Source organism: Hordeum vulgare, chromosome 4H (genome assembly GCF_904849725.1).
Source record: "Hordeum vulgare subsp. vulgare chromosome 4H, MorexV3_pseudomolecules_assembly, whole genome shotgun sequence".
In the NCBI taxonomy this organism is placed as follows: Eukaryota; Viridiplantae; Streptophyta; class Magnoliopsida; order Poales; family Poaceae; genus Hordeum; species Hordeum vulgare.
Genome location: NC_058521.1, coordinates 543,126,970 through 543,271,148, shown reverse-complemented (window position 1 = coordinate 543,271,148; position 144,179 = coordinate 543,126,970). Strand labels below are relative to the sequence as shown.

General features: G+C 44.5%; 1 pseudogene; it reads left to right on the top strand.

Annotated features, from left to right (window-relative positions):
* The first annotated feature begins 35,218 nt into the window (after positions 1–35,218).
* On the top strand, positions 35,219–108,958 carry LOC123450720 (annotated as a pseudogene).
* The last annotated feature ends 35,221 nt before the right edge of the window (positions 108,959–144,179 follow it).

Here is a 144,179-nt window from a genome sequence, read left to right as displayed (position 1 = left end):
GACCTTCCTTTTCCAAGGTCTCATGTATTTTTCCTTAATCATATTACTGTCATTATGAGCCTGTGAAGGTTGTGAAATAGAATCATCGGTCGAAGTGGCCATATACCCCTCCAAACACATATTATCCACCTCATCATCATGAAATAAATTATCACATAAACTTTGGAGTTCTGCCCCTTCTAAGTTGTTAATAGCTGAATCGCTCATTGGTTTTACCGCTGCCAAATTTGTAATAAACTCTATAGTTCTATCGGCTTCTAAATCAAGCATATCATTAATAGACTTAGCTATAGTTTTACTAGATGTACCCAGAGAAATTCCTATGTCGCTAGCATTATTCATGATGTCATACTCAGATAAGCTTAAAATAGAAGCATCTTTGCAAATAGACATACCTGTAGCAATTTCAGCATCCCGTAGCTTTGCGGCCCTCATGGCACGCCCCATCGACATGTCATCGGCATCAGGCTTCTCCTGAATACGCTGACTGAACCGTCGGTCACCAGAAGTACGATCCGCAATCCCACCAAAAGAAATGACATCATCATTGGAAACCTGAGTGTGAATGCTCTCTGTTGGCATATGTTCTCCACCATGTTGTTCAGGTAGAATGTGATGTGCCATATTATGAGATGAGGACAAATGTTTGTTACTATAAGAGACATCCTTGTCCTTGCAACCTGCCGGTGACTGCTGCATACCAGCAGCCTTTGGCAGAGTAGGAGGCGTAGAAGGACCAAGTTCGTCCTGCATGGTATTGCAAATCTGAAGTGGCTCTGTCCTGTGTGATATAAAATCTGAATGTTGCATCATGTCCTGCCTAGGAGACGATGACGATGCACGTATTTTGGGTGAAGGTGGAACCACCAGCACCGGACTATATGCAGCAGGTTCCACAACAGGTTTACACACTTCCACATCTCTCCCAAGACATGTTGGTGTATGCACCACCTGGAAAGATCCAAACCGTAATTCAGCCATGGGAGACGTTGTAGAGGAAGAAGGACCCCCAGTAGAGCGCTGCAAATCCGAAATCGCCAAGAAGAAAGTTCCCTGAGTATCTCCGTATCTCCGTCTATATATAAAACTGATTAACATAGGCCCTGTTTGAAACGATAATAGATTATGATAATCTGAATTATGAAAATAGATTATATAATCTGGTTTATAAAAATAATTTAGATGGACATGTTTGAAGGACAGATTATATAAACTGTAATGCAGGTTTTACATTGTATAATGACATGTCTGTCCTTTGTGTTTTTTTTAAAAAAAGGCGGCGGTGGTAGGAATGTAATTATCTTCAACTTTACAAGGGTAATGGGTCATTAGCAATCCATAATCTGATTTTAGCTGGTATAGAGTAGATTATGAGTTTTTAATAATCTATCTATTTAGTTTTTATAATCTACACCATAAGTTGTCCTGTTTAAAGATAAAATAAATTATAAAAACTAGATTATATAATCTGGGTGGTTCCAAACAGGGCCATAAGCGGGAGACCAGTCCATCCTGTCCAGACCTTCTCGTTAGATAGTCAACTTCGCCCGCGATTGCCGTTTGAATTCTTTACTAACATACCGGCCGGAGATAGCGGCGAGAAGCCGAAGCCATGCCCAAGCGGCGCAGGTCCGACGACGAGGGCGTCCCAAGGTCCATGCGGTCACACGGCCGGCGGCATTATCTGTACATCGTGGTGGATGACTGGACCAAGGGCTACAGCATATACAAGGTGGACGTCGCCGACTTGGATGGCGAATCTGGCGCCGACTTGGACTCGCAGGCCAGCCGCCTCCCCGAACCGCCGGTCTTTCGGCTGGAGTTCCCCCACGACTGCTCCTCACAGTTCGCCGCTATCGGCGGTAGAATCGTTGCCATGCGCTACAAGGAGGAAGAGAACGCCGGCCCCGTCCTCCTGTACGACACGGCAACGGGCGGCCTCGCCCTTGGCCCGCGCACCCCCGTACAAGTAGAGTATGTCTCCCATCTCGTGTCCGCCTTCGGCAGGCTATACGTCATGGGCGCTAGCAGGCTGTACAAGGGCGAGCATCAATTTGAGGTGCTCGCCGCCGACGACGACGAGAACGGGGGCTGGGCCTGGAACGCCGTCCCAATGGCGCCGTTCATCATCAGCCAGGTCACCTGCCACGCCGCGCACCCGGACGGCCACACGATATTCTTCTCTGCTTACCATCACGGCACCTACTCGTTCGACACCGAGACCAACGAGTGGAAACGCCACGGGGACTGGATGCTGCCTTTCCAAGGACACGCCTACTATGACGGCGAGGTGGATGCATGGGTGGGACTCCACCGAGACGGCGCCGAGCCAGGTGCCGTATGCTCCTGCGACGTCGTGTCCGCCGGCGACGACGACCAAGGACGGCCACCCCCGGCATGGAAGCTTGCCAAGGAGAAGATGGCGTGCGAGGACGTGGAGAGGATCGAGACCGTCGCGCTCACGCGCGTGGGGCGCGGCAAGTTCTGCCTCGTCGAGCATCGGTCGCGGAAAGGTTTGCCCTCGGACGTCCTTGACACGCGCTACCTGTTCTACGCGACGACGTTTAAGCTCCGGTACGACAAGAACGGCGGTCTGCGAGCAACGGCGTGCCGGACTCGCTCTTACACGATACCTAGGCAAGCCAATGGTCCCAAGTCCAACTGGTGGGTATTTGGGATCTGATCCATATACAGCTTCTAGCCTTCTACTCCCTCCGTTTCTAAATATAAATCTTTTAAGCGATTTCACTAAGGGTCTACATACGAAACAAAATGATTGAATCTATACTTTAAAGTATGTCTATATATGTCCGTATGTAGTTCACTAGTAAAATATGTATAAAGATTTATATTTAAGAACGGAGGGAGTACCAGCTAGCATGGCGAAGCCACATTAACTATACTTGCAGGCAAAGGCGCGACGTTCTTAGATTGTAACATAGGCCCTGTTTGTTTCAGAAGTTTCGGGACTTTTTTTAGTCCCAACTTAAAAGTCTCTAGTCCCTATCCGTTTGTCTCCAGCGACTAAATAGGGACTAGAGGTCATTAAATGACATGCAAAAAGACCATGTTACCCTTAGTAATGTAGTAGTAGTTATTAAATGACATGATAAAAGTAGGGGCATTGTTGAAAAAAGTGCCAAAAAAGTCCCAAAAAGACCCTCCCACAGGGACTTCTCCAAATAGTCCCAAATACCCCCTTTTAGTTCCTAAAAGTCCCTCCTGTTTGTTTCACATGAGACTTTTTGGGATTTTTTTTAGTCCCTACACCAAAAAATCCCTGAAAATAAACATCTCCATTATCTATTGTTTCTCGAGTCTGCTACCATAATATGTTGTATTTTCATAGGTCATTGTTATGTGAATTTCTCGTGAGCAGGTATATGCTTATGGAAAGATTGTATGCTTGTGTGAGAAAGGTACAATAGATAATATGGATTGTTTGATTATATTACATGAGTGTATGAACAGAGAAATACAACAAGGTAGACACCAGATTATGATAATATGTCACATAGCTAGATGACATACTTGTAATAAAGAGTATAATCCGATAAAATATATCGTATTTCATTGGTATTGTGAACGATCTGCTTTGGTCTTTATCTCTTGTCGCCAATTTCTTCATCAGAGCATAATATGATTATTTCGTCGGGGTGGTTACTTGTCATGGAATTATCTTGAATTCTTACTTTACTTCTCGATCCATTTCTTCAAGAAATAGAAGTTGATCTCCTCCGGCATGGAGGTAATGCTGAATTGACGTTCCTCTGGCCATGTGAATTTGTTAGCGTTCTTACGCATGCTTAATATCCTCGCGTATATGCACCTAGAATTTCTTCACCCAACACAATTTGTGCAATATGGCCTCAGATATAACCTGCACTATGAAGAATTAATCTTTTTATGTCAATAGACAGATACAAAGCAAGCCTTATTTTGGTCATCTCACAAAATTAAAGTTAACTAAAAAACCAGGGATAAGAGCAAGCATATGTAAGTGAATGGTAAAGTTGCCGTAAAAGAAATATATTCTAGTAGGTATATATACTCCAACAACATACTTCGGTCAGACTAAAATACATGGGATTGTCCATGTCTCATAACATTTGTCTTGCAGGAAACAAACGCTTATCATAAGAAAGCAAATTCCCAGATAATAGAAATGCCTAAAAGCAGCACCGGGATAGTTAGTATCACTTCAAGGAAAGCAAGACAAAGAAAAAGATCTTCAAATGTACATTACCTTAGCATTGATCTAGTCTCTACCACATCCCCATCCACGCCTGCAAAATGATGATAGGGAAAAAGAATATCAGATTGTGTGCAGGCATGAAGAAATTTGCATTTCTAGAAATTTCTCAATTTATAGGCTTTCATGATGGGTGGAGAGCAGGTGCCGGGGGGGGGGGGGGGGGGGGGAGGGGTCAATTGGTGGGGGTAGAAGCTGTTGGGGAACGTCGCATGGGAAACAAAAATTTTCCTACGCGCACGAAGACCTATCATGGTGATGTCCATCTACGAGAGGGGATGAGTGATCTACGTACCCTTGTAGATCGTACAGGAGAAGCGTTAGTTAACGCGGTTGATGTAGTGGAACGTCCTCACGTTCCTCGATCCGCCCCGCGAACAATCCCGCGATCAGTCCCACGATCTAGTACCTAACGGACGGCACCTCCGCGTTCAGCACACGTACAGCTCGACGATGATCTCGGCCTTCTTGATCCAGCAAGAGAGACGGAGAGGTAGAAGACTTCTCCGGCAGCGTGACGGCGCTCCGGAGGTTGGTGATGACCTTGTCTGAGCAGGGCTCCGCCCGAGCTCCGCAGAAACGCGATCTAGAGGAAAAACCGTGGAGGTATGTGGTCGGGCTGCCGTGGAAAAATCGTCTCAAATCAGCCCTAAAACCTTCGTATATATAGGTGGGAGGGAGGGGACTTTGCCTCCAAGGGGGGAAGACTCCCCCCCCAAACCGAGTTGGACTTGGTTTGGTGGGAGGGAGTCCTTCCCTTCCTTCCCACCTCCTCTTTTTTTTTCTTTTCTCTTGATTTTCTCTTCTTGGCGCATAGGACCCTTTTGGGCTGTCCCACCAGCCCACTAAGGGCTGGTGTGTCACCCTCAAGGCCTATGGGCTTCCCCGGGGTGGGTTGCCCCCCCGGTGAACTCCCGGAACCCATTCGTCATTCCCGGTACATTCCCGGTAACTCCGAAAACCTTCCGGTAATCAAATGAGGTCATCCTATATATCAATCTTCGTTTCCGGACCGTTCCGGAAACCCTCGTGACGTCCGTGATCTCATCCGGGACTCCGAACAACATTCGGTAACCAACCATATAACTCAAATACGCATAAAACAACGTCGAACCTTAAGTGTGCAGACCCTGCGGGTTCGAGAACTATGTAGACATGACCCGAGAGACTCCTCGGTCAATATCCAATAGCGGGACCCGGATGCCCATATTGGATCCTACATATTCTACGAAGATCTTATCGTTTGAACCTTAGTGCCAAGGATTCATATAATCCCGTATGTCATTCCCTTTGTCCTTCGGTATGTTACTTGCCCGAGATTCGATCGTCAGTATCCGTATACCTATTTCAATCTCGTTTACCGGCAAGTCTCTTTACTCGTTCCGTAATACAAGATCCCGCAACTTACACTAAGTTACATTGCTTGCAAGGCTTGTGTGTGATGTTGTATTACCGAGTGGGCCCCGAGATACCTCTCCGTCACACGGAGTGACAAATCCCAGTCTTGATCCATACTAACTCAACTAACACCTTCGGAGATACCTGTAGAGCACCTTTATAGTCACCCAGTTACGTTGCGACGTTTGATACACACAAAGCATTCCTTCGGTGTCAGTGAGTTATATGATTTCATGGTCATAGGAATAAATACTTGACACGCAGAAAACAGTAGCAACAAAATGACACGATCAACATGCTACGTCTATTAGTTTGGGTCTAGTCCATCACGTGATTCTCCTAATGACGTGATCCAGTTATGAAGCAACAACACCTTGTTCATAATCAGAAGACACTGACTATCTTTGATCAACTGGCTAGCCAACTAGAGGCTTGCTAGGGACGATGTTTTGTCTATGTATCCACACATGCAAATGAGTCTTCATTCAATACAATTATAGCATGGATAATAAACGATTATCTTGATACAGGAATTATAGTAATAACTGTATTTATTATTGCCTCTAGGGCATAATTCCAACAGAAGCAACTATGAGAAGAGACATATGAACAATAAGGGGCGACATAGAGAAGCCGCTGCTTGAGAAAGTGGATTGGATGAAGATGAGAGGATGGCTACAGTTCGAGGGATTAAAAACAACTCACCCATGTCACTGCTGCCGGTGCAAAGGGTTCACACCCTCGCTTGGGAAACCGGTGGTGCCGCACGTCCTCGTCCGTCGAGGGGGGGGGGAGGGGTTAGATTTAGTGCCGCTAGAAAAGATCGACAGAGAGGGGTGCCACCAGGGTTTGGGGAAATGTAGGAAGCATCCCACTACGATGGTGCGTCGTCCTCATCCTTTCTATGTTCTATTCTCCGCGGAGATGTGAAGAAAGAGGCAAGGTCCAAGATGGACCTTGGATGACATTGATGTTGGGGAATGTTGCATGGGAATCCTATGCACACGAAGACCTATCATGATGATGTCCATCTATGAGTGGAGATTTGGATCTACATACCCTTATAGATCGCACAGCAGGAAGTGTTAAGAAGCGTGGTTGATGTAGTGGAACGTCTTCACATCCCTCGAACCGTCCCACAAAACGCGGAGATATAGAAAAGTGGAAGTCATGTTCATTGAAAAAATATTGTTCATTTCGGGATACTATTCATTACGAACACATGTTACTTAGGCGTTAGTCTCGACACAAAAATCAACACAAATCTAAAAGGGTTTCTCATATTTTGATGTAATTTTGTTTCACTATTTTTGATAATTGTATCTAAGAGAAATAAAAAAATGACAGTTTACAGAAAAGTATTGTTTACCATGACGCTGTTCATTTTAAGCTACTGTTCATTATAAACACGTGTAGGCTGGGGAAGAACCCCTGACCACAATAGCGGACTCACTGGAGGAGCTCCTCTTTAGCAGCTTTAATATATGTTATGTTAATTAATAATTAATAATTAATAATATATAGCTTCTTGGATAAACTTGGATTACAAGATTGGGGTAGTTTGATTTCATTCATGTCTTGTTGCTTATTACTTCTTCGTGTATTATCTGTTCGGTACGTGGAAGCAGGAAATATTGCGAATCTTTGTACCCATATATGTATTTGTTTTCATCTTTAATAAGTTGTAAACTTTAAATGTGACTGTACATGTATTATCTTAGAGAATACCTTTTTGCACGGGTATATTAGAGAACAACGTTTCTTGAAGTCTTTTTACAGCCGGACTTGACACGCTTCCGGCGCGTTTGAGGATAGTGATCGGTCACATCTTAAATATTTCTTCGCACGACGGGGCGCTTCAATTAGCAAACGCTAAAACCATGCAAAAAGTGTGATAAACGATGCAACACAGAATGTTCGGCTACTTCATTTTCTCGAAATGGAGGCAAAAAAATTATCTCATCGATTAATAAGAAGAAATTATTGTCCAGTTAATTTACGAATAACCAGACTAAAACCGAGATAACCAGATCATAATTAGACTTCTCACTAATCATGAGACCTCACGAGCAACCATGCAGCCCATCAAACCCAACACACAACAACTGTAACTCCTAACGCTTGTGCAACATAATTGAACCCGACAAAAACATCCCTACAAAAAATAATGGACCATGCCAAACCACAATGACAATCCAAACCATGAGGACGAGCCGACCATGAGGATGAGTCGGCGGACAAACAAAATCATTCATTAAGCACTTGCGGGTGGCATGCATATGGCGCCACTCTTATTGCCTTTGCACCTTAGTGACTTCTCCTTCACTGTACCAGTCTGAGGGCAATCCTTCTTGCATTTTCCCTTGATTGCTGTTCCTGTCAGGAGGCAAGCGATCGCCCTTCCAGTTCCAAGGCTAACAACCTTCACGTTGGCAATCAAGGCACAAAGCCCTTTTGAAAAAAGAGCGTTGGAATGATCCATCGGTGCTGGAGGAACGGATGCCGAAGCCAAATGTGAGTTCCCAGGCGAGTTCCACATGTGAGCTTCAAAGGCTAACAACCTTCACGTTGGCAATCAAGTCACAAAGCTCTTTTGCAAAAAGAGCATTGGAATGATCCGTCGGCGGGGGAGGAATGGATGCCGAAGCCACATGTGAGTTCCCAGGCGAGTTCACCTCACGCAACTCACATTTCACGGTTGAATCATGTCCCTCACACGCGGTTGCATGTGTATGCACCATTGTATGCTTCACTAATAGAGGCGAAGCAGAGCCCAGACATAGCACTTGAAGCTCGAGCATCACCTGCAGCACCGGAGGCACAACCACAACAATGGTCTCACCGCTGGTGGTAGACAGCACAACGGGTAAGGTAGACGATGAGGACGAGTTGTCCACAGCTCTAGGGGATAAACAACCATAGAGCTCAACTACCCTGTTCTTCACTGAGCCACCAACATCGACCTCACTACGAGGACTTGGCATAGGAGCGGATGGCAACACAGTCGGCACAAGAGAGAGCTTTCCCAGAGCATCCTCCTCCCACTCCAGAAAGCTCCCAATGCGCACCAGGAGCTCATCCTGGTCTGCTAGACTGGACTGCAGTAGTACATAGGCTGGCCAACTCAACATGAGAGAAAACAACCGATGCCAAAGACCTGCGGTGAAGCACCTTCGAGGGGAGCTGGGATTCCATCGGACCCTCACAAGGAGCTGGACCTTGGCAATGCTCGATGCCAAGGTGAGACCATGGTAGCATGGCAAGTCAGGCTAGAGAGCTTAATGGACGCCGAGCATTACGACATCCACACGCCCAATGGACCTTCTCCAAACAGCGGGAGCACCTCAAGAGATCTGTGCAATCAGCGGCTCGATGGCCAGGAACAAGACATTTGCAACGCCTACCAAAGAGCCAAGATGGAACGGGACGAGGGCGCAATGTCGGAGTTGGCGACCCTGCACTCAAACCATGCCAAGGCAACACCTCTTGCCATCCTACACACGCCTCCTTCGCATGCATCACACACTCCTCACTTGGATGAGCTCCCGAGACAGAGCTTTTGGCAACCAGTGGTGTTAATGATACGTCCGTATCTATCATTTTTTATTGTTCCATGCTATTATATTATCTGTTTTGGATGTTTTATATGCATACTACTGGAATCCAGTAATTTGCCATCAGCCAGTTATTTGCCGTCTGTTGGCTGATGGCAAAGAACCTCTTTGCCGTCAGCTGACTTCAAGCAGACAGTAAAGGGTTGAGTGATGGCAAATAGACTATTTCTCATTGGTCAGTCCTTTGCCGTCTGCCAGCGGACGGCAAAGAGACCTAGCACTACAAGAAAAGTGTTAATCCGTGACGGATTTCTGCTGACGTTCTCGTAATCTGTCATGGAAACCATCACTGATCACCTAGATGCTAATGGGCCTCAGAATGCCAGGCCCTTTATGACAGACATCGAGGGACTGTCACGAAATTTGTCACGGATCAATCAACTCGGACTAATAGGGTGTTGTTGTTTTTTGTTTATGCATCATTTAGACCGTCATGGATGACTCTTGTTGGTATGTCGTGCATGTCTTTTTTTTGACCCACCTGTCAGTTGGATGCAATCAACATTACACATACATAAAAAAACAAGACTAAAACTGAGAGAGAGCGCGTGCGATGGCGCGTAGAGAAAATTTTTAAGTCTCCAACACCGGGGGGGCAATTGTTTTAGCCAGCCCATTTTAATACAGAGTCCACACAAGCCTAACCCTAAATATCCTTATACCATCTTCTCTCGTCCCCAACTATCAGCCGCCGCCGCCGCTCCACCTATCCTCCCCGCCCCTCTCCATGTCGTCGACGGTGGTGCCAGCCCCGAACCACCCCGCGCCACACTCTCCCCTTCCCCTTCCCTCGTCTCGAAACCGAGATCTAACAAGACCTCACCTCACATCCGAGATCCAGCAGGACCTCGCCTCGCAACCGAGATCCAGCAGGACCTCGCCGTGAAGATGGCCCCCAGATCCACGGTCGGGCGATGGGAGAGGAGCTTCTTTTGTGAACGCGTATGGGTAATGCCGCCTCGGTCGCCACAAAGTTAGTTTTCTCCCTCCCTCTGACTACTGCTCTGGCTGGATTCGCTGCTCGGCTAGGGTTTTGGGCGTTGGCTCAGCGCCGGTGGCCATGGGTGCTTCCGGTCAGTTCATCTTCTCCTCCATATTCATCCTCTATCCCTCTCCCTCTCCCTCTCTCTAATATCTGGTATTCCTTCCTTGCAGGGAGGAGAACGTGTATAGGAATGCCCGGGAAGATGGTGCTCCTTGGAACGTCCATGGGATGCTGCTGCTACTTGGGCAAATGCTATTGCTGCTCTGATGCTCAAGGTTGTTGCCCTTCCCTTCCCTTTGTTTTGCTCTTCTTCGAGTTGTTGTTCCTGCTCCTATGAATGATATGATTTTGGTTAACATGGATGATAAGATTTTGGTTAATATGGATGGATGGGTCATAGCAAAAAGGCTAATTTATTTAGGTTCATACCAATTTAGCTAGTTTGGTTTCAGTTTAGACGAAAAATCTAGCTTCGGAGGTGGATTCACTTCACACTAAAACTGTTAGATCCCTAGGGGTAACCTGCTGCTGGTTAGTGCTACATTAAATGCATATATTGAATTCTTTGAACCCTGGTTTGACACCACAAGTTACATTCTTGACTACTGATTTTTTTTTACCTGGACTATTAGAAATTGAAATTGTTGGTGAGACCATAACCTAGAAACATGTCTCTGTTTTGCAATTGTTGCACTCAATATTCATTAGTTATGCACTTCATTGATCAACTAACCATGGGGCGATCCCTTTGGAAAGCATGCATGTCCAAAAGTCAAATCTGCCAGTATAGAAATTCCATCAACCATCCTGTTGTTAATATTCATATTTGAGATTTTTTGTGTGTGATACTAAGATGTGCCTATGTGTAGTAGATACAATGTTATTATCATTTGTAGGCACTATAAGATTTAAGAATTTGGACAACATGTAATTAATTTTAATATTTGTTGTAATTATATTATTTTTTACTTATCTATTCATATATACAAATATCTAAGGTTCTTGTGAATATGCAGATAAGTTTAGGGAGTGGAATATATTATTTTTTAGCTTATCTAAGGTTCTTGTGAATACATTACACATTATATTTTTTTACTTATCTATTCATATATTTGTTCGTCGGAATTGAGTTATTACACAATTTCTTATTTGGGTTGGGGGATCTGCAGGTCAGGCTCGCGGGGATGGTCAGCGGCAAGGCAGATAGGAACACGGCGTCTCCTTCGCAGTCGACGACGGCACCAGCTGTATCTATTTCATCAGCTGGTGAGTGCGACTTGGCAAATAACTTCGTACTTGAGTTCCAGATGTATTTTAGGGTACAGTTTTAGATGTTCGTTTAGATTCCATTGTTGGATGTTGGTTGTGGGGTTTCTTCAACACCATGTTGTTGGCTGTTAGTATGACAATGCAAGAAATTCAGTAATTGGATTCAAACCTGCAAGTACTTAACCGTCTCTAATTAATTCAATAATTGAGACCCAAGCTGATTCATAGACTAACAATTAATGAATCTCCCTTGGATATATAGGTTGTCCTCTTGCCTGAAAATAAAGGGAAAAAAATTGCACACCACCGCCTAACTGTCCTTGTACTCTTGCCTCCCAAGACCAAAAATAAATTGACCTATGTTCCTGTCTCTGCTATTGCCAGGAACCCACACACCCCTAAAGAGCAACATGTAAAACTGATGGATGTTGTGACATCGATGTTGCACTGCACATCTATGCAAACTCCAAAGTAATCCAAGTAATATCTTGCACTAAACATCTGTCGATGCCTGGCCTGCGAGATGAGGGCAATTAGATTGATTTCTTCCTCTGTTTGGTACTCTTTGCCGTTTGCTGTCACCGGGATAGTGGGTCAATCCTCCCTTACTCTTCTCTGTTTTTGATTGAATCCATAAGTTTTTGTATTCATATGGTAGCAAACAATGGCGATGCTAGAAGCCAAGAAGCTAGACTAGTGCATTCTATGTAAACATTGGAATTGTTACTTCGCATTTCACTTCCTAACATGGACGAGAGTACATATTCATCCTGATGTACTGACTGTTCCTCTAACATGCTGCTTATCTTTGTCTGATTGTTTCTGTTTTGATCAAATAGGTAACAACACATAGTGAAACCCTTGAAACGAACTTCATTACTGCCTTGATGTCTTATTCAATTTAAATATTACCTGACTTCTTGATATCGTTTTATTTCGCTCATTATAGTGGAGGTGAAGAATTTTGTAGTATTGTCTTACTGGAAATACGTGTACACAGAAATACAACCTCAAGGAGCGATGGAAGTGAAGGTTCTGTGTGTTTCTTTAAGATTACTAATAGATGTTATATTATCTTTTCTTCAGATTTAGTAGTGTTCGATCTTCTGCATAGTGCATTTGTGCAGTCTCAAAATTCCAGCGTTATTACTAGCATATTCTCTACTTTTCGGTATTAAGATTAATCAATGATGTGCTAAGTTAAACTGAAATGATATGTATACAACCAGAAATAAAGAAAAAAATGATTATCCGATTATCGATAGCAATACATATGCTATAGTTTTAGAGTAAGGTTCTCTCATCTATTTTAAAAATCTGAATCTATATGTGCATCTTTGACAGGTGCAATTGGATGAGCTTGTCTACTCATGTAACCGAAAAGCTTCCTGTAGCAGGAATTACTTGGGTCTGAATAGCTTCCTGGAAGTGTTCGTGTAGTGTTGGAGATTAAAATCATGTAGTAGTGGAGTTTAAATGATGTCATGTTACTTCATTTTTATTAAATGCTTATGCTTATAGCACCTTGTAAATATGCTTGTGATGTTTTGATATTAATTTTGCTTTTTGAAATCAGACCAGATTGTTCGAAATTTGTATTGTCTTGTTGAATGAATATAATTGCATGTCTTGTTGTAAATTATGATGCATTGAGAAGATAAGTTGGGGTGAAAAGAAGTGCTAATCGGTTGGACTGGATTGAAATTATTGGGCCAAAACCTAATTGGGTTGGTCTATATGGGCCATGCTGGCCTCCACGTGAGATGCCACGTTGCATCCATGTCATGTAAATCGGTGACGGATTGTTCTGTCATATCCTAGTTTGGGCCGGGCGGGCCTGGGGCAAATCCATGACGGTAAATAACCGTCGAGGATGGTGCTATATCAAATTATGACGCGATATACGTGACGGATTTCAGATTCGTCAAGCATGGGCATGCATGACACTTTTTGGATGATCCATGACGGACAGGGACCGTCATGGATTAACAGATTTCTTGTAGTGTAGGGCAGACGGCAAAGAGGACAGATGGGTCCCCCTAGACCTTGGGCCTGGCCAGGTCTGACGGACGGGCTCTTTGTCGTCCGCCGTGGGGCTCTTTGCCGTCCGGGGGCACACACAAAGGGGACGTGCCTATAACGGCCGTTCCCCCAGCCCCTCGCTCCACTACCCCACTCCCCCACTGTCTCTCTCTCCACCCGCGTGCACGCCTCGTTCCAGCACCACCGGCGGCAGGCCACCCCTCCACCGCCCCTGGTGTCGCCCCCTGCGCCGCCCCCTCCCCTCACCTGCCCCCGGCGCCGCCCCTCCTCTCACTAGATGTGGGCGCCGCCGCTCCTCTCACTGGCTGCGGGCGTCGTCCCCTACGTCGCCCCTCCCCTCACCCGCCCCCGGCGCCACCCCCTCGCCTCACCGGCTCTCGGCGCCGCCCCTCCTCTCACCGGCTGCAGCGTCGCCCCCTCCCCTAATCGGATCGGGTCGCTGCCTCCTCCCCTCACCGGCTCCCTACGCAGGCCCCTCCCCTCACCGGCTCCCGTCGACGCCCCCTCCCCTCACAGGCTTCCGACGATGCCCCTCCCCTCACCGGCTACCGGTGACGCTTCTCCCCTCACCGGTCGTCCCCAACTCCGGTGAGTGCCTCTAGTACCCCTATTTTTTAGCTTTTTTCTTTTAAATTAGATAGTTGATTTATATAGTTAGTTTATTTTCTATTTTTTCTGTAAAATTAGATAGTTAGTTTATTTTCTGTTTTTTATTTTAAATTAGATAGTTAGTTTTTTCTATTTTTTCTGCTAAATTAGATAGTTAGTTTATTAGGTAGAAAAAAGTAGATAGAAAAGAAAAAAATAGATAGAAAAGAAAGAACTTGGAAGAAAATAAGAGAAGAAAAAAAACTAGAAGAAAAAATAAGAAGAAGAAGAAGAAGAAGAAGAAAGAGGAGAGGAGGAGAAAGAGAAAAGAAAGAAAGAAAGAAAGAAGAAGAAGAAGAAGAAGAAGAAGAAGAAGAAGAAGAAGAAGAGGAAAAGGAGGATGAGGAGGAGGAGGAGAAAGAAGAAGAAGAAGAAGAAGAAGAAGAAGAAGATGATGATCAAGAATAAGAAGAAGAAGAAGAAGAAGAAGAAGAAGAAGAAAAGAAGAGAGAGGAGAAGAAGAAGGAAGAGGAAAAAGGAACCCCGACACTGACTCTCGACCCCCGACGTCCGACGCCCCTGACCCTCGACCCTCGACCCCCGACGCCATTGACCATCGACCCCCGACCCTCAACCCCCGACGCCACTGACCACCGACCCACGACCCCCGACACCCGATGCCACTGACCCTCGACCCCCGACCCCGACACCTCTTCGGCCTCTTGTTGACCGAAAAGACCCCAACCCCCGACGCTAGTGACCCTCGACCCCCGACAACACTGACCTCTGACCACCGACACAACTAACCCTTGACCCCCGATGCCACCGTCACCCGACACCACCGACCCTCGACGCCACTAAGCCCCGACCCCCGACACCTCTTCTGCCTACTGTTGAACGAGAAGGTGCTTTTCGACCTTCTAGAGGCCGACGGGGTCATAGTTTTGTAAATTATGAGTTAGGTCACATATTTTCCAATTATGTTAATTATAAAAACATCATATTTGTGTTGATCGGGTGAATTTCAATGTGCATTTGTTTGACGACCTCCACGTGCGTTGGACGAGCTCCGCCCCTGCGTTTGTTGGTGAGCACAAATGACTTCTTCTCCTACCCCCTTAATTTGCTCTGTTCCGGTCTTCGTGCCGATGGAACTTGCTCGCTACAGGTTTCTTCAATCATGAGTATGTGTGACCAGTATGCGTCTCCCGTTCGAAAGGGCGACATCTATAAATATGCATGTTTTTGCATATTTATAACCGCCATCCTTTCGAATTGTCCAACGTTATCCATGGACAGCCGGAGTCTGTGTAGATTGGGTTCGTTTTCCCGTATGCTGTGCTCCGGATCCGATGCGGAATTTCGTCAGTGCCTCCCTGTTGTTCTCCGGGTACACATCCTCTCTGCTTATTGCCGAGACGTGTATCAGGAGAACAACAGGGAGGTGCTGCCGAAATTCTGCGTCGCATCTGGAGCCGAGCATGGGAAAACGGACCCAATCTACACATACTCGGGTGGGATTAGGACCTATCTTTACCTATTGGTGTGTAGGTTGCATGGACGTAATAAACGTGACAAACTTGATTAGCGGATGAATATAGATGATGAATTATATATTTTTTTCTTGTGCACCCATAGGTAGCTAGGCAACATGAGTGATCGTGCTTGGATGTACACTGGTCACCCTAGTCAGAAAGACATGACCCATGAATGGTTAACAAAAACCAGGGGGTTTGTGAGAGCCGCATTTGCAAATGGCCAACAAAAAACATGGTGCCCCTGTCCCAACTGCGACAAATGGAAAAAGCAGAGAGAGTTTGAAATGGGTAAATACCTGTAGAAGTGGGGTTTTAAGCCTAATTATATGGTGTGGACTTTTCATGGTGAGTCTGACCAACGTGCGAGAGATGAGGTGATTCGTCGTCGCACCGACGAGCATGGTACCGGGATCGAAGACATGGTTCAAGACTTTTATGATGCTCGGGGTTCGGACAATGAGATGAAGGAATCTGCAAAGGCCTTCTATGAAATGTTGGAGTCTTCAAAACGTCCTCTCCACGAGCAGACTGAGCTTTGTCAGCTAGATATCATCGCGCAAGTAATGGCTCTGAAGGCTCAATTCAACCTAGGCAGAGAATGCTACGACGTGATGATGACAATATTTGGATGCTTTCTATCCAAAGGTCATGTACTGCCTGCAAACATGTACCAGTCAGAGAAAATCCTCCGTGTACTTAAGATGCCCTATGAGAAGATACATGCCTGTGAGAATGGATGTGCCTTATTTAGGCTTGAGTATGCGGCCTTGAACTATTTCCCCATTTCCAATTCTTCCAGGTATATTGTGGTAGACAATGGTATGGGTGAGAAGAATCAGACCAAAATCCCCATTAGTGTTCTTCGATATTTGCCAATCGTACCAAGACTTCAAAGTCTTTTCATGGTCGAAGAGACGGCCAGACAGATGACATGGCACAAATTGGGCAAAAGAACCGAACTAGATGCGGATGGGAACAAGATGCTGGTACACACTTCAGATGGTTTTGCGTGGAGGCACTTCGATGCATTACATAAGGATAAATCGGAAGATCCAAGGCATCCTAGAGTTGCCATCACCACGGATGGGTTCAATGTGTATCGTATGACGGTAGCACAATACAGTTGTTGGCCTGTATTTGTCATTTCACTCAATTTCCCATCCGGAGAGATTATGAAAAGAAAGAACATTTTCCTGACGTTGATAATTCCAAGGCCCAACTATCCGGGGAAGAATATGAATGTGTACATGGAGCCGCTTAGCTTTATTTACAAGTCTACTTAGAGTTATTTTGCTTGCTGCGATTTATTCACTATGGGTAAGAAAGGAGAACCTAAGGTTCCAATTTTACCATCCACTACGAAAAAAGGTACTGTTCTTAGCACTAGCGGTACGCTTGATTCACCTTCTGTTATTAGTAAGTTTGCTTCACCACCACCACATGTTGATTCTACCCAGTCTGTTACTATGCCTGATACTTTTGATGATGTTTCCACTACTATTGATGAGCCTGGTTTACTTGGTTATTTTATTGAGTCACAGATTGCTGAGGCAACTAAACAGTCTGGAATTGAACTCCCTGTTACATGCTACCCCATTGGTAGATCTTTTGGTTACCCAGACTTGAGTGGTCTCAAGGAAAGAATTCTTGATGGTGATTATATTGAAGTTGATGATGATTTATGTAGGGAACTTACACAGTGTGTTGACTCTGATCCTGCTTTTGTAAGAAGCTGCTTGAAAAGCATTCTATGAAGAACAAGTTTACTCCTGATCATAAGTTTGCTTCATCTCCTATTTGCATTGAGGATGCTGATTTTTATTTCTCTGTCAATCTTTCACTTATATCCACAGTTGAAGCTGACCCTTTTTATGGTAGAGAAGATGACGACGCTATTGCACAGCTTACCAAACTCACTGAGTTGGGTGGCTTATTCACTACACAGGACAAGAAGAGAAATTATTATGTTACTAAGCTACTTCCTTACTCTTTGAAGGAAGATACTAAAGCATGGTATGATGCATTACCATGTGGTTCCATTAAAAGTCCTCAAGATTTAGCTCAATCTTTTGTTGCTAAATATTTTCCTGCTCATAAGCAACATGCTGCTTAACAAAGAATTTATAACTTTAAACAGTTGCAGGATGAGCACCTCCCTAAAGCTTGGGGGAGGTATTGCACTTTGCTTAAGGCTAGACCGGTACATGGAATCACTCAGAATGAACTGCTTGATATATTTTATGCTGGTCTAACCGATGAATCTAGAACCTATCTGGATAGTTGTACTGGTTGTGTTTTCAGGGAAAGAACACCGGACGATGCTGAAGAATCATGATGATTGGTCCGTTCCTGAACCACCTCCATCACCCAAGAAGAGAGGTATGATTTTCTTGAGCCCAGAAGTTATGCAAGAAGCCAAGAAGTCTATCAAAAAGAGAGGTATTAAAACTGAAGATGTGAAGAATCTACCTCCTCTTGAGCAATTATGTGAGCCTACCACTCACCCACCTATGGTAGAGGTACACTCTCCTTTAGAATTCAATGCAAGTAACGTCCCTCATGGTAAGCCTCCTGATCAATGTTTAGATGAGCTTGATAATTTCGTTTCACTTTAATGAGCGAATTCAAAGCCAATTGCATGATAATTCCCTTGGTATCAAAAGTTTGCGTGATGTTTTAAGTAGAACTGTTAATGATGTTAAAGCTATTGTTAAGCATTTTCATATGGTTCAAACTCAGTTTGAACAAATTTCTAATGTGCAAAAAAGATTTGCTTGCTAACAATGCCAAACAAGTTGATACGCAGGCATATGGTATAAAGACCCGAGGAGGTACACATACCCACGACTCCCTTTATCCGGAGGGGCATCCAAAGAGGACCGAGCAAGATTCTCAATTGCACGAACAAGACATTGTCAACTCCCCGAAGAATAAGGAGAAACATAAGGAAGCTGACAACTCTAATGATCCCATAACTGAGGAAGAACCTATTGTTGATCCTAATAGTATATCTATTTTCGATGCTGAAACTGAAGATGGTGTTGAACCTGATAAACATAATGAGAAGATTGATCCTCCTAAGATACGAGAAGAAGAAGCACCCGACAAGGACAAAAGATATACTAGAGAAGATTTTGTTGCAAGCAAACATGGGAAGGAAAGAGAACCATGGGTACAAAAATCAATGCCCTTTCCAGGTAAGTTTTTCAAAACCAAAGAAGAGCATTACAATAAATTTTGTGAATGGATGAAACCTCTTTTTCTTCAAATTCCTTTGACCGATGCTATTAAGTTGCCTCTGTACTCGAGGTATATGAAAGATATTGTTACTTATAAAAGAAAATTTCCTAATGAGGCAATTTCTACTATGCTTGCTAATTACTCTTTCAGTGGCAAGATTCCTGAGAAGCTTGGTGATCCAGGTATACCCACCATTCCTTGCTCCATAAAAATAATTATATCAGAACTGCTTTATGTGATCTTGGTGCAGGAGTGAGTGTTATGCCTTCCTCTCTTTACAAAAGGCTTTTTCTAGATAAACTAATCCCTATAGATATCTCTCTTCAAATGGCTGATAAGTCAACAGCCGTTCTTGTAGGTATTTGTGAGGATGTTCCCGTTGAAGTCGCTAATTGCTTGATCCTTACTGAGTTTGTTGTGCTTGACATGCCCGAGGATGGGAGCATGTCTATTATTCTTGGTACACCTTTTCTTAACACCGCAGGTGCTATTATTGATTGAAATAAAGGAAAGGTAACCTTCAATGTTACTGAGAAGGAGCAAACGATATATTTTCCGAAGAAGATTGATAAAAGGCATGGCCTTAATTCTATTGAAATATTGAGAATGTGAAGGTCCTGGAGAGTGGGATTGTCCTCTACTTGTGCACCACAAATACAAAACCATTATGGTGGGGACAATATCCATTTAAATAAAGGTACCATGATTGCTTTATAAGAAGTGAAACTTTTGGCTCAATATAATACCGGTTTGGTAGTGAGACTTGATCAACCTTGCTAACAAATATGTTTTATATGAGTAAAAAGAGAAGCTTGTTATGTTTCCATTTCCTTTATCATTCATCCTCCTTGTTGTACTAAAGTTTTATATTTTTGAAACTTCATATGTTTAACCATTGTTTCGAGCTTACCGGAAGTTTTGCAGCTTTCAGTATTTCGAAAAAAAATTCAAAAGTGAAGTTGTCAGAAAAATTCCAGAAAATTTAAAATAAAAATCTCCATCGAAAAAGAGATGCAGGGGCACCTGGAGCCAGCCAGGGGGGGCACCCTCTATCAAGGCGGCTAGCTGGCGCGGCCTACCCCCTGGCCGCGCCCACAAGTCACATGGGCCCTCCTGGGGCCCTTTCCAGAAATGAGCTTGTTTGGAAAAGCAAAAGGGATGGCTTGGGAAGAAGACACCCGAGCCTACCGATATATTAACTAGACCTGCAGCTTCAGCCTCTACTGTGAGGACAAGTTACCATGATGATATCGTGCCACCGGAGTTGTTCCACGAGACGGACATGACACGTGCCATGGCATACCCGTGATTAGATTTCCTTATGGCGGCAGGTATTAAGGATAAGTTTGATAACCTTTGTACAGCTGCAGGTTTGACACATCTCGTAACACCACGTGTACAACAATATCCAAAACTCACCTATTATTTTGTCAACTGGTTTAGATATAATGATAAAACTTCCATAATTGAATTCAGATTATATGAGGATGTCTTTACCGTGTCTTTGGCAGAGTTTTGTGATGTTATAGGTGTGCGGAATGTCGGGAAGACGACCAAAATGAACGTTCAGCCCTACGAGCTGAAATCCCTATTCGCTTCCCTTTGCAGTAAGGACACGCGAGAAATTCACCGGGGGAAGATCTCCAGCATCTTGTTTCCCCACATCAGATATTTTGCATACTATATTGCTCGAGGGGTGTTAGCTCGTGACAACACGAGCAACATTTCGTCTCCGGATCTCATTATCTTGGCAAGTGCCCTCTTAGGAGATAACATGTATAATATTGGTGCTTTGTTTGCTCGTTCCCTCGCCGCTAACAGCGGCAAAGGGCCTCACTTTGGTGGCATTTATGCCACGCTTATCCTCAAGCACCTTGGGCGCATTGTAAGTGCGGATGATGTGCCTTTTCCATACATAAACTTTGATCTTACCGCTATGAAGAGACATGAGTTTGTTACTAGGACTTCCGAGTTTGGTAACCTTGTTTATATTATGAGGTTTGGCGAGCTTACTACTCGCGAGATCCATCTACCTGCACCACTTTTGTTTGATTATACTAGCAAGAACGAGTGGTCTTTCACCTCGACTGAGCTGGACGAGTTCGTGATCCAGCAGCAGTTCCACAACCCCATGGAGGAGGTTGTTCTTGAAGAAGAGCCTTCTCCTTGGGAGGCTAGCCGGGCATCCGTGTACGCGCCCGATGCCTCGTATGATTCTTGGAGCGACCAGTACCACTCCGAAGCCGGAGGAAGCTCCTGGAGCCCGCAATATCCGAGCTCAACTTAGGCCAAAAGCCTAAGCTTGGGGGAGTACGTATCCTTCTCCCCTTTCATTGTATCATCCGTAGTATCCTTTGTAAGTCTTTTCAGAGTTTTTGTTTGTTCTTCTTTGTTCTCTCTTTGCAAAAACAACAAAAAGATTTATCTTTCCTTTTGGTTTCGTTTAACCTTTGGAAAACCCAAAAAGATTTATTTTCTCTCTTTAGTTTGCTTTGTTTGCAGAGTTCAGCTCACGTCCATGGTTGTAATTGCGCTTGATTATATCTTTCTACGTTCGATCGTGCAAGTGATGATGCAATAATGACGAAGATCAACGGAAGGAATGCAACAAGGAAATCTGGTATGAATTCTATTTGTTTCTACTTTTGTACATATGCCTGTACTTATGATCTAGAGACCAACTTGTAGAGACATAGTGCTATGATTACAATGATCTCCCAGTAGTTCATGCTTTCTTTGTGACTAGTCTCAAATAGCTGGAGTGCATAATGTGTTATTGAAATGTTTAGCATGCATTGCAATGTTCATGGTTTGGCATATTAGAGTGGTATTCCCCTTCGGGGAGTTTTTGGATTGACTTGGCACATGCTTACACATGTTTATGACTAGAAGTCTATCAAGCCTTGGCGATCTTTTTTATTTCAGAATAGTTATATCGCTTTCATGCCAGATTCAATGTTGCTTTGTCGCTCTGCATGATTATGACCGTTATTGCTCTCTAGTTGGTCGCTTCCGTGTCTTTTTCTAGCCTTCACCTGTACTAAGCGGACTAAATGCTTGTGCATCCAAAATCCTTAAAACCAGTTACGCCATATGAGTCCACCATACCTACCTATATGCGGTATTTTTGTGCCGTCCTAAGTAAATTTGCATGTGTCATGTTCTAAAGTTTCAAATAAATATTTTGTTTTGTATGCCCGAATCGCTCATGTAGTGACTAGGGGCTATCAATATCTTCCATGCTAAGTAGGTTATTCTCAAGATATGTGTTGATTCAGTATCATTCACAAGAAAGTGGCTGGTAACCGGGATGCCCAGTTCCATGCTCAGAGTCGAATCAAATTTAATGAAACAAAACTCCCCCAGGATTGTTGTTTGTATGGACGGTACCCGTGGATTCGGCCCTTCGTGGAGTGTGATCGATTGGTGGAGGGGGAGTTAAAACTTTACTTTTCGGTTTGGGAACCGCCTATAATGTATTTAGCATGGAAGATAATGAGATCTCTTAGTTGTTACATTGACAATGAAAGCATACCAACCAAAATTTTGATTTATCTCCGTTTTAAATCTCAAGCTCTGGCACCTCTGCAAATCAATGCTTCCCTCTGCGAAGGGCCTATCTATTTTACTTTTCTGTTGAGTCATCCTCTTCTTATAAAAAGCACCAACTATAGAGAGCACAATTGTCATTCTGAGTGTAATGTGCATTGTCCCAAAGCACCACATTGTCTTATGCATGATTGTGATATTGCTTATTCTGAAATATTTATTTCTAGTCTCCATTAATACTCCGAAGGAGCGTGTGCATTTATGTTTTGCTTCACTCATGGGGGCTAGCGAGATACCACTCTAGTATATCCAAGTCATGTGCATTGTGATCTCGTTATGATTTTCATTTACATATTATTCTTTCTTAGTTGTTTGAAACTCTTCACATGATCGAAGGATTGCTTCGTGTATTATCTTTGTAGCATTGCTTTAATACTTGTTGGACTTGTTTGTAGTGCATGCTTATATACATCTAATGAAGCAAAAGAATTTGTCAAAGTTTTCTTTGTCGCGTTCAGTTCATTGAACTGAATTGCTTGAGGACAAGCAATATGCTAAGCTTGGGGAAGTTGATATGTCTCAAATGTATTGACTTTTACAAACACCTTTGCTATTGCTTTGGCCTCATTCTTGCATGATTTGAATGAAACTAACCCGGACTGACGATGTTTTGAGCAGAGCTGTCTGTATGGTTTTCTTGTGTGCAGGAAAATGGATATTTAGATGTCCTGGAAAATTCCCAGAAAAAAATAGAGAAAATCCACGCACCGGGAGGAACCATGTGCTAGAAGATGGGCCAGAGGGGATCCACAGGGCCCCCAGGCGACCTGCTGGCGCGGTCTGCCCCTTGGCCGCGCCAGGAGGCTGCCTGGGTGGAGCCGCTGCCACCCTATGTTCTTCTTCGGGAGAGCTAATCTGGAGGCTGTTTTGGCCTCTGGAGAGGGGAAATAATCGCCATCGTCATCACCATCACCACTCCATCATCCTTCCATGGCTTCTCCCATCATGTGTGAGTAATTCCCTGTTGTAGGTGAACGGGATGGGAGAAATTGGATGAGTTAGATCATGTAATAGTTCGTCGCATTGTTGGCGGCATGTTGCCTATCATCTACTATGGTGTTTATCATCTTTGCTACTACTTGTTACTCTTAATGCTTGTCACTTTGGGCCCAAGTTCCATGATTTCAGATCTGAATACCTTATGTTTTCATGAATATATTTGTGTTCTTGATCCTATCTATGAGTAGTATGCACCTATTATAGTCCGGAACCGGCGATCCCAATGGTGATAGCTTGGGACACCAAATGGGATGGGCTGTAGTTTGAGGATTCCATGTATCCATTGATTGTTAATGCTTTGTTTCGGTGCTCTTTGACACGAACACCTTAATCTCCATAAGTTCCTTTTGGCCCCGTTGATAGCGGGATGGTAGGACAAAAGATGCCGTGCAAGTTCTTATTGCAAGCACGTACGACTACCTTGGGATACATGCCTAATGTTTGATATATTCCTAGATGATCATTACTTTTCTATGTGCCTTGCCCCAAGTTAAATACATGATATCTCTCATCCATGACCAACCATCCATCTCCTTAGCCTACAGTGTTTTAATCATGCTGGTCACCAGTAGCTTTACTTTCGTTGTTTTACTTTCATTGCTTTGCCACCATCACCTCCATATCACCGTTGCTACTAATATTTCGTTGCCAAGTATCTTTCAGGTGCGGTTGAATTGACAACTCAACTGTTAAAACTTATAAATATTCTTTGGCTCCCCTTGTGTCGAATCAATAAATTGAGCTAACTTACCCACGAAGACTATTGCGATCCCCTACACTTGTGGGTTATCAGGATACTTCATGAAATGACAAACCAGTTGCCACTCTAGCAAAGAAACCCAAGGTTGAACCCAAACCCGAGACTAAGTGCTTCTATTATGAGGGGAACGATCACTGAAGCGGAACTACCCTAGTTACTTCGTAGATGATAAGGCTCGCAAAGTCGAAAAAAGTATATTGGATATACATGATATTGATGTGTATCTTACTAGTACTCCTAGTAGCACTAGGGTATTACATACTGATACGTCCCAAACGTATCTATAAATTCTGCTTGTTCCATGATCTTTTGGGTGACATTGTTATATGTTTTGCTACATGATACGTCCATTTTGCATCATGCTTTTATGTTCATATTTATCGCTTTATGGGCTGTTATTAACTTTACGGTACAATACTTATGCCTTTTCTCTCTTATTTTATAAGGTTTACATGAAGAGGGAGAATGCCGACAGCTGGAATTCTGGTCTGAAAAAGGAGCAAGTTTGAGATACCTATTCTGCGCAACTCCAAAAGCCGTGAAAATCAACGAGGAAATATTTTGGATTTTATAAAAAATACTAGGCTGAAGAAGTACCGGAGGGGAGCCACCAGGAGGCCACAAGCCTGCCAGGTGCGGCCTACCCCCCTGGCCACGCCTGGGTGGCTTGTGGGCCCCCTGTTGCCCCTCCGGCTCCCATCGTTTGCTATAAGGAGGGTTTCCTCCCAGAAAAAATGAAGAGAAGGCTTTCGGGAAGAGACGCCGCCGCCACGAGGCGGAACTTGAGCAGAACCAATCTAGAGCTCTGGTAGGGCCGTCCTGTCGGAGAAACTTCCCTCCTGGAGGGGGAAATCGTCGCCATCATCATCACCAACACTCCTCTCATCGGAGGGGACTCATCTCCATCAACATCTTCATCAGCACCATCTCATCTCCAAACCCTAGTTCATCTCTTGTAACCAATCTCCGTCTCGTGACTCCGATTGGTACTTGTAAGGTTGCTAGTAGTGTTAATTACTCTTTGTAGTTGATGCTAGTTGGATTACTCGATGGAATATTATATGTTCAGATCCTTAATGCTATTCAATACCTCTTTGGTCATGAACATAATTATGCTTTGTGAGTAGTCACTTTTGTTCCTGAGGACATGGGATACGTCTTGCTATAAGTAGTCATGTGAATTTGGTATTCGTTCGATATTTTGATGTGTTGTATGTTGCCATTCCTCTAGTGGTGTTATGTGCACGTCGACTACATGACACTTCACCATCATTTGGGCCTAGAGGAAGGCATTGGGAAGTAATAAGTAGATGATGGGTTGCTAGAGTGACACAAGCTTAAACCCTAGTTTATGCGTTGCTTCGTAAGGGGCTGATTTGGATCCACTAGTTTAATGCTATGGTTAGACTTAGTCTTAATTCTTATTTCATAGTTGCGGATGCTTGCGAGAGGGGTTAATCATAAGTGGGATGTTTGTCCAAGTAAGGGAAGCACCCAAGCACCGGTCCACCCATATATCAAACTATCAAAGTAGCGAACGCGAATCATATGAACATGATGAAAACTAGCTTGATAGAAATTCCTATGTGTCCTCAGGAGCGCTTCACCTCATATAAGAGTTTGTCCAGGCTTGTCCCTTGCTACAAAAGGAATTGGGCCATCTTTCTACACCTTTGTTACTATATGTACTTGCTACTCGCTACGAATTGCCTTATCACACAACTATCTGTTACCGATAATTTCAGTGCTTACAGAGAATACCTTGTTGAAAACCACTTGTCAGTTCCTTCTGCTCGTCGTTGGGTTCGACACTCTTACTTATCGAAAGGACTACGATAGATCCCTTACACTTGTGGGTCATCAAGACTCTTTTCTGGCGCCATTGCCGGGGAGTGAAGTGCCTTTGGTAAGTGGAATTTGGTAAGGAAACATTTATATAGTGTGCTGAAATTTATTGTCACTTGTCACTATGGAAACTAATCCTTTGAGGAGCTTGTTCGGGGTATCTTCACCTCGAACAGAAGCACAAGGAGTTGCTCCTCAACCTACTGCACCTACTGAAAATATTTATTATGAAATTCCTTCGGGTATGCTAGAGAAACTGTTGGCTAATCCTTTTACACGAGATGGAACATCATGAGACGTCTCAAATGTATCTATAATGTTTGATGGTTTCATGCTGTTATCTTGTCAACTTTGGATGTTTTATATACCTTTTATATCTTTTTTGGGACTAACTTATTAATTCAGTGCCAAGTGCCAGTTCCTGTTTTTTTATGTGTTTTTGACTCTTTTCAGATCTCATTTTGGAACAGAGTCCAAACGGAATAAAATCCCCGAAATGAATTTTTCCAGAACAGAAGCAGATCGGGGGACTTGAGGGCCAAGGCAGGAGGCCCAAGGGAGCCGACAAGCCGTGTAGCCGCGGCTACCAGGCTTGTGGCCCCCCTGGAGCTCCCCTGCCCTAGCTCTTTCGCCTATATATTCCCTAAAATCCCCAAAAAATAAGAGCGTCCACGAAACCACTTTTCCGCCGCCGCAAGCTTCCGTTTCCGCGAGATCTCATCTGGAGACCCTTCCCGGTGCCCTGCCGGAGGGGACTTTGGAGCTGGAGGGCTTCTACATCAACATCATTGCCTCTCCAATGACTCGTGAGTAGTCTACTTCAGACCTACGGGTCCGTAGTTAGTAGCTAGATGGCTTCTTCTCTCTCTTGGATCTTCAATACAAAGTTCTCCATGATCTTCATGGAGATCTATCCGATGTAATCCTCTTTGGCGGTGTGTTTGTCAAGATCCGATGAATTGTGGATTTGTGATCAGATTATCTATGAATTATATTTGAGTCTTTGTTGATTTCTTATATGCATGATTTGATATCCTTGTAAGTCTCTCCGAGTCATGGGTTTTGTTTGGCCAACTAGATCTATGATTCTTGCAATGGGAGAAGTGCTTGGTTTTGGGTTCATACCGTGTGGTGACCTTTCCCAGTGACAGAAGGGGCAGTAAGGCACGCATCGTGTTGTTGCCATCAAGGGTAACAAGATGGGCTTTCATCATAGATTTGAGATTGTCCATCTACATCATGTCATCTTGCTTAAGGTGTTACTTTGTTCTTATGAACTCAATACTCTAGATGCATGCTGGATAGCGGTCGACGTGTGGAGTAATAGTAGTAGATGTAGAAAGTATCGGTCTACTTGTTTTGGACGTGATGCCTATATGTATGATCATTGCCATAGATAACGTCATGACTTTGCGCGGTTCTATCAATTGCTCGACAGTAATTCGTTCACCCACCGTCTACTTGCTTTCATGAGAGAAGCCACTAGTAAACACTACGGCCCCCGGGTTTACTCACAATTATCATCTCCGCTTTTACTTTTACTTTGCTTTGTTTACTTTTTGCTTTCAGTTCTCACTTTGCAAACAATCTATAAGGGATTGACAACCCCTTCATAGCGTTGGGTGCAAGCTCTTTGTGTTTGTGCAGGTACTTGTGACTTGAAGCGATCCTCCTACTGGATTGATACCTTGGTTCTCAAACTGAGGGAAATACTTACCGCCGATGTGCTACATCACCCTTTCCTCTTCAAGGGAACACCAACGCAAGGCTCCAAGGCCGCGGGGGAATCCTTTGCATATTTGCCAAGGAAATCCCTATAGGCGTAGCCAACAGCAGAAGGATTTTTGGCGCCGTTGCCGGGGAGAGATCAAGTCAAGATCTATCCAAGTAAGTGTCACAAACTCATCTCCTGCATTTACCTTTTTTGCCAGTTGCCTCTCGTTTTCCTCTCCCCCCTTCACATTTGCCGTTCTCATTTGCCTTTCTCGTTTGCCGTTTTCATTTGCCTTTTGCCGTTTTCCTTTGCCAGTTTTCTTGCTTGCTTGTGTTCTTCTTTGTTTGTTGAAGTGACCATGGATGAAAACACCAAACTTTGCGACTTCTCGAATACTAATAATAATGATTTTATTAGTACTCCGATTGCTCCGCCACTAGTGCAGAATCATATGAAATCAACGCTGCCTTGCTGAATCTTGTTATGAAAGAGCAATTTTCTGGCCTTCCTAGTGAAGATGCCGCATCCCATCTTAATACTTCATTGAACTTTGCGATATGCAAAAGAAGAAAGATGTGGATAGTGATGTTGCTAAATTGAAGCTTCTTCTGTTCTCTTTGCGAGATCGTGCAAAAACTTGGTTTTCTTCTTTGCGTAAAAATAGTATTGATTCTTGGAATAAGTGCAAAGATACTTACATATCCAAGTATTTCGCGCCGGCTAAGATTATCTCTCTCCGTAACGATATCATGAATTTCAAGCAACTTGATCATGAACACGTTGCACAATCTTGGGAGAGGATGAAGTTAATGATTAGAAATTGGCCCGCTCATGGCTTGAGTTTGTGGATGATTATACAAATCTTTTACGCTGGTTTGAATTTTGCTTCTAGAAATATCTTGGACTCCGCCTCAGGTGCAACATTCATGGAAATCACGTTAGGAGAAGCTACAAAACTCCTAGACAATATCATGACCAACTTCTCTTGGTGGCACACTGAAAGGTTACCTTCTAGCAAAAAGGTACACACTATAGAAGAAATTAACTCGCTTAGTGCTAAGATGGACGAGTTGATGAATTTGGTTGCTAGTAGAAATCCTCCTTTAGATCCTAATGACATGCCACTATCTTCCTTGATTCAGAGTAGCAACGCTAGTTTGGATGTTAATTTTGTTGGTAGGAACAATTTTGGCAACAACAATGCTTTTAGAGGAAACTTTGTTCCTAGGCCTTTTCCTAGTAACTCCTCTAGCAATTATGGCAATTCCTACAACAACACTTATGGAAATCATAACAAATTACCCTCCGATTTAGAGAGTAATATCAAAGAGTTCATCAACTCTCAAAAGATTTTCAATGCGTCCATAGAGGAAAAACTACTAAAAATAGACGATTTGGCTAAGAGCGTTGATAGGATGTCTTGTGATATTGATGCTTTGAAAGTTAGATGTGCTCCTCCCAAGGTTAACTTGGATGAAACTTTAAAAGTTATGCGTGTCTCCATGAATGAGAGCAAATAAAGAACCGCCCAAATTCGCGCTAAGCATGAATGGTTTAAAAGGGTGCGTTCTAGTGATGCAAATCACAAAGATCTTAAAGTGCTTGGTGCGACTCCTCTTGAATCTTTGTTTTCGCGTGTCAAACCTATTGATGAAGGGGCTGGATATGAATACACTTTGGTTGAAAAACGCCCCAATGATTGGGAGTCCACCTATCTTGATGATAAAGGTGTGGAGAGTGGAGTAGAAGAAATCAAAATATTGGATAGTAATGAAACTCCCAATTTGGATTTCAAGGGATTCAATTATGATAGTTGCTCCTTGTTTGAATGCATTTCCTTGATGCAATCCATTGCAAACTCTCCACATGCTTATAGCCAAAGCAAAGCCTTTACCGCACATATTGTAGATGCGATGATGAAATATCTTGAAGAGAAACTCGAATTCGAAGTCTCTATACCTAGAATACTTCATGATGAGTGGGAACCTACTATCAAAATCAAAATCAAAAACTATGAATGCAATGCTTTGTGTGATTTGGGTGCTAGTTTTCCGCGATTCCAAAGTCTTTATGTGATATTCTTGGTTTTCATGAGATTGAATATTGTTCTCTTAATTTGCATCTTGCGGATTCTAATGTCAAGAAACCCATGGGAAGGAGCAATGATGTTCTTATTGTTGCAAATAAGAACTATGTACCCGTGGACTTCATTGTACTTGACATAGATTGCAATCCTTCATGTCCCATTATTCTTGGTAGACATTTCCTAAGGATTATTGGTGCTATCATCGATATGAAGGAAGGGAATATTAGATTTCAATTTCCTCTAAAGAAGGGCATGGAGCATTTTCCTAGAAAGAAAATAAGATTTCCATATGAATCTATGATGAGGGCTACTTATGGTTTGAGCACCAAAGATGACTATACGTGATTCCATCACCTTATGCCTAGCTAAGGGCATTAAACAATATCGCTTGTTGGGAGGCAACCCAACGAATCTATCCTTTTTCTTTCTGTTTTGTGTTTTCCACACTTTCATAATTCTGTTATTATTGTGTTTTTTGTGTTTCTTTTGCGTTTGTGCCAAGTAAAACCGTTATGATTAGTCTTGGGGATGATCGTTTGATCATGCTGGAAAAGACAGAAACTTTCTCCTCACGAAAAGAATTTTCATTTTTTTTCTGTCAGAGCTGTTGAGTTGATTCGTTTTGCTCCTGATTGCTACGCAAATTCTTCAGATTGTCGTAATTTTTAAGAATTTTTGAAGTACCAGAAGTATACGAAGTATACAGATTGCTACAGACTAGTCTGCTGTTAACAAATTCTGTTTTTGTTGAGTTGGTTGCTTATTTTGATGAAACTATGGATAGTATCGGGGGGTATTAGCCATGGAAGATTGAAATACAGTAACCCAACATCAACATAAGTATAATTTAAGTTTTCTACAGTACCTAAGGAAGTGGTGATTTGCTTTCTTATACTAATGATATCACGAGTTTCTGTTTAAGTTTCGTGTTGTGAAGTTTTCAAGTTTTGGGTGAAGTTCTTATGGACAAAGAGATAAAGAGTGGCAAGATCTCAAGCTTGGGGATGCCCAAGTCACCCCAAGATGATTCAAGGATGCCGTAAAAGCATAAGCTTGGGGATGCCCCGGGAAGGCATCCCCTCTTTCGTCTTCTATCCATCGGTAACGTTACTTGGGGCTATATTTTTATTCACCACATGTTATGTGTTTTGCTTGGAGTGTCTTGTGTTGTAGGAGTCTTTTATTTTTGTTGTGTCACAATATTCCTTGCTGCACACCTAGATAGAGAGACATGCACTCACCGTGATTTTGTCGAGCTTCACTTATATCCTTTGGTTAGACAATTCAGCTCACATGTGTTTCACTTATATCTTTTGAGCTAGTTGATTTTGCTCTATGTGTTTCACTTCTATCTTTTAGAGCATGGAAGTGCGTGGCGTGGTAGTTGATCTATGCTATGAAAGTAGTCTCAAAAGGGGTAGTTATCCAAAGGGATATGAAAACTTCCACCTTCATGTGCATTGAGTAGTTAGAGAAGTTTGATTCATCTCAATTAGTTTTGAGTTGTGGTTGTGGTTGTGGTAATATTGAAGTTATACTAGTAAGGTGTTGTGGATCTAGAAATACTTGTGTTTAAGTTAGTGATTCCCGTAGCATGCACGTATGGTGAACCGCTATGTGATGAAGTCTGAGCATGATTAGTTTATTGATTGGCATCCTTTGTGTAGCGGTCGGGATCGCGCGATGGTTTATACCTACCAACCCTTCCCCTAGGAGTATGCGTTGAATGCTTTGTTTCGATTACTACTAAAACTTTTGCAACAAGTATATGAGTTCTTCATGACTAGTGTTGAGTCCATGGTTTAGATGCACTCTCACCTTCCACCATCACTATCTCTTTAGTGTCGTGCAACTTCCGCCGGTGCATAAAACCACCATTAGCCTCCCTCAAAACAGCCACCATACCTACCTACTATGGCTTTTTCAAAGACATTCCGAGATATATTTCCATGCAACTACCACCATGACATGTGCCACAGCTTCTACATTGCCATTGCATGATCATAAGATAGCTAGCATGATGTTTCCATTGATGTCTATGCCATGCTAGATCATTGCCACGGTATACTACCGAAGGCATTCCATATATAGTCATCATTGCTCTAAGTTTTGAGTTGTAAGTGTGATGATCATCATTGATGGAGCATTGTCCCATGTGAGGAAATAAAAGAGGCCAAAGATGCCCACAAAAATAAAAAAATAAAAAAAGAGGCCAAAGAGCCCACCAAAAAATGAGAGAAAAAGAGAGAAGGGACAATGCTACTTTCTTTCCACACTTGTGCTTATTAAGCACCATGATCTTCATGATTGGGAGTCTCTCGTTTTGTCACCACCATATAGCTAGTGGGAAATTTTCATTATATAACTTGGCTTCTATATTCCAATGATGGGCTTCCTCAAAATTGCCTTAGGTCTTCGTGAGCAAGCAAGTTGGATGCACACCCATCAGTTTTCTTTAAGAGCTTTCACATACTCTTAGCTCTAGTGCATCATTTTATGGCAATCCCTACTCATTCACATTGATATCTATTGATGAGCATCTCCATAGCTCATTGATATGCCTAGTCCATGTGACCATCTTCTCCTTGTTTGCCTTGCAACCTCCACCACACTCCATTCCACTTATAGTGTTAAAACCATGGCTCACACTCATGTATTGCGTGAGAGTTGAAAAAGTTTGAGAAAGTAAAGGTGTGAAAACAATTACTTGGCCAATACCGATGTTGTGCATGATTTAAATTCGTTGTGCAAGGATCATAGAGCATAGCCAGACTATATGATTTTGTAGGGATAACTTTCTTTTGGCCTTGTTATTTTGAAAGTTCATGATTACCTTGCTAGTTTGCTTGAAGTATTATAGTCTCCACGGCAATAGCAAACCATTGTTTTGAATCTAACGGATCTGAACATTCATGTCACATAAGAGGAGTTACAAAGGACATCTATGCCAGGTAGCATGAAAGCATCAAAAATTCATTCTTTATCACTTCCCTACTCGAGGACGAGCAGGAGTTAAGCTTGGGGATGCTTGATACGTCTCAAACGTATCTATAATTTTTGATGATTTCATGTTGTTATCTTGTCAACTTTGGATGTTTTATATACCTTTTATATCTTTTTTGGGACTAACTTATTAATTCAGTGCCAAGTGCCAGTTCCTGTTTTTTTCTGTGTTTTTGACTCTTTTCAGATCTGATTTTGGAATAGAGTCCAAACGGAATAAAATCCCTGAAATGAATTCTTCCAGAACAGAAGAAGATCGGGGGACTTGAGGGCCAAGGCAGGAGGCCCACAGGGAGCCCACAAGCCATGTAGCCGCGTCCAGGGGGGCCGCGGCTACCAGGCTTGTGGCCCCCCTGGAGCTCCCCTGCCCTAGCTCTTTCGCCTATATATTCCCTAAAATCCCAGAAAAAATAAGGGCGTCCACGAAACCACTTTTCCACCGCCGCAAGCTTCCGTTTCCGCGAGATCTCATCTGGAGACCCTTCCCGGTGCCCTGCCGGAGGGGACTTTGGAGCTGGAGGGCTTGTACATCAACATCATTGCCTCTCCAATAACTCGTGAGTAGTCTACTTCAGACCTACGGGTCCGTAGTTAGTAGCTAGATGGCTTCTTCTCTCTCTTGGATCTTCAATACAAAGTTCTCCATGATCTTCATGGAGATCTATCCGATGTAATCCTCTTTGGCGGTGTGTTTGTCGAGATCCGATGAATTGTGGATTTGTGATCAGATTATCTATGAATTATATTTGAGTCTTTGCTGATTTCTTATATGCATGATTTGATATCCTTGTAAGTCTCTCCGAGTCTTGGGTTTTGTTTGGCCAACTAGATCTATGATTCTTGCAATGGGAGAAGTGCTTGGTTTTGGGTTTTGGACGTGATGCCTATATGTATGATCATTGCCATAGATAACGTCATGACTTTGCGCGGTTCTATCAATTGCTCGACAGTAATTCGTTCACCCACCGTCTACTTGCTTTCATGAGAGAAACCACTAGTAAACACTACATCCCCCGGGTCTACTCATAATTATCATCTCCTCTTCTACTTTTACTTTGCTTTGTTTACTTTTTGCTTTCAGTTCTCACTTTGCAAACAATCCATAAGGTATTGATAACCCCTTCATAGCGTTGGGTGCAAGCTCTTTGTGTTTGTGCAGGTACTTGTGACTTGACGCGATCCTCCTACTGGATTGAGACCTTGATTCTCAAACTGAGGGAAATACTTACCGCCGCTGTGCTACATCACCCTTTCTTCTTCAAGGGAACACCAATGCTAGGCTCCAAGGCCGCGGGGGAATCCTTTGCATATTTGCTAAGGAAATGCCTATAGGCGTAGCCAGCAGCACATCACATCCCGACTTGCATCTAATCTATGTAGATGAAGTTTGTGGTTTACTTAAGCTTGCAGGTTTGCCCGAGGATGAGGTAAAGAAGAAGGTCTTTCCCTTATCTTTGAAGGATAAAGCATTGACATGGTATAGGCTATGTCATGATACTGGATCATGGAACTACAACCGATTGAAATTGGAATTTCATCAAAAGTTTTATCCTATGCATTTGGTACATCGTGATCGGAATTATATCTATAATTTTTGGCCTCGTGATAGAGAAAGTATCGCTCAAGCTTGGGGGAGGCTTAAATCAATGTTATATTCATGCCCCAACCATGAGCTCTCGAGAGAAATTATTATTCAGAACTTTTATGCTCGGCTTTCTCATGATAATCGCACCATGCTTGACACTTCTTGTACCGGTTCTTTTATGAAGAGAGATATTGACTTCAAATGGAATTTATTGGAAAGAATTAAACACAACTCTGAAGATTGGGAGGTTGATGAAGGTAAGGAGTCAGGTATGAATCTTAAGTTCGATCGCGTTAAATCCTTTGTTGAAACAAATACTTTTTGTGATTTTAGCGCTAAACATGGACTTGACTCTCAGATAGTAGCTTCATTATGTGAATCATTTGCTGCTCAAATTAATCTCTCTAAAGAGAAGTGGTTTAAATATCATCCTCCCATATAAGTAAATGTAGTTAAACCCAATCGAGTTGAAGAGAAAGTCATTTCTTACAATGATCCTATTGTTCGTAGTGCTTACATTGAGAAACCACCCTTCCCTGTAGAATAAAGGATCATGCTAAAGCTCCAACTGTGATACGTAAGGGCTACATTAGAACACCTACACCCCCTGAGCAAATTAGAGTTGAACCTAGCATTGCTATTATCAAAGATCTCCTGTCCGACAATGTTGTTAAGCGCAGGAGGTGTGTAATGAGATTGTTGAAAGTACAGCAGTTGTTCCAGAAATTGCTTGAGGGTGGGTCCAAGAAGAAGGCTCAGCTACTCGGGCTCGATGTCGGCAGTAAGTACGTCGGGCTGGCAGTTTCTAAATAGAAAAACAGGATCGCCTTGCCTCTGAGGTATGTGCTTCTAGCAATTGGTGTTGAGGACATGTTTGTGGATCCAAATATGTTGCTGATATGTTGCGATACTTTTCCTTGTTCCTTATCTTTAATCTAAATGTAACTTTTGTGTGTCCATGCAATTCATACCTGTGGCGCTCCGCCTGATTACCACTGTAGCCAGATGGTCGCCGCGCATACCAGCCCAGGAAATCACTCTGGCATGCACGTTTACAATAGGTATCAAGAACATAGGCATTTCTATTAATGAATATAAGAGTTTTACAAGATGAGCCACAAGGGTGATGGAAGCGGAAAAGCTCTATCTAGGGCAGCATGGTCTTGATGCACCTCCAATCCACAGGGATCTGACTTGGTTACGCTCCTAGCCCGCGAACACTCTGTCTCCTCGCGTACGACGGATCCTTATGTGAACCTGGCCACGTTAAAAGTCGCTGAGTACTTTTTAATGTACTCGCAAGCAAACCAAAACTAACATATACACTGAGCAAAGAAATCTATGGCATTCAAGCATGCATTTGTTATTAGAGAAGTATTAATCATCATGACATAGCATACCTATCTATCAAGGTTAATTATCAAGGTATAACACGGTTATCTAGCTAGATAACTTCTAAAGTAAATGTGATAAGGTAAAGCATATTAGGTAAATGATTTGTACTCCGACTATTCTCATGATCCAGTCTGAATCTGATCCAATACAACTCATGTGGTCATCGACCACTCATCTCATAGCCATCTCATGGCTAACATGTCATATACCGGACATCTTCTGATGTCTGCACGAGACGAGTTCTTCCATGATTATCATCACTCTTACGGTTGATCACCTACTGAGGTCTGGTCGAGCTATCCAATACCATGGACTCGGCTATTCGAATAGATTTAACACTCTGCACAGGTTGCACACTTTACCCACACTATGGAGCACTGACCTCGTGATCCCATTCGGGTGGACCAGCATTATACCAATGAAACTTGCGTGACCCGTGACTCTTTCACCGTACCCCCGACAACCACTCTCCCCAGAGTCTTGCCCTGGGTGGCCATGTGTCCTCATGACACCTGCCACCGTCGTGGCCAAACTGAACTGTCCCACCTAGGGACGGGCCCAACTCAACTCAACTGGGCTCACAGGATTATCACCGCCCACCTGATCAGGGTAGCACGCGTGCATAATCCTCCCTCTTTGGGAGTACCGGTGAAAGGTCACACGATCAGCCCAAGTCACGGCCGTCCCATATCGGCAAATGTGGTTGCACGGATAAGCCCGGACAGGTGACTCGAGATCAACCCATTAGGTTTGGTTTAAACAACATATTTATCAAGCATGGTTGTTGTCAGCAATGATTTAACATAATGATGATTCTGCATGAAATAACAACGGTAGAAACACCTCAACCTATCTCTTTATTATGAGTCATTAATAAGACAGTATGTAAATGATAGGTTATTGCTTTACAAGATCTAACTGTAAATTAGACCCTCGGAACCCTCGCATAAAACGGGCAAATAAATCGGTAGCCACCAGAACGGTCTTTACAACACAGATCTAGGACGTTACCGGAATAACTCAACCCCGGCTCAAGACGGCTGGAAAGCAGCACACAGCATGAGGCGGTATTGATAAAAATAATACAGCAGTTCCCTAAGACGGCTGAAGACCAGCTCAGAGCATATGGTCACTGCCACGGAAAGAAATTCAACAGCTGCCTGTGACGGCTGAAAAGCAGCTCAGAACATGAGCTAGCTGTCGACGAAAGAGTTATAAAGTCGGCATCCACCCCGGACGGCCGAAAGCAGCTCAGACTCGGGCGTGGTGCCGTCATTGAAGAAAATGCGAGCAAGGGTTCGTCAGAGTCACGTACCACACGTTACTATACATACAATCGTAAGCATATTAATTGAACATACAGGAACAACACAGAGCAAGCTTTAGGGCATATGTCAGCTGGTCGGCTTGCCTGGGGTCGAAGAATACTCCCGGAAGAGGTGCGGAGAGCCCGCAGAAAGGATCTTCGGATACCTCTCTCTCTCGAAGGGTGCTGATTGGAAACAAGGACAGAAAGGTCATTTTCACAGTGTAACCACCTTGTGAAAATTATACTAACATGACGGGCTCGACGAGACGAAGGCGTGAGCGTTGGTTTCACCTCGATCGGAGTCACGGGTAAAAAGATACGGAAGAAAGAAAATCAGGGACCAATCTCTAAAAATATCCTCTCCAACAGGCCCCTGGGCTGAAAATTAGAAAACTATTGCTGGAAATGCGCTTCTGCTTACATGAAAGCGTATTTACCAGAATACTCTTCCACTTAACAGATGGACCAGGTCTTCTCTCACCGACAGGTGGGGTCGGGGCCCACCTGTCGAGTCCCCTCTCTCTCCTCAGACGACACACGGGCCCCACTTTATCCACTCCTCTCTCTCTCTCTCTCTTACATGCGAGCCCCTCCCCAGCTCCTCTCTCTCTCTCCTGCTTCTTCTTCAACCTCTCGACAGGGCCACGGGGAAGATCTGGGGCCGGTCCTCGTCGTCGCTACGCTACTCCAGGAGGCCGACCGACGGGCGCAGGAGAGCCACCGCACCTCGCCGCGCTCGAGGGTGGCCGCGGGGTCACCGGAGATGGACCATAGCACCACCGCCACGGGCTGGTGCGCGACGAGCGAGGAGTTGCAGTGGCCGGCGCCGGCAGGGCCTTCCCTAGCGGGGTCGGCAATCTCGCAAGATCCAGAGGGGTCTCAGGCAGGGGCCAAGCAAGGAGGAAGGGGCCGAGGTGCTCTAACTTGAGCCGGAGCCGAATGCGACAATGGCGGCCATGGCGGGGACAGAGCTCCTCGAGCTCGACTGGGAGGGGCTTGGGGAGCTCTGGGCTTGCTAACGAGGAGGGGGGCTCGACTTGCTCCTTAAATAGCCTTAGGGGAAGCTTGTGGGCGTCTCTCGCTAGCGTCCGAAGCTCCCGAAGGATCGACATTGCTCGAGTGGTCGGCAGAGGTGTCCATGGCGAGGAACAAAGGGGGGAAGGACCGCACGATCACGGGCTAGCTACTCGACATGGAGGGGACGCGAGAGGCAGAGGGAGTGGATGGGGTCGGGGCCCAAATGCACAGAGCTTGCATATGGCACGCTCTGCCGGTGATCACCACGCGCACAACCCGATTTGACACCTCCTGCGTGTCCAATCATGTCCAACAACACCCTCACTGCTCAAGGAGATAAGAATGGAAGTTGGAATGAGCTGGGAGGCTGTGGGGAAGAAGGAACTTGCCAAAACAGATCCTGATATGAAGGTGTTTCTGGTTGTTTCTGGGGAAATGAGTGGATAATTGGAGTTGGATCTTTGTCAAAATGAAATAGGATAGGAAGAACTATAAGCTTGCAAAATTTGAAGTCTTCTCGACCCTATTTGCATACACTTCCTTAACAAACCACAAAATGGTCCAAAAACTAGAATTTGAAGTTGGGCTCAAATGGCTAAATGCATTTGGCTCAAACTTGGGTAAAGATGATGACTTGATCAAATGAAGATACTGGAGAAGTTTCAGCTCAATTGGAAATTCCTAGAGGGTACTTCCTTCACAGAGCTTCCAAATGGGCAGAAAATTAGGAAAATTGCTGGGAAAAGATGATGAGAGGTATTGAGCTGATTTTTGGTATTCACTAGTTATTTAACAATGTAAACCATCATGAAAAGTTTCAGCTCAAGGAGATCAAGGAATAGAGCACTTCCTTTGCAAATTTCCCAACTGGACAGAATTTGCAATTTGATGTTGTGCTCAAAATTTGAACTAGGGAACTTGGTATTTTGATGTAAATGATGAAGATATGGTTAGGAGAAGCTTCACAAATTATTTGGGATTTTTCCTGGCTACGAAAATGGTAGTTCCTTTAGAAAGTGCCCAAAATGCTATATTGGCATTAAGTAGGAAAATGCAATTTTCCCTTATTCTATGATGGCCAATATTTTAAGGGAACTCAATATGATTACAATGAATATATCTACAACTTTTCATGAGCTTTGGAGATGGATAGCTATTTTCCTGGATTTAATTCCTTTAACTGGCAGAAAAAGGAATTAATTCTAAATCAAAAATATTGCAAATGACTTGGAAATATTTTTGCATATCCAGGGTTCAAAGATGAAGGATGATCATTGGGAAAAGGTTTGGGAGGCAACAGGACAAAAGAAATTGGGGTTCCTTTGAAACAGGAGAGATCTGGGTTTCCCTTCCAGCAATTCGGAAGGTAGGGTTTTGACGGCAAAACCCTGAGAAAAGGTCTCGGGTGGAACGGCTCAAATGGGTAGAATTTAGGGAAGGCAAGGCTAGATGACCATCTTCACATTCCCAGGGTGAAAGAAATCTGATAACTCGAGAAAAAGACGGGGGTCAAATCCCGCAAATGAAAAAAATTAGGGAGCGAAAACTAGGGTGTTACAAACCTACCCCCCTTAAGAAAATCTCGTCCTCGAGATTTCCAGGCTTACCTCCCGGGGAAGAGGGGACTTACCTGTGTGCGACTTGGATCCATCAGTTGTCCTGCCTTCATTGATTCTCTGACTTTATAACTGCCTCTTCGGAGGGACCAAGTGTTGTATTTGCACATGGCTTTCTTGAATCCTTCTCTTTCTTGTCGGGTATACCCTTTATTCTTATAGTGGTCTTGCGGGGTAGGGTAGCGGGTACTGCCAACCAACATCGTGGTTCAGGGCCTGGAAGTATCTGCTTCGGACTTTATTGTAATGCTTCGGATCCTAGATGTCACGGGTAATTCATCCTTTCCTGGTACCAGGCTCACGTACTCGCATGTCCTCGAGTGAATGGGAGTGGCTTCCTTTTTGCCATGTCAAAATGTTCAGTTTGGCTGTGCGTTTCGTATTGTTGCTTCTCGCTGCCTCAAGCATTTTGACCTTGTCCTTAGGTGATTCATGACTCAAGGAATCAACATGACTGAGCTATTGCTGCTATATCCTTGACTGAAACGTCAGACATGATCACAAAATAATCATAGACAGTAATCTATTATGATGTCATGTTGTCTACGAGCTGTTGTTCTTGATGTGCTTTGAACCATTTGATCTTAATGTCTCGTTCAGACTTTGCTGTTCGTGGGGATGGCTCTGTCATATATATAGCCTCTGCAGTCCTTGTTGTGTTCACTGAGATGTGCATAGTATGCCTATCACTTGGTGTATCTTTTAGGGCATAGCTTCTTATCTGGGTTGAGGGTCCATATTTATGAGGTGTGCGGCGAGCTCGTTTGTGGCCGCATATGCAGGAGTCTCACAAGGGTTGGTAATGCTTCTTTGTATGCGAAACGGTATCTTGTTGACCGTCACGGAGGTCATTTGCCCACGACTTCTTTGGTCTTGAGGACTCCTTTGATGTACTTTTCATGTTACGCCAACACCATTCCTTGATTGTTTTCCCTGAGCGTTAGCTTTTTCTCACAACTTACTCTTGTGTGTCCCGTAGGGGTTGTTGTGCTCATATTCTTCTTTTAAACATAGGGCTGACATTTCTCTGAACGCGGTCATTCCCGGGTACGAGTGGCTCGCATGAATTGATCCGTTAAACATATGCAAATGTAGGATAGATCCTTCCATCACCACTGGGTTCTGAAGCGAATGTTTGTCCAGACTAGTTCATGCTCCTGACAAGTTTGTTGTAGGCACGATGGCATGTTGAAGAAGACTGAATTCTTTATGCTCGAAGCTTCTGCTAGAGTAGCGTGCTGAAGATGGCTGGTTGTTTATGACCCACAAGTATAGGGGATCAATCGTAGTCCTTTCGATAAAATAAGAGTGTCGAACCCAACGAGGAGCAGAAGGCTCTGATAAACGGATTTCAGCAAGGTAATAACTGCAAGCACTGAAAGTAGCGGTAACAAGTGACTGTGTAGCAGGTGAAACGTAGCAAGCAAAAAGTAACAAGTAACAAGTAGTAGCAACGGTGTAGCAAGTGGCCCAATCCCTTTTGTATCAAGGGACAAGCCTGAACAAAGTCTTATAGGAGGAAAAACGCTCCCGAGGACACACGGGAATTTCTGTCATGCTAGTTTCATCATGTTCATATGATTCGCGTTCGTTACTTTGATAGTTTCGTATGTGGGTGGACCGGCGCTTGGGTACTGCCCATACTTGGACAAGCATCCCACTTATGATTAACCTCTCTCGCAAGCATCCACAACTACAAAATAAGAATTAAGACAAAGTCTAACCATAGCATTAAACTAGTGGATCCAAATCAGCCCCTTACGAAGCAACGCATAGACTGGGGTTTAAGCTTCTGTCACTCCAGCAACCAATCATCTACTTACTACTCCCCAATGCCTTCCTCTAAGCCCAAATATGGTGAAGTGTTATGTAGTCGACATTCACATAACACCACTGGAGGAAAAACAACATACAACATATCAAAATACCGAACGAATATCAAATTCACATGACTATTATCAGGATGACTTATCCCATGTCCTCAGGAACAAAAGTAACTACTCAAAAAACGTAATCATAATCATGATCAGAGGTGTAATGAATAGCATCAAGGATCTGAACATAAACTCTTCCACCAAGTAATCCAACTAGCATCAACTACAAAGAGTAATCAACACTACTAGCAACCTTACAAGTACCAATCCGAGTTGCGAGACGAAGATAGGTTACAAGAGATGAACTAGGGATTGGAGAGGAGATGGTGCTGATGAAGATGTTGATGAAGATGCCTCCCCTCTGATGAGAGGAGTGTTGGTGATGACGATGGCGACGATTTCCCCCTCCGGGAGGGAAGTTTCCCCAGCAGGATCGTCCTGCCGGAGCTCTAGATTGGATATGCTCAAGTTCCGCCTCGTGGCGGCGGTGAAACCACGAAAAAGCTCCCGAATGATTTTTTCTGGACCAAAACCCTTCATATAGCAAAACAGGGGGGCTAGCGGGCCGTCAGGGAGCCCACAAGCCCCCACTCCGCCACCAGGGAGGTGGCGGTGGCACGGCTTGTGGTGCCATGGCAGCCCCCCTCTGCTACTTCTTTCGCCCAGTATTTTTTATATAATCCCAAAAAAATCCACGTAACTTTTCAGGGCATTTGGAGATGTGCAGAATAGTGGACTAAGATTTGCTCCTTTTCCAGTCCAGAATTCCAGCTGCTTGAATTCTCCCTCTTCAAATAAACCTTGCAAAATAAGAAAGAAAAGACATAAATATGGTACCACAAAGTAATATAACAGCCCATAAAGCAATAAATATCAACATGAAAGCATGATGCAAAATGGAGGTATCAACTCACCCAAGCTTAGACCTCGCATGTCCTCAAGCGAAAACCAAGTTCCATAAGCATGTCCACATGTTGAGGGACGAAGGTGTCGATAAAACATAATACGGACATGAGGGCATCATGATCACACATAGAACAACAATACATCATAAAGATTCTTATGGGAAAGTAACAATTCCTTCACAAAGCAGAGCATGAAGCAAAAACCTTACCGAGAAGTAACCAACAACAGTCCAAAGTGATTGAAGCAATTGCAATTTATCACAACATCACAAAGAGTCAAGTAAGAGCTTGTAAGGCAAATCCACATACTCAATCATCTCTTTTGTTTTCCATAGTTGTTACAACTCACGTGGTACTCATGGTGTCAAAGTTTCAGCTGGACACAAAGGAAGATAGGGGCTTATAGTTTTGCCTCGCAACGATTTACCTCAAGGGTAAAGTCAACAGCAATAAAACATAAGTACTCAACTGCAAGTTGATATATGAATATAGATCTTTCCAAAACATGTGACGGTAGCCAAGACAAAGGCAAAAAAATAAGGAATTGGTGAAGATCACCATGACTCTTACAAGGGTAAAAAGTAAAGGTACAAGATAGGCCCTTCACAGAGGGAAGCAGAGGTTGTCATGCGCTTTTGAGGTTTGAATGTGTGTCCTCTTAGTGCGGAGGAACGTCACTTTATATTGCCTCATGTGATAAAGAACTTTATTATGCAGTCTGTCGCTTTTATGTCTTCCTCATCACAGGTTCGTACAAAGCTTATTTTCCACATACTAATAAACCATACATATTAGAGAGCAATTTTTATTGCTTGCACCGATGACAACTTACTTGAAGGATCTTATTCAATCCATAGGTAGGTATGGTGGACTCTCATGGCAAAACTGGGTTGGAGGTTTATGGATGCACAAGTAGTATCTGTACTTGGTGCGGGAGTTTTTGCTAATATGAGGTGGAAGCAATCCTCACATGCTAAGGGATCTCTAATCATATAACATTGTTTGGAACCAAGCAAACACAATTCATTATGTTGTCTTCCTTGTCCAACATCTACTCCTAAGCATGCAATAGTTTGGTGAGTGCTCACAATTGTAAAAAGTGTCTAAGATGATATATTTATATGTGAACCTCTCTTTCCTTATTACTTCTTATTAATTGGAACAATGACTGAGGTCTATGTTGATTTATTCTCAACAAGTTTCAATCATCATACTGTCATATGTGAAGCTATCACTTTCCATAAGATCGTCTCATGATCTTTCATGCTATCGTTCTTTTCATACTATTGATCATGGCACAAAGCAAAGCCCTTGACTATGATACTCTTTATTATATAGCTCACGAGCTCGAATACATCGGGGGAGAGACAAAAGCAAAAGACTCAAACTAAATACTAAAGACTTATTCCTCTAAGAGAAGAAATAAAAACTGAAAAGGAAAGAACTAAAACAAAGGTAAAAGCAAAAGATATAAAGGTGATACGATACCAGGGCAACTCCCCCAGGCTTGGCAGAAGCCAAGGGGATTGCCCATGCCAATCCTTCGGTGGTGATGGTGGTGGAGTTGTCGCCTTCGATTCCAAGAGAGCTATCAATCTTTGATTTATACCTTTGAGATTTGTGACATGGTTTTCCAGCAAAACAACTTCACGAGAAAGGGAAATATTGCGAGAACGGGTTGTTTTGCAAAACCTCAAGAGTTGAATCAAGGATGGAGACATCACGTGGAGGAAGGGCTGGAGAAAATCTACTCCTTCAACGTCTTCAATGTTGAACGTAGGTTGAACTTCCTCCCTAGCTTGGGTTTTCTCCTTAGCTTGGTCCCTGGCTTCCGTGACTTCTACTCTTTTCAGATCACCATCTACTTCTTCATGAACTTGGTGAAGATCATTCTCCCCAACAGATTCCTGAGACATCTTTGCTCTAAATCTGCGGCAAACAACAAGCTCGAAACGAAAACAGAGGAAAACTGCGCGATACGGAGATAAAAACCTTCGGGCGAATATATATTGATTTTTTTTGGACCAGAAGGAGTGCTCCGCAAGAAAACGGAGTCCGGGAGGCACACGAGGTGCCCACAAGCTTGCCCTCCGCCACCAGGGGGTAGGGGCGGTGGCAGGGCTTGTGGCCGCCTCGTGCGCTCTCCGGACAGTTTTTTATTTTTCTAAATTTCCAAAAATTCCAAAACAGAGGACATTTCCTATTGGAAAAGCATCCGAGCCCAATTTCTTATAGAAACAGATACCTCTTCGTTTTCACGGTGTGAAACAAGCTGATAAACATCCCTTATGTACTCATCTGGAGTTATGACATTGATGATATTGGTCTCAACATTTATGGGAGTACCACAGATGTAATACTTGATTCTTTGCCCATTTACCACTCTAGGAAAATTTCCTTCCGTGTTATTGATTTTCATGGCACCGGAACGATATACTTCCTCGATAACATAAGGACCTTCCCATTTAGAGAGAAGCTTGCCTGCAAAGAATCTCAAACGAGAATTGTATAGCAAGACATAATCACCTACATTGAACTCTCATTTCTGTATTCGTTTGTCGTGCCATCTCTTAACCTTTTCCTTGAACAACTTGGCATTCTCATATACCTGGGCCCTCCATTCATCTAACGAGCTGATATCAAACAACCGCTTCTCACCGGCAAGTTTGAAATCGAAGTTGAGCTCTTTGATTGCCCAATAAGCTTTGTGTTCCAGCTCAAGAGGTAAATGACAGGCCTTACTGTAAACCATTTTATATAGTGACATGCCCATGGGATTCTTATAAGCAGTCCTATAATCCCATAGTGCATCATCAAGTTTACTAGACCAATTCTTTCGAGATCTATTTACGGTCTTTTGTAAGATCAATTTGATCTCCCTATTACTCAACTCCACTTGACCACTAGACTGAGGATGATAAGGAGATGCAACTCTATGGTTGACATCATACTTAGCGAGCATCTTTCGGAAAACACCATGAATGAAGTGTGAACCGCCATCAGTCATTAGATATCTAGGGACTCCAAATATTAGGAAAATGACTTCTTTAAGCATCTTAATAGAGGTGTGGTGATCAACATTTTTAGTGGGGATAGCCTCTACCCACTTAGTGATGTAGTCCACAGCAACTAAGATGTGAGTGTACCCATTGGAACTCGGGAAGGTCCCACATAATCAAAGCCCCAGATATCAAATGGTTCAATGACAAGTGAATAGTTCATAGGCATTTCCTGACGCTTACTGATGTTCCTTATTCTTTTGCATTTGTTGCAAGACAAGAAAAACTTACGGGCATCCTTGAAGAGAGTGGGCCAATAGAAACCTGATTGCAATACCTTATGGGCAGTTCTATCTCCAGCGTGGTCTCCTCCGTAGGCTTCGGAATGACACTTCTGCAAGATCTGTCCCTGTTCATGTTCAGGCACACAACGTCTAATAACACCATCTACTCTTTCCTTAGAAAGGTGAGGATCATCCCAAAAGTAGTGTCTCAAATCAAAGAAGAATTTCTTCTTTTGCTGATACCTGAAACTGGGTGGTATGTATTTGGCTACGATATAATTTGCATAATCGGCATACCACGGTGCACTATGTGAAGTGCGGATGACATTTAATTGCTCATCAGGAAAGCTGTCATCAATAGGTAGTGGGTCATCAAGGACATTCTCTAGCCTAGACAAGTTATCTGCTACGGGGTTATCAGCACCCTTTCGGTCAACGACGTGCAAATCAAATTCCTGTAGCAGGAGAACCCATCTGACTAGTCTAGGCCTAGTTTCCTTCTTCTCCATAAGGTACTTAATAGCAGCATGATCAGAGTGAATAGTGACTTTGGTTTCAACTATATAAGATCTGAACTTTTCACATGCAAACACGACTGCTAAAAATTCCTTCTCCGTAGTGGCATAGTTTCTTTCGGCACTGTCTAGAGTTTTACTAGCATAGTGAATGACATTTAACTTCTTGTCAACTCTTTGTCCTAGAACAGCACCAACAGCATAATCACTAGCGTCACACATGATTTCAAAGGGCAAGTTCGAGTCAGGTGGTTGAACAATAGGTGCGGTTATGAAAGCCTTTTAATTATTTAGAAAGCTTCCTCACAATCCTCATCAAAAACAAAAGGAACATCCTTCTGCAAGAGGTTGATAAGAGGCCTAGAAATCTTAGAGAAGTCTTTAATGAACCTTCTATAGAAACCAGCATGACCTAGGAAACTTCGTATACCTCTGATATTTGTGGGGCAAGGCATTTTCTCAATTGCATCAACCTTAGCCTTATCAACTTCAATGCCTCTTTCAGAAATTTTGTGTCCTAAGACGATACCTTCATTAACCATAAAGTGGCACTTCTCCCAATTCAAGACGAGGTTGGTGTCTTCGCATCTCTGTAAGACTCGATCAAGGTTGCTGAGGCAATCATCAAAGGAAAATCCGTGTCGTGGGTATAAGTCTGACAGTAGATGTGTAGGGTACGAAAGGATGGGCAGAGCCTTAGCTACGGCGAGGTTGTATGAGTTCAGGCCCCTCTACGGGGGAGGTAAAAGCCCTACGTCTCAGGGCTCTTGGGAGCTTGATGTCGAGTGGAATATGGATTACAGTGAATTGCTAACCCCTGCACCAGTGGGGAAGGGTGACTTATATAGAGTGCGCTGCCCTTTACAACTGTTCGGTGCGCAGGGGTAGAGTAGTGGTGATTAAATGTCTACGTTACAGGTAACGCATGCCTAAAATGCTAATAAAGGTACATGAAAGCGTATGACCGTTGCCCTCCAGGGGGGTTACGATGTACAGAGTGGAATCCAGTCGGTACGTTTGATACACTCTGAATGCTTATTTCCGACTAGATGATGGAGGAATCGTCACCGACTGGATGATGGAGAAATCGTCACCGACTGGATGAAGGGAAGTCCTTAATTCAGTCGGAACTGACTAAGGGCCTTGTCCCTTATGAAGGGTAGTCTTTGGGTAGGACCTATAGGGCAGGCCTGTGACCCTACCCTAGGACTATAACCCCATCATTAGTCCCCGAATGGATCGGGGTTGGAACGACGAAGCGACGCTTGGAGTACGGACCCGACTGGTATGGATGCGACTTTGGCGTTGTTTGCCTCGATCCATTTTATCCTCTTGACCAGTGATCCGAGTGGATATATCTGTGAAACGAACCGTCAGAAACCGAGTGTTTCCGTGGAATCTTTTGACGTGACCGGTCAACTGACAGCGGCGGATTTTCTGGGATCCTCAAATTTCGGTTGCCGCGCGCTCAGCGGGGATGACGACATCATCATCGAGTAGTATCTGCCGCCTCGATTTCTGCGCCTTCATCTCCTCCACTAATATCGCAGCAACCGGTCGGGGGATAAGATTTCGGGGCCACCTGCTAGTGACCTAGTCGGGACCTTATTTAAACCTCCCCAGCGAGGGTTTGTCGTTGCACTCGCCTGATAACTCGCACTCGCCCCGCTCCTCCCGTGACTTCCTGCGCATCCCAAGCTCCTTCCTTCTCCTCCTCCCCCGCGGATCTACAACCTCCACCATGACAAAGGGGAAAACGAGCAAGCTTGAGGCGCGGAAGAAGAAGAAGGTGGCGGCTCCTGCTCAGCGGCGGTAGGGAGCACTGCCGGCGGGTTGGATCCAGGGGGATTTCCTCCCCTCCACGGTGACGGCGGCAGACATGCTGGAGCTGGTGGAGCAAGGCCTGATCGAGAACAAGTCGTGGAGACTGCCAGCGGAGGGCGAGACGGAGCCGGCGCCTCGGGAGGATGAGCGCGTTCTGCTGCTCAGTCACGTGTACCGAGGCTTCTCTCTGCCTCCTCATCCCTTCTTCAGAGGTATAATGAACCACTTCGGGGCGCAGCTCCACCATTTTCCTCCCAACACAATAGCTCATCTCTCTGCCTTCGTCATGCTTTGCAAGTGTTTTATCGGTTGCCCTCCTCATTGGGGGCTCTTTAAGCATATCTTCTCCGCTAGATCCCAAACCATCAAAAGACTTAGCCAGTCGGACGACAAAACTCATCTCCTCCAGCTCTGCGGAGGCTTAGGCTTCCAAAAGAAAAGCAAAAGTAGCTATCCCGCTCTTTATTTGTCTGAATCCGTTAGGAACTGGCAGTCGACTTGGTTCTACTGCCAGGACGTCGCTTGTCCGAATGCTGCAACGGGACTGCACCCTTTTAGCTTAGACCGACCGGCTCCGCCTAGGCAGCTTGCGCTCACGAAGATGGAAAAGATCCAAATTCAGCCTCTGGTCGACGCGCTGGTAGATGTCGTCCGCAAGGGAGTCACCGGCATAGATTTGCTGGAGGTTTTTCTGGGTCGGCGTATCCAGCCTTTGCAAGCTCGACACCACGCCATGTGGCACTACACGGGGCCTGAGGACTCTACTCGGACTCACCCCGAGTGCGTGACCGGGGAGGTTGTGACGACGTGGGTCCGCGCCATCACAGGCGCCTGCGATAACCCCAGAGGAGCCCGGCGAGTGAAGCCCTTCCGCGCGGACAACCCTCCTCCGAATGAGGTGAGAATGCCTTGCCGAGTGCTTACAATTCCCTTAGATTTGCCACTTTTCTTGCATCACTGTCTAACATCTGATGTTGTCGACTGTATCTTGTGCAGGCGTGGACAAACTAGTATTCCCCTGTCTCGAACGGGAATCCGGCTGAGGAAGAGGAAGGCAGCCAGGAAGGCAGCATCGAGAGCGTCGAGTATGTCTCAGACAGCGGGGAGACGGAGGAGGAGTCTGATGAAGAGGAGTGGGAAGGTGAGGAGCAGAGCTCGCCACCCCCACCACCAGAGCCTCGAACTAAGCGCCGTCACGAACCCATGACTTCGTCGGCTCCTCCAGCGGCCCCGAGTGCCCCGTCAGCTCCCGTGACTCCGTCGGCTCCTCGAGCGGCCCCGAGTGCCCCGTCAGCTCCTCCCGTGGTTTCGAGCGCCTTACCAGCTACTCCTGTGGCTCCGAGTGCTCGGAGCACAAAGAGGACCACGGACGCTGCTGCTGAGCCTGCGAGCCAACCTTCCAAGGTGGCCAAACCGAGTGGTCCAAACCTCGGAAGGCTTTGCTGCAGATGAGGATCGTCGTTCCCGTTGCTTCAGCGTAAGTGTCTTGTTCTCTTATCTTCTTTCAGTATTTGATTGAACTCATGTTTATTGGTCGAGTGGATTTTACTCGACAGAGCTGCTACCTCCGCCACTTCTCCGCCATGCCAGGAAGACGATCCCATGGATACGGACAACGTTGCCACATCCCAGCAAGGTACGTCGTGATGACTCCGAGAGCCCAAATTATTGTTTCACGAATTCTGTCTTTGATCTTGCCTTTTTTCTGTGGTCTCACGTCGTTCAGTCGGGCTTCCTTCAGAGGTGATTCACGTGGAGGAGGACGACCAGAAGAGGTCCGAGCAAGCTGTGGTGCCTGTCCTTGAGGCTGTTCCATCTGTACTACTCCCGCCATGGATGAGCCGCCAGCCGAGACGATGTCGTCGACTGAAATGACGCTCATCGCTGCTGAGCCGACTGGAGCAGGACTTGGGATGCCCAAGGAGTCTCTTGTGGTGCCAGGTCCGTCGACCGTCCAGTACGACGCCCAACGCCTCCCGGAAGATCAGGTGGGGGCTACCAAGGGGGGCATGGTGCAGGCGGAGTTGATGGCGGGTGATGCCAAGAGAGCGTACGACTCCATCGCGTCTGTGTACAAGCGAAGCTTGGAACTCCGGGAAGATATCCGAGTAAGTGGGCTAGTAAGTATTTACTTTCCTCTTGTAACCCAGTGGGTGTTTAAGCAATATACTCGGATGCAGTATGATTATTTTGCAGTGGGTTCACTCTTAGTGAACCCAGTGGGTGTAGTCCCCGAGACTTCTGTCGAGTGCTTGCACCGGCAGTTGTCTTTATATACATTTTCTTTAACTTGATCAGATCAAAACTAATCTGTTCGAATGTTACCGGTGGGGGCACTCCGAGTGCACCTACTGGAAGTAGTCCCCGAGAGTAATTTTACTCATGTCGGGTAGTAGTAGCCTCATAGGCTTGTTTTTGTTATTTAACTCAATAGGGCGGACCTGTTTGAGCTTCATGGCAGTGGGGTCACTCTTAGTGAACCCACTGGGTGTAGTCCCCGAGGCCGCTGTCGACTGCTTGCGTCGGCAGGGGTCTGAAGAACTTCGAGCTTTTATTGTTTTCCTTGTTGAATTTGTCTGATCTTCTCTGGGCTCTGATTTGCAGAAGACTTGCGAGATGGGATCAGCGTACAATGCTCTGAAGGCTGAAAAGATTCAGCTTGCTGCGGAACTGGAGGCAGCTCTTCATGACTTGGCTGGTGTGAAGGGCGCCCTGGCTGAACGAGAGAAGTCCTTGGAGGAGTCCCGTGAGGCGAACAAGGCATTGGTGGCCGAAATGGAGAAAATGGGGAAACAAAGGACCGAGCTGATGGGACAGATGAAGGTGATGAACAGGCGGTGCGTATCACAGGAGAAGTACGTCAGTGACTGGGCAAGGAAGATGATTGCGCTTCTCGGTGGTAAGTTCTATTTTTCCGAGTGCTTCTTGACTGTGTATTTCATTCTGTGCTTACTTTCTGCTCGTCTTGTCTTTGCAGATTTTTGTATGGACGCTGAAGCTGAAGCAGCTCACGTTGAGCGGTCGGTTATTCCGAACGTTCCACTCGGCAAGGACGCCAATCGAGACATGCTCCGAGCGCACATTCGCCTGGGCAAAGTGGGACCTTTCATAGGTCGACTGAGAGAGGTCGTCGGCCGAATTGACAAGGAGCTGTGGCCCGAAGACGAGTCCCGGCAAGAGATGGAAGGGTTGATGACTCGGCTGGAGGACGTCCCGAACCGAGTGCAGGCGTGGAAGAAGTCTGCTGCTCGCTGTGGTGCGGACATGGCGCTATCGCTGGTCCGAGTGCACTGCAAGGAGGCTCGCGAAGAGAAGGTGAAGGCGCTGCAGGTCGTCATTACCAAGAAGCTTCCATTCGAAGATTTCATGGAGACCTTCCTTGAGAGCGCCACTCGCATCACAGACGGGATCGACCTCGACACTTTCGTGGAGCCTGCCAGTCCCGGTGCCAGCCCTGACGACGCTTGAGAAAACTTTTACCTCCATATGCCGAGTGTTACTTGTATCAAACTTTGGCCAATGTTGTTGGCCGTCACATTCGTGGTTCGGTGTGGATAAGCTTGATCTACACCGAACCGACTATCTTTAAACCAACTTTTAATTGGAACCGAATATTTTGCTCTTCCTTTGCCAAAGAATTGTTGACACAATTTTGGCTCGTGGTTTTTGTTTGGCGTTTCTTGGTGAAGCCAATGGCAAACATGCGGAGCATGTAATTGTCAGTTGTCTTGACATCTGCATGAGCCTCAATGAGGGTCTGCTAAGCCTCCGAGTGGATCTCTAGGATACACTCAAAGGGAGTTCTTTACTTAGGCGATCCGTTATCGCAGCTAAGTCTTAAAGCGCGATCGTAAGGTCGCACTCGGAGCGAGTTGCTACTCATGTAATTGGCAGTTGTCTTGACATCTACATGAGCCTTAATGAGGGTCTACTACTCGTGTAATTGTCAGTTGTCTTGACATCTACATGAGTCTGAATGAGGGTCTGCTAAGCCTCCGAGTGGATGTCTAAGATACACTCGAAGGAAGCTTTTTACTCAAGCGATTCTTGATCGCAGACAAGTCTCCGAGTGCGATGTTTAGAGCACACTCAGAGAAAGTTGTTGCTTAGGCGATTCTGGATCGCAGCTAAGTCCCCGAGTGCGACGTTTAGTGCACAGTCGGAGAAAGTTTGTACATAGGCGATTCTTGATCGCAGCTAAGTCCCCGAGTGCGACGTTTAGTGCACACTCGTAGAAAGTTGATACTCATGTAGTTGTCAGTTGTTTTGACATCCACATGAGTCTCCATGATGTTCTGCTAAGCCGTTACTTAGGCGATTCTGGATCGCGGCTAGGTCTCGGAGTGCGACGTGAAGAGCACACTCGGAGAAAGTTGGTACGTAGGCGATTCTTGATCGTAGCTAAATCCCCGAGTGCGACGTTTAGTGCAAACTCGGAGAAAGTTTGTACTTAGGCGATTCTGGATCGCAACTAAGTCCCCGAGTACGACGTTTAGTGTGTACTCGGAGAAAATTAGAACTTAGGCGATTCTTGATCGCAGCTAAGTCCCCGAGTGCGACGTTTAGTGCAGACTCGGAGAAAATTAGTACTTAGGTGATTCTTGATCGTAGCTAAGTCCCCGAGTACGACGTTTAGTGCGTACTCGGAGAAAATTAGAACTTAGGCGATTCTTGATTGCAGCTAAGTCCCCGAGTACGTCGTTTAGTGCACACTCGGAGAAAATTAGTACTTAGGCGATTCTTGATCGCAGCTAAGTCCCCGAGTGCGACGTTCAGTGCACACTCCGAGAAAATTAGTACTTAGGCGATTCTGGATCGCAGCTAAGTCCCCGAGGGCGACGTTTAGTGCACACTCGGAGAAAGTTTGTGATTAGGCGATTCTGGATCGCAGCTAAGCTCCCGAGTGCGACGTTTAGTGCACACTCGGAGAAAGTTAGTACTTAGGCGATTCTGGATCGCAGCTAAGTCCCCGAGTGCGACGTTTAGTGCACACTCGGAGAAAATTAGTACTTAGGCGATTCTTGATCGCAGCTAAGTCCTCGAGTGCGATATTTAGTGCACACTAGGAGAAAATTAGTACTTAGGCGATTCTTGATCGCAGCTAAGTCCCCGAGTGCGACGTTTAGTGCACACTCGGAGAAAGTTTGTGCTTAGGCGATTCTGGATCGCAGCTAAGCTCCCGAGTGCGACATTTAGTGCACACTCGGAGAAAGTTAGTACTTAGAGGATTCTGGATCGCCGCTAAGTTTTTTTTTTGAGACCGGAGTCTGCGACCGCGGAAGAATTTTGAATCTGCAAAAACTCAATCTGCTTTGTATTACTTCAATGATACTTGTTCTTTACATTGCTTCAGTCGACGGTCACATGTAGAAGTGCTTCAGGAGATCTCCGTTCCATGCTCGCGGCTCGTCCGTTTCCCTGTCGAAGTTGTAGAGTCGATATGCTCCATTGTTCAGCACCTTGGAGATGACGAAGGGTCCTTCCCAGGCGGGAGCCAACTTGTGAGGTCTCTGTTGATCCACTCGGAGCACCAGGTCGTCTGCTTGGAATGTACGACTCCTGACGTGTCGCGCGTGAAAACGCCGCAGATCTTGTTGATAAATGGTTGAGCGAGTCAGTGCCATCTCGCGCTCCTCCTCTAGAAGATCCACTCCGTCTTGCCTTGCTTGCTCTGCTTCAGCTTCGGAGAAGAGTTCAACTCGTGGAGCGTTGTGAAGCAAATCACGCAGAAGGACTGCCTCTGCTCCGTAAACGAGGAAGAACGGGGATCGCCCTGTAGATCTATTTGGGGTTGTGCGGAGACCCCACAGCACCGAAGGCAGCTCGGAGACCCATGCGCCGGCAGCATGTCCCACTTCTCGCAGGAGTCGGGGCTTCGAACCTTGCAGAATAAGTCCATTCGCCCGCTCTGCTTGCCCGTTTGTTTGGGGATGCACCACAGATGCAAAATCCACTCGGATACCTTGGCATGTACAGAAACCTTTGAATCTGTCCGAGTCAAAGTTTGTGCCATTGTCAGTGGTTATGCTGTGCGGCACCCCGAACCTGGAGATGATGTCCCTGACAAACTTGATGGCCGTAAGGGCGTCGAGCTTCTTGATGGGCTTGGCTTCGATCCACTTTGTGAACTTGTCTACTGCCACCAACAGATGTGTGAATCCCCCTTGGCCTGTCCTGAATGGACCGACTGTATCTAATCCCCATACTGCAAACGGCCAAACAAGAGGGATTGTCTTCAATGTGGATGTTGGCTTGTGGGACTTGTTAGAGTAGAACTGACAGCCTTCGCATCGGTCGACCATATCCTTTGCCATTTGATTTGCCTGCAACCAGAAGAAACCGGCTCTGGATGCTTTGGCGACGATTTCCCTTGAGGAGGCATGATGACTGCAGGTTCCCAGTGAATTTCTTCCAGGATTAACTGTCCCTCTTCAGGGGGGATGCATCGTTGGAGAATGCGTGAAACGCTTTCCTTCTACAACTGGCCATCAATGACAGTGAACGACTTTGACCTGCGGACGATCTGTCTGGCTTGGACTTCTTCTTCTGGTAATTCTTGCCTCAGGATGTATGCAATGAACGGCATAGTCCAATCGGGGATGATAGCAAGGATCTCCGTGATCAAATCAACCACAGCAGGGACTTCGACTTCAGTCGGATCTGTCGAGCTCTTTGGTTGTACTGGTTCTTCTATGAAAGGATCTTCTTTAACTGAGGGGAGGTGAAGGTGCTCGAGGCAGACGTCACTCGGGACCGGTCTCCGAGTAGATCCAAGTTTCCCCAATTCATCAGTTGCTTGGTTTTTCAGTCGTGGAACATGGTGGAGTTCCAGACCTTCAAACTTTTCTCGAGCTTCCTCACTGCATTGCAGTATGCGGTCATGGTGGGATTCCTCACGTCCCATTCCTTCATAACTTGATTAGCTACCAAATCTGAATCGCTGTAGACCATCAGGCGACGGACGCCGAGTGCGATGGCCATGCGCAATCCATAAAGGAGAGCCTCATACTCTGCCTCATTGTTGGAGGAATCGAAGTGTATCTGCAAAACATACTTGAGTTTGTCGCCCTTTGGCGATATGATCACAACGCCAGCGCCGGAGCCATTCAACATCTTGGACCCATCGAAGAACATTTTCCAATGAGCCGAGTAGATGTGGGTCGGTTGCTGTTGTTCTACCCATTCTGCTATGAAGTCAGCCAGAGCTTGAGACTTTATAGCTTTCTTGGCCTCAAACTTGATATCGCAGTATAACATCTCCATCGCCCACTTCGCCACTCGGCCCGATGCGTCCTGATTGTGGAGGATTTCCGACAACGGGGCACCGAGTGGTCTTGGAAATAATGAGCCACCTTCTTCGCAGTCATGTAAATCTCGTAGATAAGTTTTTGATAGTGGGGATACCTCTGCTTGGAAGGATTCAGGACTTCGGAGACATAATACATTGTCCGTTGAACCTTGTATGCTTTGCCTTCTTCTTCGTGTTCGATTGTGAGAATAGTGCTGACGACTTGATTTGTAGCCGCGATGTACAGAAGAAGGGGTTCTTTACTGAGCGGAGCAGTAAGAACCGGCTGGGTGGAAAGTAGAACTTTGAGGTCGTCGAATGCGATTTGGGATTCGTCTGTCCACTCGAAAGTATCTGATTTCTTCATGAGTCAGTACAGAGGAAGTGCCTTCTCGCCGAGTCGACTGATAAACCTGCTCAAAGCCGCTAGGCAACCTGTGAGCCTCTGAACATCGTGTATTCTGACCGGCCGCTCCATTCAGACGATGGTCCTGATCTTTTCGGGGTTGACGTCGATCCCTCGTTCGGAAACGAAGAAACCGAGTAACTTTCCGCTGGGAACATCGAATGAACACTTGGCTGGGTTGAGCTTGATATCGTACCTACGAAGGTTGGCGAATGTTTCTGCCAAGTCAGTCAGCAGGTTGGAACCTTTGCGTGACTTAACTACGATATCAACCATATACGCCTCCACATTTCAACCGATCTGGTCAAGGAGACATTTTTGGATCATGCGCATAAAGGTTGCTCCTGCATTCTTCAGACCAAATGGCATAGTGATGTGGCAGAAGCACCCGAATGAGGTGATGAAGGCTGTTTTTAATTCATCGGGGCCATACAGACGGATCTGATGATAGCCCGAGTAGGCATCAAGGAATGAGAAACGCTCGCAACCCGCAGTCAAATCGACAATTTGATCGATGCGGGGGAGCGGGAAATAGTCTTTCGGGCAGACCTTATTGAGATGCTTGAAGTCGATGCACATTCGGAGGGACTTGTCCTTCTTGGGCACCATGACAACATTGGCGAGCCACTCGGAGTGGTGTACTTCGCGAATGAAGTTGGCTGCCAAAAGCTTAGCCACCTCTTCTCCGATTGCCTTCCTCTTGTGCGCGGCGGACCGACGCAGGCGTTCTCGGACAGGCCGAGCAGCAGGATCCACATGCAGTCGGTGCTCAGCCAATCCCCTGGGTACACCTGGCATGTCAGCAGGCTTCCATGCAAAAATATCCCAGTTCTCACGGAGGAATTGGATGAGCCCGGCTTCCTATTTAGGATCAAGGGTGGTGGGGATGTTCATCGGAGCAGCGCTGTCGTCCGTCGGGTGGATGCTGACCTTCTTCGTCTCTCCCACCGACTGGAATGCGGACACCGAAGCTGGCTTCTTCGAACGCATCAAGTCGGCAGGGTCGACTGTCTTCTTGTACTCGTCGAGCTCGAGGACAGCCATCTATTGATCGGCGATCCTCGATCCCTGTTGCAGACACTCCTCGGCCCGCTGCCGATTGCCTGTGATAGTGACATCAGCTTTTGGGCCTGGCATCTTCAGCTTCAGGTACACGTAACATGGACGGGCCATGAAACGCGCATACGCCGGGCAGCCCAGAATCGCGTGGTACGCACTCTGGAAGTCCACCACCTCGAACGTCAGTTTCTCCTTGCGGAAGTTCTTGTCGGAGCCGAAGACGACGTCCAACGCGATCTGGCCGAGTGACTTGGCCTTTCGTCCGGGGACGACACCATGGAACTGCATGCTGCTCTCGCTAAGTTTAGACATCGGAATGCCCATCCCCTTGAGAGTGTCAGCGTACATGATGTTCAAGCCGTTACCGCCGTCCATGAGGACTTTGCGCAGTCGGACTCCTTCCACCATTCGACTACCACGGCCTGTCTCCCTGGGGTGGGTACGTGTGCTAGATGATCCGACTGGTCAAAGGTGATCACAGTCTGAGACCATTTGAGGAACGTGGGGTTGGTCGGGGTGGCCATGTTCACCTCCCTGTTCACCAACTTCAGTCGACTCTTGCTTTCAACGTCAGCAAAAATCATCAGCGTGGCATGGACTTGGGGGAACGGATCCTCCTTGTCCTCCTCATCCTGTTCATTGTCCTTTTCACTCGGTTGCGTTTCACCGAACCCCTGGATCAGGAGGCGACATTGCCGAGTGGTATGCTTCGGGAATATGGCGTTGCCCTCTTCATCCATCTTCGTGTGGATTGGACATGGCTGGTCCAGGATGTGGTTTCCGAAGTGCTTCTTCTTGGGGGTGAACTGAGCCTTCCCCTTGCCCTTGAACTTGGCATTGGTAACGGTTGCGGCCTCTGCCTGCGGAGTGGACGGAGCTTTCTGCTTCTGCTTTCGAGTGCTGTTCCCATCTCCATCGGTGGCTGCCTTGTGCTTGCCGCTCCGAATGCGGTCCTTCTCTTAGCCATTTGCATAGCGTGCCGCTATCTCCATCATCTTGCTCATGGAGATGTCGCCTGTTCGATCGAACTTCAGGTACAGATCTCTCTACCGCACGCCTGCCTGGAAGGCGCAGACTGCTTGGTGTTCTGTGATGTTCTCCACCGTGTGGTAGAGGGTTGTCCAACGCTGGATGAAATCGCGCAGGGGCTCATTCTGCTTCTGGACACAGTGCTGGAGCTCCACGTGACCAGCAGGGCATTTGCACGTCCCCTCGAAGGTCCTGACGAAGACTCGGGCCAGATCTGCCCAGCTGTAGATGCTTGAAGGAGCCAACTGGTTCAGCCACGCTCGTGCCGAGCCGTCGAGCATCAAGGGGAGATGTTTCATGGTGACCTGGTCGTCTCCACCGCCGATCTGGACTGCCACTCATTAGTCGTCTAGCCATGTTTCTGGCTTGGATTCTCCTGTAAACTTGCTGATCCCCGTCGCCAATCAGAAGTTGGGAGGGATGTCAGCCGAACGGATGGCTCGACTGAAACATTCGGGGTCAGAGACGATGGTCTTGCTTCCACTCGGACGGTCTACATCGTGACCATCGCGGTGGGCCCGACCCCTGTCGACCCTCCTCTGGGCGATATATCCTCTTGTGTCAGGCCTTGGATCATAAGTGTCACCGACCGAACACCGATCATCATGATCTCGGGGCCCGTAGGGCCCACCCCGCGGAGGGGTGCATGAACGGCGACGATCTTCGGGATTCATGGAACGGCTGCCTCCCTTGTGTCGCTGATGAGAACCGGGGCTGTGAACTGACCGATGCGTGTTCGCGCGAATAGAACTATTGTGGATCCTGTTGTGCGACTGGGAGACCGCCGAATTTTGCTGCTGCGCTGTGTGCAGCAGGGCACGGATCTGCTCGATCCCTCTGCCAGGCTCTGAATCAGTCGACTGGAGGGAATCGGCTATCTTGGCGGTGGCAGCCAGGTTGAGGACGTGTGTGCGGAACACCTCCACGTTGCTCTGACGAGTGCACCGACTGGCAGAACGGCGGGGCTGACGGCGAGCGCCGGATGTTTTGCCGACCTCATGCTCGTCCCGGCCGGTTTGGTAGGGGCTTTCATGGGAGTTGGCCATGTGCACTTCGGCTGCAGGCCCGCGACCCACGTACTCGGAAGGAAACTCAGTCGGAACTGAGTCCGAGCGCTGGGACGGTGGCGCAACTACAACCGACTCGAGGACCGCCACTTGTGAAGACGCGCTCTGGCGCGCCTGGGCATGTTGCACCCAACGCTGGAGCCGTGGACGGCGAGACCGCTTGTTGCGGCGCGTGACGGGGGCGAAGGTCGACACCGGAGCCGACTGCTGGAGAAGAAGGATGCCGCGGGCGCCGGCACGGAAGTGCGTAGCCCCGCGATTGGGGAGCGCCTCGACGTCGAGAGGAGCATCCCGAAGCCATGCCGAATCGTCGACGTTGAAGGAGAGGGTGCCGAAGAGGATCTCATGACCCATGCACAAATCTCCACCGGACGACATGATGAAAGAATGTAGTCGCAAACTTGCCGAAAGTCACTTAGACGCCTTCCCCACGGTGGGCGCCAACTATCGTGGGTATAAGTCTGACAATAGATGTGTAGGGTACGAAAGGATGGGCAGAGCCTTAGCTACGGCGAGGTTGTATGAGTTCAGGCCCCTCTACGATGGAGGTAAAAGCCCTACGTCTCAGTGCTCTTGGGAGCTTGATGTCGAGTGGAATATGGATTACAGTGAATTGCTAACCCCTGCACCAGTGGGGAAGGGTGACTTATATAGAGTGTGCTGCCCTTCACAACGGTTCGGTGCGCAGGGGTAGAGTAGTGGTGATTAAATGTCTACGTTACAGGTAACGTATGCCTTAAATGCTAATAAAGGTACATGAAAGCGTATGACCGTTGCCCTCCAGGGGGGGGGGGTTACGATGTACATAGTGGAATCCAGTCGGTACGTTTGATACACTCCGAATGCTTATTTCCGACTAGATGATGGAGGAATCGTCACCGACTGGATAATGGAGGAATCGTCACCAACTGGATGAAGGGAAGTCCTTAATTCAGTCGGAACTGACTAAGGGCCTTGTCCCTTATGAAGGGTAGTCTTTGGGTAGGACCTATAGGGCAGGCCTGTGACCCTACCCTAGGACTATAACCCCATCAATCCGTAAACGGAGAAGTCATCCATGAAAACCTCGACAATCTTTTCACAAAAGTCAGAGAATATAGCCATCATACATCTTTGGAAGGTGGCAGGTGCATTACATAAGCCAAAAGGCATACGTCCATAGGCAAAGGTACCGAAGGGGCAGGTGAAAGTGGTTTTCTCTTGATCAGATTGTGCAACAGGTATTTGCGAGAAACCTGAATAACCGTCTAGAAAGCAGAAGTGTGTGTGTTTTGATAGCCTTTCTAGCCTTTGGTCGATAAACGACAAAGGATAATGATCTTTCCTGGTTGCCTTGTTCAGTTTTCGGAAGTCTATCACCATCCTATAGCCGGGAATAATCCTTTATGGGATTAGTTCATCCTTATCATTAGGAACGATGGTGATACCTCACTTCTTAGGTACGCAATGTACTGGACTTACCCAATCACTATGAGCAACAGGATAAATGATTCCTGCTTCTAGAAGCTTTAATATTTCTTTTCTAACGACCTCTTTCATCTTAGGATTCAATCTCCTTTGATGATCGGCAACTGGTTTGAAGTCAGGATCAGTTTTAATCTTGTGCTGACATAGAGTAGGACTAATACCCTTAAGATCATCAAGAGTATATCCAATAGTAGCACGGTGCTTCCTCAGAGTTCTTAGTAACTTCTTCTCTTCGTGCTCTGAGAGGAGAGCACTAATAATGACAGGATATATCTCCTTCTCATCAAGATAGGCATACTTAAGAGTATCAGGCAACTGTTTAAGCTCGAACACAGGATCACCCTTTGGTGGGGGAGGATCCCCAAGCAGTTCAACACACAGATTATTCTTGAGAATAGGATATTGTTCTAAGACAATTTTATCTATCTCATCTCTCTCCTCCATATGCATATCATTTTCATGCTCAAGCAGATATTGCTCTAAAGGATCCGTAGGAGGTACGGCAATAGAGGCAAGAGCAGTAATTTCATCTCTACCAAACGACTCTCTTTCATGGGGTTGTCCTCCAAACTTGGAGAAGTTAAATTCATGAGACACACCGTCCAAACTAACTATGACAGTCTGCTTAATGCAATCAATGTGAGCATTAACAGTGCTGAGAAAGGGTCTACCGAATATGATGGGACAAAAGCTATCTTGTGCAGTACCAAGGACGAGGAAATCAGTAGGATACTTTGTCTTACCACACAGGACTTCTACGTCTCTCACAATTCCCAGAGGGCAGATAGTGTCTCTATTAGCTAGCATAATAGTGACATCAATGGGTTCTAACTCAGCAGGTGCAATCTCATCTTTGATTTCATCATATAGAGAACGGGGTATTGCACTAACACTAGCTCGCATATCACATAAACCATGGTAATAGTGAACTCCTATCTTGACAGAAACAACGGGCAGGCCAACTACATGTCCATATTTGTCTTCCGCGTGAGGTTTAACAATTCTAGCGGAGTCCTCACAGAATTTGATAACATGCCCGTCTATGTCTTCGGCTAAGAGATCTTTGATAATAGCAACACTAGGTTCAACTCTAATGTCCTCACGGGGTGCAAGTGGTCTAATGTAACCCCTACGTATCATAGTTGGAGCTTTAGAATAATCATTTATCCTAGCAGGGTATGGTGGTTTCTCAGTGTAAGCACAAGGAACAACAGGATCACTAAAAGCAATGACTTTCTCCTCAACTAGATTGGTTTTGTCTATGTTGCTTTCTACAGGAGGATGATATTTAAACCACTTCTCTTTGGGAAGATCAACATGAGCAGCAAAATATTCACATAGAGAAGCTACTATTTCAGAGTCAAGTCCATACTTAGTGCTAAAATCTCCAAAAGTGTTTGTCTCAACAAAAGATTTAACGCAATCAAACTAGAAATTCATACCTGACTCCTAACCATCCTCCAGCTCCCAATCTTCAGAGTTGTGTTTGATTCTTTCCAATAAATTCCACTTATGATCAATATCCTTCTTCATAAAAGAACCGGTACAAGAAGTGTCAAGCATGGTACGATCTTCATGAGAAAGCCGAGCATAAAAGTTTTGAGTGATGATTTCTCTCGAGAGCTCATGATTGGGGCATGAATATAGCATTGATTTAAGCCTCCCCCAAGCTTCAGCTATGCTTTCCCTGTCACGAGGCCAAAAGTTATAAATAAAGTTCTGATCACGATGTACTAAATGCATAGGATAGAACTTTTGATGAAATTCCAATTTCAACCGATTGTAGTCCCATGATCCAGTATCATCACATAGCCTATACCATATCAAAGCCTTATCCTTCAAAGATAAAGGAAAGACTTTCTTCTTTACCTCATCCTCGGGCAAACCTGCAAGCTTAAATAAACCACAAACTTCATCTACATAGATCAGATGCAAGTCTGGATGTGAAGATCCATCTCCTGTAAAAGGATTAGCTAGCAGTTTCTCAAGCATACCCGAAGGAATTTCATAAAAGATATTTTCAGTAGGTACCTCAGGTTGAGGAACAACTCCTCGTGCTTCCATTCGTGGTGAAGATACCCCAAACAAACTCCTCAAAGGAACAGTTTCCATAGTGAGAAGTGACAATAAATTTCAGCACAGTATATAGATGTTTCCTTACCAATTTCCACTTACCAAAGGCGCTTCACTCCCCGGCAACGGCGCTAGAAAAGAGTCTTGATGACCCACAAGTATAGGGGATCAATCGTAGTCCTTTCTATAAGTAAGAGTGTCAAAACCAACGAGGAGCAGAAGACTCTGATAAACGGATTTCAGCAAGGTAATAACTGCAAGCACTGAAAGTAGCGGTAACAAGTGATTGTGTAGCGAGCTGAAACGTAGCAAGCAAAAAGTAACAAGTAACAAGTAGTAGACACGGTGCAGAAAGTGGCCCAATCCCTTTTGTATCAAGGGACAAGCCTGAACAAAGTCTTATAGGAGTAAAAATTCTCCCGGGGACACACGGGAATTTCTGTCATGCTAGTTTCATCATGTTCATATGATTCGCGTTCGTTACTTTGATAGTTTGATATGTGGGTGGACCGGCGCTTGGGTACTGCCCTTACTTGGACAAGCATCCCACTTATGATTAACCTCTCTCGCAAGCATCCGCAACTATAAAAGAAGAATTAAGACAAAGTCTAACCATAGCATTAAACTAGTGGATCCAAATCAGCCCCTTACGAAGCAACAAATAGACTGGGGTTTAAGCTTCTGTCACTCGAGAAACCCATCATCTACTTACTACTCCCCAATGCCTTCCTCTAGGCCCAGGTATGGTGAAGTGTTATGTATTCGACGTTCACATAACACCACTAGAGGAAAAACAACATACAGCATATCAAAATACCGAACGAATATCAAATTCACATGACTATTATCAGCATGACTTATCCCATGTCCTCAGGAATAAAAGTAACTACTCACAAAACATAATCATAATCATGATCAGAGGTGTAATGAATAGCATCAAGGATCTGAACATAAACTCTTCCACCAAGTAATCCAACTAGCATGAACTACAAAGTGTAATCAACACTACTAGCAACCTTACAAGTACCAATCGGAGTTGCGAGACGAAGATTGGTTACAAGAGATGAACTAGGGATTGGAGAGGAGATGGTGCTGATGAAGATGTTGATGAAGATGCCTCCCCTCCGACGAGAGGAGTGTTGGTGATGACGATGGCGATGATTTCCCCCTCCGGGAGGGAAGTTTCCCCGGCAGGATCGTCCTGCCGGAGCTCTAGATTGGATCTGCTAAAGTTCCGCCTCGTGGCGGAGGCGAAACCACGAAAAAGCTCTCGAATGATTTTTTTTTTCTGGACCAAAACCCTTCATATAGCAAAAGAGGGGGGGGCTAGTGGGCCGTCAGGGAACCCACAAGCCCCCACTTCGCCACCAGGGGGTGGCGGTGGCAGGGCTTGTGGCGCCCTGGCAGCCCCCCTCCGGTACTTCTTTCACCTAGTATTTTTATATAATCCCAAAAAAATCCACGTAACTTTTCAGGGCATTTGGAGATGTGCAGAATAGTGGACTAAGATTTGCTCCTTTTCCAGTCCAGAATTCCAACTGCCTGAATTCGCCCTCTTCAAATAAACCTTGCAAAATAAGAGAGAAAAGGCATAAATATGGTACCACAAAGTAATATAACATCCCATAAAGCAATAAATATCAACATGAAAGCATGATGCAAAATCGCTTGTGGTACCATACTTATCGCTTTATGGACTGTTATTATACTTTGTGGTATTTTGATATGATGTATGTTGTCTTTTCCTCTAGTGGTGTTATGTGAACGTCGACTACATAACACTTCACCATATTTGGGCCTAGAGGAAGGCATTGGGGAGTAGTACGTAGATGATGGGTTGCTAGAGTGACAGAAGGTTAAACCCCAGTCTATGCGTTGCTTTGTAAGGGGCTGATTTGGATCCACTAGTTTAATGCTATGGTTAGACGTTGTCTTAATTCTTCTTTTGTAGTAGCGGATGCTTGCGAGAAGGGTAAATCGTAAGTGGGATGCTTGTCCAAGTAAGGGCAGTACCCAAGCGCCGGTCCACCCACATATCAAACTATCAAAGTAACGAACGCGAATCATATGAACATGCCGAAACTAGCATGACAGAAATTCCCGTGTGTCCTCGGGAGCGTTTTTCCTCCTATAAGACTTTGTCCAGGCTTTTCCCTTGCTACAAAAGGTATTGGGCCACTTTGCTGCACCATTGCTACTCTTGTTACTTGTTACTTTTCACCTGCTACGTTTTATCTCAATACACCATCACTTGTTACCGCTACTTTCAGTGCTTGCAGTTATTACCTTGCTGAAAACCGTTTATCAGAGCCTTCTGCTCCTCGTTGGGTTTGACACTCTTACTTATCAAAAGGACTATGATTGATCCCCTATACTTGTGGGTCATCAAGACTCTTTTCTGGCGCCGTTGCCGGGGAGGGAAGCGCCTTCGGTAAGTGGAATTTGGTAAGGAAACATTTATATACTGTGCTGAATTTTATTGTTACTTATCACTATGGAAACTGTTCCTTTGAGGAATTTGTTCAAGGTATCTTCACCACGAACGGAAGCAAGAGGAGTTGCTCCTCAACCTGAGGTACATACTGAAAATATCTTTTATGAAATTCCTTCGGGTATGCTTGAGAAACTACTGGCTAATCATTTTATAGGAGATGGATCATCACATCCAGACTTGCATCTAATCTATGTAGATGAAGTTTGTGGTTTATTTAAGCTTGCAGGTTTGCCCGAGGATGAGGTAAAGAAGAAAGTCTTTGCTTTATCTTTGAAGGATAAGGCGTTGACATGGTATAGGCTATGTGATGATACTGGATCATGGGTCTACAATCGGTTGAAAGTGGAATTTCATGAAAAGTTTTATCCTATGCATTTAGTACATCGTGATCGGAATTATATTTATAACTTTTGGCCTCGTGACAGGGAAAGCATAGATCAAGCTTGGGGGAGGCTTAAATCAATGCTATATTAATGCCCCAATCATGAGCTCTCGAGAGAAATTATCACTCAAAACTTTTATGCTCGGCTTTCTCATGAAGATCATACCATGCTTGACACTTCTTGTACCGGTTCTTTTATGAAGAAGGATATTGACCACAAGTGGAATTTATTGGAAAGAATCAAACGTAACTCTGAAGATTGGGAGCTTGAAGAAGGTAAGGAGTCAGGTCAGGTATAAATTTCCAGTTTTATTGCGTTAAATCTTTTGTTGAAACAAACACTTCTAGAGATTTTAGCGCTAAGTATGGACTTGACTCTGAGATAGTAGCTTCTCTATGTGAATCTTCTCTTGCTCATATTGATCTTCCCAAAGAGAAGTGGTTTAAGTATCATCCTCCTATAGAAGTCAACATAGTTAAACCCAATCTAGTTGAAGAGAAAGTCATTGCCTGTAATGATCCTATTGTTCCTTGTGCCTACACTGAGAAACCACCTTACCCTGCTAGGAAAAAGGATTATTCTAGAGCTCCAACTGTGATACGCAGGGGTTACATTAGACCACTTGCACCCCCTGAGGAAATTAGAGTTGAACCTAGTGTTGCTATTATCAAAGATCTCTTGCCCGAAGACATAGACGGGCATGTCATCAAATTCTGTGAGGACTCCGCTAGGATTGCTAAACCTCACGTGAAAGACAAATACGGACCTGTAGTTGGCCTGCCCGTTGTATCTGTCAAGATAGGAGATCACTATTATCATGGTTTATGTGATATGGGTGCTAGTGTTAGTGCAATACCCCGGTCCCTATATGATGAAATCAAAGATGAGATTGCACCTGCTGAGTTAGAACCCATTGATGTCACTATTACGCTAGCTAATAGAGACACTATCTGCCCTGTGGGAATTGTGAGAGACGAAGAAGTCCTGTGTGGTAAGACGGAGTATCCTACTGATTTCCTCTTCTTTGCTACTGCACAAGATAGCTTTTGTCCCATCATATTTGGTAGACCCTTTCTCAACACTGTCAATGCTCATATTGATTGCATTCAACAGACTGTCACTGTTAGGGTGTGTCTCATGAATTTAACTTCTCCAAGTTTGGAAGACAACCCCATGAAAAAGAGTCATGTGGTAGGGATGAAATCATTGCTCTTGCCTCTATTGCCTTACCTCCTACGGATCCTTTAGAGCAATATCTGCTTGAGCATGAAAATGATGTGCATATGGATGAAAGAGATGAGATAGATAAAATTGTTTTAGAACAATATCCTATTCTTAAGAATAATCTGCCTGTTGAACTGCTTTGAGATCCTCCCCCACCATAGGGTGATCCTGTGTTCGAGCCAGAACAGTTACCAGATACTCTTAAGTATGCCTATCTTGATGAGAAGGAGATATATCCTGTTATTATTAGTGCTCACCTCTCGAATCACGAAGAGAAGAAGTTATTAAAAACTTTGAGGAAGCACCTTGCTGCTATTGGATATACTCTTGATGATCTTAAGGGTATTAGTCCCACTCTATGTCAGCACAAGATTATAACCGATCCTGATTCTAAGCCAGTTGTTGATCATCAACGGAGATTAAATCCTAGGATGAAAGAGGTCGTGAGAAAAGAAATATTAAAGGTTCTGGAAGCAGGAATCATTTATCGTGTTGCTCATAGCGATTGGGTAAGTCCAGTGCATTGCGTACCCAAGAAGGGATGTATCACCGACGTTCCTAATGATAAGAATGAACAAATCCCACAGCGGATTATTAGTGGCTATAGGATGGTGATAGCCTTCCGGAAACTAAACAAGGCAACTAGGAAAGACCATTATCCTTTGCCGTTTATCGACCAAATGCTAGAAAGGCTATCTAAACACACACACTTCTGCTTTCTAGACGGTTATTCAGGTTTCTCGCAAATACCTGTTGCACAATCTGATCAGGAGAAAACCACTTTCACCTGCCCCTTCGGTACCTTTGCTTATAGACGTATGCCTTTTGGCTTATGCAATGCACCTGCCACCTTTCAAAGATGTATGATGGCAATATTCTCTGACTTCTATGAAAAGATTGTTGAGGTTTTCATGGATGACTTCTCCGTTTATGGTTCTTCCTTTGACGATTGCCTCAGCAACCTTGATCGGGTCTTACAGACATGCAAAGATACCAACCTCGTCCTGAACTTGGAGAAGTGCCACTTCATGGTTAATGAAGGCATCGTCTTAGGACACAAAATCTCTAAGAAAGGCATTGAAGTTGATAAGGCTAAGGTTGATGCAATTGAGAAAATGCTTTGCCCCACAGATATGAGAGGTATGCGAAGTTTCCTAGGTCATGCTGGTTTCTATAGAAGGTTCATTAAAGACTTCTCTAAGATTTCTAGGCCTCTTACCAACCTCTTGCAGAAGGATGTTCCTTTTGTTTTTTATGAGGATTGTGAGGAAGCTTTCGAAATACTTAAGAAGGCCTTGATAACCGCTCCTATTGTTCAACCACCTGATTGGAACTTGCCCTTTGAAATCATGTGCGATGCTAGTGATTACGCTATTGGTGATGTTCTAGGACAAAGAGTTGACAAGAAGTTGAATGTTATTCACTACGCTAGTAAAACTCTAGACAGTGCCCAAAGAAACTATGCCACTACGGAGAAGGAATTTTTAGCAGTCGTGTTTGCATGTGAAAAGTTCAGATCTTATATAGGTGACTCAAAAGTCATTATTCATTCTGATCATGCTGCTATTAAGTACCTTATGGAGAAGAAGGACGCTAAACCTAGGCTAATCAGATGGGTTCTCCTGCTATAGGAATTTGATGTGCACGTTGTTGACCGAAAGGGTGCTGATAACCCTGTAGCAGATAACTTATTCAGGCTAGAGAATGTCCTTGATGACCCACGACCTATTGATGACAGCTTTCCTGATGACAATTGAATGTCATCCGTACTTCACATAGTGCACCGTGCTATGCTGATTACGCAAACTATATCATAGCCAGATACATACCACCCAGTTTCACCTACCAGCAAAAGAAGAAATTCTTCTTTGATTTGAGACACTACTTTTGTGATGATCCTCACCTTTATAAGAAGGAGTAGATGGTATTATTAGACGTTGTGTGCCTGAACATGAACAGGGACAGATCCTGCAGAAGTGTCATTCCGAAGCCTACGGCGCACACCATGCTGGAGATAGAACTGCTCATAAGGTATTGCAATCAGGTTTCTATTGGCCCACTCTCTTCAAGGATGACCGTAAGTTTGTCTTGTCTTGTGACGAATGCCAAATAATAGGGAACATCAGTAAACGTCGGGAAATGCGTATGAACTATTCACTTGTCATTGAACCATTTGATGTCTAGGGCTTTGATTATATGGGACCCTTCCCGAGTTCCAATGGGTATACTCACATCTTAGTTGCTGTTGATTACGTCACTAAGTGGGTAGAAGCTATCCCCACTAGAAATGCTGATCACCACACCTCTATTAAGATGCTTAAAGAAGTCATTTTCCCAAGAATTGGAGTCCCTAGATATATGATGACTGATGGATGTTCACACTTCATTCATGGTGTTTTCCGCAAGATGCTTGCTAAGTATGATGTCAACCATAGAGTTGCATATCCTTATCATCCTCGGTCTAGTGGTCAAGTGGAGTTGAGTAATAGGGAGATCAAATTGATCTTACAAAAGACTGTCAATAGATCTCGAAAGAATTGGTCTAGCAAACTTGACGATGCACTATGGGCTTATAGGACTGCTTATAAGAATCCCATGGGCATGTCGCCGTATAAAATGGTTTACGGTAAGTCGTGTCATTTACCTCTTGAGCTAGAACACAAAGCTTATTGGGAAATCAAAGAGCTCAACTTCGATTTCAAACTTGCCGGTGAGAAGCGGTTGTTTGATATCATCTCATTAGATGAATGGAGGGCCCAGGCATATGAAAATGCCAAGTTGTTCAAGGAAAAGGTTAAGAGATGGCATGATAAAAGAATACAAAAACGTGAGTTCAATGTAGGTGATTATGTCCTGCTATACAATTCTCGCTTAAGATTCTTCGCAGGCAAGCTTCTCTCTAAATGGGAAGGTCCCTACATTGTCGAGGAAGTATATCGTTCCGGTGCCATCAAAATCAACAACACGAAAGGTAATTTTTCGAGAGCGCTAAATGGGCAAAGAAACAAGCATTATATCTCTCGTACTCCCATAAATGTTGAGAGCAATATCATCAATATCATAACTCCACGGGAGTACACAAGGGATGTTTATTAGCCTGTTTCAGACTCTGAAAACAAAGAGGTATGTGTTTCGGTAAGTAATTGGACTCCAAAACTTTTCTAGTAGGAAATTTTCTCCGTTTTGGAATTTATGGAAAAATAGAAAAATAAAAAGCAGTCCGGAGAGTGCACGAGGCGGCCACAAGCTTGGTAGCCGCGGCCTCCCCCCTGGCCGCGGCTACAGGGCTTGTGGGCACCTCGTGTGCCTCCCGGACTCTGTTTTCTTGCGGAGCACTCCTTCTGGTCCAGAAAAAATCATTATATATAAGCCCGAGGGTTTTGATCTCTGTATCATGCAGTTTTCCTCTCTTTTCGTTTCGAGCCTATTGTCTGCCGTAGATTTAGGTCAAGATGTCTTCTCAAGATTCAGAAGAAGAGATCTATGCGGCCGATGATCGTGCTAACTCGAGGATTAATGGGGACTTAGAGCCTTATGGTTGGACCACAGATGAGGAAGAGGATCATGAACCCAAGGGGAAGGAGCAAACAAGCTCTGACGAGGAGGAGGCTCCTCTACCTCAACCTGCAAACACCCATGTGGAGTTCAAGAAGTCAAGCCTCCCCAACTCCAGGAAGAAGCATAAGACTTTGTTTATCCCTTCTCGTTTCTTGCAGAAGAGTAAGCAGGAATTATGCCAAAGGGTGCTGAAGCTTGAAGAAGAAAATGACGATCTGAGGGAGCAGAATTTCATGCTTCATTGGAAATTAAACAAGCTCAAGACCTCTGCCAAGACTCCACCACCATCACCACCAAAGGAAGACAACTAAGTATTGGTATGGGCAACTCCCTTGGCTTGTGCCAAGCTTGGGGGAGTTGCCCAGGTATCGTATCACCTTTATATCTTTTGCTTTTACCGTTGCTTTAGTTCTTTCCTTTTCAGTTTTTATTTCTTCTCTTAGTGGGATAAGTCTTTAGTCTTTAGTTTGAGTCTTTGCCTTGTGTATCCCCCGATGTATTCGAGCTTGAGAGCTATATAATAAAGAGTATCTTAGTCAAGGGCTTTGTTTTATGTCGTGATCAAAAGTATGAAAAGAACGATAGCATGAAAGAACATGAGATGATCTTATGGAAAGTGATAGCTTCACATATAACAAGTATGATGATTGAAACTTGTTGAGAATAGACCAACATAGACCCCAGTCATTGTTGCAATTAATAAGAAGTAATAAGGAAAGAGAGGTTCACATATAAATATGCCATCTTAGACACTTTCTATAATTGTGAGCACTGACCAAACTATTACATGCTTAGAAGTAGATGTTGGACAAGGAAGACAACATAATGAATTGTGTTTGCTTGGTTCCAAGCAATGTTATATGTCTAGAGATCCCTTAGCATGTGACGATTGCATCCACCTCATATTAGCCAACACTTCCGTACTAAGTAGAAATACTACTTGTGCATCCATAAACCTCCAACCCAGTTTTGCCATGAGAGTCCACCATACCTACCTATGGATTGAATAAGATCCCTCAAGTAAGTTGTCATCGGTGCAAGAAATAAAAATTGCTCTCTAATATGTATCATCTATTAGTGTGTGGAAAATAAGCTCTATACGAACCTGTAATGAGGAAGATATAAAAGCGACACACTGCATAATAAAGTTCTTTATCACAGGAAGCAATATAAAGTGACGTTCCTCCGCACTAAGAGGACACTAATTCAAACCTCAAAAGTGCATGACAACCTCTGCTTCCCTCTGCGAAGGGCCTATCTTGTACCTTTACTTTTGTCCTTGTGAAAGTCTTGGTGATCAACACCAATTCCCTATTCCGTCTTCATCTTGGTGAACGTCATATGCTAGGGAAAGATCTATATTCATATATCAACTTGGAGATGAGTACTTATGCTTTATTATTGTTGACTTTACCCTTGAGGTAAATGGTTGGGAGGCAAAATTATAAGCCCCTATCTTTCTCTGTGTCCAACTGAAACTTTGATACCATGAGTACCACGTGAGTGGTAACAATTATGGAAAACAAAAGAGATGATTGAGTATGTGGTTTTTCTTTACAAGCTCTTATTTGACTCTTTCTGATGTTATGATAAATTGCAATTGCTTCAATGACTATGAACTGTTGTTGGCTACTTCTCGGTAAGGTTTTTGTTTCATACTTTGCTTTGTGAAGGAATTGTTACTTTCCCATAAGAATCTTTATGATGTATTGTTGTTCTATGTGTGATCATGATACCCTCATGTCCGTATTATGTTTATCGACACCTTCATCCCTAAACATGTGGACATGTTTATGGATCTTGGTTTTCGCTTGAGGACAAGCGAGGTCTAAACTTGGGGGAGTTGATATGTCCATTTTGCATCATGCTTTCATGTTGATATTTATCGCTTTATGGACTGTTATTATACTTTGTGGTACCATACTTATGCCTTTTCTCTCTTATTTTGCAAGGTTTATTTGAAGAGGGAGAATACCGGCAGCTGGAATTCTGGACTGGAAAACGAGCAAGTCTGAGTCCTCTATTCTACGCAACTCCAAATGCCCTGAAAATCAATGTGGAAATTTTTGGGAATATATAAAAATATTGGGCGAAAGAAGTGCCAGAGGGGAGCTGCCAGGGCGCACAAGCCTGGTAGCCGCGGCCTACCCCCCCCCGACCGCGAGTACAGGACTTGTGGGCACCCTGGTGGCCCACTGACCCCCCCTCTTCTGCTATATGAAGGGTTTCGTCCGGCAAAAAATCAGGGCAGAGCTTTTTCGAGGAGGCGCCGCCGCCACGAGGCGGAACTTGAGCAGAACCACTCTAGAGCTCCGGCAGGACGATCCTGTCGGGGAAACTTCCCTCCCGGAGGGGGAAATCATCGCCATCGTCATCACCAACACTCCTCTCATCGGAGGGGACTCGTCTCCATCAACATCTTCATCAGCACCATCTCATCTCCAAACCCTAGTTCATCACTTGTAACGAATCTCCGTCTCGTGACTCCGATTGGTACTTGTAAGGTTCCTAGTAGTGTTGATTACTCTTTGTAGTTGATGCTAGTTGGATTACTTGGTGGAAGAGTTTATGTTCAGATCCTTGATGCTACTCATTACCTCTCTGATCATGATTATGATTATGCTTTGTGAGTAGTTACTTTTGTTCCTGAGGACATGGGATAAGTCATGCTAATAGTATTCATGTGAATTTGGTATTCGTTCGGTATTTTGATATGGTGTATGTTGTCTTTTCCTCTAGTGGTGTTATGGGAACGTCGACTACATAACACTTCACCATATTTGGGCCTAGAGGAAGGCATTGGGGAGTAGTAAGTAGATGATGGGTTGCTAGAGTGACAGAAGCTTAAACCCCAGTCTATGCGTTGCTTCGTAAGGGGCTGATTTGGATCCACTAGTTTAATGCTATGGTTAGACGTTGTCTTAATTCTTCTTTTGTAGTTGCGGATGCTTGTGAGAGGGGTTAATCATAAGTGGGATGCTTTTCCAAGTAAGGGCAGTACCCAAGCGCCGGTCCACCCACATATCAAACTATCAAAGTAACGAACGTGAATCAGATGAACATGATGAAACTAGCATGACAGAAATTCCCGTGTGTCCTCGGGAGCGTTTTTCCTCCTATAAGACTTTGTCCAGGCTTGTCCCTTGCTACAAAAGGGATTGGGCTACTTTGCTGCACCGTTGCTACTCTTGTTGCTTGTTACTTTTCACCTGCTACGTTTCATCTCACTACACCATCACTTGTTACCGATACTTTCAGTGCTTGCAGTTATTACCTTGCTGAAAACCGTTTATCACAGCCTTCTGCTCCTCGTTGGATTCGACACTCTTACTTATCGAAAGGACTACGATTGACCCCCTATACTTGTGGGTCATCATAACCACCTTGTGAAAATGTTACCACCATGACTGGCTCGACGAGATGAAGACGTGAGCGTTGGTTTCACCTCGATCGGAGTCACGGTTAAAATGATACGGACGAAAGAAGATCGGGGTCCAACCTACAAAAATATCCTCTCCAACAGGTCCCTGGGCTGAAAAATAGAAAACGTATTGCTGGAAATGCGCTTCTGCTTAAATGAAAGCGTATTTACGAGAATACGCTTCCACTTAACAGCTGGACCAGGTCTTCTCTCACCGACTGGTGGGGTCGGGGCCCACTAGTCGTGTCCCCTCTCTCTCTCCTCAGGCGACGGACGGGCCCCACTTTATCCACTCGTCTCTCTCTCTCTTACATGCGGGCCCCGCCCTAGCTCCTCTCTCTCTCCTGCTTCGTCTTCAACCTCCCGATAGGGCCACGGGGAAGATCTGGCACCGGTCCTCGCCGTCGCTACACTACTCCGGGAGGCCGGCCGACGGGCGCAGGAGAACCACCGCACCTTGCCGCGCTCGAGGGTGGCTGCGGGGTCACCAGAGATGGACCACAGCGCCACCGCCATGGGCCGGTGCGCGGCGGGCGAGGAGTTGTAGTGGGCGGCGCCGGCAGGGCCTTCCTTAGCGGGGTCGGCGATCGTGCAAGATCCAGAGGGGTCTCAGGCAGGGGCTAGGCATGGAGGAAGGGGCCGAGGTGCTCTAACTTGAGCCGGAGCCGAATGCGACAATGGCGGCCATGGCGGGCAGAGAGCTCCTTGATACGTCTCCATCGTATCTACTTTTCCAAACTCTTTTGCCCTTGTTTTGGACTCTAATTTGCATGATTTGAATGGAACTAACCTGGACTGACGATGTTTTCAGCAGAATTGCCTTGGTGTTATTTTTGTGCAGAAATCAAAGTTCTCCAAACGTCCTAAAAATTTACGGGGAGCAGTTTTGGAAAATATCAAAAATATCTACGCCAAGTTCCACCTCAGGGGGTGGGCCAGTGGGCCACAAGCCCCTGCTCCGCCACCACCCTCCTGGTGGAGGTGGGCAGGCTTGTGGGGCCCACAGGCACGTGTCGCCCCCAACTCCAGCTCTATAAGTTGCCTTTCGTCCCAGAAAAAATAAAAAAAGAGAAGTTTTCGTCGCGTTTTCGATACGGAGGCGCCGCCACCTCTTGTTCTTCATCTGGAGGGCAGATCTGGGGTCCGTTTTGGGCTCCAGAGAGGGGAAATCATCGCCATCGTCATCATCAACCTTCTTCCCTCTCCAATTCCACGAAGCTCTTCGTCGTTCGTGAGTAATCTATTCGTAGGCTCGCTGGGCGGTGATGAATAGGATGAGATCTATCATGTAATCGAGTTAGTTTTGATGGGGATTGATCCCTAGTATCCACTATGTTCTGAGATTGATGTTGCTACTACTTTGCCATGCTTAATGCTTGTCACTAGGGCCCGAGTGCCATGATTTCAGATCTGAAATTATTATGTTGTCACCAATATATGTGTGTTTTAGATCCGATCTTGCAAGTTGTAGTTACCTACTATGTGTTATGATCCGGCAACCCCGGAGTGACAATAACCGGAACCACTCCCGGTGATGACCATAGTTTGAGGAGTTCATGTGTTCACCAAGTGCTAATGCGTTGGTCCGGTTCTTTATTAAAAGGAGAACCTTAATATCCCGTAGTTTCCTTTTGGACCCCGCTGCCACGGGAGGGATGGACAATAGATGTCATGCAAGTTCTTTTCCCTAAGCACGTATGACGACACACGGAATGCATGCCTACATCACATTGACGAACGGGAGCTAGCCACATATCTCTCCGTGTTATAGCTGTTGCATGATGAATATCAGCCAAACAAATCACCGACCCATTGCCTATGAGTTTGTCCTACTACTGCCATTACTTGTCTTGCTCTGCTGCTGCTACTACTGTTGCTACTGTTGTTACTTGTCTTCCTCAGCTGCTACTGTTGCTACTAATGTCGCTTGCTACTATTCCTACTTGCTACTGCTGTCACTACTGTTGTTCCTTGCCACTGCTATTGCTCGTTACACTGCCGTTACTCGCTACTCTGATGTTACTACCTTGTTTGCAGATACTAATCTTTCAGGTGTGGTTGAATCTGACAATTCAACTGCTAATACTTAAGGGTATTCTCTCACCTCCCGTCGTGCGAATCAACAAATTTGGGTCGAATACTCTTCCCTCGAAAATGCGATGGTGGGCCGTCAACAACATTCTTCTAGTTTCATTACTGGGGAGTGCTATCAGCATTCTTCTGGTGCCGTTGCAGGAGAAGGTTTGTTGTCATAAGCATTCGTCTAGCTAACACCAGAGATTGCAGATCAGCATTTTTCTGGCGCCATTGCCGGGGAGGTATTGCTATATTCTCTTAGTCACTTTGGATTTATATCTGCTGATCACTACGAAGAATCTGAAGGATCCGAAGACCAAAGTCTTGCCCTCAACTACGAGGGGAGGTAAGGAATTGCGATCTAGCTCTGCACTTGATTCACCTTCAGTTATGAGTAAGTTTACGACTTCACCTCCTGCTAAAAATCTTGATTCGTCGCTTGTGCTTGATGATGCTTGTGATACTACTGCTAGAGATGCTATGCTTGATACTATGCCTGATGATACTATGCTTGATACTGCTAGAGATGCTATGCTTGATACTGCTAGAGATGCTATGCTTGATACTGCTAGAGATGTTATGCTTGATACTGCTAGAGATGCTATGCTTGATACTGCTTTGCCTGATGATGCTAGAGATGTTATTTTGCCTGATGATGATATGCTTGATACTGCTAGAGATACTCCTTTGCATGATGTTCCACTAGGAGTGTTCCTTGATGCTCATATTGCTAGAGTTACTGCCAATGCTCGTGATGCTTCTGAAACAGTCGATACTATTGAGATAGAACCTGCTTTTGCTCCTGCTAGATCTAGCTCTCCTAGATATGAATTGCCTGATATACCTGAGGGTTACGTTATGGAGGGAGAGATAACTGAGGATTTTCTTGCGTGTAAGGATGCCTATGACGCTGAGAAATTACTTCTCAAGTGGAAGGAAAAATATCGGGAAGCTAGGATGAAAAATGACCCGAAGTTTGCCACTTCGCCTATCTTTGTCACCGATAAGGATTATGAATTCTCTGTCGACCCTGAGATAATCTCTCTAGTCGAATCTGATCCTTTTCACGGTTATGAGTCTGAGACGGTCATAGCCCATCTTGCCAAACTATCCGAAATAGCCAACCTTTTCACTAATGAGGAGAAGATCCGCCACTACTATATCCTTAAGCTGTTTCCTTTCTCTCTAAAGGATGATGCTAAAGCCTGGTTCACTTCTATTGCTCCTGGATGTGTGCGTAGTCCCCAGGAGATGGTCTATTACTTCTGTGAGAAATATTTCCCTGCCCATAAGAAGCAAGCTGCCTTGCAGGAAATATACAACTTTTCTCAACCCCAAGAAGGGAGTCGTCCACAAGCTTGGGGGAGGCTCGTCCAGCTACAGAATGCTTTGCCTGATCACCCTCTTAAGAAGAACGAGATACTTGATATCCTCTATAACGGACTTACCGATGCCTCTAGAGACCACCTAGATAGTATTGCTGGTTGTGTTTTTAGGGAACGAAGTGTAGAACAAGCTGAGACCCTACCGAATAACCTCTTGATCAACGATAATGCTTGGACTATTCCCGAACCACCTCCTAAGCCAACTCCGAAGAAAAGAGGTATTCTATTCCTCAGTCCCGAAGATATGCAAGAAGCCAAGAAATCTATGCAAGAGAAAGGCATTAGATCTGAATATGTCAAAAATCTACCACCTATCGAAGAGATCCATGGTCTCGATAACCCGATACAGGTAGTGGAAGTGAATTCTCTGCGTAGGTTTGATGAGAGTGATATTCCTTTTGATAAACCTGCTAGCCTATGCTTTGATGAATTTGACAACTTTGTTGCCAAACAACAGAGTTTCAATGATTATGTTAGCACACATTTGGAACAAAGTGCTCGTATGCTTAGCCATTTAAGTGCTTGTGTAGACAGAAATGTCAATGCTCTGAAGCTTCTGAGTAAACATGCCTCTATGATTACTACTCAGGTAGATCAAGTACTTAAAGCTCAGAATGACTTGCTCAATGAATTAAATGACAACTCTGTCAGAGTCATTACTAGAGGAGGCAAAATGACTCAGGAACCTTTGTATCCTGAAGGTCATCCTAAGATAATTGATCAAGATTCTCAAGGAATCAATGCTGATACACCTAGTCATCCTAAGGAGAAGAAGAAGGATGATAGAAACCTACACGCCAGTTCACCAAATACTGTCACACCTGAAGAACCTAATGATATTTCTGCGTCTGATGCAGAAACACAATCAGGTGATGAACATGAACCTGGTGACAATGTGGACAGTGATGTTCATAATAATGCTCAACCTAGCCATGATGAGGATGTGGATATTGAACCTACGGTTAATCCTGATAATCCACAACCTAAGAGATACAACAAGAATGACTTCATTGCTAGGAAGCATGGTAAAGAAAGAGAGCCATGGGTTCAGAGACCTATGACCTTTCCTCCTAAGCCATCCAAGAAAAAGGATGATGAGGATTTTGAGCGCTTCGTTGAGATGATAAGACCTGTCTTTCTGCAGATGCAGTTAACTGATATGCTCGAGATGTCTCCGTATGCCAAGTACATGAAAGATATCGTGACTAATAAACGGAAGATACCGGATCTTGAGATCTCCACCATGCTTGCCAACTACACTTCTAAAGGTGGAACTCCTAAGAAACTTGGTGATCCCGGAGTGCCCACTATACCTTGCTCTATTAAAGGAAACTACGTAAGAACTTCCTTATGTGACCTTGGAGCCGGTGTTAGTGTTATGCCGCTTTCTCTTTATCATAGACTTGAGTTGGATAAGTTGACACCCACTGAAATTTCTCTGCAAATGGCCGACAAATCAACTGCTTTCCCTATCAGCAATTGCGAGGATGTGCCTGTTGTGGTTGCTAATACCACTATCTTAACAGACTTTGTTATCATGGATATTCCCGAGGACAGTGCCATGGCTATCATCCTTGGAAGACCCTTTTTAAACACTGCAGGGGCTATTATAGATTGTGACAAAGGCAATGTCACTTTCCATGTCAACGGTAATGAGCACACAGTGCACTTTCCGAAGAAACGATATCAAGTACATTGCATCAATGCTATCGAAAAGACTTCATCTATTCTCATTGGGAGCTTTGAATGCCCTATTCCTCGTGTCAAGATGAAGTATGATTTGCTTGTTGGGGAGATACATATCCCATTGAGGTGACTTAGTGGCTATTCGAAAATTCTCCGTTCTCTCTTGCGATTCGAGAAGGTTTTGTCATAAGGACTTGATCAATCCCATTGACGAATTTCTTTCGATGACCATGAAACGGATGAATCAAAGAGTCACATACCTCTGTTTTGAGTTTTCCTTTTCTGTTGCTTAGAAGAAAAAGATAGAATTAGTTTAGTTTTTCCTGTTTTCTGTTTTAGCGTCCCGGAGAAAAATACCTCGAAAATAAAAGTTCTCCGATGGTCCTGAAAATTTAGTATGATTTTTTCTGGAATTTTTGAAAATTTCTGGGCCTGAGAGCTGGCCAGGGGGCCTGACCAGTGGGCCACAAGCCCCCCCCCCCACCGCCACCTACCCCCTGGTGGCGGGGTGCAAGCTTGTGGGGCCCACAGGCACCCCCTCCACTCATTCCAGCTTCCAGCCTCTTCTTCCACCTCCAGAAAAAATTGTTTCGCAGCTCAAACCCGTGTTCTTGCTCATTTGAGTGTGATTTTCGATCTCCTTGCTCAAAACACCATTCTCCGAACCGTTTTGGGGAAATTACTCCTTGGTAAGTGACTCCTCCATTAGTCCAATTAGTTTTTGCTCTAGTGCTTTATCCTTCGCGTATTCTTGCTACCTTGGTGACCCTGTTCTTGAGCTAGAAATGTTGATTTTAGCTGGTCCCAAGTAGTTTTAGCGCGTGATACGGTCTCTAGGCACTTGTAGGAGTAGTTGCTACAAGTTGGGTTGATCCTTGTTCACTTTTCTTTCGAAGTCTCTAAAAATTTCAGAATTTTTTAGAGCTAGAAAAAGGAAAAGATGAGGAGGTTCTTGAGAGGCTCTTCAAGCCATAACCACAAGGAGGATGAGAAGAATCACCCCAAGTACGGAGTCCCTCGAGTCAAAGAAGTTCAGCGTGCGAGTGGCCAAGTGATGAATTTTTGCGTGCTGCTGGGCTTTATGAAGACTTTTATTACTTGGTGGAGAACGCAGGTCTTACTGCGTTCATTGCAGATAAGTGCCCACAATATCTCCTCCTCACCAATATTTTCATTCAAAGCTTCAACTTTTATCCGAGGAAGAATCCTCCCATGGTTGAGTTCATGATATACGATGTTCCCCAGTGCATGACACAACAGGATTTTTGGAATGTATGCAAATTACCTTATGATGGGGATATCCGTGATCCTCGTCCACGGGACTTGGAGGATTTCATTGGTTCTATTGTTGTTGGAGAGGAGAGAGGAGTGTCTCGCGCTAGAATTGCTAGCATACATTTTCCTGTGCTTCGGTACTTCTCACTATTTGTGGGAAAATGTTTGATTGGCCGTGGGGAGGCTGGGTCACTTAGTTCTCCAGACCTTGCGGTTTTGCGCGGGCCTTTATAACGATAAGACTTATATCTTGGGCGCTATAGTAGCTCAACGGTTGAACCTGAACCGTTCTAAAGGTATTATCTATGGAGGTATCTATGCTATCCGTCTTGCCAGACACTCTGAGATACCCATTAGACTGGGAGAGGAAGGAGAGATGCTTCTCCCTGAGAGATATCTGGATTATGACAGCATGGTTCGCCATGATTTTCTGGATAGAGATGCTAGTAGACGGATGATTTATAACCTGGTGTTTAGTCAGGGTACTCGAGAGACTATTACTTTGCCTGCTCCTTCTTTGTTCGATCTTCATGCAGGTAGGTACACTATTATGCCCGCGGACATCTACACATATTAGGGCTTGGCCCAACCACAGGCGCCCGTGCCCGAGCCGCCAGTCGAGTACCAGACGCCAGTTTATCAGTGGGAGCCGGAGGAGCTCACACAGCAGTGGCATCCACAGTCTGCTCCGGAGTATCCTGGAGCTGGTTATTTCCCACCTTGGGAGTAGACCAAGCTAGGCCAAAAGCCTAAGCTTGGGGGAGTACGTGTTCTCACTGACTTTACATTCATGCTTATGCTTTCACTTTGTTAGCCGGTGTTTACACTTTGCCACTGTATCATCCATGCTAGTTTATTTTCGTTTTCTTGTTTTGTGTCCTTTTGAGAAAACCCAAAAAGATTTTTCTTTCTTCTTTTGCTTGTTGGGAGTTTTCCCGTGTAAATAGTTTTCTTTTTCTTTGTGTCAAGGTAGAAGATATTGGTTACAATGCTTATTTGTTCTTGCATGCTTACCTGTTTAGCTTTCAAAGAGCCATATTATTTTGTCTTCTCCTTTGTGTTTTCCTGTAGATTCAGCTTAGTCCAATGCACGAGTGCGCTTATTATTGTTCACATCGTTCGATCGTGCAAATGAAAGGCAACAATGATGATATATAATGAAGTGACTGAGACTGAAAAGCTGGTATGAACTCTATCTATTTTGTTTTTGTAAATATGACTAGCTTGTTGACCCAGATTTAGCTTTGTTGTGAGAGAACCATGTTTGCAATGACAACTTAGAGATCATAGTTTCTGATGCCATGCTTATTTAGCTGAGAGCTTATAATGGTTTGTCTTGAATGCCAACATAGATTTTGAGATGACTATGATGTAGTATGATAGGATGGTATTCTCCTTTGAATGTTTCAAGTGGCTTGACTTGGCGCATGTTCATGCATGTAGTTGACACAAAATCAACATAGCCTCTATGATGTTCGTGTTCATGCTGATTTATATCATGTTCATGCTTGCATTCAATGTTAGTCAAACTCATTGCATCTTGATGACTGTTGTCGCTCTCTAGTTGGTCGCTTCCCAGTCTTTTGCTAGCCTTCACTTGTACTAAGCGGGAATACTGCTTGTGCATCCACTTCCATAAACCCAAAAGTTTTTCCATGAGAGTCCACCATACCTACCTATTTGCGGTATCTACCTGCCGTTCCAAGTAAATTTGCATGTGCCATTCTCTAAACCTTCAAGAAATAATCTGTTTTACATGCCCGAACCGCTCATGTGGTGACTGAGGGCTATTGGTATCTTCCATGCTAGGAGTGTTATCCTTGACATGTGTTTATTAAAAGCATTCACGAGAAAGGGGTCGGTATTTGGGATGCCCAGTTCCATGCTTAAATCAAAAACATAACTGTAAAACAAGACTCCCCCCAGATTGATGTTAGTATGGACGGTACCCGAGGATTTGGCTAGCCGTGGAGTGTGATTGATTGGTGGTGGGGGAGTTAAAACTTTACTTTTTTGTTTGGGAACCGCCTATAGCATGAGTAGCATGGAAGATATTGAGAACTCTTGGTCATTGCGTTGACAATGAAAGCATGCCACCCAAAATTATTACCTCTGTTTTCAAAGCTTGAGCTCTCGCACCTCTACAAATCAATGCTTCCCTCTGAGAAGGGCCTGTCTATTTATTTTCCTGTCGAGTCATCCTCCTCTTATATAAGCACCAATTAGAGAGCACCTCTGTCATTTTTATGCTTTGCTTTAATTGATATTGAGTATGACTATGACTCGATCTTCGTTGCTATGAATTACAATGTTTATTCAGCCCTTGATCTTTGAAAGTGCTCTGCATTTATGTTTTGCGGTCTCAGAAAGAGCTAGCGAGATACCACCTATTCATATTGCTTCATGCTTGTTTTTATTGAAGTGTTGGTATTTGAAACTCACTATTATTTGCTCGTTAGATGATTATGCCATTGATATTAGCTTACAGTGAGACCTTTGTGTCATTTTCTTATGTGGTTAACTTGTGATCTTGCTGAAATTCTGGTTATGAGTTAGACATAGTTGCAACAACAAGATCAAACAGAGTTTGTCAAAGTTTTTCTTTCTCTCTCAGTTTGTCAACTGAGTTGCTTGAGGACAAGCAAGGTTTTAAGCTTGGGGGAGTTGATACGTCTCCATCGTATCTACTTTTCCAAACTCTTTTGCCCTTGTTTTGGACTCTAATTTGCATGATTTGAATGGAACTAACCTGGACTAACGTTGCTTTCAGCAGAATTGCCTTGGTGTTATTTTTGTGCAGAAATCAAAGTTCTCCAAACGTCCTGAAAATTTACGGGGAGCAGTTTTGTAAAATATCAAAAATATATGCGCCAAGTTCCACCTCAGGGGGTGGGCCAGTGGGCCACAAGCCCCTGCTCCGCCACCACCCCCCTAGTGGCGGTGGGCAGGCTTTTGGGGCCCACAGGCACCTGGCGACCCCATCTCCAGCTCTATAATTTGCCTTTCGTCCCAGAAAAAATAAAAAAAGAGATGTTTTTGTCGCGTTTTCGATACGGAGGCGCCGCCACCTCCTGTTCTTCATCTGGAGGGCAGATCTGGAGTCCGTCTTGGGCTCCGGAGAGGGGAAATCGTCGCCATCGTCGTCATCAACCTTCTTCCCTCTCCAATTCCATGAAGCTCTTCGTCGTTCGTGAGTAATCTATTCGTAGGCTCGCTGGGCGGTGATGAGTAGGATGAGATCTATCATGTAATCGAGTTAGTTTTGATGGGGATTGATCCCTAGTATCCATTATGTTCTGAGATTGATGTTGCTACTACTTTTCCATGCTTAATGCTTGTCACTAGGGCCCGAGTGCCATGATTTCAGATCTGAAATTATTATGTTGTCACCAATATATGTGTGTTTTAGATCTGATCTTGCAAGTTGTAGTTACCTACTATGTGTTATGATCCGACAGCCCCGGAGTGACAATAACCGGAACCACTCCCGGTGATGACCATAGTTTGAGGAGTTCATGTGTTCACCAAGTGCTAATGCGTTGGTCCGATTCTTTATTAAAAGGAGAACCCTAATATCCCGTAGTTTCCTTTTGGACCCGGCTACCACGGGAGGGATGGACAATAGATGTCATGCAAGTTCTTTTCCCTAAGCACGCCTGACGACACACGGAATGCATGCCTACATCACATTGACGAACGGGAGCTAGCCACATATCTCTCCGTGTTATAGTTGTTGCATGATGAATATCATCCAAACAAATCACCGACCCATTGCCTACGAGTTTGTCCTACTACTGTCGTTACTTGTCTTGCTCTGCTGTTACTACTAATGTTGCTACTGTTGTTACTTGTCTTTCTCTGCTGCTACTGTTGCTACTACTGTCGCTTGCTACTGTTGCTACTCGATACTGCTATCACTACTGTTGTTCCTTGCCACTGCTATTGCTCGTTACACTGTCGTTACTCGTTACTCTGTTGTTACTACTGCGTTTGCAGATACTAATCTTTCAGGTGTGGTTGAATCTGAAAATTCAACTGCTAATACTTGCGAGTATTCTCTCACCTCCCGTTGTGCGAATCAACAAATTTGGGTCGAATACTCTACCCTCAAAAACTGCTGCGAACCCACGCGTTGGTGGGCCGTCAACAACATTCTTCTAGTTTCATTACTCGGGAGTGCTATCAGCATTCTTCTGGTGCCGTTGCAGGAGAAGGTCTGTTGTCATAAGCATTCGTCTAGCTAATGCTAGAGATTGCAGATCATTCCTCGAGCTCGAGTGGGAGGGGCTTGGGGAGCTCTGGTCTTGCTAACGAGGAGGGGGCTCGGCTTTCTCCTTAAATAGCCTGAGGGGAAGCTTCTGGGCATCTCTCGCGGGTGTCCGAAGCTCCCGAAGGATCGCCATTGCTCCAGTGGTCGGAAGAGGTGTCCATGGCGAGGAACAGAGGGGGGAAGGACCGCACGATCACGGGCTAGCTACTGGACATGGAGGGGACGCAAGAGGCAGAGCGAGTGGACGGGGTCGGGGCCCAAATGTACAGAGCTTGCATATGGCGCGCTCTGCCGGTGATCACCACGTGCACGACCTGATTTGACACCTCCTGTGTGTCCAATCATGTCCAATAGCACCCTCACTGCTCCAGGAGATAAGAATGGAAGTTGGAATGAGCTGGGAGGCTCTGGGAAGAAGGAACTTGCCAAAACAGATCCTGATATGAAGGTGTTTGTGGTTGTTTCTGGGGAAATGAGTGGATAATTGGAGTTGGATCTTTGTCAAAATGACATAGGATAGGAAGAACTATAAGCTTGCAAAATTTTAAGTCTTCTGGACCCTGTTTGCATACACTTCCTTCACAAACCACAAAATGGTCCAGAAACTAGAATTTGAAGCTGGGCTCAAATGGCTAAATGAATTTGGCTCAATCTTGGGGAAGTATGATGATTTGATAAATTAAGATACTGGAGAAGTTTCAGCTCAATTGGAAATTCCTAGAGGGTACTTCCTTCACACAGCTTCCAAATGGGCAGAAACTTAGGAAAATTGCTGGGAAACGATGGTGAGAGGGATTGAGCTGATTTTTGGTATTCACTAGTGATTTAACAATGTAACCCATCATAAAAAGTTTCAGCTCAAGGATATCAAGGAATAGAGCACTTCCTTTGCAAATTTCCCAACTGGACAAAATTTTCAATTTGATGTTGTGCTCAAAATTTGAACTAGGGAACTTGGGATTTTTATGGAAATGATGAAGATATGGATAGGAGAAGCTCCAGAAATTATTTGGGATTTTTCCTGGCTACCAAAATGGTAGTTCCTTTAGAAAGTGCCCAAAATGCTATATTGGAATTAAATAGGAAAATGCAATTTTCCCTTATTCTATGATGGCCATATCTTATGGGAGCTCAATATGATCACAAAGAATATCTCTACAAGTTTTCATGAGCTTTGAAGATCGATAGCTATTTTCCTGGATTTAATTCCTTTAACTGGCACAAAAAGGAATTAATTCTAAATCAAAAATATTGCAAATGACTTGGCAATATTTTTGCATATCCAGGGTTCAAAGATGAAGGATGATCATTGGGAAAAGGTTTGGGAGGCAACAGGACAAAAGAAATTGGGGTTCCTTTGAAACAGGAGAGATCACGGTTTCCCTTCCAGCAATTCGGAAGGTAGGGTTTTAACGGCAAAACCCTGAGAAAAGGTCTTGGGTGGAACGGCTAAACTGGGGAGAATTTAGGGAAGGCAAGGCCATATGACCATCTTCACATTCCCAGGGTGAAAGAAATCTGATAACCTGAGAAAAAGATGGGGGTCAAATCCCGCAAATGAAAAAAATCAGGGAGCGAAAACCAGGGTGTTACAATACCTCACTTTGCTATGTAATGATGTAAATGTAAGTGGCCATATACTCACATGTTATTTACAAGAATGGTTATATTGCATTGCTCTTAATGGATTAATGGAGTAGAGTATTTACAGTCCATTTACTCAATGTTTGACAATTTGTTGTTGTACATAATACAAACCATCTTGTCGCCAACAAAGAAGCACTATTAGTAATTCATTGAATTTGAATGTGGACATACTCTGTGCAAGACTTGTTAGGACTAGAGCGACATCTGCATGTTGAGGTTGACATAAGTTCAGTTTATGGGAAATGACTGTAAACCTTCAATTTTTTTAGGAAAAACTGGTGTTGTGATTTGTAAAATTCCATGGCACACAATTCTATCATAAGACCTGTTTTGATCACACATCTTCTTTGCCTTCATATTTATTATGTGCCATGTAAGTTTTGGATGGTGACAATGACTTTACCATGTTTGATATGTTTCACCCAAATCGAGAGTAGCTTGACTGAGTATAGTCATGATTGATGTTGCCATTACATTCTTAGTTTCTTGGATGTGAGCTGCCATCTTAAATCTGCAATTATGTGCTTATTCTAATACTTTTAACTTGACAAAATGATCACTATGATAGCCGTAGCCAAGTAGCTTGTCCTTTCCACAATTTGGCGATGCGTTAGATGATGCACTTGTGTTTCTATAATATAGTAAAGTTACATATTGGGATTGAAAAGTGCATGGATTATCTCCTATAGTGTCTTGGGTAGGACAAAGACAAACATCAATTTGATGGCAGACGATTTCAAAACACTCGTATGTTGGTTATACTTGTTCACATTTAAAACTTACTCGTCAACACAAGATCAAGTACACAATAAAAATATCATTAATATTCTGTAATTAATGGTTTTTCACTCCCACCATCAATTTTTCTAAATAATCTTTGACTAAAGTTGTTTTCGCATTCTGAAAAGTGAAAACACACATTTTGCTTCTACTCAGTGGGAAAACCAAAAAGGAAATGTGCCCTTACTGGCATTAAGTTAGGGTTTCAGGTCTTATCTTTATCGACTTCTACTCAAGTTACCCACTTCACTTACCTTTCTAAGATATACAAGGGCAGAATTGATAATTAACCACAAACAAATCAAAATGATTTACCAATAGAAACGGCGTCATATTTGGAAAGGGCGGGTTTTCTCTGTATCTGGCATACTCTCCTCTGATTGGCTTTAGTGTGTGGATGGCCAAACAACTATTGGTCCCACTTCACAAAATGCAACTAAAAGATGTCAGGCATGTTATACCGCAATGATGGTACTAACTTGGAGTGTGATGGCCTCCTGGATGGGTATCACAACTCTTAACTTGAGATTTGTGCATAGAATGTGGCTGATGCAAGTTTGTTTGAAGCTAATTTATAGATGTGTGTTGGGAGCCATTAAATGCTTAAACTCGATAGTATTGTCAATCTTATGGCACATCCGGAATAAGAGGAATAGTAGAATCTTCTATCAAAAAGAAAAGATAGGTTTACCATTTATTTAGTAAGTTCAAGTGAAGACAATCATGTGGGTAAAGCATGCACAAATAAAATCAAGGAAATATACACAAATATGTTAATTTTCCCTTTTTCTTGTGTGAATAAATTTCAATTTTCTTTACTTTTCCTGTTGAATCTCATCAGTTATTTTGCAATACTGCACCAAAAAACTCCCAAAAGAACACGTAGGCAAGCTGGCATGTAACGTATTAAGGAGCAGTACTGCACCATATTATGCATACATAACACATGTTAGGCTCAGTCTGCCATCTGGTGTCCTTTCAAGTGTAGTTTTGCTATTAAATCCTCTAATAACTAATTCTCGGCCTCTTTTTTAGAACCATAACAAAACTTTCTTACTAGAGTTATTAGGGATTCTTATAACTAACAAGATTTCAACTAACGGTGCAGCACAACAAATCAAACACTCGAAGTAGTGTTTAACCAGTTTACAAACTTAGTAATTTCTCATTCACTACTTTTTTAGTTGTTCCATATGCTATATTTTTCCTGATTTCTAACTTCTCTTTAATTTTCAATAATGCACATTGCAGATGCTATCCTCAGTGCCATTTTTGTTTTGTGAATAGGTTAACAATTACTCCCTTGTCGAGCTTGTTGTTGGTTATCCATTCAACTTACAGGTTCGATCTTCTCCAGACGTACGGTGCCCTTCTGGTAGCATAGTTCATCTGGTAGTAAAGTTCACCTCCTCTTTCACTTTATGTTTTCTAATGTTCACTTTTGTGTAAAGCAGGCATCACAAGTAAGCCTTCTTGTAGGAGAATTTTGTAAAACTAGGAAACTTGATGATTTGAGCTACACATATTGGAATGGAATTTTTACCTCAAAGGTGATAGTTCATTTCCTTCTGTGCATTAAATAGGATAGGGTGTGGACTGTAGTACTTTTTTGGCCATCAGATATATTGTATTCTTCTAAGACTGCTATTAGGTTGTTTTGTGGGCAAATGACCGTCATGCCTGTTTTCAAAGTATTTGGTTGTGGAGTTTTCTGATCGATCTTGCTTTTTCACTCAAACCATGTTGTATTGATCTTGCCATTGATAATAATTCAGACTTTAGTTTGCACCACCATTGTGTATTTATGTTCCTAAGAAATTCGTCCTTTTACACATGTGATTATGCACTAGAGTGATTAACAAGGATGTATTGCATTGTTGCTATACTGGTCTGAAGCACTATGACTTTCGAATCAACCCATATGTAATCTTCAATTGGCATTGATGATTCAGACTTTAGGAGATGCGTTTATTGTATATCTGCTCTTACTATAAAGTGGACAGTAAAACTGAATTCCTTATTTCTTGTAAAATTAGATTGTTATATGCTACATAGTAGACCACATATTTTTATCAAGATTATTTGGTCAACATTTTTCAATGTTGCTTGCTTTTGTGTTTCCAACATTCCGTCCAAGGATACCATGTGTATCTAATCCAGCAGAAGAAGGAGTAGCTTTATGATGTCATTGCTGAGCACGAGGCCAAATATGTGGTATCCGGGCGTGACACTTATCTGTTAAACACTTTGTGTACACAAGTCAATGTGGGTACTGATTTTTTTTATGGTGTACTGATATGTCTCCAACATATCTATAATTTTTGATGGTTTCATGCTATTATCTAGTCAAACTTTGGATGTTTTGTATGCCTTTTATATATTTTTTGGGAATAACTTATTAACTCAGTGCCAGTTCATGTTTTTCCCATGTTTTGACCCCTTTCATAGGAGGATTTTGAACGGAGTCCAAACGGAACGAAACTGCCAAAAAGATTTTTTCTGAAACAGAAACAGATCAGGAAGCCTGAGAATCGGGGCAGGGGGCCTGCAGGGACCCCACAAGCCCCCTAGATGCGGCCAGGGGGGCCCGCACCTCCCTGGCTTGTATGCTCCCTGGGCCACCTATAAATTCCATAAAATCCCAGAAAAAATCAGGAGATCATCGAAAGTACTTATCCGCCGCCGCAAGCTTCTGTCTCCGCAAGATCCCATTTGGGGCACGTTCTGGTGCCCAGTCGGAGGGGGGATTCGGATACGGAGGGCTTCTTCGTCAACACCATGACCTCTCCGATGATGCGTGAGTAGTTCACCATAGACCTACGGGTCCTTAGCTAGTAGCTAGATGGCTTCTTCTCTCTCTTGGATCTTCAATACAAAGTTCTCCATGATCTTCATGGAGATCTGTCCGATGTAATCTTCCTTTGCGGTGTGTTTGTCGAGATCCGATGAATTGTGGATTTATGATCAGATTATCTATGAATCTTATTTGAGTTTCTTCTGATCTCTCTTATGCATGATTTCATATCCTTGTAATTCCCTTCGAGTTGTGGGTTTTGTCTGGCCAACTAGATCTATGATTCTTGCAATGGGAGAAGTGCTTGGTTTTGGGTTCATACCGTTCGGTGACCTCACCCAGTGACAGAACGGGTAGCGAGGCACGCATCATGTTGTTCCCATCAAGGGTAAAAAGATGGGGTTTTCATCATTGGTTTGAGATTATCCCTCTACATCATGTCATCTTGCTTAAGGCGTTACTCTGTTCGTCATGAACTCAATACACTAGATGCATGCTGGATAGCGGTCGATGAGTGGAGTAATAGTAGTAGATGCAGAAAGTATCGGTCTACTTGTCTCGGACGTGATGCCTATATGTATGATCATTGCCTTAGATATCATCATGACTTTGCGCGGTTCTATCAATTGCTCCACAGTAATTTGTTCACCCACCGTAATATTTGCTATTTTGAGAGAAGCCTCTAGTGAATACTATGGCCCCCGGGTCTACTCCACACCATATTTTCATCCTTACACTTTTTCTTCTTGCACTTTCCGCCTTCAGATCTCACTTTGCTATCAATCTTGAAGGGATTGACAACCCCTTTATAGCGTTGGGTGCAAGCTCTTTTGTGTTTGCACAGGTACTCTCGACTTGACGAGATTCTCCTACTGGATTGATACCTTGGTTCTCAAACTGAGGGAAATACTTACTGCTCCTGTGCTGCATCGCCCTTTCCTCTTCAAGGGAAAAACCAACGCAAGCTCAAGAGACGACAGAAGGATTTCTGGCACTATTGCCAGGGAAGAACTTTTGTTGCCGTAGCAGAAGAATTTTTGGCGCCGTTGCCGGGGAGGATCAAGTCAAGAACTCATCCATGTAAGTGTCGCAAACTCATCTCTTGCATTTACTTTGTTTGCCAGTTGCCTCTCATTTTCCTCTCCTCCACTTCACAAATTTTCCTTTTCCGTTTGCCTTTTCGTTCGCCCTTTTCTTGCTTGCTCTTTGCCCGCTTGTCTGCCTGCTAAAACCCGCATGGCCCAACCAAGGGATTTTGATGCTCACAATGCAAAGTTGGAAGAGATTGAAACTAGTGTTAAAGGCTTCATGTCTACATAGTTTGAATACAGCAGTTACTTTCGTAGATAACTGAAGGAGCAAAATTCTTTTCTGGCCTTTATGAGTAGAGAAGTTGATGATATGGCCAAAGAATTCCTTGCGCTAAATTCTCAGTTTGCTCGTCTTGAAAAGTTGGTACGCCAGATTTCTGATAAGGAGGCTACCTTAGTCAATAAAATGGCTGCTAAACCTGAAACTCGTGATGAGAATCACGAAGATCTTAAAGTGCTTAGTGTGACTCCCATTGAATCTTTGTTTTCTTGTGTCAAACCTAATGATGATGGGGCTGGATATGAATCCACTTTGGTTGAAAAGTGCCCCAATGATTCGAATTCCATCTATCTTGATGCTAAAAGCATTGAAAGTGGAGTAGAAGATATTAAAACTTTGAGTGGTAATGAAATTACTACTTTGGATTTCAAGGAATTCAATTATGATAGTTGCTCCTTGGTTGAATGCATTTCCTTGATGCAATCCATGCTAAACTCTCCACACGCTTATAGCCAAAATAAGGCCTTTACCGATCATATCGTCGAAGCCATGATAAAATCTCTTGAAGAGAAACTTGAATTAGAAGTCTCTATCCCTAGAAAGCTTCATGATGAGTGGGAACCTACTATCAAAATCAAAATCAAAAAGTATGAATGCAATGCTTTGTGTGATTTGGGTGCTAGTGTTTCCGCGATTCCAAAGTATTTATGTGATGTTCTGGGTTTTAATGAGATTGAAGAATGTTCTCTTAATTTGCATCTTACTGATTCTACTGTCAAGAAACCCATGGGAAGGATCAATGATGTTCTTATTATTGCAAATAGGAACTATGTACCCGTGGATTTCATTGTGCTTGACATTGATTGCAATCCTACATGCCCTATTATTCTTGGTAGACATTTCCTAAGGACCATCGGTGCTATCATCGATATGAAGGAAGGGAATATTAGATTTCAATTTCCTTTAAAGAAGGGCATGGAGCACTTTCCTAGAAAGAAAATAAGATTGCCTTATGAATCCATGATGAGGGCTGCTTATGGTTTGAGCACCAAAGACGATGATATGTGATTCTATCGCTTTTATGCCTAGCTAAGGGCGTTAAACAATAGCGCTTGTTGGGAGGCAACCCAATGAATTTATTTCTTTTTATTTCTATTTTGTTGCGTCCACACCACATAATTCTGTTGTGATTGTGTTTTTTGTGTTTCTTTTTGTGTTTTGCCAAGCAAAACCTTTATGACTAGTCTTGGTGATGGTTGTTTGATCCTGCTGGAAAAAGACAGAAACTTTTCGCTCACGAGATGATTTTTAATTTTTATTCAGAAAGAGCTTTTGAGTTGATTCTTTTTTGCTGCTGGTTGATATGCCTTTTTCCCAGGCAGTTGTAATGTTTCAGAATTTTTGAGGTACAGAAGTATACGAAGTATACAGATTGCTACAAACTGGTCTATTTTTGACAGATTTTTGTTGAGTTGGTTGCTTGTTTTGATGAAACTATGGATAGTATCGGGGGGTACTAGCCATGGAAAAGTGAGAATACAGTAGCCCAACACCAATACAAATAGAAATCAAGATTGCTATAGTATCTAAAGAGGTGATAGTTTGTTTTCTTGTGCTAATATTATCACGAGTTTCTGTTTAAGTTTTGTGTTGTGAAGTTTTCAAGTTTTGGGTGATGTTCTCATGGACAAAGAGATAAAGAGTGGAAAGAGCTTAAGCTTGGGGATGCCCAAGGCATCCCAAGTCAAATTCAAGGACACCAAAAATCCTAAGCTTGGGGATGCCCCGGGAAGGCATCCCCTCTTTCGTCTTCAATCCATCGGTAACATTACTTGGAGCTATATTTTTATTCACCACATGATATGTGTTTTGCTTGGAGTGTCTTGCATCTTAGGAGTCTTTTTTGGCACAATCATCCTTGCTGCACACCTTTAGAGAGAGAGATGCACTCATCGTGATTTTGCTAGAATGCTCATCGTGCTTCACTTATATCTTTTGAGCTAGATAATTTTGCTCATTGTGCTTCACTTATATCTTTTAGAGCACGGCGGTGCGTGACTTGGTAGTTGGCTTATGATATGAAAGTAGTTCCAAAGGTGATAGGTACCCAAAGAGGATACAAAAACCTACATCTTCATGTGCATTGAGTAGAAAGAGAAGTTTTGATTCATCTCAATTAGTTTTGAGACGTGAATTTGGTAATATTAAGAGTTATGTTATTAGGGTGTTGTGAATCTAGAAATAGTTGTGTTGAAGTTAGTGATTCCCGTAGCATGCACGTATGGTGAACCGCTATGTTAGGAAGTCGGAGCATAATTGATATATTGATTGCCATCGTTTGTGTTGAGGTCTGGATTGCGCGATGGTTAACACCTACCAACCCTTCCCCTAGGAGTATGCGTTTGGCACCTTGTTTCGATTACTAATAAAAACTTTAACAATAAGTATGTGAGTTCTTCATGACTTGGTATAGATGCACTTTCACCTTCCACCATTACTAGCCTCTCTAGTGCCGCGCAATTCTCGCCGGTGCACAAACCCACCATATGCCTTCCTCAAAACAGCCACCATACCTACCTACTATGGCATTTTCATAGACATTCCGAGATATATTGCCATGCAATTCCCACTGTTCCGTCTCATGACTTGTGCCGTCACTCTCATATTGCCATTGCATGATCGTAAGATAACTAGCGAGATGTTTCAACGTCATACGCCAAGCTAGATCGTTGCACATCCCGATACACTGCCGGAGGCATTTCCTATAGAGTCATCATCGTTCTAAGCTTTGAGCTGTGAGTAAATAAAAGTGTGATGATCATCATTATTAGAGCATTGTCCCATGTGAGGAAATAAAAAAAGAGGCCAAAGAGCCCAAATAAAAAAAAGAAAAAAAAAAAGAGGCCCAAGAGCCCAAATAAAAAAAGGAGAGAAAAAGAGAGAAGGGACAATGCTACTATCTTTTTCCACACTTGTGCTTCATAATAGCATCATGTTCTTCATGATTGAGAGCTTCTTGCTTTGTCACTACCATAAGCTAGTGGGAATGTTTATTAGATAACTTGGCTTGTATATTCCAATGATGGGCTTCCTCAAAATTACCCTAGGTCTTCGTGAGCAAGCAAGTTGGATCCACACCCTCTAGTTCTCCTTTTGAGCTTTCACATACTTATAGCTCTAGTGCATCCCTTGTATGGCAATCCCTACTCATTCACATTGATATCTATTAATGGGCATCTCCATAGCCCTTTGATACGCCGAGTCAATGTTGAAAAGGATCGAGATGGACCTAGAGGGGGGGGTGAATAGGTACAAATCCAAAATTTAATAATTACTTAGCAATTTTAGGCAAAAGTGCGGAATATGAGTGTAGGCCTAATAATTGCTACGACAAGGAGTAAGCTATTTAGAGTGAAGTAAGACAAGCGGTAAACAATAATCAAATACAAGTACGTAATAAGGATTAACACAAGTAGAGAGTTAGGGTTAGGAATAACCGAAACTCCAAGAGAGACAAGGATGTATCCCGATGTTTACTTCCTTGGAGGGAAGCTACGTCACCGTTAGAGGGGCGGATGTTACCACGAAGGCACACCAACGCCATGAAGTCTCACCCTATTCTCCCTTTAAGATAACTCCACGAAGGCGTTTCTCAACCACTAGTGGTAAGCCTTGAGGTGGCTTCCAAACCTTCACAAACTTTCCAGGGGAAATCACAATGGTTTGATTCCTCTCCGAAGACTCCTACCGCCTAGGAGTCTCCAACCTCCAACAGTAACAAGATCACGGGGATTGCTCAAAACTTGCTCAAATCACAAATCACTTTGGTGGGAAGGAGGAGAGGGAGATGATCTATCTTTTGATTGGAACAACACTCAAAGGGACTCACAAATGCTCTTGGGATCTAGGATTTGGTGTAGACAAGAGTGAGTGAGAAGAAAGGTGTTCTTGGATGTATTCTAGCTGTGTTGAACGCTCTTTCACGAGGTGGGACAAGAGTATATATAGTGGGGAGTGAGAACCAGCCGTTGGGGACACTTTAAGTCACACAGGGTCCGGACGTCCGACAGTTGCCGGAAGTCCGGGCGTCCGCGAGGGGTCGGACGTCCGACAGGGGTCGGTCGTCCGAGGCCTGTAGATATGACTGAAAATACTGTGAATTGAACAGCGACCGAACGTCCGGAGAAGACCGGAAATCCGAGTTATTCGACTCAACTTCTTCTGGTGGGAGGTTTCGGATTTCCGAAGGGGAACAGACGTCCGGCCCTCGGACGTCCGGAGAGAGCCGGAAATCCGAGTTATAGAGCTCATGTTCTTCTGGTGCAGGGCTCCGGATTTCCGAGGCTGGTCGGACGTCCGGCCCTCGGATGTCCGGAGGGAGCGGGAAATCCGAGTTATATGACTCACAAACTTCTGGTGGAGGGCTCCAGATTTCCGAAGCCTGCCGGTCGTCCGGTCCTCGGACGTCCGGAGGGAGCCGGACGTCCGAGGCAATAGACCTGTTTTGAGATAAGAACAGAGTGGAGAATATGTGGTATTGGGTATGACAGTGAAGATGTGGTACGAGCAAGTTCATCGCAAAACCTGTGATCCCCTCTTAATAGTGCGGGATCCCTATACTCAATATCAGTAAACTCAAAAGAATAGTCTACATCATCTTTTCTTAATCCCGAGCCTTCCCGAAATATAAATCCCGATCTTCTCAGACCACCTTTGGCACATAATTCTCAATCTACTAAAGTACTTGCCATCCTGAGATACACTCAACAAATAGGATTAGTTTCCTATGTATGTGTTGTCATTAACACCAAAAGTCGATTAGGGGCATAGCATGCACTTTCAATCTCCCCCTTTTTGGTAGTTGATGACAACATATACATAGGTCTAAAAAAGATTTAACATACATTATAGTCTAGGGGATATTTAGTACGGAGCTCCCCCTTAGTATATGCATGATAAAATATCGAAGCTCCCCTTTAATGTGTTTATCGAACATATAATGGATCTACATGTAAAGATAATAGGTCATCATAGAAAGACAATAGATCATCATAGAAGTAGTGGAGCAAAACATAATAGTCTATGATGATATCATAGCAATCCATAGCAATCACAATCATTCATAAGTAGCCATACATGAGTTTATCCATTACATTAAATCTCCAAAGACTAAAAACTACGATACATTACTCCCCCTTTGGCACCAAGTACCAAAAAGGGAGGCACCAACAGCACCAACCACGCTCAGAGCTCATCAGCATCATCATCAGCATCATCAGGCAAGCCACTGCCACCAGCCTTGTCAAGGAAATCAGCCCACTCAGGACCAGATGGGAAGCCAAAGTCAGTAGGAGGAGCAGCAGGAGGGGCCTCATCATCACTCACATCAAGAGCGCCCGAGGCTCTCAGACGAGCCTTGAGGGCATTCTTGGAGGAGACTAAGCGAGAAACCACATCATGGGTTTGACCACACTGGAAAGAGACGACCTTCATCATAGCAGAATATGCCTTGCCAAGGAATTTGGCAATGCGACCGAGAGGAGCGGAGCTAGATGAGGGGGTGGCTGACCGGGCAGCAGTGCGGCGAGTGGATGTGGAGGATGAGGGGGTTTTCTTGGGAGCATAGTTATCCGCCATGTGAGCGGGAATGACCCACTTGCGATGTGTGTGAGTGACAGCCACAAAGAAATCAACAACATGGTTAATAAGAGCCTGGATGAAGGGGGCATGAGGAAAGGCTCGCTTGTACTGAAAGTTAGCAAGCCGAATCTCATGCCAGAGAAAATGAGGCACATTAATTTTGCTCTTGGGGTGCTCGTACAAGTGAGACATGATGTCAATACAATAGCCACTACAAGAACCCTTATCACCCATCTTGGGATAGATGGTGCGGATGAGACACTGAAAAATGATGAAGTAAGGTGAGCGCCAGATTGATACCTGGTTAAGGTCCTTCATGCGTTCATCCGCATCAAGCTCACTTAGTGGTTTGAGAAGATACCCACACGCCTCAATGGACTTAGGCGCATGGTTAGGATCATCCCTATGTATTTTGAAGCCGGAGTTGGGGAAACCAAGTGCGGCAACAAATGTATCATAAGTAGCTGTGAAGTGAACGTCAGAGGTGATCCAGCTGATAGTGAGGTTTGGAGCAAAGTAGCATGTGGCATAGAACTGGTGAATGGCAGTAGCATTAAAATCGCGATGAAAAGCAAACGGGGCGGCAAGCCCCGGTGCCTCAATAAGCTCAATGGCACCCGGGTATTTCGCCGGGTGCATGCGAATATGCTCAAGATCTATGTAGAGATGAACAGACAGACCCTTATGAACTATGACTGTAATAAAAATGTCCGCCTGGACGTGTGTCCGGAAACGTGAGTCCGTAGAGTCACGTACGATAGCGTATTGATCAATGTCGCGGCGGAAAGTGAGGTATGACGACTTGGCAAGTGTGGTGAAGTTTGTGACTGCACGACCTAAGGTAGCAGGGGGTTCTAGTGAGATGCGACGAGCTTCACCTGCGGGCTGGGTAGGAGGAGGTGGTGGCATGTAGGACGCCCTGCGAGTCCCGGGCTTAGGCTTGGACCTCCGATCGGCGTGCTGGTCAGCAAAGTCCTCGGCGGCAAGCTCCTCCTCGAAGTCGGGGTCATCACCATCACACGACGAGGGGAGTTGTGGAGACGGAGAACGCTGGGCAGTCTGTTTGAAGGGACGGCGTGGCCCATCCGAGTCCGACCCCGTGCTAGGAGGGGCGCGAGATGATGAGCCAGCCACGTTCTTCCGAACGGCGTGCTTGGTCTTCGGCATGGTGCACGATATCCTACGCGGATGAAAAAAATCCCAAATAAGGAACGAACATGGAGACTTGGGAGAGAGAGGGAACCAAAACAAACGCGAAGGGAACGGAAGAGCAACCTGTAGACGGATCCCGCGAAGGAAGAGGAGGAAGAATAGGAGGATCCGCGGAGGAGATCGGCCCGATCTCGAGTCTGGCGGCGCTGGCGGGAGCTCCTGGAGCTGGCGGCAGCGGCTGTAGGGGAGAAAAGGGGCGCATGAGGGCTATGGCAAAGCCCAGCCCCGCGCCCAGCTATTTATAGGCCCGATGCGTCGGACGTCCAGAGGGGATTGTGGCATCGAACGACCGACATTGGTCGGACGACCGGAAGGGGATTTGCCGCCTGACGTCCGAGACATGTCAGACGTCCGAGAAGGAGGAGGAAGCAGAGGCTGATTCTGGAAAAAAAATTATGATGAGATGATGACTTGCATGGTTTCTCACAAAAAGTACGAACATAGTTGCCTACAAGCATTACATGTACTACTTGGAGACAGAAATTGATTTATGCGTACTTTGTAAGCTTAAAAACAGAAAATTAAGACTCACTCCCCCTAAATGCATGTTCACATCAAGACACAAACATAATGTGAGTGTGTGTATGTGTGCAAGGTTTCAAGATATGTTGTCAAGCTCTAAGATACCAAGTTCATGCCTAAGTTGACAGAACCTAGCTACACTAAGTGGCTTGGTGAAAATGTCGGCTAACTGCATGTCGGTACCCACATGGGTAATATCAATGTCACCCTTTTGCACATGGTCTATCAAGAAATGATACCTAATATCAATATGTTTTGTGCGAGGGTGGTCAATGGGATTCTCGGAGATCTTTATGGCACTTTCATTATCACAGAGAAGAGGAATGTGTCGATACGTGATACCATAATCATTTAGTGTTTCCCTCATCCATAGCAGTTGGGTTGCACAGCTTGCGGCTGCAATATATTCGGCCTCGGCCGTGGAGAGAGAAACACAGTTCTGCTTTTTCGAGGACCAACTTACCAAGGAGTTTCCAAGAAACTGACATGCATCGGAAGTGGATTTCCGTCCCACTTTGTCACCGGCCCAATCCGCATCGGAATACCCAATAAGATCAAACTTTGCATCCTTAGGATACCATAAGCCTAACTTTGGGGTGTGAACAAGGTATCTAAGAATATGCTTAACCGCCGTGTGATGTCTTTCCCTAGGGGAAGCTTGAAATCTAGCACATATGCCTACACTTAACATGATGTCCGGTCTAGATGCGCAAAGATAAAGTAGCGAACTAATCATGGAGCGGTAAGTAGATGGGTCAAAAGGAATACCGTTCGTGTCTTCATTTAGAACTACATCGGTGGCCATGGGTGTCTTCATTGGTTTAGCATTTGTCATATCAAATTTTTCAAGAATGTCCTTGAGGTACTTAGTTTGAGACAAGAAAATCCCTTCTTGAAATTGTTGTATTTGAAAACCAAGAAAGAACTTCAAGTCCGTGTTGAGTGACATCTCAAAGGTCTTGGTCATGGAAGCCGCAAACTTCCTGCATAAATGGATGTTAGGGGAAACAAAAATGATGTCATCTACATAGATTTGGCATAAGATCAAATCACCATTTCCCTCTTAGTAAAAAGAGTGGGCTCGATCACCCCCACCACAAAGCCACCATCAAGTAGGAACTTCTTAAGATGATCGTACCAAGCACGGGGTGCTTGTTTGAGGCCATACAGAGCCTTGTGAAGTTTATATACATGGTCTTTGTGGTGAGGGTCAACAAACCCAGGTGGTTGTGATACATATACCTTTTCTTGTAGAGGACCGTTAAGAAAAGCACTTTTCACATCCATTTGATGCAAAGTAAAACCATTGAAAGCAGCATAGGCCTATAAAATGCGAATGGACTCAAGACGAGCAACATGGGCGAAAGTTTCACCAAAGTCCAAACCTTCAACTTGGGAGTACCCCTGTGCTACTAACCTTGCCTTGTTGCGTAGGACAGTCCCATTCTCATATTCCTTGTTCTTGAAAATCCATTTTGTTCCAATGACATTATGTCCCTCAGTTGGTCGTTCTACCAATGACCACACTTCGTTGCGTGTAAAACTGTTTAGCTCCTCTTGCATAGCAAGGAGCCAGTCATTGTCACACAATGCATCCTGAACCCTGTGTGGCACGGTACTAGAGACAAACGAAAAGTGAGCACAAAAGTTTGTTAATTGTTTACGAGTCACTCTACCTTCCGACACACCGGTGAGGATTTGATCAATATCAACACGACCGGCCACACATGGCATGATGGAGGTCAAGGTTTCACGAGGTTCGACTTCGTTTCCATCATCAACGTCCTCAACATATGGATCATTTATGTGCGGAGGAAGATATTCCTATTCGCGTTGCACCTGTTGAGGTTCATCATCAAACATACCCATACTCTGGTCTACCTCTTGAAGATCAACTTGTTCTTGAGTGTGATCAGGATGAGAGACATGTTCTCCCACTTGATCCTCAACAACTGGCATGATGTGTGTGCTAGTATCTTGTGGAGGTACGGGCAGTGAACTGTCTTGAGGATGAGAAATACTCTCATCATCTTCATCATCATGGGGTCTTTGTTCCATGGGAAGAAGTGCACCTACACCCATGTTTAAGATATCTTGTGGGGAGTCTTCTTCACCTGCATCATTTAGATCAACTTGCTCCCCATGGGAGCGGTTAAATTCATCAAACGTCATGTCACAGGTTTCTATAACACATCCAGTGGATTTGTTGTAGACTCTGTAGGCGTGAGAGTTTGACCCATAGCCAACAAAAATCCCTTTAGTTGTTTTGGATTGAAATTTTCCTAACCGTTCCCATTTGTTGAGGATGAAACACTTGCATCCAAACACACGAAAGTACTTAACATTGGGCTTGTTCCCAGTTAGAAGCTCATATGGAGTCTTCTCCAATATTGATCGAAGGAAGAGCCGGTTTGATGCATGACATGCTGTGTTGACAGCCTCAGCCCAAAAACTATGTGGTGACTTGTATTCGTCTAACATGGACCTTGCCATTTCCACAAGTGTCCCGTTCTTCCTCTCTACCACACCATTTTGTTGAGGGGTGTAAGGTGCGGAGTACTGATGTTCAATTCCCTCATCACTAAGAAATTCTTCTAGGGTGCAGTTCTTGAACTCAGATCCATTATCACTTCTTACTGCCTTGATGTCCTTGTCAAACTTCCGCTGGGCTTGTTTGGCAAAATCAATGAAGGTGATCTTCGTCTCGTCCTTGGACTTGAGAAAGAACACCCATGTATATCTTGAGTAATCATCAACAATGACTAGGCCATACTTTTTCCCTCCAAGACTTGGCCATGAAGGAGGCCCAAATAGATCCACATGAAGGAGCTCTAACGGCCTCGAAGTGGATACAATGTTCTTGGGTGGATGTTTTGATTGATGTTGTTTCCCAGCTATGCATGCACTGCACACACACGATCTTTCTTAAAAGATACATTTGTTAGTCCAAGGATGTGATTGCCGTTTAAGAGATTTTGAAGATTTTTCATGCCAACATGGGCGAGCCGGCGATGCCACAGCCATCCCATGTCGGCCTTGGCCATTAGACAAGTTGTATGGAAGGTGCTCTCTTTCGAGAAATCAACCGTGTAAAGGTTGACATCCAACTCTCCAACAAAGGCCACTTCGAGAGTGTATCTCTTAAAGACTTTCACATCCGTTAGTCCAAATAATGTGTCATAACCGACGGAAGCCAATTGGAGAACATAAAGTAAATGATATTGAAGAGATTGGACAAGCATGACATTTGCAATAGACATGTCATTAGTGATTGTCACCTTGCCCAACCCAATTACCTGCCCTTTCGACCCTCCACCAAATACAATGCTCATGTATGGTCGAATGTCTTGCATGAAGTCATAGAGCAAGTTACTATCTCCGGTCATATAATTGGTGCATCCACTGTCGATCACCCATTTGGCTCCTCCGGAGAAAACAGCCTGTAACGAATTAAGACTTGGTTTGAGGTACCCATTTTGTCATGGGGCCTTTCACATTAGTTACAAGAGTCTTAGGGACCCAAATAGCATAGAATCGGAATGCATTACGGGGACCAACGAATTTAGCATAGACCTCTCCTTCCTTTGATTTGCGTAGTACATAGGATGGAGGCATGAATTTGGTTGTCTTGTTGTGAGTAGGCGAACCCCTAGTGGCCGATCCACTCACAACCTTACCTTTCTCCTTGTGTCCCTCTCGTACAAATATTTCTTTAAGCGGAGTGGTACACTTGAGAGGAGATGCACTTTTCTTGGCAGTGCTTGGGTTGAACCCAAGCCCTTCCTTGGCGAAACCTCCATTGTGTCGACTTAATATCTCATTGAGAGTCTTTTGTCCTTGTGCACATGTCATGAAACCTCTGTCTAACTGTGCCTTTAGCGAACAGTTTTCCTCAAGGATAGATGTCAGTTCACTACTAGAGTTAGTAGTGCAGGTATCAACATTAATGATAGGTGAGGAGTAGGCCTTAGCTAGAGTGTCAAGATAAGTAACCTTAAGTGCCTCAAAGCTCTTTGTAAGAACAGTGAGTTTCTCTTCCTTGTCTTTGAGAGACAAGGATAGACGCTCACAGTCCTTAGAAAGGGAAGCATGAGAGTTCACAAGTCGGTTTTTATCATTTAGTAATTCTTTGCACACAGATTCAGCCTTTTTCAAGGAGGCAAGATCATTAGCATGTTTATCAAGGTTTTCACCTACTTTTGAGCATAGTGCATCATTTTGTGCTTCCTCATACAGGACTTTCTGCTCAAGGATTTCATTTCTTTCCTTCTCCTCAGTGGCGAGGGTTTCGAGTTCCTTGATGGTATTGGTGTGCTTACTCACCATTTCCATAAGTATGTGAAACATAGTGATCTTCTTTCCTTTAAGAGAGCACATAAATTTGTTTATTTTAGCAAACATGGGATGACCTAAGTCATTATCCTCATAGTGATCTTCCGCATCAAGATACTCACCAGATGGAGTAGAAGCTAGACTGAAAGAGTTTAACCGTGGAGTTACCTTAACTTTATCATGGGAGCTTTGGTCTTCCTCATCTCCCATGGCAGTCTTTGCCATCAAACACTTGTGAGCGTTGCCCTTGTAGTCCTTCATATAGTTGTAGTGAACAACATCACCACTTCTGTTGACTAGCCTCAAGGTGTTTTGTGTATCCTGAGCTACTCCGGCAACTCCACCAACATCTTCTGGATCTGATTCTTCTTGTGCAACCATTGCTCTTCCATCTGTCCTCTTGAACTTGGAGTTCATAGGGTTTGGCAACTTCTTCTTTACAAAGGTCTTTGGAAACCTTGGTTTGTCTTCTCTCTTCTCATAAGGGCAGTCATTGGAGAAGTGGTTGGTTTCCTCAGAGTTATAGCACTTCCTTACCTTCTTCTTTGGGAATCTTCCCTTGAACTTTCCTGCATTGAACTTCTTTACAAAGAGAGCAATGTCCTCATAAGATGGGCTTTCATCAGAGTCAACATCATCATCATCTTCGCAGTCATCATCACCCTCTTCTTCTTCACTTTCTTCTTCGTCACATTCATGCTTGGCTTTCAAAGCAAGATTGATATTTGATGTTGAAGTGCCATGCATGGCAAGGTGCTTTGTTGCATTTGCCTTTGACTCTTCAAATAATTGGAAAGTGGATATGATGTCATCTGGAGTCATTTCTTTGAACCCATAGTGCTGCCTCATGTCCCATACCATTTGATGGTGATACGGAGCAAGAGCATGAAGTAACTTGTCCATAAGAAATCTCTTGGTCATATTGAAACCATCTTGCGTCTTGTCACAGTCACATGACTCAATGTCTGCGGCGAGAGTCATGAGCCGTTCTAGTAGTTGCTTGGGAGATTCACCCTTTTCCATACAGAAATTCTGTAATTGCCCCTTGGCAATTTCATATTGAGCAAGCCGAAGAGTGGAGGTACCGGTCTTGGTCCTTATAATGCTATCCCACAGTTCCTTGGCACTTGTGATGTGAATGTAAGGTCTTCGTTGCTTGTCATTCATTCCTTTTCTTATGCACATGATCGCAGTGTCATTGAGATGCTTGTCATAAGTTTCTCTAGGAGTGAGGCACCTTGGATCTACAGGATTGTACCCATGCTCGAGGATGTCCAACATCTCATCATTGGCGTACCTAAGATGATCCTGCATATCAACTCTCCACAAAGCAAAATCGGAATTGTCATCAAGCAAGGGAGGTTTTCCTCCAGGATTGTACTTAGGTTTCTCAATTTGAGATCTAGCATAAAGCCATGGAACACTGGTTTGGTTCCTTTCTGGAGGTTGTTGGCCAAATGAAGTATCGTTCAGATGTGGCCTTGAGGCCCTCGGGGACGTGGTTGTCCCCGTGGTTAGTGATGCTAGTCTCATTTGGACCATGGCCTCAAGAGAAGCATCATGCTCCTCTTTTTGCTTGGCAAGGGCCCATTCCAGGTCCTCGGAGGTGAAAGACTTGACTTCCGAGGAAGTCCCGTCCCTCTGCACTGGAGCTACCGTAGCTAGAACCCCGTCCATCTCGCTCTAGGGCGGTTAAGCCACAAGAATAGAGCACGAGGCTCTGATACCAATTGAAAAGGATCGAGATGGACCTAGAGGGGGGTGAATAGGTACAAATCCAAATTTTAATAATTACTTAGCAATTTTAGGCAAAAGTGCGGAATATGAGTGTAGGCCTAATAATTGCTACGACAAGGAGCAAGCTATTTAGAGTGAAGTAAGACAAGCGGTAAACAATAATCAAATACAAGTACGTAATAAGGATTAACACAAGTAGAGAGTTAGGGTTAGGAATAACCGAAACTCCAAGAGAGACAAGGATGTATCCCGATGTTCACTTCCTTGGAGGGAAGCTACGTCACCATTAGAGGGGCGGATGTTACCACGAAGGCACACCAACGCCATGAAGGCTCACCCTATTCTCCCTTTGAGATAACTCCACGAAGGTGTTTCTCAACCACTAGTGGTAAGCCTTGAGATGGCTTCCAAACCTTCACAAACTTTCCGGGGGAAATCACAATGGTTTGATTCCTCCCCGAAGACTCCTACCGCCTAGGAGTCTCCAACCTCCAAGAGTAACAAGATCACGGGGATCGCTCAAAACTTTCTCAAATCACAAATCACTTTGGTGGGAAGGAGGAGAGGGAGACGATCTATCTTTTGATTGGAACAACACTCAAAGGGACTCACAAATGCTCTTGGGATCTAGGATTTGGTGTAGACAAGAGTGAGTGAGAAGAAAGGTGTTCTTGGATGTATTCTAGCTATGTTGAACGCTCTTTCACGAGGTGGGAGAAGAGTATATATAGTGGGGAGTGAGAAACAGCCGTTGGGGACACTTTAAGTCACACAGGGTCCGGACGTCCGACAGTTGCCGGAAGTCCGGGCGTCCGCGAGGGGTCGGACGTCCGACAGGGGTCGGTCGTCCGAGACCTGTAGATATGACTGAAAATAATGTGAATTGAACAGCGACCGGACGTCCGGAGAAGACCGGAAATCCGAGTTATTTGACTCAACTTCTTCTGGTGGGAGGTTCCGGATTTCCGAAGGGGAACGGACGTCCGGCCCTCGGACGTCCGGAGAGAGCCGGAAATCCGAGTTATAGAGCTCATGTTCTTCTGGTGCAGGGCCCCGAATTTCCAAGGCTGGTCGGACGTCCGGCCCTCGGATGTCCGGAGGGAGCCGGAAATCCGAGTTATATGACTCACAAACTTCTGGTGGAGGGCTCCGGATTTCCGAAGCCTGCCGGTCGTCTGGCCCTCGGACGTCCGGAGGGAGCCGGACGTCCGAGGCAATAGACCTGTTTTGAGATAAGAACAGAGTGGAGAATATGTGGTATTGGGTATGACAGTGAAGATGTGGTACGAGCAAGTTCATCGCAAAACCTGTGATCCCCTCTTAATAGTGCGGGATCCCTATACTCAATATCAGTAAACTCAAAAGAATAGTCTACATCATCTTTTCTTAATCCCGAGCCTTCCCGAAATATAAATCCCGATCTTCTCAGACCACCTTTGGCACATAATTCTCAATCTACTAAAGTACTTGCCATCCTGAGATACACTCAACAAATAGGATTAGTTTCCTATGTATGTGTTGTCATTAACACCAAAAGTCGATTAGGGGCATAGCATGCACTTTCAAATTTGACCATCTCCTCCTTTTTGTCTCACAACCACCACCACACTCTATTCCACCTATAGTGTTATATCCATGGCTCACGCTCATGTATTGCGTGATAGTTATAAAAAGTTTGAGAAAGTAAGAGTGTCAAAACAATTACCTCGCCAATACCGGGGTTGTGCATGATTTACATTAGTTGTGTGAGGATGATGGAGCATAGCCAAACTATATGATTTTGTAGGGATAACTTTCCTTCGCCTTGTTATTTTGAAAGTTCATGATTACCTTGCTAGTTTGCTTGAAGTGTTATTGTTTTCATGCCAATAGCGAACTATTGTTTTGAATCTTACGGATCTGAACATTCATGTCACATGAAAGAGGTTGCAAAGGACAACTATGCTAGGTAGCTTTCCACATCAAAAATTCAGTCTTTATCACTTCCCTACTCGAGGACGAGCAGGAGTTAAGCTTGGGGATGCTTGATACGTCTCCAACGTATCTATAATTTTTGATGGTTTCATGCTATTATCTTGTCAAACTTTGGATGTCTTGTATGCCTTCTATATATTTTCTGGGACTAACTTATTAACTCAATGCCAAGTGCCAGTTCCTGTTTTTCCATGTTTTTGACCCCTTTCAGAGGAGGATTTTGAACGGAGTCCAAATGGAACGAAACTGCCAAAAAGATTTTTTCCGAAACAGAAACCGATCGGGAAGCTTGAGAATCACGGCAGGGGGCCTGCAGGGACCCCATAAGCCCCCTAGCGCGGCCAAGGGGGCCCACGCCTCCCTGGCTTGTGGGCTGTGTGGGCCACCTCTGCCCTAGGACTTTCGCCTATAAATTCCCTAAAATCCCAGAAAAATCAGGAGATCATCGAAAGTACTTTTCCGCCGCCGCAAGCTTCTGTCTCCTCAAGATCCCATCTGGGGCACGTTCTGGTGCCCTACCGGAGGGGGGATTCGGATACGGAGGGCTTCTTCATCTACACCATGACCTCTCCGATGATGCGTGAGTAGTTCACCATAGACCTACGGGTCCATAGCTAGTAGCTAGATGGCTTCTTCTCTCTCTTGGATCTTCAGTACAAAGTTCTCCATGATCTTCATGGAGATCTATCCGATGTAATCTTCTTTTGCAGTGTGTTTGTCGAGATCCGATGAATTGTGGATTTATGATTAGATTATCTATGAATCTTAATTGAATTTCTAATGATCTCTCTTATGCATGATTTCATATCCTTGTAATTCTCTTCGAGTTGTGGGTTTTGTCTGGCCAACTAGATCTATGATTCTTGCAATGGGAGAAGTGCTTGGTTTTGGGTTCATACCGTGCGGTGACCTCACCCAGTGACAGAAGGGGTAGCGAGGCACGCATCATGTTGTTGCCATCAAGGGTAAAAAGATGGGGTTTTCATCATTGGTTTGAGATTATCCCTCTACATCATGTCATCTTGCTTAAGGCATTACTCTGTTCGTCATGAACTCAATACACTAGATGCATGCTGGATAGCGGTCGATGTGTGGAGTAATAGTAGTAGATGCATAAAGTATCGGTCTACTTGGCTCAGGCGTGATGCCTATATGTATGATCATTGCCTTAGATATCATCATGACTTTGCGCGGTTCTATCAATTGCTCGATAGTAATTTGTTCGCCCATCGTAATATTTGCTATTTTGAGAGAAGCCTCTAGTGAACAGTATGGCCCCAGGGTCTACTCCACACCATATTTTAAGCCTTACACTTTTTTTTCGTTGCACTTTCCGCCTTCAGATCTCACTTTGCAATCAATCTTGAAGGACAACCCCTTTATAGCGTTGGGTGCAAGCTCTTTTGTGTTTGCGCAGGTACTCTCGACTTGACGAGATTCTCCTACTGGATTGATACCTTGGTTCTCAAATTGAGGGAAATACTTACTGCTCCTGTGCTGCATCGCCGTTTCCTCTTCAAGGGAAAAACCAACGCAAGCTCAAGAGACGACAGAAGGATTTCTTGCACTATTGCGAGGGAAGAACTTTTGTTGCCGTAGCATGTACCATATGAATGGACACTTGACTGTTGATGATTCCACAACTTTATTGGTTCTTTTATCATATATATGAAAGATTTTGGTGACCAAATCTGGGAGCAGAGACTGTTGCTTTCGCTTGTTAGCTAATCAAGAAAAGAAAAAGTACGAATATTCATTAATTGAACTAAATGTGATCTTCTGTTAGATTGTTCACACAACATGCCACAGACACTTTTGCAGGTAATATGCTAGCTTGTCTTCTTATTGGTTCAACACATGGATTGTCAAAGCTTTTAGTCTTCTATGTTGCAAGATAGTTCCAACCCATTGGGTTTCCATGTGCTGGGTTGTGAGATGGATGAAGATGTAAAAGATCAAAATTGTTATGATTCACAGAAGTTGTTGTGATCCACAAAAGTTGTTATGATTTTACTAATGCTCCCTTATAAATCAATAGGTTGGTACAAAATCTAGGAGTGAGTCCCTATTAGTCTATCATTACTCTTCTGCTTCAAAAATGTTCCTCTGATTTCTTTCTTATAAACTGACTACATATTTTTTTAAAGTTTACTTTGTAATCATTATCTAGTCAAAAGTGTTCGCAACCATTGTTTAAACCACTATCGAATCCATACTCTGTTGTTTTCCTACAGGAGGGCCACTACATGACCTGCAAGGTCGTCGAGGTACGTGTGTCAACCATCGGACCCGCTCGAGTGGTCAATGATGAGTCATATTTGATCTTTTTTGGCTAAACTGAATAATGTTGAGGCGGAGATCAATTTTCCTTGTAGGGTTTGCTGATGAGCGAGGTGTCGGCGGAGGTGAAGGGGCTCCTGCCGGAATGGGCCAACGGCGAGCTCGCGGTGGAGTGCTCGTGGCCGGATGTCGTGCGGCGCCAGATGTCGTCGTCTGACTCCCTACACTTCGCCGACACCCACGGCAACTACAGGTTCAGCTACGCTAGTACGTGCTCGCTCCGCTCCTACTGTCCTACATAGATATACACTCTGATGTCTGAACACTTTCCCATCGACTCGCATAAGCTTGTGTTGATGATATACTCCCTTCGTTCCTAAATATAAGAGGCTTGTTGTGTTGATTTGAGGCAGATTTAAGAACTCATCTCCAAGCTATAGTTTAATAGGGCCTACAGATGGCCATATCATTTTGTTCAAGTACACATGGCCATATCATTTTGTTCAGGTATAGATGGGTTGACGATTTTATTCTCTTATCATCCAATGTTACCTCATAAACCATTTTGAGTGATATAATGTTTGTGTACAGATTAATTGCTCAAGCATTTTTCGCCATCTCTATTGAGTTGATTGTTGTGTGAAAAGTTAGCTGCTTACATGTCCAAACTGGTATTGCAAAGATCATGTTGCTGGTGTCCCATGAATGCCAGTTGTGTGATTGTTTATAGCAATTTTCAGAGCCTTATGATAGTTATGCATTTTTTCCTGCAGTGCATACATAATATTTCCTATGTCCGTCTTTGGGAGGTTTGCTTTCATACTATGGATTTACAGTGCTTTCTGTGTTCTTTTTGACCGTTGGTGGATTGTATTTGAATACTGCTACAAAAAATTCAATCCCGCTGGCCATCACCGCACTGATCTCTATGGCCTTTTGGGTGCGCTTCGTGCTAATACGGTGGATATAGCCCGGCACGCTCTCATGTAATTCTTGATCTATGGTGGATTTTCCTTTTCTATACTAATGGAACGCCGCGCAATTCTCTTATGCATTCGGGAAAAAAGAGTTTTGCAACCTTTAAATTTTGATGAAGCCTTTGATAATTCTCTTTTATCTTGTAAATTCTTTTGACTGTGCTTAACGTAAGACCTTCGTGTTATTATGATTTTGCACCATGGTTTTCCTTCACTGGTTATATATGTTGAGAGTGTTCATTTTTTTAGTGATTTTCAGTTCCTCACAACAGATTCCTTTTGGAGTTTTTACTGATCAATACTTTGCAGTTTCTGCACATGACACTTCAATCTTTATATGCAAGTGCAGAAAGATTTGTGTTCTCTTTTCTTTGTTGGAACTATCAGGTCGCGTCCTCTTGCAATCCAAGATTATCCATATTTTTCAAGTCATTTTTGTTCTCACATCATTGTACCCTTCTCAAATAGATAGATGCCATGAGTAAACAATTGTTGAATTGCAGGCAGGTTTTGTTGAATTTGTGGCTGCTACTTACTACTAATGGCGTAAACATACAGCTATGATGTGCTCTATTCTGGAAATTTTGAATATGTATTTCTTGCATTCTCGAGGAGATTTTTATTCGGAGCTTGAGTAAATAAATATATCTGCTTATTTTGTTAACCACCTTTGTATTGTGTGCTATATATAGGTTGTGGACTTATTGATCCCTTAGGGCTGCTGGCAAATGCATGTAAAATAGACTGCTAGGAGTAGTTCAATAAACGATCTTTGAGAATGAACTGCATCGTTATGTGACTTGAGTGTGTACCCATTTTACCTTGTAATATATATCAACATATGGAGATTCATAGGGCATGCAGAGTATAGGAGGAGCTTCAACATTAAAGCAACAAGGACGGACAAATGTTTACACGGGTGATACCGCATGTAGAATAAACCTAAGGAGTAGGTTACTATAACGTGCAAGAACTTTTTGATTGGGATAGCAGCAGTAGCAGTTGATTAGTTTGACTCTGAGTGTTAGAATGGCTTGGTATTGGAAAGAGTTCGTTCGACTCTATGTGTTAGGATGGCTTGGTATTGCAAAGTAAAACTCTTACCAGTTTTTGCAGAAACACTGGTGTGGATCATCACACTGATTTTGTGTGCAAATTTGAAATATGGAGGAGATGCCCTTAGATAACATCAAATACTATGGAAAATAGAAATTTTGCATGGTGTGGAGGCATACAACTATCTTCTCTTGATGTTTTATGTTTTTTTCATGTAGCTGAAGTGACGATAAATGAGTCGAGGGTGGCACTGTCCACTGCTTTTTACATGTGCCATTGCTCTTGTGATCTCCTGAGTATTTAAAGTGAAGGATATGTTGAAACGATGATGTTTTCAATCTTTAGGTCAGATGATGAGCCGACCTAATGGTTGAACTGACCTGATGGACGGAGCGAGAAGCATACGGGGGAAGTGTACTGGATGGCCCCTGGAGGTAGAGCTCTGTGTGGCATCGAAGAAAGAGACAAACATGTTCTAAAAATATCAAGACGGTGCAAGGGGCATAAATAGGAGCGCCACAAGAAAAAAGAAGATTGATGGGAGGGACCCTTCTAGGGTGACAGGATGACAGGTTGAGAGGCGTGGACACATCTAGCTAGCGAGAAGGATGTTTATCCAAATTTTAGTTTATATTGTTATACAGTTTCAGTTTAGGCATTAAATAACAATTTAGACTAATTGTTATTAAAACATGACATGTTATTGTGGCAACTATTGTGATAAAAAATTAGGTATCAAACATTGAAGAAATTCTTAAGATTACGTGTGTTACACGTGCAAGCTTACTCGTAATAAAAGGACAACAGTTTTTACACATCAAAGATTAGAGACTCTTCTAGGTGCTTGTAAAGTTTTCCACTGTCTGAGCAGCTCGTCACAAAAAAAATGGAGCTCCAAAATGTCCAAAGCTACGAAAAAATTTGACCTTTGACTTTTTATCTCTTACCGAGCTCCTCTGACGTCATATCAATGCGGAAATTTGCAAACATCAAAAAGAGTCTCTCCTCTTTGATATGTTTTCTTTTTTGAAAACTTTTCATATTTTATTTGAATTTATTGGCCATACAAGGAACATCTGAGCTTGGGCAAGGTTGGATTTTCTATCAATTAACACCTACTTTCGATCGGTCGCCCTCAAAGCCGCCAAATACACCGCAAATGAGTTGTTCGATCAGATATGTTGCACACGTCTTCCTCACTCGTCATCCCCCGCATCCGGCTCCCTCCCCCTCGTTGTTTTTTGGGGGGAGGGGGTCTTTTTTTTGCTTCCCTTTTTATTTCATTCTTTAATTCATGATCATTCATAAATGTGTGAAATTTTTACTATTTATTTTCTTATATTATTCCAAACTCACAAACATTTTCTAGAATCCACAATTATTTCAACTTCATGAACATTGTATAAGACGTTATTTAAAGGAAAATGTGTGGAGATGCTCGTGCTAGCTAGAACCTGGTCAGCTCTGGTTGTTCATTTTGCTTGGTACTCGTAGTGCATAAAGCTCACTGAATGGACCATAAACAACCTAAGTGGTGCTAGAACCATAAACCTGTGATGTCAAGTGCAAGTTATCTCTAAACCTTCAAGTATTTTCTAAACATGTGCTATTTCTCATAAGTTTTGACAATGAAGTAAGAGATGATTTTATGAAGATCGAGTAGATGAGCGAAGCAACCTTAAGCAGTGATATCAATCCATCAAGCAGAGCAGTACCTCAAGTAGTTTCATAAAAAGGAAGGAAAATACGAAATGATCGAGTCGACACTTTAGCTGGTATATGGAACGGCAACGTGTAGTGATAATGAGGGAGGGCGTGGCAAAACACACCAAATTCAGGGCCGGCCCTGGTGTATGGTCGGAGGGGCGATGGTCGAGGGCCCAGGCGACAGGGGGTGCTACTTCTCAAACAACAGCGCGAGAAATTGACACGTTGACGCAGACTTGCTTGCGTTGGTTTTTCCCTTGAAGAGGATGTTGGGGAACGTCGCATGGGAAACAAAAATTTTCCTACGCGCACGAAGACCTATCATGGTGATGTCCATCTACGAGAGGGGATGAGTGATCTACATACCCTTGTAGATCGTACAGCAGAAGCGATAAGAGATCGCGGTTGATGTAGTGGAACGTCCTCACGTCCCTCGATCCGCCCCGCGAACAATCCCGCGATCAGTCCCACGATCTAGTACCGAACGGACGGCACCTCCGCGTTCAGCACACGTACAGCTCGACGATGATCTCGGCCTTCTTGATCCAGCAAGAGAGACGGAGAGGTAGAAGAGTTCTCCGGCAGCGTGACGGCGCTCCGGAGGTTGGTGATGATCTTGTCTCAGCATGGCTCCGCCCGAGCTCCGCAGAAACACGATCTAGAGGAAAAACTATGGAGGTATGTGGTCGGGCAGCCGTGAGAAAGTCGTCTCAAATCTGCCCTAAAAGCCCCATATATATAGGAGGAGGGAGGGGGACCTTGCCTTGGGGTCCAAGGGAACCCCAAGGGGTCGGCCGAGCCAGGGGGGAGGACTCTCCCCCCCCCCCCCCAAACCGAGTCCTACTTGGTTTGGTGGGAGGGAGTCCTTCCCCCTTCCCACTTCTTCCTTTATTTTTCTTTCTTCCTTTGATTTTTCTTCCTAGGCGCATAGGATTTGGTGGGCTGCCCCACCAGCCCACTAAGGGCTGGTGTGACCCCCACAAATACCTATGGGCTTCCCCGGAGTGGGTTGCCCCCCTCCGGTGAACTCCCGGAACCCATTCGTCATTCCCGGTACATTCCCGGTAACTCCGAAAACCTTCCGGTAATCAAATGAGGTCATCCTATATATCAATCTTCGTTTCCGGACCATTCCGGAAACCCTCGTGACGTCCGAGATCTCATCCGGGACTCCGAACAACATTCGGTAACCAACCATATAACTCAAATACGCATAAAGCAACGTCGAACCTTAAGTGTGCAGACCCTGCGGGTTCGAGAACTATGTAGACATGACCCGAGAGACTCCTCGGTCAATATCCAATAGCGGGACCTGGATGCCCATATTGGATCCTACATATTCTACGAAGATCTTATCGTTTGAACCTCAGTGCCAAGGATTCGTATAATCCCGTATGTCATTCCCTTTGTCCTTCGGTATGTTACTTGCCCGAGATTCGATCGTCAGTATCCGCATACCTATTTCAATCTCGTTTACCGGCAAGTCTCTTTACTCGTTCCGTAATACAAGATCCCGCAACTTACACTAAGTTACATTGCTTGCAAGGCTTATGTGTGATGTTGTATTACCGAGTGGGCCCCGAGATACCTTTCCGTCACACGGAGTGACAAATCCCAGTCTTGATCCATACTAACTCAACTAACACCTTCGGAGATACCTGTAGAGCATCTTTATAGTCACCCAGTTACGTTGCGACGTTTGATACACACAAAGCATTCCTCCGGTGTCAGTGAGTTATATGATCTCATGGTCATAGGAATAAATACTTGACACGCAGAAAACAGTAGCAACAAAATGACACGATCAACATGCTACGTCTATTAGTTTGGGTCTAGTCCATCACGTGATTCTCCCAATGACGTGATCCAGTTATCAAGCAACAACACCTTGTTCATAATCAGAAGACACTGACCATCATCGATCAACTGGCTAGCCAACTAGAGGCATGCTAGGGACGGTGTTTTGTCTATGTATCCACACATGTAAATGAGTCTTCATTCAATACAATTATAGCATGGATAATAAACTATTATCTTGATACAGGAATTATAATAATAACTACACATTTATTATTGCCTCTAGGGCATAATTCCAAAAGTCTCCCACTTGCACTAGAGTCAATAATCTAGCCCTCACATCACCATGTGAATTACATTGTAACAAATCTAACACCCATACAGTTCTGGTGTCGATCATGTTTTGGCCGTGGAAGAGGTTTAGTCAGTGGGTCTGCTACATTCAGATCCGTGTGCACTTTGCATATATTTACGTCCTCCTCCTCGACGTAGTCGCGGATGAGGTTGAAGCGTCGTTTGATGTGTCTGGTCTTCTTGTGAAACCTTGGTTCCTTTGCTAAGGCAATGGCACCAGTGTTGTCACAGAACAAGGTTATTGGATCCAGTGCACTTGGCACCACTCCAAGATCCGTCATGAACTGCTTCATCCAGACACCCTCCTTAGCCGCCTCCGAGGCAGCCATGTACTCTGCTTCACATGTAGAATCTGCTACGACGCTTTGCTTGGAACTGCACCAGCTTACTGCACCCCCATTAAGAATAAATACGTATCCGGTTTGCGACTTAGAGTCGTCCGGATCTGTGTCAAAGCTTGCATCGACGTAACCTTTTACGGCGAGCTCTTCGTCACCTCCATACACGAGAAACATCTCCTTAGTCCTTTTCAGGTACTTCAGGATATTCTTGACCGCCGTCCAGTGATCCACTCCTGGATTACTCTGGAACCTACCTGCCATACTTATGGCCAGGCTAACATCCGGTCTAGTGCACAGCATTGCATACATGATAGAGCCTATGGCTGAAGCATAGGGGACGGAGCGCATATGCTCTCTATCTTCATCAGTTGCTGGGCACTGAGTCTTACTCAATCTCGTACCTTGTAACACTGGCAAGAACCCTTTCTTGGACTGTTCCATTTTGAACCTCTTCAAAACTTTATCAAGGTATGTGCTTTGTGAAAGTCCTATCAGGCGTTTTGATCTATCCCTATAGATCTTAATGCCTAGAATGTAAGCAGCTTCTCCTAGGTCCTTCATAGAGAAACTTTTATTCAAGTAACCTTTTATGCTCTCCAAAAGCTCTACGTTGTTTCCAATCAGTAATATGTCATCCACATATAATATTAGAAACGCCACAGAGCTCCCACTCACTTTCTTGTAAATACAAGATTCTCCAACCACTTGTATAAACCCAAATGCTTTGATCACCTCATCAAAGCGTTTGTTCCAACTCCGAGATGCTTGCACCAGTCCATAAATGGATCGCTGGAGCTTGCACACCTTGTCAGCATTTTTAGGATCGACAAAACCTTCGGGTTGCATCATATACAACTCTTCCTTAAGGAAACCGTTAAGGAACGCCGTTTTGACATCCATCTGCCAAATTTCATAATCGAAAAATGCAGCTATTGCTAACATGATTCTGACGGACTTAAGCATCGCTACGGGAGAGAAAGTCTCATCGTAGTCAATTCCTGGAACTTGTGAAAAACCCTTTGCCACAAGTCGAGCTTTATAAACGGTCACATTACCGTCAGCGTCCGTCTTCTTCTTAAAGATCCATTTGTTCTGAATAGCCTTGCGGCCCTCAGGTAGTATCTCCAAAGTCCATACTTTGTTCTCATACATGGATCCTATCTCGGATTTCATGGCTTCTAGCCATTTGTTGGAATCTGGGCCCACCATTGCTTCTTCATAATTTGCAGGTTCATTGTTGTCTAACAACATGATTGTCAAGACGGGATTACCGTACCACTCTGGAGCAGCGCGTGATCTCGTCGACCTGCGTGGTTCAACAGAAACTTGAACTGGAGTTTCATGATCATCATCATTAACTTCCTCCTCAACCGGCGTCGCAATCACAGGGGTTTCCCCTTGCCCTGCGCCACCATCCAGAGGGATGAGAGGTTCGACAACCTCGTCAAGTTCTATCTTCCTCCCACTCAATTCTCTCGAGAGAAACTCCTTCTCGAGAAAAGTTCCGTTCTTAGCAACAAACACTTTGCCCTCGGATTTGAGATAGAAGGTGTACCCAACTGTCTCTTTTGGGTAGCCTATGAAGACGCACTTTTCTGCTTTGGGTTCCAGCTTTTCAGGCTGAAGCTTTTTGACATAAGCATCACATCCCCAAACTTTAAGAAACGACAACTTTGGCCTTTTGCCATACCACAGTTCGTATGGTGTCGTCTCAACGGACTTCGATGGTGCCCTATTTAAAGTGAATGCAGCTGTTTTTAATGCATAACCCCAAAACGATAACGGCAAATCAGTAAGAGACATCATAGATCGCACCATTTCTAATAAAGTACGATTACGACGTTCGGACACACCATTACGCTGTGGTGTTCCAGGCGGTGTTAACTGCGAAACAATTCCACATTGTCTTAAGTGAGTACCAAACTCGAAACTCAGATATTCACCCCCACGATCAGACCGTAGGAACTTGATCTTCTTGTTACGATGATTTTCTACTTCACTCTGAAATTGCTTGAACTTTTCAAATGTTTCAGACTTGTGCTTCATTAAGTAGACATAACCATATCTACTCAAATCGTTAGTGAAGGTGAGAAAATAACGATATCCGCCGCGTGCCTCCACGCTCATCGGACCACACACATCGGTATGTATGATTTCCAACAAGTCACTTGCACGCTCCATTGTTCCGGAGAACGGAGTTTTAGTCATCTTGCCCATGAGGCATGGTTTGCACGTGTCAAGTGAATCAAAGTCAAGTGACTCCAAAAGTCCATCAGCATGGAGTTTCTTCATGCGCTTTACACCAATATGACCCAAGCGGCAATGCCACAAAAATATGGCGCTATCATTGTTTACTCTAACTCTTTTGGTCTCAATGTTATGTATATGCGTATCTCTATCGAGATTCAATATGAACAATCCTCTCACATTTGGTGCATGACCATAAAAGATGTTACTCATAGAAATAGAACAACCATTATTCTCAGACTTAAAAGAGTAACCGTCTCGCAATAAACAAGATCCAGATATAATGTTCATGCTCAACGCAGGCACTAAATAACAATGATTTAAGTTCATCACTAATCCCGATGGTAGTTGAAGTGACACTGTGCCGACGGCGATTGCATCAACCTTGGAACCGTTTCCTACGCGCATCGTCACTTCGTCTTTCGCCAGCCTTCGTCTATTCCGCAGTTCCTGCTTCGAGTTGCAAATGTGAGCAACAGAACCGGTATCGAATACCCAGGCACTACTACGAGAGCTGGTTAAGTACACATCAATAACATGTATATCAAATATACCTGATTTTTCTTTGCCCGCCTTCTTATCTGCCAGATACTTGGGGCAATTGCGCTTCCAGTGACCCATACCCTTGCAATAGAAGCACTCTGTTTCAGGCTTAGGTCCAGCCTTGGGTTTCTTCGGCGGATTGGCAACAGGCTTGCCGCTCTTCTTCGAATTGCCCTTCTTGCCTTTGCCGTTTCTCTTGAAACTAGTGGTCTTGCTCACCATCAACACTTGATGCTCTTTACGGAGTTCAGACTCTGCGACTTTCAGCATCGCAAACAACTCGCCGGGAGACTTGTTCATCCCTTGCATGTTGTAGTTCAACACAAAGCCTTTATAGCTTGGCGGCAGTGATTGAAGGATTCTGTCAGTGATAGCTTCTTGCGGGAGTACAATCCCCAGTTCAGCTAGACGGTTTGAGTACCCAGACATTTTGAGCACATGTTCACTGACAGACGAGTTTTCCTCCATCTTGCAAGCATAGAATTTATCGGAGGTCTCACACCTCTCGATCCGGGCGTTCTTCTGAAAGATAAACTTCAACTCCTGGAACATCTCAAATGCTCCATGACGCTCAAAGCGACGTTGAAGTCCCGGTTCTAAGCCATACAAGACTGCACATTGAACTATTGAGTAGTCCTCCTTATGCGCTAACCAAGCGTTCTTAACATCCTGATCAGCCGTAGCGGGTGGTTCATCTCCTAGCGCAGCATTAAGGACATAATCCTTCTTTCCAGCTTGTAAGATTAGCTTAAGATTACGAGCCCAGTCTACAAAGTTGCTTCCATCATCTTTCAACTTAGCTTTCTCTAGGAACGTATTAAAATTCAGGATGACACTTGCGTGAGCCATGATCTACAACACAAATATATTCAAAGTGGACTTAGACTATGTTCAAGATAATTAGAGTTTAACTTAATCAAATTATATGCTAAACTCCCACTCAAAAAGTACATCTCTCTAGTCATTTGAGTGGTTCATGATCCACTTACACTATCCCAAGTCCGATCATCACGTGAGTCGAGAGTAGTTTCAGTGGTAAGCATCCCTATGCTAATCATATCAACTATATGATTCATGATCGACCTTTCGGTCTCATGTGTTCCGAGGCCATGTCTGCACATGCTAGGCTCGTCAAGCTTAACCCGAGTGTTCCACGTGCGCAACTGTTTTGCACCCGTTGTATGTGAACGTTGAGTCTATCACACCCGATCATCACGTGGTGTCTCGAAACGACGAACTGTAGCAACGGTGCACAGTCGGGGAGAACACAATTTCGTCTTGAAATTTTAGTGAGAGATCACCTCATAATGCTACCGTCGTTCTAAGCAAAATAAGGTGCATAAAAGGATTAACATCACATGCAATTCATAAGTGACATGATATGGCCATCATCACGTGCTTCTTGATCTCCATCACCAAAGCATCGGCACGATCTTCTTGTCACCGGCGCCACACCATGATCATCCATGAACGTGTTGCCATCGTGGTTGTCGTGCTACTTATGCTATCACTACTAAAGCTACATCCTAGCAAAATAGTAAACGCATCTGCAAGCACATATGTTAGTATAAAGAAAACCCTATGGCTCCTGCCGGTTGTCGTACCATCGACATGCAAGTCGATATTTCTATTACAACATGATCATCTCATACATCCAATATATCACATCACATTGTTGGCCATATCACATCACAATCATACCCTGCAAAAACAAGTTAGACGTCCTCTAATTTTGTTGTTGCATGTTTTACGTGGTGACCAAGGGTATCTAGTAGGATCGCATCTTACTTACGCAAACACCACAACGGAGATATATGAGTTGCTATTTAACCTCATCCAAGGACCTCCTCGGTCAAATCCGATTCAACTAAAGTTGGAGAAACCGTCACTTGCTAGTCATCTTTGAGCAAAGGGGGTTACTCGTAACGATGAAACCAGTCTCTCGTAAGCGTACGAGTAATGTCGGTCCAAGCCGCTTCAATCCAACAATACCGCGGAATCAAGAAAAGACTAAGGAGGGCAGCAAAACGCACATCACCGCCCACAAAACCTTTTGTGTTCTACTCGAGAAGACATCTACGCATGAAGCTAGCTCATGATGCCACTGTTGGGGAACGTCGCATGGGAAACAAAAATTTTCCTACGCGCACGAAGACCTATCATGGTGATGTCCATCTACGAGAGGGGATGAGTGATCTACGTACCCTTGTAGATCGTACAGCAGAAGCGATAAGAGATCGCGGTTGATGTAGTGGAACGTCCTCACGTCCCTCGATCCGCCCCGCGAACAATCCCGCGATCAGTCCCACGATCTAGTACCGAACGAACGGCACCTCCGCGTTCAGCACACGTATAGCTCGACGATGATCTCGGCCTTCTTGATCCAGCAAGAGAGACGGAGAGGTAGAAGAGTTCTCCGGCAGCGTGACGGCGCTCCGGAGGTTGGTGATGATCTTGTCTCAGCAGGGCTCCGCCCGAGCTCCGCAGAAACACGATCTAGAGGAAAAACTATGGAGGTATGTGGTCGGGCAGCCGTGAGAAAGTCGTCTCAAATCTGCCCTAAAAGCCCCATATATATAGGAGGAGGGAGGGAGACCTTGCCTTGGGGTCCAAGGGAACCCCAAGGGGTCGGCCGAGCCAGGGGGGAGGACTCTCCCCCCCCCCCAAACCGAATCCTACTTGGTTTGGTGGGAGGGAGTCCTTCCCCCTTCCCACTTCTTCCTTTTTTTTCTTCCTTTGATTTTTCTTCCTAGGCGCATAGGATTTGGTGGGCTGCCCCACCAGCCCACTAAGGGCTGGTGTGACCCCCACAAATACCTATGGGCTTCCCCGGAGTGGGTTGCCCCCCTCCGGTGAACTCCCGGAACCCATTCGTCATTCCCGGTACATTCCCGGTAACTCCGAAAACCTTCCGGTAATCAAATGAGGTCATCCTATATATAAATCTTCGTTTCCGGACCATTCCGGAAACCCTCGTGACGTCCGTGATATCATCCGGGACTCCGAACAACATTCGGTAACCAACCATATAACTCAAATACGCATAAAACAACGTCGAACCTTAAGTGTGCAGACCCTGCGGGTTCGAGAACTATGTAGACATGACCCGAGAGACTCCTCGGTCAATATCCAATAGCGGGACCTGGATGCCCATATTGGATCCTACATATTCTATGAAGATCTTATCGTTTGAACCTCAGTGCCAAGGATTCGTATAATCCCGTATGTCATTCCCTTTGTCCTTCGGTATGTTACTTGCCCGAGATTCGATCGTCAGTATCCGCATACCTATTTCAATCTCGTTTACCGGCAAGTCTCTTTACTCGTTCCGTAATACAAGATCCCGCAACTTACACTAAGTTACATTGCTTGCAAGGCTTATGTGTGATGTTGTATTACCGAGTGGGCCCCGAGATACCTTTCCGTCACACGGAGTGACAAATCCCAGTCTTGATCCATACTAACTCAACTAACACCTTCGGAGATACCTGTAGAGCATCTTTATAGTCACCCAGTTACGTTGCGACGTTTGATACACACAAAGCATTCCTCCGGTGTCAGTGAGTTATATGATCTCATGGTCATAGGAATAAATACTTGACACGCAGAAAACAGTAGCAACAAAATGACACGATCAACTTGCTACGTCTATTAGTTTGGGTCTAGTCCATCACGTGATTCTCCCAATGACGTGATCCAGTTATCAAGCAACAACACCTTGTTCATAATCAGAAGACACTGACCATCATCGATCAACTGGCTAGCCAACTAGAGGCATGCTAGGGACGGTGTTTTGTCTATGTATCCACACATGTAAATGAGTCTTCATTCAATACAATTATAGCATGGATAATAAACTATTATCTTGATACAGGAATTATAATAATAACTATACATTTATTATTGCCTCTAGGGCATAATTCCAACAGAGGAAAGGGTGATGCAGCACGAGAGCAGTAAGTATTTCCCTCAGTTTGAGAACCAAGGCATCAATCCAGTACAAGAATCTCGTCAAGTCCAGAGTACCTGCGCAAACACAAAAGAGCTTGCACCCAACGCTATAAAGGGGTTGTCAATCCCTTCAAGATTGATTGCAAAGTGAGATCTGAAGGCGGAAAGTGCAACGAAGTAAAAGTGTAAGGCTGAAAATATGATGTGAAGTAGACCCGGGGGTCGTAGAGTTCACTAGAGGCTTCTCTCAAAATAGCAAATATTACGGTGGATGAACAAATTACTGTCGAGCAATTGATAGAACCGCGCAAAGTCATAACGATATATAAGGCAATGATCATACATATAGGCATCACGTCCGAGACAAGTAGACCGATACTTTCTGCATCTACTACTATTACTCCACACATCGACCGCTATCCAGCATGCATCTAGTGTATTGAGTTCAAGACGAACAGAGTAACGCCTTAAGCAAGATGACATGATGTAGAGGGATAAACTCAAACCAATGATGAAACCCCCATCTTTTTATCCTTGATGGCAACAACATGATGCGTGCCTCGCTACCCCTTCTGTCACTGGGTGAGGTCACCGCACGGTATGAACCCAAAACGAAGCACTTTTCCCATTACAAGAATCATAGATCAAGTTGGCCAAAAAAAACCACAAACCGAAGAGAATTACAAGGATATGAAATCATGCATATAAGAGATCAGAAGAAACTCAAATAAGATTCATAGATAATCTGATCATAAATCCACAATTCATCGGATCTCGACAAACACACCGCAAAAGAAGATTACACTGGATAGATCTCCATGAAGATCATGGAGAACTTTGTATTGAAGATCCAAGAGAGAGAAGAAGCCATCTAACTACTAGCTATGGACCCGCAGGTCTATGGTGAACTACTCACCCATCATCGGAGAGGTCATGGTGTTGATGAAGAAGCCCTCCGTATCCGAATCCCCCCTCCGGCAGGGCACCAGAACATGCCCCAGATGGGATCTTGCGGAGACAGAAGCTTGCGGCGGCGGAAAAGCATTTTCGTTGATCTCTTGATTTTTTTTGGGATTTTAGGGAATATATAGGCGAAAGACCTAGGGCTGGGGAGGCCTAGGGAGCCCACAAGCCTCGGAGGCGCAGGCCCCCCTGGCCGCGCCATGAGGGCTTGTGGGGTCCCTGGTGACCCTCTGCCTTGGTTCTCAAGTCTCCCGATCGTCTTTTGTTTCGGAAAAAATCTTTTCCGAAGTTTTATTCCGTTTGGACTCCATTCAAAATTCCTCTCAGAAGGGTCAAAAACACGGAAAAAACACGAACTGGCACTTGGCACTGAGTTAATAAGTTAGTCCCAAAAAAGATATAAAATACATACAAAACATCCAAAGTTTGACAAGATAATAGCATGAAACCATCAAAAATTATAGATACGTTAGAGACGTATCAAGCATCCCCAAGCTTAACTCCTGCTCGTCCTCGAGTAGGGAAGTGATAAAGACTGAATTTTTGATGTGGAATGCTACATAGCATTGTTGTCCTTTGTAATTTGAGGAAGCCCATCATTGGAATATACAAGCCAAGTTATATAATAAAGATTCCCACTAGTATATGGTGGTGACAAAGCAAGAAGCTCTCAATCATGAAAAACATGGTGCTATTATGAAGCACGAGTGTGGAAAAAGATAGTAACATTGTCCCTTCTCTCTTTTTCTCTATTTTTTTATTTGGGATTTTTGGCCTTTTTTTATTTCCTCACATGGGACAATGCTCTAATAATGATGATCATCACACTTTTATTTACTCACAGCTCAAAGCTTAGAACGATGGTGACTTTATAGGAAATGTCTACGGCAGTGTACCGGGATGTGCAACGATCTAGCTTGGCGTATGACGTTGAGACATCTCGCTAGCTATCTTACGATCATGCAATGGCAACATGAGAGTGACGGCACAAGTCATGAGACGGAACGATGGGAGTTGCAAGGCAATATATCTCGGAATGGCTATGAAAATGCCATAGTAGGTAGGTATGGTGGCTGTTTTGAGGACGGCATATGGTGGGTTTGTGCACCGGTGAAAATTGTGCGGCAGTAGAGAGGCTAGCAATGGTGGAAGGTGAAAGTGCATCTATACCATGGACTCACATTAGTCATGAAGAACTCACATACTTGTTGCGAAAGTTTTTATTAGTAATCGAAACAAAGTGCTAAACGCATACTCCTAGAGGAAGGGTTGGTAGGTGTTAACCATCACGCGATCCCGACCGCAACACAAAGGATGACAATCAATACATCAATTATGCTGCGACTTTCTAACATAGCGGTTCACCATACGTGCATGTTACGGGAATCACTAACTTCAACACAAGTATTTCTAGATTCACAACACCCTACTAACATAGCTCTTAATATTACCAAATCCACGTCTCAAAACTAATTGAGAGGAATCAAAACTTCTCTTTCTACTCAATGCACATGAAGATGGAGGTTTTTGTTTCCTCTTTGGGTACCTATCACCTTTGGGACTACTTTCATAGCACAAGCCAACTACCAAATCACGCACCGCCGTGCTCTAAAAGATCTAAGTGAAGCACATAGAGCAAAATTATCTAGCTCAAAAGATATAAGTGAAGCACGATGAGCATTCTAGCAAAATCACGATGAGTGCATGTCTCTCTTAAAAGGTGTGCAGCAAGGATGATTGTGACACAACAAAAAGAAAAGACTCCTACGATACAAGACACTCCAAGAAAAACACATATCATGTGGTGAATAAAAATATAGCTCCAAGTAATGTTACCGATGGATTGAAGACGAAAGAGGGGATGCCTTCCCGGGGCATCCCCAAGCTTAGGCTTTTTTGTGTCCTTGAATTTGGCTTGGGATGCCTTGGGCATACCCAAGCTTGAGATATTTCCACTCTTTATCCCTTTGTCCATGAGAACATCACACAAAACTTGAAAACTTCACAACACAAAACTTAAACAGAAACTCGTGATATCATTAGCACAAGAAAACAAACTACCACCTCTTTAGGTACTCTAGCAATCTTGATTTCTATTTATATTGGTGTTAGATTACTGTATTCTCATTTTTCCATGGCTAGTACCTGATACATCTTCTGGGGAACGTCGCATGGGAAACAAAAAAATTCCTACGCGCACGAAGACCTATCATGGTGATGTTCATCTACGAGAGGGGATTTCCGATCTACGTACCCTTGTAGGTCGCACAGCAGAAGCGTTAGTGAACGCGGTTGATGTAGTGGAACATCCTCACGTCCCTCGATCCACCCCGCGAACCGTCCCACGAACCGTCCCGCGATCCGTCCCACGATCTAGTGCCGAACGGACGGCACCTCCGCGTTCAGCACACGTACAGCTCGACGATGATCTCGGCCTTCTTGATCCCGCAAGAGAGACAGAGAGGTAGATGAGTTCTCCGGCAGCATGACGGCACTCCGGAGGTTGGTGGTGATCTGATCTCGACAGGGCTCCGCCCGAGCTCCGCAGAAACGCGATCTAGAGGTAAAACCGTGGAGGTATGTGGTCGGGCTGCCTTTGAAAAGTTGTCTCAAATCAGCCCTTATTGCTCCATATATATATAGGAGGAGGGAGGGGAGGCTTGCCTTGAGGCTCAAGGAGCCCCAAGGGTTGCGCACCAAGGGGAGGAGGAGTCCTCCTCCAATCCTAGTCCAACTAGGATTGGAAAGTGGAGTCCTTCTCTCCTTTCCCACCTCCCTTTTTTTCTTTTCTCTTTGATTTTCTATCCTTGGCGCATATGGGCCCTCTTGGGCTGTACCACCAGCCCACCAAGGGCTGGTGCGCCACCCCCAATGCCTATGGGCTTCCCCGGGGTGGTTTGCCCCTCCCCCCCCCCCGGTGAACACCCGGAACCCATTCGTCATTCCCGGTACATTCCCGGTAACTCCGAAAACCTTCCGGTAATCAAATGAGGTCATCCTATATATCAATCTTCGTTTCCGAACCATTCCGGAAACCCTCGTGACGTCCGTGATCTCATCCGGGACTCCGAACAACATTCGGTAACCAACCATATAACTCAAATACGCATAAAACAACGTCGAACCTTAAGTGAGCAGACCCTGCGGGTTCGAGAACTATGTAGACATGACCCGAGTGACTCCTCGGTCAATATCCAATAGCGGGACCTGGATGCCCATATTGGATCCCACATATCCTACGAAGATCTTATCATTTGAACCTCAGTGCCAAGGATTCATATAATCCCGTATGTCATTCCCTTTGTCCTTCGGTATGTTACTTGCCCGAGATTCGATCGTCGGTATCCGCATACCTATTTCAATCTTGTTTACCGGCAAGTCTCTTTACTCGTTCCGTAATACAAGATCCCGCAACTTACACTAAGTCACATTGCTTGCAAGGCTTGTGTGTGATGTCGTATTACCGAGTGGGCCCCGAGATACCTCTCCGTCACACGGAGTGACAAATCCCAGTCTCGATCCATACTAACTCAACGAACACCTTCGGAGATACATGTAGAGCATCTTTATAGTCACCCAGTTACGTTGCAACGTTTGATACACACAAAGCATTCCTCCGGTGTCAGTGAGTTATATGATCTCATGGTCATAGGAACAAATACTTGACACGCAGAAAACAGTAGCAACAAAATGACACGATCAACATGCTACGTCTATTAGTTTGGGTCTAGTCCATCACGTGATTCTCCTAATGACGTGATCCAGTTATCAAGCAACAACACCTTGTATATAATCAGAAGACCCTGACTATCTTTGATCAACTGGCTAGCAAGCTAGAGGCTTGCTAGGGACAGTGTTTTGTCTATGTATCCACACAAGTATATAAGTCTGCATTCAATACAATTATAGCATGGATAATAAACGATTATCTTGATACAGGAATTATAATAATAACTATATTTATTATTGCCTCTAGGGCATAATTCCAACAGTCTCCCACTTGCACTAGAGTCAATAATCTAGCCCTCACATCATCATGCGAATTACATTGTAATAAATCTAACACCCATACAGTTCTGGTGTTGATCATGCTTTGCCCGTGGAAGAGGTTTAGTCAGCGGGTCTGCTACATTCAGATCCGTGTGCACTTTCATATATTTACGTCCTCCCCTTCGACGTAGTCGCGGATGAGGTTGAAGCGTCGTTTGATGTGTCTGGTCTTCTTGTGAAACCGTGGTTCCTTTGCTAAGGCAATGGCACCCGTGTTGTCACAGAACAAGGTTATTGGATTCAGTGCGCTTGGCACCACTCCAAGATCCGTCATGAACTGCTTCATCCAGACACCCTCCTTAGCCGCCTCCGAGGCAGCCATGTACTCCGCTTCACATGTAGAATTAGCTACGACGCTTTGCTTGGAACTGCACCAGCTTACTGCACCCTCATTAAGAATAAATACGTATCCGGTCTACGACTTAGAGTCGTCCGGATCTGTGTCAGAGCTTGCATCGACGTAACCCTTTACGGCGAGCTCTTCATCACCTCCATACACGAGAAACATCTCCTTAGTCCTTTTCAGGTACTTCAGGATATTCTTGACCGTCGTCCAGTGATCCACTCCTGGATTACTCTGGAACCTGCCTGCCATACTTATGGCTAGGCTAACGTCCGGTCTAGTGCACAGCATTGCATACATGATAGATCCTATGGCTGAAGCATAGGGGACGGTGCTCATATGCTCTCTATATTTATCAGTTGCTGGGCACTGAGTCTTACTCAATCTCGTACCTTGTAAAACTGGCAAGAACCCTTTCTTGGACTGTTCCATTTTGAACCTTTTCAAAACTTTATCAAGGTATGTGCTTTGTGAAAGTCCTATCAGGTGTTTCGATCTATCCCTGTAGATCTTAATACCTAGAATGTAAGCAGCTTCTCCTAGGTCCTTCATAGAGAAACTTTTATTCAAGTAATCCTTTATGCTCTCCAAAAACTCTACGTTGTTTCCAATCAGTAATATGTCATCCACATATAATATTAGAAACGCCACAGAGCTCCCACTCACTTTCTTGTAAATACAAGATTCTCCAACCACTTGTATAAACCCAAATGCTTTGATCACCTCATCAAAGCTTTGTTCCAACTCCGAGATGCTTGCACCAGTCCATAAATGGATCGCTGGAGCTTGCACACCTTGTTAGCATTCTTAGGATCGACAAAACCTTCGGGTTGCATCATATACAACTCTTCCTTAAGGAAACCGTTAAGGAACGTCGTTTTGACATCCATCTGCCAGATTTCATAATCGAAAAATGCAGCTATTGCTAACATGATTCTTATGGACTTAAGCATCGCTACGGGTGAGAATGTCTCATCGTAGTCAACTCCTTGAACTTGTGAAAAACCCTTTGCCACAAGTCGAGCTTTATAAACGGTCACATTGCCGTCAGCGTCCGTCTTCTTCTTAAAGATCCATTTGTTCTGAATAGCCTTGCGGCCCTCAGGTAGTACTTCCAAAGTCCACACTTTTTTTTCATACATGGATCCTATCTCGGACTTCATGGCCTCCAGCCATTTGTTGGAATCTGGGCCCACCATTGCTTCTTCACAATTTGCAGGTTCATTGTTGTCTAACAACATGATTGACAAAACGGGATTACCGTACCACTCTGGAGGAGCACGTGGTCTCGTCGACCTGCGTGGTTCGATAGGAACTTGAACCGGAGTTTCATGATCATCATCATTAACTTCCTCCTCAACCGGCGTCGCAACGACAGGGGTTTCCCCTTGCCCTGCGCCACCATCCAGAGGGATGAGAGGTTCGACAACCTCATCAAGTTCTATCTTCCTCCCACTCAATTCTCTCGAGAGAAACTCCTTCTCGAGAAAAGCTCCGTTTTAGCAACAAACACTTTGCCCTCGGACTTGAGATAGAAAGTGTACCCAACTGTCTCTTTTGGGTAACCTATGAAGATGCACTTTTCCGCTTTGGGTTCCATCTTTTCAGGCTGAAGCTTTTTGACATAAGCATCACATCCCCAAACTTTAAGAAACGACAACTTTGGCCTTTTGCCATACCACAGTTCGTATGGTGTCGTCTCAACGGATTTTGATGGTGCCCTATTTAAAGTGAATGCAGCTGTGTCTAATGCATAACCCCAAAATGGTAACGGCAAATCGGTAAGAGACATCATAGATCGCACCATCTCTAATAAAGTACGATTACGACGTTCGGACACACCATTACGATGTGGTGTTCCAGGCGGTGTCAACTGTGAAACAATTCCACATTGTCTTAAGTGAGCACCAAACTCGAAACTCAGATATTCACCCCCACGATCAGACCGTAGGAACTTGATCTTCTTGTTACGATGATTTTCAACTTCACTCTAAAATTGCTTGAACTTTTCAAATGTTTCAGACTTGTGCTTCATTAAGTAGACATAACCATATCTACTCAAATCGTCAGTGAAGGTGAGAAAATAACGATATCTGCCGCATGCCTCCACGCTCATCGGACCGCACACATCGGTATGTATGATTTCCAATAAGTCACTGGCACGCTCCATTGTTCCGGAGAACGGAGTTTTAGTAATCTTGCCCATGAGGCATGGTTCGCACGTGTCAAGTGAATCAAAGTCAAGTGACTCCAAAAGTCCATCGGTATGGAGTTTCTTCATGCGCTTTATACCAATATGACCTAAGCGGCAGTGCCACAAAAACATGGCGCTATCATTGTTAACTCTAACTCTTTTGGTCTCAATGTTATGTATATGTCTATCACTATCAAGATTCAATATGAACAATCCTCTCACATTGGGTGCATGACCATAAAAGATGTTACTCATAGAAATAGAACAACCATTATTCTCTGACTTAAAAGAGTAACCGTCTCGCAATAAACAAGATCCAGATATAATGTTCATGCTCAATGCAGGCACTAAATAACAATTATTCAAGTTCATAACTAATCCCGATGGTAACTGAAGTGAAACTGTGCCGACGGCGATTGCATCAACCTTGGAACCATTTCCTACGTGCGTCGTCACTTCATCTTTTGCCAGCCTTCGCCTATTCCGCGGTTCCTGTTTCGAGTTGCAAATATGAGCAACAGAACCGGTATCGACTACCCAGGCACTACTACGAGAGCCGGTTAAGTACACATCAATAACATGTATATCAAATATACCTGATTTTTCTTTGGCCGCCTTCTTATCAGCCAGATACTTGGGGCAGTTGCGCTTCCAGTGACCCATACCCTTGCAATAGTAGCACTCTGTTTCAGGCTTAGGTCCAGCTTTGGGTTTCTTCGTCGGATTGGCAACAGGCTTGCCGCTCTTCTTTGAATTGCCCTTCATGCCTTTGCCGTTTCTCTTGAAACTAGTGGTCTTATTCACCATCAACATTTGATGCTCTTTACGGAGTTCAGACTCTGCGACTTTCAGCATCGCAAACAACTCGCCGGATGACTTGTTCATCCCTTGCATGTTGTAGTTCAACACAAAGCCCTTATAGCTTGGCGGAAGTGATTGAAGAATTCTGTCAGTGATAGCCTCTTGCGGGAGTTCAATCCCCAGCTCAGCTAGACGGTTTGAGTACCCAGACATTTTGAGCACATGTTCACTGACAAATGAATTCTCCTCCATCTTGCAAGCATAGAATTTATCGGAGGTCTCATACCTCTCCATCCGGGCGTTCTTCTGAAAGATAAACTTCAACTCCTGGAACATCTCATATGCTCCATGACGCTCAAAGCAACGTTGAAGTCCCGGTTCTAAGCCATACAAGACTGCACATTGAACTACTGAGTAGTCCTCCTTACGTGTTAACCAAGCATTCTTAGCATCCTGGTCAGCCGTAGCGGGTGGTTCATCTCCTAGCGCAGCATTAAGGACATAATCCTTCTTCCCAGCTTGTAGGATCAACTTAAGATTACGAGCCCAGTCTACAAAGTTGCTTCCATCATCTTTCAACTTAGCTTTCTCTAGGAACGTATTAAAATTCAGGGTGACTGTGGCGTGAGCCGTGATCTACAACACAAATATATTCAAAGTGGACTTAGACTATGTTCAAGATAATTAGAGTTTAACTTAATCAAATTACTTGCTAAACTCCCACTCAAAAAGTACATCTCTCTAGTCATTTGAGTGGTTCATGACCCACTTACACTAGCTCAAGTCCGATCATCACGTGAGTTGAGTATAGTTTCAGTGGTAAGCATCGCTATGCTAATCATATCATCTATATGATTCATGATCGACCTTTCGGTCTCATGTGTTCCGAGGCCATGTCTGCACATGCTAGGCTCGTCAAGCTTAACCCGAGTGTTCTGCGTGTGCAACTGTTTTACACCCGTTGTATGTGAATGTTGAGTCTATCACACCCGATCATCACGTGGTGTCTCGAAACGACGAACTGTAGCAACGGTGCACAGTCGGGGAGAACACAATTTCGTATTGAAATTTTAGTGAGAGATCACCTCATAATACTACCGTCGTTCTAAGAAAAATAAGGTGCATAAAAGGATTAACATCACATGCAATTCATAAGTGACATGATATGGCCATCATCACATGCTCCTTGATCTCCATCACCAAAGCACCGGCACGAACTTCTTGTCACCGGCGCCACACCATGATCTCCATCAACGTGTTGCCATCGGGGTTGTCGTGCTACTCATGCTATTACTACTAAATCTACATCCTAGCAAAATAGTAAATGCATCTGCAAGCACAAACGTTAGTTTAAAGACAACCCTATGGCTCCTGTCGGTTGCCGTACCATCGACGTGCAAGTCGATATTATCTATTACGACATGATCATCTCATACATACAATATATCACATCACATCGTTGGCCATATCACATCACAAGCATACCCTGCAAAAACAAGTTAGACGTCCTCTAATTTTGTTGTTGCATGTTTTACGTGGTGACCATGGGTATCTAGTAGGATCGCATCTTACTTATGCAAACACCACAACAGAGATATATGAATTGCTATTTAACCTTATACAAGGACCTCCTCGGTCAAATCCGATTCAACAAAAGTTGGAGAAACCGACACTTGCCAGTCATCTTTGAGCAAGGGGGTTACTCGTAGCGATGAAACCAGTCTCTCGTAAGCGTACGAGTAATATCGGTCCAAGCCACTTCAATCCAACAATACCGCGGAATCAAGAAAAGACTAAGGAGGGTAGCAAAACGCACATCACCGCCCAAAAAAACTTTTGTGTTCTACTCGAGAAGACATCTACGCATGAATCTAGCTCATGATGCCACTGTTGGGGAACGTCGCATGGGAAACAAAAAATTTCCTACGCGCACGAAGACCTATCATGGTGATGTTCATCTACGAGAGGGGATTTCCGATCTATGTACCCTTGTAGATCACACAGCAGAAGCGTTAGTGAACGCAGTTGATGTAGTGGAACGTCCTCCCGTCCCTCGATCCGCCCCGCGAACCGTCCCGCGATCCGTCCCACGATCTAGTGCCGAACGGACGGCACCTTCGCGTTCAGCACACGTACAGCTCGACGATGATCTCGGCCTTCTTGATCCAGCAAGAGCTACGGAGAGGTAGATGAGTTCTCCGGCAGCGTGACGGCGCTCCGGAGGTTGGTGGTGATCTGATCTCGGCAGGGCTCCGCTCGAGCTCCGTAGAAACGCGATCTAGAGGTAAAACTGTGGAGGTATGTGGTCGGGCTGCCTTTGAAAAGTTGTCTCAAATCAGCCCTTATTGCTCCATATATATAGGAGGAGGGAGGGGAGGCTTGCCTTGAGGCTCAAGGAGCCCCAAGGGCTGCGCACCAAGGGGAGGAGGAGTCCTCCTCCAATCCTAGTCCAACTAGGATTGGAAAGTGGAGTCCTTCTCTCCTTTCCCACCTCCTTTTTTTTCTTTTCTCTTTGATTCTCTATCCTTGGTGCATAGGGCCCTCTTGGGCTGTCCCACCAGCCCACCAAGTGCTGGTGCGCCACCCCCAAGGCCTATGGGCTTCCCCGGGGTGGGTTGCCCCCCCCCCAGTGAACACCCGAAACCCATCCGTCATTCCCGGTACATTCCCGGTAACTCCGAAAACCTTCCGGTAATCAAATGAGGTCATCCTATATATCAATCTTCGTTTTCGGACCATTCTGGAAACCCTCGTGACGTCCGTGATCTCATCCGGGACTCCGAACAACATTCGGTAACCAACCATATAACTCAAATACGCATAAAACAACGTCGAACCTTAAGTGTGCAGACCCTGCGGGTTCGAGAACTATGTAGACATGACCCGAGTGACTCCTCGGTCAATATCCAATAGAGGGACCTGGATGCCCATATTAGATCCCACATATTGGATCCAGTTATCAAGCAACAACACCTTGTTCATAATCAGAAGACACTGACTATCTTTGATCAACTCGCTAGCCAACTAGAGGCTTCCTTGGGACAGTGTTTTGTCTATGTATCCACACATGTATATAAGTCTTCATTCAATACAATTATAGCATGGATAATAAATGATTATCTTGATATAGGAATTATAATAATAACTATATTTATTATTGCCTCTAGGGCATAATTCTAACAACATCTCCATCGTATCTACTTTTCCAAACTCTTTTGCCCTTGTTTTGGACTCTAATTTGCATGATTTGAATGGAACTAACCCGGACTAACGCTGTTTTTAGCAGAATTGCCATGGTGTTGTTTTTGTGCAGAAATGAAAGTTCTCGGAACGTCCTGAAAATTTATGGAGAATTTTTCTCGAAAATATGAAAAATACCTGCGAAAAGATCCACCAGAGGGGGTGGGCCAGTGGGCCACAAGCCCTGTTGCCGCGGCCACTGCCCCTGGCCGCGGCAACCAAGCTTGTGGAGCCCACGTGGCTCTGTTGCCCCCAATCTCAGCTCTATAAATTCACTTTCTCCCAAAAAAATCAGGAGAGAAGATTTCGTTGCGTTTGCGATATGGAGACGCCGCCACATCCTGTTCTTCATCTGGAGGACAGATCTGGAGTCCGTTTTGGGCTCCGGAGAGGGGAAATCGTCGCCATCGTCATCATCAACCTTCTTCCCTCTCCAATTCCATGAATCTCTTCATCGTTCGTGAGTAATCTATTCGTTGGCTCGCTGGGCGGTGATGAGTAGGATGAGATCTATCATGTAATCGAGTTAGTTTTGACGGGGATTGATCCCTAGTATCCACTATGTTCTGAGATTGATGTTGCTACTACTTTGCCATGCTTAATGCTTGTCACTAGGGCCCGAGTGCCATGATTTCAGATCTGAAATTATTATGTTGTCACCAATATATGTGTGTTTTAGATCCGATCTTGTAAGTTGTAGTTACCTACTATGTGTTATGATCCGGCAACCCCGGAGTGACAATAACCGGAACCACTCCCGGTGATGATCATAGTTTGAGGAGTTCATGTGTTCACCAAGTGCTAATGCGTTGTTCCGGTTCTTTATTAAAAGGAGAACCTTAATATCCCGTAGTATCCGGACCCCGCTGCCACGGGAGGGATGGACAATAGATGTCATGCAAGTTCTTTTCCCTAAGCACGTGTGACTACACACGGAATGCATGCCTACATCACATTGACGAACGGGAGCTAGCCACATATATCTCCGTGTTATAACTGTTGCATGATGAATATCATCCAAACGAGTCACCGACCCATTGCCTACGAGTTTGTCCCACTGCTGCTGTTACTTGTTTTGCTCTGCTGCTGTTACTTGTCTTGCTCTGTTGCTACTGCTCTTACTACTGTCGCTTGCTACTGTTGCTACTTGCTACTGTTGTCACTATTGTTGTTCCTTGCCACTTCTGTTATTCGTTACACTCCTGCTACCTGCTACAATTCTGGATCGCTTCTCGTTGATGGGAAAAGACAATGTCCATCAACGGGCAACTTCTGGCGCCATTGATACGACAGTTAGGAATAGTCTGTCGTCAACAGATCGTTTCTGACACCGTTGTTATCATCCTACTTTGTTGCTGATACTTTGCTTGCAGATACTAATCTTTCAGGTGTGGTTGAATCTAACACATTCAGCTGCTAATACTCGAGAGTATTCTCTCACCTCCTGACTGGCGTATCAACAAATTTGGGTCGAATACTCTACCCTCGAAAACTGTCGCGAACCCACGCGCTGGTGGGCCTGCAACAACATTCTTCTAGTTTCGTTGCTAGGGAGTGCTAGCGGCATTCTTCTGGTGCCGTTGCCGAGGAAGGTCTGTTGACACAGAGTCAGCATTTTTTTGTCGCCGTTGCCGGGGAGGTATTGCTATATTCTCTGAGTCACTTGGGATTTATATCTGCTGATCACTATGAAGAATCTGAAGGATCCAAAAACCAAAGTCTTGCCCTCAACTACGAGGGGAGGTAAGGAAGTGCCATCTAGCTCTGCACTTGATTCACCTTCAGTTATGAGTAAGTTTGCGACATCACCTCCTGCTAGAAATCTTGATATGTCGCATGTGCTTGATGATGCTTATGATGATACTGCTAGAGATGCTATGCTTGATACTATGCCTGATGATGTTATGCGTGATACTGCTAGAGATGCTATGCTTGATACTATTTTGCCTGATAATGCTAGAGATGCTATTTTGCCTAATGATGCTATGATTGATGATGCTAGAAAAACTACTTTGCCTGATGTGCCACTAGGAGTGTTCCTTGATGCTCATATTGCTAGAGTTACTGCCAATGCTCGTGATGCTTCTGAAACTGCCGATACTATTGAGATAGAACCTGCTTTTGCTCCTGCTAGATCTAGCTCTCCTAGATATGAATTGCCTGATATACCTGAGGGTTAAGTTATGGAGGGAGAGATAGCTGAGGATTTTATTGCGTGTAAGGATGCCTATGACGCTGAGAAATTACTTCTCAAGTGGAAGGAAAAATCTCTGAAAGCTAGGATGAAATACGACCCGAAGTTTGCCACTTCATGTGACAGCCCGATGCCGACGTCCGAGAAGATTCCCCTTTTCTTTCCGTTTTCGTCGTGTGTCTATTTACTTTTATCGCATCATCATCGCATCATGCGCATCATCAGCATTGCATCGGCGTCTCCGTTGCCGCCAGTTTTCAAACTTGCATCCGTTATTAGTTGCCGGTTCTCGTCGTTGTCCGTTCTGAGCCCGACCGCACTCGCACACGCCTGCGGCACCGTCGTAACTCTGTTTTTAAAGCGTGTGTAAAACTTTCTCCGATTGAGCTGGAATTTGTCGCGCGGTTATATATATATAGGTAGGTAGGCCGCCTGTCAAATTTCGTCGCGATCGGAGTCCGTCTGGTACCCGAACGGTCGACCGTAGCGGCACCGTATTCGGTCTATCGTCGGACGTCTTATCGGTGTTTTAAATTACGTTGCCAGGTGCCCGTTTCCCTCTCGTCATAGCCAACACCCCTCTACACGGCCTAAACCTAACCCACCTAACCCTAGGACGTTTCCGGAGCGTCCGATCTCAATCGGAGGGTCCGAAAACGCCCGAAACCCTAATCCTACCCCCTTCCTTCTATAAATGGACGGCGAATCCTCCCTCTCCTCGTTTTCAGCGCCCTAACCCACCTTCTCCTCGCGCCGCCGGGCCCATGAGCCCGCAAACGGCCCGCCCGGGCCCGATCTGGACCGTGCAGCACCAGCCATCGCTAGCTCCTCCCTCCCTCCTGAGCTCCTGGTCGCATGCCCCCTCGCCTCCAGGGCGCCGAGCCGAGCGCCGTCGTCCCTCGCAGCCTCCGTTGGAGTTCCACCGTAGGAGCCGCCGCCACTGGAGGGGCCCGCCTCGTTCCCGCCGGCAGCCACCACCCCACATGCCGCGCACCGCCCAGGCCGGCCCAGCTCGCCCCCGAGCCAGGCCACCTTCGGCCGCCCCAACCTCCAGCCGGGCCAAGGCCCCAAGGTGAGCCCCGTTGCGCCCCTTTATTTTGTTCGCATGTGCGTAGTATTAGTATGTGGCGCCAATGCTTAGTTTCGGCCCGACAGCCAGATCTGGCCCGCGTAGGTTTTTATTAATTTTGGCTATTTAATCCTTTTTCAAAAAAGGGCATATTTTCAAACGCGTGTAGTTTTAAATCCGTGTGTCGGATCGGAGAGTATTATATATGTAAAACATGTAGAACCCGATTATAAGACTTGCACATTTGTTTGACTTCGTCTGAGCCGCCATATGCATAGATGTACGTGTTGTCCCAATAGGATATAGTCTGTATTAATTTCTCGAGCTTATCCGTATTGCCTGTATACCGTAGATTAAATGTCCACGTTTTAGGAATCATTTTTGCATGTATTTTAGAGCGGTCAATTGTATTTTTACGTGTAGGGATTTGCCGGTAATTTATTTTCCCGCGTATAGGCTATTTTTCTCGCATTTATGTGCGGCATTATTTCGTGTTGCAAACCCCACATATTTTATATGTTTCCGAGGTAGAAAAATCCCATGGATTTTTCTGTGCAATTAGTTTTATCTTTTGAGCAAGTTAGTTCCCGCGATATTTTGTCGTGATGCCCTTTTGTTTAATTCGTAGGATTTATTCCGTGCTTCGTTTGAAGCAGTTGTCAACTAGGAAGTTGTTCTTGGATGTTTAGACCAGCCCGTGGTATTTTTGGTTGCAATAGAAATGCATGTCTAGGTGTGGTTTGCTTGCTCTCAAGTTGCTAGAAATAGTGCTGATTTGGAGGAGCTGAAGTATTTCTAAGTCTGAAATCTGTTATATTTTGTTGCTGTTTTGTTTTGCTTCTATCTTAAGATCCGTAGCTCTTTTGAGGTTGGTCCAGTGGAGTTAGTTGTACCCCTTGTGCTTCTCTAGCATGCTGTAAAGTTTCATGCCATTTGGAGTTCTGTAGCTATTGGTTTTCCTGCTGTCAATATAGCTTCAGATCGAAAACTGCACTTTCATGAGGTGTAATTTTCACTAAGTCTGAAATAGTGTGTGCGATTCCATTTTGTGACTTCTTTATCTAGTGATCCTTGCTGCCATGCTAGTTGTTGTTAGTTGCTTGTAGTAGTGCTTCTTGCCCTCTTCCGTTCCATGCCTTGCTTGAGCATATCGGAGTTGTGTATCCGTAGTTGTGGGGCGTAGAAAATGCTATGTGGCTGATTTTGGCAGATTGTAGTCATTTCTTGTTTTGCTCGTAGTTGTTGAACCGTAGCTCCGATTTGATCGTGTCCTACATCAAACTTGCTTAGAATCTCATGTAGTTTCATTTTCTCTTGCTGTCTGAATGTTTTGAAGTGCTCGTGACCGCTGTTGCACACATATTGCATTCATGCCATCATATCTTGCGGTGCTTGTATCTTTTGATCCGTAGCTCCGTTGGAGATGATCTCTATGTGTAGTTTGCTTGAAATGACGCGTAGAATCACGTGAACCTATTTGTTTTTCTGTTTAACAACTAATTAAATGTGTTAGATCAGATCTGGACAGAATTGTTAACTAACATGTGAGGTCGTCTCGGAGGTGCTATATGTCATTTCCGACCTCATTTAAAATGCCTAGATAGGTAGATTAATTGCGCTTCACCTCTTGCCATATTTAATCACATTTAATATTGCCGTGTATCCACTCGGGATAGAACTAAATAATTAACGTGGAGTTTCATCAATATGCAACTCGTTGCATATTGAACTTCACTTAATGTGTAGTGTTTGATTGTGTGAATTGTCATGTCGTGACTTGCATACATTCAGCTGCTCATGCATCATTTGTGTTGTGCACCGTGTGGTGAATTCCGTGTGTTGATGCTTGTTCCGGTTTTCCCCGTCTCGATAGAGTTCCGCAGCGTGCCGGATTGTGAGGACCCGTTCGACTACGTCGATCCGTCTGCTTCACCGAGTTGTTCTTCTTCCAAGCGGGATCTCAGGCAAGATGATCATTTCCCCAGATACCATTACTATCATTGCCATGCTAGTTTTACCGTTGCTACCGTATATGTCTCGTTGCCTACCACATGTTAAATATCAGCCTCTCAACAATGCCATGATTACCTTCAACCTGTTCAACCTAGCAAACCACTGATTGGCTATGTTACTGCTTGCTTAACCCTGTGTTAGCGTTGCTAGTTGCAGGTGCAGATGCTTCCATGTGATAACATGGGTTCCTTGTCTTATCACCATACTTAATGCTATTTAATTTAATGCACCTATATACTTGGTAAAAGGTGGAAGGCTCGGCCTTTCTAGCCTGGTGTTTTGTTCCACCTTTGCCCCCTTAGTTTCCGGCTATCGGTGTTATGTTCCATAAATGAGCGCTCCTAACACGATCGGGGTTGTTATGGGGACCCCCTTGATAATTCGTTTTAGATTAAAGCTGGTCTAGCAAGGCCCATTTTTGGTACTACATTTGCCTAATAACCTAATAATAATGCATAGGGAACCGCCGGCACCCGCGGACTATTTTAATCAACCCCCGGGCCAGTGCTCCTCATGAGTGTTGGTCCACCCACCTAGCAGTCGGCGGTGCCACCACGGGGCAACTCGAGGTTTGGTTCCCGTCCACTTTGCAAAGACGGTGTGTCCTGAGAACAAGATACGCGGCTCCTATCGGGTTCGTCGACACACCGGGTGGCCTTGCTGGATTAGTTTTACCTTTGGCGAGATATCTTGTGCATCGGGATTCCGGTGATGCTTTGGGTAATCTCAGAGTTGAAGTTTTCCACTAGGGAATCCGACGAGATCGCGAGCTTCGTGATTGAGGATTTCTATGCGGCTTGTGGTAATTTGTGATGGACTAGTTGGAGCACCCCTGCAGGGTTAAATCTTTTCGGAAAGCCGTGCCCGCGGTTATGTGGCAACGTGGAAACTTTGTTTAACACTGGTTCTAGATAACCTGAAGTTAACTTAAATTAAAACTTTCCAACTGTGTGCGTAACCGTGACTGTCTCTTTCGTGAGTTCCTTCTCCGATCGAGGACACGGTGGGGTTATGTCTGACGTAGGTAGGTGTTCAGGATCATTCATTTGATCATCAGTAGTTCACGTCCGTTATGCGTAGATCTTCCCCCTCTTATTTCTTGTACTCGTAAGTTAGCCACCAAATATATGCTTAGCCGCTGCTGCAACCTCACCACTTAACTATACCTCACCGATTAAGCTTTGCTAGTCTTGATACCTTTGGAAATGAGATTGCTGAGTCCCCTGTGGCTCACAGATTACTACAACACCAGTTGCATCTACAGGTAAAGGTTACTTGATGCGAGCGCGTTGATTGTTCATTTGGAGTTGCTTCTTCTTCTTCTTCATCGATCTAGGATGGGTTCCAGGCCGGCAGCCTGGGATAGCAAGGATGGACGTCGTTCTTCTTTTGTCGTTTGTTTTCGTCCGTAGTCGGACCCTGCTCTTACTCTTGATGATTATGTAATGTACTGATGTGACTCTGATGTAGCTTGTGGCGAGTGTAAGCCAACTCTGTATATATATCTCTTCTTTTCAGTACATGTACTTGTAACGATATCCATTCTTGCGACACGACGAGATGCGCTTCTATCCCTGACGAGGCCTTCGTGCCAAATTGAGGATAGGGTCGCATCTTGGGCATGACAAGTTGGTATCAGAGCAAGGACCGACCTAGGAGCCCCCTTGATTGATCGAACATGGCCAAGTCGAGTCTAGTGAAAAAACTGCTTTGAGTCTAGTTATATATCGGAGAGTAGGATTCTTTTTTCTCCTCTTCTATGCTCTGGTGAGGAATCTTGACGTAATAATTTATTCTACTCCTCTTCCCACTCAAAAAAAAATTTAGGATCACGCGGATATTTTGGAATCTATATGATGCCGATGTGACGAAGTTCTGTCTTGGTGCCTCCTATCTGCTCTAAGTTTCAGGGGAGTTGAGCTCCAGGGGATTCTTGAGCACATCATTATCATTCAGATTTCTTAGTATCTCAGAACGAAGGATGTTCGTAATTGCTTCAATACTAGTAGTGACGAGATAACCCAGATGTCCCCAGTACTGGTGCAGATTGTTCGGGAGTACTGCCATACTTTGTATCGTTGTGATCACGAGGGTCTGTTGTAGATGAAGGTCCGAGATTCTGGTCGTGTGTTGACGGATGTGATACAGGTGACGGGTTAGTATAGGAGTTGTGTGATATTACTCCTTGTATCCGTGTACCAGATTGCATGACCGGATATTTCGGGAATTCATAGGTGGGAATTCTAGTAGTTACTTATAGGACAATCTTCCAACAAATCCTCACCCTTTGTTTTGTTGAACTATGGTAATTCAAGTTGCTTCGATGTCAAGTGGTGATTTCAGATCTTTCCTAAGCGGTGTTCTCATATTTTTGTGGGAATGCTAATTCTCTTTGCTCAAATCAATTGTCTTATCATTCTTATCAACCGGAGTCGTCATGTTAATTCTTTTCCAGCCGGTGTGTTTCTCTCCAAGTGGATTCAATCCTATCTAATATTTGCAAGATCTTTCTCTCATTTTATTCCGGAGTTCATCTCATCTAACCCAATTTGTCTTTTGTTTTCCCCGCCCTCCCGCCCTTTTTATTCAGTGATTGGATTTCATCCAACTGCATTTCATTTCAGTGATGCTTCCGCTATCTTTTCTTCCTTTCGTAACCGGTGATTCATTGTGAAGATTCTCAGGAGTCGAGCTCATCATTTCTTCATTTTGTTCTTTTCCGGTGAATTTAATTCAGTTGTTCGTGTTCATCATTTCCTTTTCATCCTTGTAATTCTTTCCTATGTTGGAAATTTTTATCAGTCTATCTTCTTGTTGTCATTTCTCTCTATTCTATCTGGAGCGTTGAAGTTATCTCAGAATTCTTGTTCTCAATTCTTTTATTTATTTAGAGTTCTCAACCTCATCTAGTTCTCTTCATACCGGTGTGATATCTGTCTTCTAAGCAATCTTTTCTAACGGTGATTTCTTTGAGTGGGCCCATAACCCACAGGTTTTTCCCAGGATCTTATATGTCTCTTCTATTTTTCCAGAGGTCTTTAATTCTTTTCAACTATGACATAAGTATGAATGTCATCAGTCTTATTCCTTCTTCAAGATCTATTTGAATTAATTCTCATATTTGGCTCAACCTTGCATTCGTCTTTATTCCGGAGTGTCTCATTAATTCTTGGTGTTGCTCTCGTCATCATTCTCAGCTTGCAATTCGAAGGAGTGTTTTTCTCGAATCTTGGTCTATTCTCTTGTAGATTCATAATTTCAGTCTTGTGCCATCATCTTGAATTATTCCCAATCATGAGTAATCTCTTTCTTGCTATCCGATGCATTTCTGAGTTGTTTCATTCTCGATCCTCTGAAGGCCATCATTTCAGAAGATTCTTTGTTCTCAGCTTTCAGCTTCATCCTCAATTCTTCTCAATTGTTGTCTCTTCATTCGTCTCTCAATTATACCGGTGCCTTGTTCTAGTTTTTCCCTCAACTGGCTCATGATCTCTTCATTCTCATGTATCTCCATTCATTCATGGTTGCCTCATTATTTCAATTCTCACCAGTGTCTCTTTCAAGATTTCTTCTAGTTTGTGCTCATATCTCTCCGCAATCTTTTCAAGAAGAATAAGTTGTATACTAGATCCGTTGCTTTTCATCAATTAAACTTGATGAAAGATAAGCATAACATAATTCTTATTCTTGTTCTTCCTTCTTCCAAGAGATTTCAATTCTTCTTTCGGAGTGGCTCTCGATATCAATTCTTTTCTCAAGTGTTCCTATCTTTCTTTTCCGGAGGTCCTTCTTGGTGGTTCATCAAGATTTCATTCATGTTGAAGTGTTCTTCAAGATTCTTATTGGAGTACCTCAAGTTTTCTTCTCTTGCATTTCCAAGTGCATTGTTCTTTCTTTATCCTATGAGGTGGTATTATAGCATTCTTGTTAGTGTAGGAGCCTCGAAGAGATTTCCTTTCTACAATGAGATAATTAAATCCATCAACTCTAGGATCATGAGATATTTTCAACCCATGATTTCTTCTTTGAGCCATCTTGGTTTGGATTTCACCTAAAGCTTTTCCTATGGATTGTTGCTATCATGGTGCTTGTCATTAATCCAAGTTCTCAATGTATCCTCTTGGGTAAGAAATTGTTCATATCTTGCTTCTCCCAATCAATCCTTGTTTCTTTTAGTGGTTGGTTATCACCTCATATATGTTGAGATGATTTTCATAAGCCCACTACTATCTTGTTCTTTTCGTTGTTGGTTTTCCAACTACTCTGTCAATTCTCTATCCGGAGGCTCTTCAATTCTATTGTGAGGATAGTTGTCATTCTTTTCTTCATTCTCTTCTTCCGTATGAGCTAGTTCCTATTCTATTGTTCCGGAGGCATTGTGTTGTTGCTCTTTTGGGTCAATCTTGTTGTTAAATCAAGATCATGGTGTTCCCTTGTCATATTTAGTTGTTTGTTATGTATATTGTCTAATTCTCTCTTCTTATCGATTTTTTGTCCCATTTTCCTACCGAAGTGCTGCCGAAATTTTCCGTAAATTCTTGCTTCTTTCTCATATCACTCCTCATCGCTGTGCAACCTTTCAAGGATTGTTGGTTTCACTCGTTTGTCAAAGAAGCGACTAAGTTTTTACCTCTTGTTCTTTCTCGTCCTCTCCCCTTTCATTCTTGGATCTCGGGGCGAGATCCTCTTGTAGTGTAGGAGAGTTGTGACAGCCCGATGCCGACGTCCTAGAAGATTCCCCTTTTCTTTCCGTTTTCGTCGTGAGTCTATTTACTTTTGTCGCATCATCATCGCATCATGCGCATCATCAGCATTGCATCGGCGTCTCCATTGCCGCCAGTTTTCAAACTTGCATCCATTATTAGTTGCCGGTTCTCGTCGTTGTCCGTTCTGAGCCCGACCGCACTCGCACGCGCCCGCGGCACCGTCATAACTCTGTTTTTAAAGCGTGTGTAAAACTTTCTCCGATTGAGCTGGAATTTGTCGTGCGGTTTTTTATATATATAGGTAGGCCGCCTGTCAAATTTCGTCGCGATCGGGGTCCGTCTGGTACCCGAACGGTCGACCGTAGCGGCACCGTATTCACTCTATCGTCGGACGTTTTATCGGTGTTTTAAATTACGTTGTCGGGTGCCCGTTTCCCTCTCGTCATAGCCAACACCCCTCTACACGGCCTAAACCTAACCCACCTAACCCTAGGACGTTTCCTTCTATAAATGGATAGTGAATCCTCCCTCTCCTCGTTTTCAGCGCCCTAACCCTAGCCAGCCAGCCTTCCACCTTCTCCTCGCGCCGCCGGGCCCATGAGCCCGCAACCGGCCCGCCCGGGCCCGATCTGGACCGTGCAGCACCAGCCGCCGCTAGCTCCTCCCTGCCTCCCGAGCTCCTGGTCGCATGCCCCCTCGCCTCCAGGGCGCCGAGCCGAGCGTCGTCGTCCCTCGCAGCCTCCGTCGGAGTTCCACCGTAGGAGCCGCCGCCACTGGAGGGGCCCGCCTCGTTCCCGCCGGCAGCCACCGCCCCAGCGCGCCCCTCAGTGTGAGCCTTCCTGCCACGTCGCGCCGCCATGCGATGCCGCCTCGAGCTGCGTCGCCCGAAACGGATCCTTCCCGCCCGGATCCGCACATGGCCGCGGGATCTAGTCTTCCTCGCCTGCCGGCTCTGCCCCTTCACCGGCGTTCGCCCC